The sequence below is a fragment of the Anolis sagrei genome, chromosome Y, assembly GCF_037176765.1.
Source record: "Anolis sagrei isolate rAnoSag1 chromosome Y, rAnoSag1.mat, whole genome shotgun sequence".
NCBI classification, from domain to species: domain Eukaryota; kingdom Metazoa; phylum Chordata; class Lepidosauria; order Squamata; family Dactyloidae; genus Anolis; species Anolis sagrei.
The window spans coordinates 58,947,082-59,073,906 of record NC_090035.1 but is presented as its reverse complement, the minus strand read 5'-3'; the positions used below and the strand labels follow the sequence as shown (position 1 = coordinate 59,073,906).

At 43.6% G+C, this 126,825-nt stretch overlaps 1 protein-coding gene across 3 annotated transcripts; it reads right to left on the bottom strand.

Moving 5' to 3' along the window:
- Window positions 1-19,327: 19,327 nt before the first annotated feature.
- On the bottom strand, window positions 19,328-97,658 carry LOC137095283 (large ribosomal subunit protein eL6-like). Of its 3 annotated transcripts, none has more exons than XM_067461737.1 (7): window positions 97,444-97,658; window positions 96,260-96,446; window positions 93,413-93,511; window positions 91,193-91,336; window positions 91,047-91,095; window positions 41,021-41,199; window positions 19,328-19,742 (listed from the first exon to the last, which is right to left on the bottom strand). In XM_067461737.1, exons 2-7 carry the CDS (start codon window positions 96,407-96,409, stop codon window positions 19,590-19,592), a joined length of 774 nt encoding a protein of 257 aa, XP_067317838.1. In that variant the 5' UTR covers window positions 96,410-96,446; window positions 97,444-97,658; the 3' UTR covers window positions 19,328-19,589. The 3 variants fall into 3 exon arrangements, with proteins under 3 accessions (XP_067317838.1, XP_067317839.1, XP_067317840.1); XM_067461738.1 differs by having other exon boundaries at window positions 96,260-96,417; XM_067461739.1 differs by lacking the exon at window positions 96,260-96,446 and having other exon boundaries at window positions 97,444-97,655.
- Between the last annotated feature and the right edge of the window lie 29,167 nt (window positions 97,659-126,825).

Genomic DNA, 126,825 nt, shown 5'->3' with positions numbered 1-126,825 from the left:
TTTTCCCATTTCAAGTAAGGTTTGGTGTGTTTTCAAAGAACCTACTGTAACAATTGGAGTAAAACAGCTTGGTACCCCCTGTACAGCCCATAAGAACATTTTTAAAATCATCTTTATTGTGAAAAACAAATTTTACACTGGGGGGGGGGGCAGATAATTAAATAGGTAAATGTAGATAGAAAAAGAGAGGGACCAAGTGGGTTATGGGTTGGGGAGGAAGTGAAGAAAAGGGGGAAAATATATAAAAAAGAAAAAACTGGGGGGGGGGGAGGGGGTTGTTAAAAAGCTTCCGGTCTATTCTGCAGAGAATCTTCATTTCACTCTTTTTTCTTCTTTCTCGTGCTATTTTTCTTGTTTCAATTCAATCCATCTGTATAATTTTCTTCTCCTTAAAGTATCAAGAAGTACTAAAGGAAACCACCGGAATATCAATTGCTAAGAAAATAAAATATCTAGGAATCCAATTAACGGCAAAAAAACACCCAACTACTAAAAAATAACTATGAAACCAAATCGGCGGAAATAAAGAAAGTTCTAAAAAATTGGAATAATCTAAACTTATCATTACTTGGGAAAGTTGCCACCATTAAGACGAATGTGCTGCCGAAGCTACTATACCTCTTTCAGAATATACCAGTACTAAGGAACAACAAATTATTTAATGATTGGAAAAAAGAAATACAAAAATTTATCTGGAAAGGCAAAAAAGCCAGAATAAAGTACAGATATTTGATGGACACCAAAAACAGAGGTGGGCTAGGTCTACCAGACCTCAAGCTATACTATGAAGTGTGTTGCTTAAGTTGGATAAGAGATTGAATATTACTGAAAAAGGAAAGAACATTAGAACTAGAAGGCTTCGACTTAAGAATCGGGTGGCACGCGTACCTTTGGTACGATCAAGTGAAAAAGGGAAAAAAATTAACAACCATTTCGTTAGAGCTGCGCTAATGAAGGTATGGAACAGTTACAAGACCAAATTGTATCCTAAGACTCCAATGTGGATCCCTCTGGAAGCGGGACAAAGAAGATTGGTAGGTTACTCACCTGTAACCATGTTTCTTCAAGTGAGCCTCTGTGAATCCACATTTATGGAGAATCTGCGCCTACGCAGGTCCCAACAGAAAACTTCCCAAGTTGAAACTTTCAAGTTTTGGCGGTAACCCCGCCCAGCCGCCCGCAGGGCATAAAAGGCACCTCGCGCGCACGCTCTGCCATTCCTTACGCTACTTAGCGAGGAATAGAGGGAGGTTTGCAAAGAGGGGACGGCCGGGCGGGTTAGTGTGGATTCACAGAGGCTCACTCGAAGAAACATGGTTACAGGTGAGTAACCTACCATTTTTCTTCGTGACCTCTGTGAATGCACACTTATGGAGAATTAGCAAGCTGAGGTCCCGGATGGTGGGAAGCAAACCGACACCAATTGAAGGACCAAAACATGTTTTATTAGCATCATGGCAAAAAACAGCGGAAGTCGCATAACCATGAGAAGTGCAACACAAGCATATACATCTTGGTATATATAAGCACCGTAAAAAGTAAAGAAGAAATAAAGTGACACACTCTGTGTAAAGTCTGGTATAAGTGCATAACAAACAGTAAACTGTTACACAAACACTTTTGTTGAGGTAATAAGGGCAGTGAAACAGAAGCATATACGCGTATCGAGTACATGCAAGTGTATAGTACATTGCAGGCAAGAAACTTGTTAAGAATAACCGTTACATAGACAGAAACAATACGGCATAACATTTTTCTCCTCATTGGCCAGAAAAAGGCACAAGGGAAAATAGTGAAACTTCTTCAGTATCATGACAGGTAGTGTAATGGAAGAGATCAGGAAAAAAAACCCTGGGAACCCGAGTGACCTTATTCAAAGGGGGCAAGTTGACAAAATTGCTCGACCGAAGGCGGTTTCCCTTTGGGACCGTGTGTCCAGTCGGTAATGTGAGATGAAAGTCATTGGATTAGACCAAATGGCTGCCATGCAGATAGACTCTAACGGGATCCCCCGTAGGAATGCTGTCGTGGCAGCCATGGCCCTAGTCGATCTCGACCGAGCCGATACAGGCGGGGGCTTATGAGCCAGTTCGTAGCACAGTTCGATTGTCGAGGCAATCCATTGTGACAGTCGTTGTGAGGAAAGTGGAAGCCCTAGTTTGTCCATTGCATAAGCAACAAAAAGTCTAGGAGTCTTACATAGGGAAGCGGTTCTTTGTCTGTAAAACAAAAGCGCTCTCCGAACGTCTAGAGAGTGCAGCCTGTTCTCTGCCGGAGATGATGGATGTTGAAAGAAGGCTGGGAGGACTATGTCCTCATTGATATGGAAGGAGGACACTACCTTCGGCAAAAAGGTGATGTCAGTTCTTAGGACCACACGGTCTGTGTGAAAAAGCAGGTAAGGTTCATCAACCCATAGGGCCACCAACTCAGAAGGCCTGCGGGCAGACGTGATTGCCACTAGGAAGGAAACCTTCCATGACAGCAGTCGAAGATAAGTTGTGGCCAGGGGTTCAAAGGGATGGCCAGTCAACTGAGAAAGGACGATGTCGAGACTCCATCCCGGCGTCGGCGGATGCACCGGTGGGTTGAGATGAGTGTAACCTCTTAAGAAGGTCTTGATGAAGTGGTCACCGAAGAGCAAAGGGGAACCCAGTTTCTGGCAGTACCAGGAGATTGCGGCGACATAAGACTTCAGGGACGCCAAGGTAAGTTTCTGGTTCGCCAGTGAAAGAAGGAAATCCAAGATCGTCGGTATCGACGGTGGGAATTCGGGTATCGCTCACTCTCGAAGGAATTCTCGAAGTCGCCTGATTCGATATGCATAAGCTTTTGATGTCGAGGGCTTGTGGGCTGCTTGCAGGATTGTCCGGAGTTCAGGATCGAAGGACTCTAGAAGACTATCCGCCATGCCACCAGATGCAGGGATGAGACGTCTGGGTGCAGCAGGAGGCTGGCTTCTCTCGATAAGAGATCCGGGCGAGGTGGTAGTCTGATCATCTGAGAGTTGGACAACCTCAGGAGGGTGGGGAACCACACTTGTCTCGGCCATTCTGGAGCGATGAGAATGCAATTGACCTGGGACATCTCGATCACTCGGAGGAGGAGAGGGATCGGAGGAAAGATGTAAAGGAACTGTCGACCAGTCCAGCATGAATGCGTCTCCCAGATATCCCGGGACGGCGTCTTGTGGTAGGCGGGCTCCGAAGAGAGGAAGCTGGCAGTTGTCCGGAGAGGCAAAGAGGTCGATCGTGGGTGTGCCCCACATGTCGAACAGGGCCCGAAGCTCGGTCGTATCGAGTCTCCACTCGTGCGATGTCGACGTTGAACGACTCAGAGCGTAGGCGTGATCGTTCAGATGACCTGGAAGGTGGAGCGCCGATGGAAAAATCACGTCGGTTGCACCATTCCCAGAGTTGAATGGTCAATTTCAGAAGTTTCCTCAAGCCTGTGCCCCCCTGCTTGTTGATATAATACATGGCCACCATGTTGTCCGTTTGGATCTGGACGAGAGGCAGGAAGGCTTTGAGGGCCTTGAAAATGGCCAGCAGTTCCAAGTAGTTTATGTGGTGAGTCTGTTCTTCCGGCGACCACACATCTTGTATGGAAAAGTGTCCCGTGTGGGCGCCCCATCCAAACGTCGACGAGTCGGTTGTGAGAACGGCTGATGGTTGTCTTGCATGGAAGGGGAGGCCCACGCAGACGTTTCGATGACTCTTCCACCAGGCCAGGGAACGTCGAACTGCGGTAGGCATCGACAGGAGCTTTGTCTCTGGGTCTCAACAAGGATCGAAGTTGTCGAGGAACCAGCATTGCAAGGGGCGCATCTTGAGCCTGGCAAACGGCGTGACCATAACCGTCGAGGCGATGTGACCTAGAAGAATTTGGACCCGATGTGCCCTTATCTTGGAGGGTAAGAGGCAATGAGCGATTTCTCATTGCAGGGCTTGGAATCTGATTGGTGGGAGGGATACTCTCTCTTTTGTCGAGTCGAAGTCAACGCCGATGAACTTTATAGACGTCGTTGGTGTAAGGTGGGACTTTTCGACATTCAGTTGCAGGCCAAGCTCTCGCAAGAGGTTGAGAGTAAATGCTATTTGATCGCAGAGGAGGTCTGACGATCTTGAGGCCAGCAACCAGTCGTCCAGGTAAAGAAAAATGCAGATTTTCCTCCTTCTGAGGAATGCAGCCACCACGGACATGCACTTGGTAAAAGTTCTGGGTGCCGTTCCAAGGCCGAATGGGAGGACGGTGAACGAGAAGGTCGTTTCCTTTATCTTGAAGGAAAAAAACCTTCTGTGACCCTCTCGAATGGACAAGTGGAAGTATGCGTCTCTTAAGTCTATTGAGGCGAAAAAGTCGCCTCGATGAAGCATTGGGGTGATTGACGATACCGTCACCATCCTGAACTTGGCTGGTTTTATGAATTTGTTCAGCGCCCTGAGATCGAGGATCGGTCGGAGAGAGCCGTCCGGCTTCGGTACTGTAAAGTACCTGGAGAAAAATGCCCGATCGTCAAAGCGAGATGGAGACCTCCGGATTGCTCCCTTTTGTAACAAGGAGACAACCTCTGCCAGGATTGGGGGAGACGGATCGGTTCGAACAATAACTCCGGTCGGAGGTAAGTCTTTGAACTGCAACGCGTAACCGTCTCGAACAACTTTTAGCACCCATGCATCTGACATGATGTGATGCCAAGCATGGATGAAATTCTTTAGACGATCCCCGAACCTGGTGGGAGTGTCGATCTCCATGCCGAGAAGGTGCAGCGACGAGGGCGAGGTGGGAACGGCAGAAATAGCGGATACGGATTCGGTATCGTCGGGGAAAATGTCAAACCCGACGTCTGGAATTGGCATTGTTCTGAGTCTGGCGAGACTGGGCTCTCTGAGGCTGTTGTGTCCAGCGTTGTTATTGTTGTTGTTGCGGCTGAGCCTGAGCAGAGGGAAGTGGGCGAAAACTTTGTCTTGTCGACTGGTGATGAAAAGACCCGAAGCGACATTGACGGTAGCCGTACCATCGAGTGCGCTAGGTTTGTGGATGAGTCTCGATGCCACACTTCAAAGCTTATAGTCCTGGTTTGACTTTAACTTATCGTCTGTGCCGGCAGGGCATCGAAGGGGAGATCTTCGATAACTTGTCGAGACGATGAGGACAATCCCGAAGAACGAAGCCAAGAGTGCCTTCGAATAGCCACGGCATGGGCAATCATTTTGCCAGCAGTATCGCCCGTATGTTTAGCCATCCGCATTTGATGGTGGGCCAAGGACGTCGCTTCCTGGGACAATGCAGAAAGGACCGCCCGATCTTCTTCGGATAGTTTAGCCAGGAAAGGCTGGGCCTTCTCCCATATAATCTGCTGATAGGCCCTCATACAAGCTCCATAGTTGGCCATTCTTGCCAGGAGGAGGGCCCCTGAATATAGTTTTCTGCCCACAGCATCAAAACGTTTGCCCTCTCGGTCCGAAGGGGTGTTGGATTGCCTCCCGGACTGAGCTGCTTTGACGACAATGGAGTTAGGGTCTGGGTGATGTTTGAGCCATTCTAGCCCTTCGTCGTCGGTACGGTACCAGGCTTCAATGCGCTTGGACGTAGGTGGTATTGACGAAGGCGTTTTCCACGATGCCTGTATAACCTCTAGCAAATAAGGAAGAAAAGGCAGGAGAGGTGCCGGCGGCGCCTCGGATTGGACCCTCTTGAACACCGGATCAGTCACAGCCTTTGACGTTTGTTTGACCTCAAGGCCAAGTGTCTCAGCCATTCTGGCCATCTGATCGGCGAAAACCTGAACATTGTCAGTGGGTGAGGGAGGATCCGCCTCATAGGTGTTGTGTGTCGGCGATCTCTCGATACCGAGGGAGAGGACCGATTCTGAGTGGATTGAACCCTCAATGTCATTGTCCTGATCGTCCTCCTCAGATGGGTGAGGGGACGAAGAGGGTTGTCTGGAAGCAGCTGGAAGTGGCCTGGCAACTCCCACTGGCGATGACGGGGGAGGAGGCTGCTTGGAAGCCGAGGCCTGAGCTGCTCTAGCCAATCGTGCAGTTTGGTGCCCTCTCTCTGGTGTTGATGGAGGCGGGAAAAGCTCCTGTCTCGCGGTCGAACGTTGTTGAGAGAGCTCGACAACGGTCTGGACCGACTGTTCCGGTGAAGCGACGGCCTCGACCTCCTGCTGAACCTGCGATGTAGGCTCAATCGAGAGAGGTTGTTGTTGAGCCGGCTGAATCGGTGACGATCTCGACGACGAAGTTGCCGAAGAGGTTTGAGCCACCCTTCTCGATGAGGACGAAGAAGAAGAGCGTGGTTGGGCCCTCTTCTTAACCTGGAGGCTGGGAGGATTGAAGGGATTTCCCCGGAGTTGGGGGAACCGCGGGCAAAAAAGATTTGGCCCGTCTAGCCTCCTCATGAGATCGTTTGAAAGCGATTCTCATGGCCGAAGTCGAAGGTGGCGGAGGTCGATCTCGTTGATCGGATCGAAGCCACGGAACTCGAAGTCGATGGACGTCTCGCCGGTACCGTCTGGGTCACGAGGGTACATGGCTGTTTAGACTGGCGAGGTCTCTTCAATGCGGTAGAAGCCACCGAGGCCGGTCTAGCGGACAACGTCGAAGGGGCAGCCGGTGGTTGGGACATCACGGCAGTTGATGTCGATAGTTGAGGAGCCAAGGACTGTTCGTAAAGCAGGACTCTCAGCCGAGCTGCCCTATTCTTTCTCGATTGTGCCGTGAGGGCCTGGCAATGTCGACAAGTCGAGGTATTATGGCCCTCACCAAGGCACCGAAGGCACTTTGTGTGCTTGTCGGAGTCAGGTATCTTCTTTGAGCATTGTACACAATGCTTGAACCTAGTTGTTGACATAATAGGAATTTCCGAGCGGGACGAGCGGCAGAAAAAACAGGAATGGCGGAGCGTGCGCGCGGGGTGCCTTTTATGCCCTGCGGGCGGCTGGGCAGGGTTACCGCTAAAACTTGAAAGTTTCAACTTGGGAAGTTTTCCGTTGGGACCTGCGCAGGCGCAGATTCTCCATAAGTGTGCATTCACAGAGGTTACGAAGAAAAATATTAGGATGGTCAAGCTGGCCCACCTATAAGGACATCCTCATCAAAAAAGATGGCTCCACACTATTGAAAACAAGAGAAGAAATAACCCAAAGATTCAGCACAGTCTCGTGGTTCCATTTTATACAACTACAAGAATATAATAAAAAAGACAAAGAAACAGGTTTCATGGAAAAAGACGACTTCCAGGATAGGATATTAACAAAAGAAAAGAAGACCATAACCAAGATATACAAGAAACTGCTGGACTGGGCCACGAAGACAGAATTGGTAAGAGAATGTATGATCAAATGGGCATCAAACATTGGAAGAGCAATAAGACTGAAGGAATGGGAGAAACTGTGGACGAAAAAGTTCAGATACCCCTATTCGACAGACATGAAAGAGAACTGGATAAAGATATTCTATAGGTGGTACATGACCCCCCAGAAGTTGAGTGTAATGTACAAAAACACACAGAACTAATGCTGGAAATGTGAGATACAGGTCGGTACATTCTATCATGCCTGGTGGTCATGCCCCAAAATAAAAGCTTTTTGGAAAATGGTACAAGAAGCATGTGAAAAAATATTAAGAATAAAGATCCAACTGAAGCCAGAATATTTTTTGCTGGGCCTAACAGATGAGGAGATGGAAAAAGACCGAAACACAGACATCCTATTCACATATCTCTCCACTGCTGCCAGAATGGTTGCGGCGAAAAAATGGAAACAAAAAGAAATAGCAACGAAAGAAGAATGGTTGATGAAAATTCAAGAAATAAAAGAAGCAGATAAACTAACTTTTGCCTTAAAAGATTCGCACAGAAGACTGATGTCAAAGACAAACTGGAGAACAGTAGATCAATATATCATGGAAGAAAATAGATGAAAACACTAAACACAAATACTAACCAAGAATGAAAAAAAAAATACACACATAAAACTACAAACGAATAGAAAAGAGAGACTAGGCTAATAGACTGCAATTGGGAACGAGAAATAACTTAAAAGAAAGATAACATTAGACTAAGATTCAAGCTGGGCTTTCCACAGAAGTTGAGGAAGCAGGAATCCATTTTGTTTCCTTCTGCTTCAGGATAAGCTTTGTTTAAATTTAACTGCTTTCAGTGCTTTGTTTGAGAGGCAGGGCTTCCTGAGTTTAACAATTAACTGCTTTGTTTGAGAGGCGGGGCTTCCTGAATTTAAAAATTAACTGCTTTGTTTGAGAGGCGGGGCTTCCTGGTTATCTTATATAAACCAGCGTCTGAACCCAAGGGGCAGCTGGGCTTTCCACAGAAGTTGAGGAAGCAGGAATCCATTTTGTTTCCTTCTGCTTCAGGATAAGCTTTGTTTAAATTTAACTGCTTTCAGTGCTGCTTTGTTTGAGAGGCAGGGCTTCCTGAGTTTAAAAATTAACTGCTTTGTTTGAGAGGCGGGACTTCCTGGTTATCCTATATAAACCAACGTACACTCAGTAACCTATACTTTCACCCCTGCATACAGACAACAACATCAAACACACACCAAGAGGAGGTAATTAGCAACCTCCAGATGGAACAAACACGAAAACTTCCCGTCTCATGCACAAGTCTCATGCACAAGCTGTGGCATGTTCAGCTTTTTCACACTACAATGACTCAATTACATCTGCCCCAAGTGTAAACAGATCACTCGCATGGAACACAGGATCCGACAACTCGAGGACCGTATTAAGACCCTTAAGGACATTCAGGAACTTGAGCTGTTCTTAGACACCACACACCACACTGTCCTAGACACGCAGCCCATATCACACCAACATTACGGGGAGGCCTAAGAGAACAGCACCTCAGATGTGGACAACCCTCAGGATTGGAGAAATGTCACCCTTAGAAGGACACATAGGACCCGGAAGCCTCCTCAGAATACCGCTCAGCTGCAGTTACACAATAGATTCCAAATTCTCACACAACTATCACCTGACCAAGAAACACAACATATTGGGGAAGACCAGAATGGCTTAGATACTGATCAGTGGCTCATCCTTGATCAGTGTGCAGGGGATAGCCCTGACTGGGACAACACTTCACAACATTCACACTTGCACAATCGTACAGGTGTACCATCCCCAACCATAACCAGGTGCAACAGGAACACATACAGGAGAACCATAGGCTCTTGGACGAATCTCAATGGAATGTCCTTGACGAATGCACCGGGGATGTCAAGGAGGAGGACAACACTTTTCACCTACACAATTCACACCAACAGGATCACTTTTCTGGAGACCTACACACTACATTGCACAAAAGGGGCCCTGTCATTCCCAAAAATCAACATGAGGGGAGGACGGTGATAGGGCTTGAGGAGCCTGGTGAGCCTCTGAGTGATATGGTGTATTTTTGCCCCCGGTAGGCAGCATATTTCTCAAGCCATCCCATCTGGTCTGGAAATGACAGCTTCCATTCCTCTAAGGAGGGAGTCGCCTACTACCAAGACCTGAACATGAACTTCCTGACTGTGAGAGCTGTGAGAGCCGTTCAGCAGTGGAACTCTCTGCCCCGGAGTGTGGTGGAGGCTCCTTCTTTGGAAGCTTTTAAGCAGAGGCTGGATGGCCATTTGTCAGGGGTGATTTGAATGCAATATTCCTGCTTCTTGGCAGGGGGTTGGACTGGATGGCCCATGAGGTCTCTTCCAACTCTTTGATTCTATGATTCTATGATTCTAAGTGAAAAGGGAAGACATCCAAAAAGCAAAAGAACATGATGACGAGGCATACCTGAAGAAGCTTGGAAGTCAAAGCTTTTTTATCCTCCTACTACCCTCTTTCTCCCTTCCCCAGCATTTAAGACCCCACTTCCCCCCTTTCCCCCCTCTTCCTTCCCACACTTATTTCTCCCTTTCTTCTGCCTCTTCTTCTTTTCTGTCTCTCTCTTTCTCTCTCTCCTTCTTTTCCACTCCCCCCTCCCGATGTATTATACATTGATATACTGTTTTTTATGTACAATTAAAGAGAAATGCATTTAATAAAAATTTATAAATATAAAATAACCATGTAATGTTTTAAGAAAGATTTGAGTGTAATCCAAGAGTATAAATGTTTTGTGTGAACAGGCCAAGGGGGGTTTGGGAATTTGTGTTGGAGTTAACCACCCGGGGACCCAGGCAGTCAAAATAAAGCTGCCCTTTTCTTTTCCCATTTCAAGTAAGGTTTGGTGTGTTTTCAAAGAACCTACTGTAACAATTGGAGTAAAATAGCTTGGTAGCCCCTGTACAGCCCATAAGAATTTTTTTTAAATCATCTTTATTGTGAAAAACAAATTTTACACTGGGGGGGGGGGGGAATTAAATAGGTAAATTTAGATAGAAAAAGAGAGGGATCAAATGGGTTATGGGTTGGGGAAGAAGTCTCTGATATAAAATCCTTATTCGTTTCTTTTTGCTTCTCATTTTTATATCCCAAGTTGTCTCTTGTAGTACAAAACCATTCTTTTTATCTTCTTCAAAGCTGTCCATTATTTGAAAGTAGTGGAACCATGTTAGATTTTTGTCTACCTCTCTTAATTCCTTTAATGGTCTCAACTTCCATGTATCTCCAACAATTGTTTATAGGTATGCCATTTATCTCTTGGGACCTCTCTTTTATTGTGTGCCTCTATTGGGGATAGTCATAAAGGTGTTTTTTCATGGAATCTTCTCTTGTGATTTTCCCCATATTTTGATTAAGGCGGTTCTCACAAAATGATTAGTGAAGTTCTTTTCTATTTTGGCTTTTTCATACCAAAGGTATGAGTGCCAACCTCATCTAATATCAAAGCCCTCTAAATTTAGCAATTTCCTTTTTGTTAATGTGGCCTAGTCTTTCACCCATATCAGGGCACATGCATCATAGTATGTTTGAAGATTTGGGAGTGCTAGTCTGCCTCTCTTTTTTTTTTGCATCTGTTAACATTTGATATTTAATCCTTGCTTTTCCCCCACTCCAAATGAACCTCGTAATATATTTTTCCCAAAGATTAAAACAATAATTGGTCCTTAACATTGGAATAATCTGAAATAAAAGAGCATTCCAATTGGAAGGACACACATTTTTATGACTGCTGTCCTACCTAGTAGGATCAAGTTCATGTACTTCCAATCCTCTAGTTTCTTTCAGATGATCCTCCATGTGGTTTCATGATTATTTTTTAGCAATTGTAAATTGCTGGCGGTTATTTGTATTCCTAAATATTTGATTTTGTCCATTACCTCGAATCCTGATAATTCCTGTAGTAAGTCTTTTCTGGGTTTGGTTATATTTTTTTATTAAGATTTTGGTTTTTGATTTATTAATTTTCAGTGCTGCGATCTTCCCGAAAGATTCTACCCTTTTGACCCATTTCTGTATTGTTTCCAGGGGATTTTCTATAATACAGACAAGATCATCTGCAAAGGCTTTAAGTTTGTACTCTTCACTTCTTAGTTTGATTCGTTTCAAATCTTCATCTTTTCTTATCCTCTCCAACAAGATTTCTAACATCATAATGAATAATAAGGGGGAATAAGTGACATCCCTGCTTTGTACTTTCTGAATTGGTATATTCCCTGTCTCTTGTCTGTTTATTAAAATATTCGCTTTTTGTTTAGAATAAATGGTCTTTATTGCATTTATAAAATAAAAACCCATGTCTTTCTCTTTTATGATCTGTAACAGAAAATCCAAGTTGATGTTGTCAAACACTTTCTCTGCATCCACAAATAATAAACCCAACTACCTTTGTGTGTTGTTTTCATAAAATTCTATTGTATTTCATACTATTCTAATATTATCTCTCATGTGTCTGTTTGGCAAGAAGCTGGTTTGGTCCTCTTTGATGGTATCTCTTAGAAATGTTTTTAATCTCTTTACCATTATGCCCATAAAGATGTTATAGTCATTATTCAACAGAGAGATAGGTCTATAGTTTCTAACATTGATTGGATCGGTTTGTTCCTTTTGTATTAGTGTGATATGAAAAGTTTGCAGGACTCTGTTATTCTTGGATGGAACAGAATATTATTCATTATTTCTTTTAGATATTGAATTGGTTCTTCCTGAAAATTTTTATAATACATTGCGGATGGCTTGTTAATAGATAGTTTCTTAATTGCTTTTCTGATTTCTTCTTCTGTCACTGGCTTATTAAGCAATTCCTTTTGGCTCTCTATTATCTTTTCTAATTTCTGTTCAGCAATATATATTACATTTTTCTTTTTTATCTGATCCTTTTGTAAAGTTCTTTTAAAAAATTCCCTATTTTTTTAGTTATCTCCTCATCTGTAAATTAATTTCTCCCATCTTTGGTTATCTGAGTTATGTGCTGTTGTCATCTTTTTTTCATTAGTTTCTTTGCCAATAATTTTCTATTAGCATTTGCAAAGTAATTAACTTTTAGATATTTTAAAATTTTTGCCATTTGCTTGAGTTGGGCTGAGTTTATTTCCTAATAAGTTCTAGCTCTAATTGACTTTTTTGTACTTGATTTTAGTACTGCTTCATTTTCTTCTATTTTTTTTGTAGTTTATGCTGATCTTCACATCTCTTCCTCTTTTTGAGTAATCCTTGCTGGCATCCCACACTACTTCCTTTTTTGTTTTTTGTTATTGTTCAGATAAAAAAAATCCTTTTGTAATTTCCTATAATTTTCTATCTCTTTCTCTGTTGTTAATAAGTTCTCATTTAGTCTCTACCTCCTGATTCTTTGTCTCTCTTCTATTACCACTTTTATCAGACTGGTCTGTGTTGACTCTGGGCATAATTTTAACTTTGTTAATTTTAGTTATTAATGAATTTGTGTCCCAAACCATGTCAATGTGGGACCAAGATTGGTGCAAATCGGAATAGAAGGTGTAGTCCTTCATCTCCAAATATCTTGTAGGAAAAGTTCTTTCTTTTAAGTGCAGGAAGCTTAATGGTAGTTTCCCCCCTTTAGGATCTCCCCCTTTTTTCCTTCTCTTCGACTTATCCAGATCACAGTTTAATACGCCATTGAAGTCCCCTAATATTATCAGGTTTTTGTATTCCTGTTCCTGTATTTTCTTCTTTAATTGTTTTATACATTGCAATTTGGCTCCTGTCGGGGCATATATATTGCAAATTAGGATCTCCTGGTTATTAATTTTTTACTTTAACCCCTACCATCCTCCCTTCCTGATCCTTGAATGCCATTACTGCTTTCATTTTTTCCTTTGCATATATCCAGCCCCTCTTTTTTTTGAAGTGCAGAAGAATGGAATTTGGTACCTAATTGTTTCTGCACCAAGTGTGAGACCTGTCTTTGTGAAATGTGTATCTTCTGTAAGGCAATTAGGCCATAATTTCCCTTTTATAGTTGATTGCATAATAATAGTCTTTGATTTTATATGTTTAACCCATTTACATTAACTGAAAATATTGACACTATCATTGTCTATTTCATCGTTGAGTTCGTCTTGGTTTGCTTCATCCTCATCCTTGTTTAGGAGTTCTTCATATTCCTCCAAAGAGGTAGGTCTGGGCCTTTTCTTTCTTTTACATCTCCTTTCCATTCCAGTCCTTTCCCTGTTCCTGGTTGGTTGCAGGGTTCTTTGTCTTTCCATGTTTTGGATTTTTTTCCAGGTCTTTGCTGAGCTTTTTTTAAAATTCCTTCGCTTTTTCTTCAGTCGTTAACCAGTATTTACATTCATTGTATGTCACCAATATTCCTTCTGTCCTCTCCCATATGAATCTTATCTGGTTCATCTGTGAGAAAGTAGTATTTATTTTATTTTATTCAGTGCTGCTGGGGTAAATTATTTCACTTCACTTCACTTCATTTCTTAATTAGTCGCTCTCCACCAAGGTGCTCCGAGCGACTTACAGTCTAAAATAGCATTTACACAAAATAAAATCATCTAACATAAAAACATTTCAGAATTACTTATTCTCTTCAGTTTTTTAGTAGCTCATCCCGAATTGTTTTTCTTTTGAAATGTACAATTATGTCTCTGGCAACCTTGTTCTTTCTTGCATAATTCATATTAATTCAGTATAGTCAGTCAATATTAAGATCCATTTCCTCTAAAGTAGATCCTAACATATCTGCAGTAATCTCCGATTATACTTCTCAAGTCCTCTTCTTTTTTCTTCTTCAATGTTTGTAAACCTCAGCAGGTATTCTTTTTCTTTCATTGCTGTTCTTGTTGTCTCTCAAGTTTTTCGTTTATCTCTTCTAATTTGTTAATTTTTGCATTTGCTTTACTTTGGAATGTTTACAATAATCTCTTTTTTATTTCTTTTATTTCTTGCTGCATCTCATTGACTTCCTTTTTAATTGTCAAAATTTCTTTTGGTTCCTTCTTCATCTTTCCTAATTCCTCTTGAAACATCTTTTGCATGCTTTGTTGCATTTTTTCCTGGTTCTCTTGAATTTTTTGCATCAACATCAAATCTTTAAGTGTTATCTCCCCTTGTATTGAGTGTCTTCTTGCTGTTGATGCTTTGTTCATTTTGGTTGTAGTTGTAGATTTGTCCATTATAGATTCTCTTTATATTTTTAATTTGTTATTTTAATTATTTTTAAATTAATTATTTTTTATTAATTTAATTAATTTTGAATCAATTATTTTGTTTTATTATTTTATTTCACCTGTTTTATAGTCTATCTTTGTTTCCCCCTTTACTAGTATTTTGAACTCTATCTTAATATCTTTTGTATAAATACTGTCTCGTTCACTAATATATCATTACCTTTGAGGCCTTTCAAATGAATTGACTAGAAAATATTAAAGAGTATGAAATTAATTCTGTTGTACGGTTTATAGTTTATCCAATTTATGAAATTAATTAGGTCTGTTAATCAGTTTATCCAGTTTAATTGAATATATAAGTTTATTCAGTTTGATTATAAATGGATACATGGATACGTGACCAGTTCAACTGTAAATAAGTAAGTTTGTTCTTACTACCTTTCTTTCCTTTCCTTATGGGGGCTTCTTCATCAGTATCAATAAACTTTCTCCCCCTTCGTGGCTTCTGAAACCTTTAACCTTTCTGAAGCCTTTAACTGACTTTGTCAAAGCTCTTTATTACCTCTCCTTTTTTCTGGACATTCACCTTTCTCCACCCTTGTTTGAAGTCCCTCTTTTGTGTCCTTTTGAATCCTTTGAGTCTCCTTTGAGTTATACTATTCTTCTCTTCTCACTTTGTCCTGTGCCCTTCTTCCACCCTCTTGCACATGCCTATTTCCCAGGTGATCTTGTCTTCCTCTTCCTGTCTCTCCTCTTTGTCACTTCCTTTTGTTGTCAGACTCTTCATTCCTTAAAGACGCCACAGTTCCCAGCTGCAAAAATGATCGATCTCCCTGTGCTCCCTTCTAATATATTAACCAGTTAGGTTAGAGTCTCAATTATCTTTGAGTTCTCAATGCTGTTCATCCCCACCTCTTTCTCACCTCTCTCTCTGATTTGCCTTGGTTTCCTTCTTTTCTTTGTATCCCACTTCTTCCAGCATCCTCCCTCCAGTCTCTTTGTTTCTAGGGAGTGCCTCATTTTCACCTGAACTTTCCTTCAGTCTATTAACACAGAAAGCAGCCTTTTTGCTCCCTGCTTCCTTTCTTCTGGCTTTTTTTCTTTTTAATACTGTTTTTGCCTTTTAATGAAGGCAGTCGGACTTTTGACAGCTCTTTCAAGCCATACCTCCTCCCCGGGGGGGGGGGGGGGGGAGCTTTCTCCACAGGATCTGCCAGGTGGGTACATTGACCCTCCTTGAGGGTGGACCACTTTTTACCACCTTCGGCAGTTGCCCCTCTTAGATTAGCTTCAAACTGACCTCCTTCCGTCAGTTTGTGGAATCCTTCTGGTCTTCGTCCCCATAGGGGCGGGGGGTGTCCTGGCTTTTGTTTAGCTCGGAGCTCAGAAGCCCGCATCAGCTGCCATCTTGCCTTCACCCGGAACAGCCCTTAAGAAATTTGAGGAAAAAATTATTTCAAACCCGGGTGGGACACAAAAATCGCCCTAGTAGAAGTTCCTATCATAGAAACTTCCAGTTAAAATGAGTTTCATTTTATAGAAAACACTCCTAGATATAAGATTTTTGGGTCCATCTATTCCTTGTATTGAGGAATACAAGCTTAGTTATTTTTCCCTGATTTCTATTCAAATGTAATTTGGATAGACATAGCTTTGGGACTAACCAAGAAATTCCAACTTTCTGAGAAAGTGAGACTACATAATGCTCGGAAAAGGGCTCATCATTGCAGTTGTGGTGGTACAGAATGTTTTCTTATCTTTGCTGCCCTCAGTTATCATCCCTTTATATGTAATCTTTAAAAAAGGGTTGTTTAGAATAGCAGGAATGTTTGACCTTGAAGATTTTTTTCCATTATGGAATAATGCAATGGAGGGAGGGGGCACTTAAAATCTAGATCAGTGTGCAATGACAGTAAATCCGTGTCATTTTGATTTGTCTGATTTTAAAGTTTTATGAAAATAAAAACCAGTAAACAAGGAATAAGGAATCAGCCATATGAGTTTGTAACGTTTTTATTCTTCTAAAGGTAAGGAACAAAAACATTTATAAGTATACTGCGTTGACAAAAATCTCCACAGTTCTCTGGAAGAATGCAACAAAGAAAAACAAGCTATCATGAAGAAAAGCCTAAATTAGCCTAAAACCTAGAGGATATTCTACTAAAGTAGTGAATTTTCCCAGTGTTCTTAGTAGAATACTTGATTCTGCTAATAACCACTTTAGTGGCTATGGGTGAATTGTAGCTGTAATTGTAAAATTAAAGAAAATGGAATACCTGAAATTATAGATACATTCTTGAGGAAAATTAAAGCCCTCAGATTTGAGGACGTTTTTTAATCATTTATGAATACAACAAATTAAATGAGCTTTTTTTTTGTCATGTCAGGAATGACTTGAGAAACTGCAAATTGCTTCTGGTGTGAGAGAATTGGCTATCTGCAAGGACGTTGCCCATCCTTGTGGGAAGCTTCTCACATGTCCCCGCATGAGAAGCTGGAGCTGATAGAGCTCATCCACGCTCTTCCCGGATGAGAACCTGTGACCTGTCAGTCTTCAGTCCTGTTGGCACAGAGGTTTAACCCACTGCGCCACCGGGGACTCCATTAAATGAGCGAATAGATAGCTGTTCTCATGACAAAGCTTTTCCGGCCTCTAAAAACTTGGAAAAACAAGACATTTTCCAGTAAAAGATAAATGCTTGTGATAGCATTAGGTAAAGGAAGTCCCCTGACATTAAGTCCAGTCATGTCTGACTCTGGGGTGTGGTGCTCATCTCCATTTCTAAGCCGAAAAGCCAGTGTTGTCCATAGACACCTCCAAGGTCATGTGGCCGGCATGACTGCATGAAGCGCAGTTACCTTCCCGCCGGAGCAGTACCTATTGATTTACTCACATTTGCATGTTTTCAAACTGCTAGGTTGGCAGAAGCTAGGGCTGACAGAGGAAGCTCACTCCACTCCCCAGAATCGAACCTGCGACCTTTCAATCAACAAGCTCAGCAGCTCAGTGCTTTCACCCACTGCGCCACCGGGGGCTCCATGTGATAGCATTAGTAATGATTAAATTTGAAATTGTGTTCTACTATCTGTTGATCTATTCCAGATTCATTTCTATGTATTATTTTCCTCAAATCGTTGTGTTGTGTTGTTTAGAAAGGCATGTTGACTATGATGTTTTATTACGCATTTTCCTGAAAAATTTATTCCTTGGTATAAAAATAGGTACCTAATTTTATATATATACATACATATACATATACATATACATACATACATATATATATATATATATATATACATATATATATATACACACACACACACACACACACACACACACACACACACTAGGTGTCCCTGCCACGTGTTGCTGTGGCCCACATGGCGGTTCTGTGTGGGAGGTTTGGCCCAATTCTATTGTTGGTGGGGTTCAGAATGCTCTTTGATTGTAGGTGAACTATAAATCCCAGCAACTACAACTCCCAAATGTTAAAATTCTATTTTCCCCAAACTCCACCAGTGTTCACATTTGGGCATGTTGAGTATTGAGTTTGGTCCAGATCCATCATTGTTTGAGCCCACAGTGATCTCTGGATGTAGGTGAACTACAACTCCAAAACCAAAGGACACTGCCCACCAAACCCTTCCAGTATTTTCTATTGGTCATGGAAGAACTGTCTGCCAAGTTTGGTTCAATTCCATTGTTGGTGGGCTTCAGAATGTGAACTATAATTCCCAGCAACTACAACTCCCAAATGACAAAATCAATTTTTTTGAGTGATGGACATACATTGGGTTGTTAGGTGTCTTGTATCCAAATTTGGTGTCAATTCATCCAGTGGTTTTTGAGTTCTGTTAATCCCACAAACGAACATTACATTTATATATATATTTCAGCAACATTTTTGTAACTGCTAGAGACAAGGAAGACCTCACACTCTTGCTATGGCATGAACTTAAAACTATGATTTTAATTTTAAAAATGTTTCTTGATGAATGAGAACAATCCAGATTAGAATAAACTTCTGGTGATGAAAAATAACAGCAAAAATACTTGGACAATGAACTCTCAGTAACCAGGTATTTAGTATAAAAGTGAAAATATAATAAAATGTTAAACATCGACGTTGTCCCTTTCAACATTTCAGTTTCAGTATTCTCTTCCTTTGGCCAATACTATTTGGAATTAGAGATCTTACTAATTTTAAGTAGTAGTGGTGTGGTTTTCCTCTTTCCTGTTCACCTGTGACAAATATTAGATTATTGCTTATATAAACAATAGTCAATACATTATTACATATTTTACGAGGTGAAATGCAAGTTGTGCAAATTATGTGTCAAAAGTAAACTTTGCTGATGATTTTTTAATATTTATTTAGTACATTAAAGGGGAATTTTGTAATTCTCTAGAATGATGTTGGGCTGCAACTTCTATCAGACCTAGCTAGGAGGCAGGGAAGCAGTCCAGCAGCTTTGTACTCATTCACACCATCTACACAAATTTTGCTGAAAAACTATCATGATCAGATACTCCTCTTGACAAAGCTAGAAGTGTTTATGGTACACAGTGTACACATTACCACCTCATATTTCAGGTTTGTATGATTGAAATGTGAAGGTAAGAATTAACCAACTTGGTTGAGGACTTAAATAAAAAACTTTGTATTTAAGTCCTCAACCAAGTTGGTTAATTCTTACCTTCACATTTCAATCATACAAACCTGAAATATGAGGTGGTAATGTGTACACTGTGTACCATATGAAGGTACACTGCTGAAAGTGAAACCTAGGTCCACCACCCCATTAGAATGTTGTGTGATTGCTAATTTATTGAAAAGTAATATATCTGAATGCTGATGCTTCCTTAGTAAGCAAATTTGAAGAATTTCAGAACAAGGGTGATACTATATGGTAAACCCTAATTTCCAGCAAGGTCAAATAAAAAATACTTAGCTATCAGGAAAGAAAACTACAAAGCATCTAAATAAAAACACATTTCATATCTCGATCGCTATAAAAGAAATGAGACTAGAGCATTTGATAGTTCACTTGACCTCAAGGCTGTTTAGAATATCAATTTGTGAGGATAAATTCCATTGGCAAGTGAAAATGTGGACCGCAGATAACCTTGAAGTTGAGGCACCTTCTTAATGGCTGAAAGGACTTGGGAGTCCACAACTTTCTGGTCCACTTTGCGTTGCTCTGTAATCTTGTATTTCTGAGAAAACAGAATGCTGTGTTATGCAAAGTTCATTCCTTGTCCATTAATATTGTTGCTGTGGAGATACAGAAAGATAGGTTGCTTGCCTGTAACTGTTTGAGTGGTGCTTTGTGAAGTCACACAAATGGATTTAACTGCATCTGGTTCCAAAGGAAAGCTTTTTCAAGCTCCAACTTTATAGTTTTGACAGTAACCCTGCCCACTCCTCCCCAGAGCATAAAAGGCATCCTGGCTGGTGCTTCCAGTTCCCAAGCTGCAAGCAGCTAAAAAGGGAGAGATTTGCATGAGAGAGGAGAGGATCAGGTGTGTGAATTTTGACCACTTGAAGAATGCAGCTACAGGTAAGCAACCTCTTCTTCATGGTCTCTGTGAATACACACAAATGGAGACTAGCAAGTTTAGGTGCAGGAAGGTGGGAAACATGTAAAACTGACACCAAGGTAGTGCAAAAAGAAGTACTCAAGTTCATTGAGCAGAACACAAAGTAACAAATATTTTTGATTGGTCAAGTGCATAACAATTTCTCATAAGGAAAGGCTAAAATGGTCCTTATGAGGGAGGAATAATAGTACGGTGAGATAGCTGTGTTGGTCAAAGGCGAACGGGCTCAAAAGTTGACAGGTAGCTTAGGCAGAGGTATGCATGGTGCTGAACATTTCAGGACTGTAGTATGTAAATGTTAAATAAAATAAATATAAGTAACGGTTTGAAGTAAAGTGGAAAGTGACTGACAACTTCAATGACAGAGACAAGGCATTGTAGTGCTGTTTCTATGTTAAAAATTTTCTGGGAAGGCCCTCTTTGTTAGGGGTATAAGAAAAAAAACAGGTGTTGTGTCTTGCACAGTGCTTGGATTCAATCTGTGTAAAAGAGAAGAGCCCTCTTAACACCAAGAAGATGCAGTTTCTACTCAAGGGTGTTGGAGGGGACCTGGAAGAAAGTAAGCAGGATAATGTCCTGGTTGTTGTGAAAAAGGGACACTACCTGGCAGAAAGATAATGTCTGGGTGGAGGACCATTCAGTCCTTGTGGAAGAAGAGGTATGGCTTGTTGGTACTTAGCATTGTAACTGAGGGTGGTGAGCTGATATGATGGCAACTAGGAAGGCCACCTTCCAGAACAGGAGTCTGAGGTTAGTCATAGCTCGGGGTTCAAATGGAGAACCCAAAACCTGGGATAGTACAAGCTCGGCTCTATCCTGGCGTGGGTGGTCTGTTGGGTGGATGGAAGTTGGTGCAGCTCTGTTGAAAAGTCTATATGAAATGGTTTGAGAAGAGGGATGGGAGTCCTTTGCATTGGAAGGACCAGGAGAGAGCAGCCAGGTAAGTCCTTAATGAGATCGCCAGGCTCCTGCTCAACAGTGTGAGGAGGAAGTCGAGAACATCTGGGATCAAGGCTATATTGATTAAAGTTCCCTGAGAGGTGAGGAAGGAGGAGAAGCGGGTAAATTTGTAGATGTAGGATTTTGACATAGTCAGTTGTGTGCTGCCCAAAGGGTGGTGTGGAGACCTTCAAGGAGGGCATCTAGGAGTGGCACCTCCAGGTGGTGAGGTGGAGGGAGGAATATTCAGGTGTAATATCCTGCCACTCTCTGTCAAGAGAATGTGAGGGACTAGAGGGAAGGAGTGGTGGTGCTGTTCTACAGGTGCATCATGGCAGAGTACCATGTCTGCCTGGGCCAGGTTGGAGCCACTAAGATGCGGTTTGTGTGGAGGAGATTTTCTCAATCATTCTCAGAATGAGGGGAAGAGGTGGAAATAGCAGTGGGACCCTATCCATTCAAGGAGGAAGGTCTCACCGAGGCAGCCTATTGAGGCATCAGGTTTTTTCCTGGCCATGAAGAGGGCACTGGATGAGAAGGTGAAGAGATGTATCAATGGCCAATCTCAACCGTTGAAAACTGGGTGGAGGTGTTGAGGTCAAGCCTCCACTTGTGGCAGGTTGAGCCAGAGTGGCTGAAGCAGTCTGTGAGGTTGTTTTGTTTTCCCAGATGTGGTGATAGAGGGTGTATGTTATGATCGATACATCAATCATATAACTGAAGGGACAGTGTTAGACTGTCTGGACCTGAGGCCTCCCTTTTGTAGTGCTGTAGTGTGTTATATAAATACATATATAAACATGGCTGTTGTGGAGTACCAGGGCTAACGCTTGAAAGACCTTGAAGCTAACTAGGAATTCAAGGAGGTTTACGTGCATTACGGAGACCTGGCTGGATGAAGCTGGGGGCGTAAACCTCGCCCAGCTTTGCCCGCCAGGTTTCTCCGTGCAACACCAACCAAGAGCCGGAGGACGGGGAGGCGGGGTCGCAGTGGTCTATAGAGATTCCATCCATCTGACCAGGAGCCCCATCCCGCAGACCACAAATTTTGAATGCGTCCACCTGAGGGTGGGTGACCGGGACAGAATAGGGATTCTGTTAGTGTACCGTCCACCTCGCTGCACTACAGTCTCCCTACCTGAGCTAGCGGGGGTGGTCTCGAGCCTGGCGGTGGAGTCCCAACGGCTTCTTGTGCTGGGGGACTTCAACATCCATGCCGAGACAACCCTCACAGGAGCGGCTCAGGACTTCATGTCCGCCATGGCGACCATGGGGCTGTCCCAACGAATAACTGGCCCCACCCACTGTGCTGGACATACATTGGACTTGGTTTTCTGCCAGGGATGGGAGCAGGGTGGCGGTGTGGAGGAGTTGTCCATCTCTCCGTTGCCATGGACCGACCACTTCCTGATCAGATTTAGGCTCACTGCGCCCCCTAACCTCCGCAAGGGTGGAGGACCCATTAAGATGGTCCGCCCCAGGAGGCTTATGGATCCGAACGGATTCCTGACGGCTCTTGGGGAGTTTCCCGCCACCTCGGTAGGTGACCATGTCGATGCCTTGGTCGCTCTCTGGAATGGGGAGATGACCAGGGCAATTGACAGGATCGCTCCGGAACGTCCCCTCTCAAGTAACCGAGCTAAACCAGCCCCTTGGTTCACCGAGGAGCTGGCAGCGATGAAGCGAAGGAAGAGGGTTCTAGAGAGCGTGTGGCGCTCGGACCCAAGCGAGCCAAATCGAACACGGTTTGTGTCCTTCCTAAGGGCATATGCCTCGGCAATAAAAGCCGCAAAGAAAACTTTCTTTGCGGCCACTATTGCGTCTGCAAAAAACCATCCGGCGGAGTTGTTTCGGATTGTCAGAGGTCTTTTAACTCCCCCTACCTCAGGTGGGAGCCCTGACAATTCGGCCACGCGCTGTGAAGCATTTGCTCAGTTCTTTGCAGACAAAGTCGCTTTGATCCGCTCTGAGCTGGACGCCACGTTAAATGCAGTCTCGGTGGATGTGACACAAGCACCTGCTTGTCCTATTTTGTTGGATTCTTTTCAGTTTGTGAAGCCCGAGGATGTGGACAAGATACTTGGAGGAATGAGACCCACCACGTCCATCCTAGACCCCTGCCCATCCTGGCTTCTGAAGGAGGCCAGAGGGGGATTGGCCGAGTGGGTAACGGTGGTGGTGAATGCCTCCCTTCGGGAGGGCAAGATTCCAGCGAGCCTAAAACAGGCTATTATAAAGCCGCTGTTGAAGAAGCCATCACTGGACCCCACTAAATTCGAAAACTTTCGGCCTGTTTCCAATCTCCCCTACTTGGGCAAAGTCATGGAAAGCGTGGTGGCCTCACAACTCCAGGTATTCTTGAGAGACACGGATTATCTGGATCCGGCACAGTCTGGTTTCAGACCGGGACATGGTACCGAGACGGTCTTGGTCGCCTTAGTGGATGATCTGCACCGGGAGCTAGACAGGGGGAGTGTGTCCCTGTTGGTGCTCCTGGACCTCTCAGCGGCCTTCGATACCGTCGACCACGGTATTCTTCTGGGGCGCCTTGCAGAGATGGGTCTCGGGGGCACTGCTTTGCAGTGGCTCCGGTCATTTCTGGAGGGCCGCACCCAGAAGGTGTTATTGGGGGACTCCTGTTCAACACCACAGCCTTTGACCTGTGGGGTTCCTCAGGGCTCCATCCTGTCCCCCATGCTGTTTAACATCTACATGAAGCCGCTGGGTGAGATCATCTGGAGTTTCGGGGTGCGGTGTCATCTGTACGCAGATGATGTCCAACTCTGTCACTCCTTCCCACCCGCTACTAAGGCCTACGAGCCCACGAGGACCTTGAGATCATCCGGGGAGGCCCTTCTCTCGGTCCCGTCTGCCTCACAGGCACGCCTGGCGGGGACGAGAGAGCGGGCCTTCTCGGTGGTGGCCCCCCGGCTGTGGAACGCCCTCCCTGCCGAAGTCAGGCAGGCGCCCTCCCTTATGGCCTTTCGTAGGAGCCTGAAAACCTGGCTCTTCGAGCTGGCCTTTAATTGAGTACTATATCCTTGGCAATGACGACCGGAATGGACCACGACTATGAGACTGACTATGACCCATGATACGACGAAGCGGATTTTTAGTATAAGTATATGTCAATTAGTAGTAGCGTGTTATGTATTGTCCTGATTATTGTAAATTGTCTTTTCTATGTTGTTGTTCACCGCCACGAGTCGCCCTTGGGCTGAGAGTGGCGGTAAATAAGTGCAAGTAATAATAAATATGTGGTTCTCTGATTCTGCTAGAGACAGAATGAGTGGGGCCTGAGTGGGGAGGTGGTCACAGTGAGCTCCCCATCTGAAAGAAGATAAGTCTGTTGTTAGAAATTGGCTTGGAGAGGGTTTGTGAAATGGTACCTTGGTGCAGACATGGCTTTTGACCTTCTACCAAGACAGGGATTCAAGGATCAGTCTCAGGATGGTGAGATGAATTGTGTTTTAGTAAGAGATTGAAGCTGTCCACAAATCATTTCTGAAGGGGATGAATGTGAAGTCATGTATAGGGTGTGACTAAGACCATAGAGGCCATGTGTCCAAGGATGGTTTGGATAGTCCTCAATCAGACCCGACATAACCTTTGGATTTGAGCAATCTCTTGGTGGATGGCTTTGAATCTGTCTGTGGGAAGGAATGCTCTCTTAAGAGTGGAGTCAAAGATCACGTCAATGAACTTGATTCGCCTTAATGGGATGAGGTTCAATTTTTCCTTGTTGAGGATGAGGCCCACTTGAGGTGGTCAAGGGTGATTTGCAGGTTGTTTCTTAGGGCTGGTTCTGACTGGGCCGTGAGCAGTCAGTTGTTAAGGTAAAGGAAAAGGGTGATGCAAGTTTTCCACAGGTGGGTGGCTACTGCCACCATGCACTCTGTGAACACACATGGAGCCATTGTAAGGCTTCATGGTAAGACAGTGAATCAGTATGAGAGGTAGTGCACTTGAAAAGCCAGGAACCTTTGGTGGGACTGATGTGGAAATATGGAAATATGCATCCTGTAAGTCTATAGTGGTGAACCAGTCATCTTCCTTCAGGAAAGACAGGATGGAAGATGTAGAACATCTTGGGTTCATGGCAGGTGTTGAGGGCTCTGGGATTGAGGATTAGGCAAAGACCTCCATCCTTTTTTGGTATCATGAAATACCTGGAGACAGATGGATTGTTTTCTGAGTACATGGGTTTGATTGTCCCTTTGGCTAGGAATGATTTAATTTCAAGATGTGTGGTGATGGTGTCTTGCAGCAAACAAGACCTGCTTGCAGGAGCTCCTCGAACTTTAAGGCATAACCTCTTTGAACAATATCCAGAACCCACACATCATAGGTGATGTGTGCTCAAGAATGGGTGAAGCAGGCGAGGCAGTTCTGAAATGGAGAACTTTATCTGGTAAAAGGGGGTTGATGTATAATGGATAAATCAGTAAAAGTACAGTGAGATCAGCATTTGTACCTGATGAGGAGACTGCATTGTCCCAGAACCTAGTGCTGGTGATTTTTTTTGCTATGGTTGAGGGGTCAAGAGTGGAGGCAACTTTTGTCATGGTGAAGAAGTTGTTCAGTCTCCTGTACTGATGAGGCTGCCAGCATGGTTTCTGATGGGGAGAGGAAGCTGAAGATATTCCCACTTGGCTAGAAGTTTTAAATCTTGGTTGGACTTAAATTTGTCATCTATGCCTCTACTGAAATGTCCTAGGGCAGGGGTTCACAAACTTTTTAAACAGAGGGCCAGGTCACAGTCCCTCAAACTGTTGGAGGGCCAATTATAATTTGAAAAAAAATATGAATGAATTCCTATGCACACTGCACATATTTTATTTGTAGTGTAAAAATACTTTAAAACAATACAATAATTAAAATGAGGAACAATGTTAACAAATATAAACTTATTAGTATTCCAATGGGAAGTGTGGGCCTGCTTTTAGCTGATGAGATAGGATTGTTGTTGTTGTTGATGTGTGCCTTCAAGTCATTTCAGACTTAGGTAGACCCTGAGCGAGGGCCGGGTAAATGACCTTGAAGGGCCACATCTGGCCCCCGGGCCTTAGTTTGAAGTCCCCTGTCCTAGGGCGTCGAATGGGAGTTCCTCTACGACCTGTTAAGGATATGCACGACATTTGATCACAACTGTGTGTGCAATAATCTTGCCTGTGGTATCTTCTGTACGCTTTGTCATCTGGGTCTCAAGGTGAGCTAGAAATGTCACTTCTTGCTGAAGGTGTTGAGGACTGTCCTGTACTCATGCAACGGTTTAGAATGGAACAGGCCCACTCTCTCCCACAGGAGTTGTTGGTAAGCCCTCATGCTGGCTCCATAATTCACTATTCTGATGAGGAGGAACACAATGGACTATAACTTTCTCCCTACGGTATTTAAATGCTTGTCTTCTACATTGGCCAATGAGATATTTTGATTATAGGATGATTTAACGAACTGTCCTACCTTGCAGGACCAATTGGGTTGTTTGGGAATAAGGAACTATTTAATTGGAGGCTAATAGTTTCCTGTATATTATAAAGGTTGACTGGAACCTGAAGTTTTAAGTGTTGAACTATTTATCAGTAACCATTATGCTCTGTACCAATCTGCAACCATTAAGGTTTCAATGCCTGTTCTCAGTAAACAAATGAACATCTTTCTTTGTTATTAAGAAAACAAATGCCTCTTTGTGCCTCTCTTACAACCTAGTCCCATAAAGAAGACTGGGGAAGAGTGTTATAATATTGGTAGCAGCCCTACCTTAAACTTTTGTGTGTTGTGCCCAGTACCCTAAAATCCTATATATTTGGTGGCAGCAGTGTGTAATCTGAAAAAAATCCATTATACATGGTGTGCCAATTACTCATGTTTTTTAATAATCAACCCTATACCACGATTCTATATTTTTAGATGTGGATGGAATCGATGAAATTACTTCTAGCTGATAAGGGAGAAACAGCAGCAAAATGGCTGGGGGAGTTTATTCTTGGACCTTCTTAAAGACAGGGTCGTTGATGGTTTTTGATACCTGTTTGACTTTGATGTTGAGAACTTCAACTATCTGTACTATCTGTTCTCCGAAGATCCTGATGTTCTGTGGGCAAAGGAGGATCAACAGCATAAGTGTTGTTTGCAGGGAGAGCTGTAAGCCAAATGATAATACTGAGACTGAGTCCTCAAAGCAGGCATTGTGGTCAGTCATCAGAGAAACATGCTCTTCTACAAATCATGGAGTGGAGGAGTCCTGGTTCTGGACCTTGAGGTTTTGATGTGTGTTTAGGTTGAGGTTGCTTTGAAGTGGACATTTGAGCCACTCTGACAAGCCTGGATGACTAGCAGCTGCAGAAGAGCGAAGCTTCAGATGTTGCAGGGTTGTGGGCTGGTGCAGGAAAACTGCTGGCAGGCCTGTGGTAGTGATAGTGAAGAGGTCAGGGACAGTCTTTGTATAATGGTACCTGTGGACCTCTGAGGGGAGTCTTGGAGCTCACCTTCTGAGAAGGGTTCAGCAACTGAGTCCGGGGGCGAACATGAGGCCTGTACTGGAGGGAGCAACAGCAATGAGAGGACTGTTCTGAGGTTTCCGGTTCTGTTCTGAATGAAGCAGAGAATTAGGCTGGTGAGTCTTCCTTCTTTTGGAGGACATTTTCTCTTGGAGCTTGGCTTCAAGTGACTTTTCTGGTGTGGAAAAGATAGAAACTCTTGCAGGCATAGGCCCAGTGACTTCTGTTCTCTTAGCCTCTTCATTAGTCTCTTAAACGGGATCCTCATCAAGGATGAGAATGGCAGAGCAACAGTTACAGAGTGTGTTGATTGATTAAACATGATTGAGTCCAATGTTGACGCCACTATCAAAGGTGTCAATATTTTTGCAGGTTATTTAGATGTAGTCTTTGCTGCCTATGTTGTCAATTTCTTTGATGACCTTGATACTTGGGAGGGTGTGATAGAAGGTGTGAGAGCCCTTTGGTATAACAAAGAAAAGACTCATTTCTCTGATCTTTCTGGCCTGTGCTGTAAAGGCCTGGCAGTGCTGACATGCTCCAACATCATGGCCTTCTCCCAGGGAGACAAGGTACATAAGTCCATAAGTTCTTGTGGGTTTTTTCGGGCTATATGGCCATGTTCTAGAGGCATTTCTCCTGACGTTTCGCCTGCATCTATGGCAAGCATCCTCTAGTCTGAGTAGGATATCTTTGTGGAGCGGCTCATGCAATGTTTGAAGCACATGGTGGACATCTTCAGCTTTTGGAATAGCTGCAGTGGCAGAAAAAAAGAACTGGGAACCATCAGCCAGGGTACCCTTTATGTCCTGGGGAAGAGTAGGAGGGCTTATCACCAAAATTTAAAAGAGCTTGGAAAGCTTTCTCTTGGAACCTGCTTAGGCATAGTTAAATGCATTTGTATATTCACAGAGACTACAAAAAAGAAATAACTAGTGTCTTTTTTGCTCTTTATACTGGCAAATGTTCTCCTTTGAGATTATAATTTCATAACTGCTTCCTACAATTTAATGAAAGGACAGGTTGCCTAACTTTAACTGTGTTCCTTCGAGTGGTTCTCTGTGAATTTACAGAATTACTGCACCTATAGAAGCTACAACGGAAGCTTTTCTAAGCTCTAATTTTTCAAGTTTTAGTGGTACTTCACCACTACTTCTGAGGACATAAAACACGCCCTGGCCGGTGGCTACCCAGTCCCTACACCACCGTAGCAGGTAGAGAGGAGGAAGTTTGCATATATTAAGGAAGGAACTGGTAGATTTGTATGAATTCACAGAGGATCACTCAACGAAACATTTACAGCTAAGCAACCTGTCCTTCTTCATGGTCTCTGTGAAATCACATAAGTGGAATCTGAGGTGATGAAAGGGGGCAAGTATTCAAATCAACACAGGATAGGTACAAGAAAAAGTTCATTGGAGTAATTCAATAGAATAGTGCCACAGAGCAAGTGCTGAAGGTGGAGGACTCTGAAGTGAGGCCCAAGGCAACTGTGCCTCGAGGTAGTTACAGGACCCTGCTGCCAAATCAGAGCAATAAAACAGAGAAAACAAAGTTAGTGCATTTTGGCTAGCTTTTCTTTTCCTTTTTCTCCTTGTAGGTATCAAAGGAGATACCTTTTCAAGGATTACAAGAACAAGAGTAAGTGCCACAGTACGAAGAAGGGATCTATCCCATTATATTTTTCATTATTTTTTCAATAAACATGTGACAAAATAAACATCTGTCCCCTGCATTATTGTATAGGGAAGAACAAATACAAAGTAAGGTGCAGAGGCATTGTCAATGCGACAGAGAACCAACCTTCCAAAGGCATCTCTGAGATATCCAATGGATTCGACTGGCCTGCACCTGGCCCCATAATGAAGAGGGTGGCCTCCTGCAGTGGTCGAAAAGCCTGTAAAGCTCCTCTGGATTGAGTCTCCACTTGTGAGGAGCATTGTGGGATCTGTAGAGCCAGTTGGCAAGTTTTCTTTTTAGGATTTGGAGAATGGCATGAAATTTGATAAGTCAGTATGTCCATATTCATTATATCCAGTAATTTTATAAGCATGATATTCTCTAGTTGGAATCATTTCGTTTCCAAAGTTTTGCGAAAGTTAATCTTGCTGCTGTCATCATATCAGACAAAATTTTATCTTGATTTTGGGCTAATGCAAAGTAAAACATATCTAATAAAATATTCTTGCTTAAACTTGAACCTTATTTTCAAAATTTGTTGTATTGTTTTATAAATGTCTTTCCAGAAGTTTCTAGCTTTTACACAGTTCCACCACATATGCAGAAAGGACCAAAGGACCCTGTGTGTGCTTTACATTTCCAGCACCTACTGTCGCTGTTTTTTTAAAAAAAAAAATTGGACATTTTTTGTGGAGTGAGATAAAATATTTTTATCCAGTTTTTAAAAAATCCATTGAATAAGTATATTTCAAATTTTTATTCCAAATTTCTTCCCACTTGTCTAATTGTATGGTATGACCTATATCTGCTGCCCATTTCACCATGCAAGCTTTGAGGCTTTTCTCTTCAGTTTCCCATTCTAATATTTTTGGTATAAAATTTTAATAATTTGCTTGTCTTTTTTCATTAATTTGTCCCAAAATGTTTCTTTGGTTTCAAAGCCACATATTTTATCTTCTTTGTAACTTTCCTTTACTTGCCAATATTGGAACCAATTGATATTTTCCGATTTATTTATTTCCTCATGTTTTTTAGTGTGATCTCTTCTCCTTTGTTTATAGTTAATAAATCTTTATATGCCAGCACTGCTCAGGTGGCAATTCTCTTTTGTGTCTTGCTTCTATTGGAGATATCCATAGCAGAATTTTTGAGTATAATCTGTTTTTATATTTATTTCAAATTTTAATTAGGGCAGATCTAATGAAATGATTTCCTTTTTTTTCAATGTTAAGCTTGTCAAACCATAAATATGAGTACCACCCATTTTGGAGATTAAACCCTCTAGTGCTAGAAGTCTTGTTTTCTTTACTGTTGACCAATCTTTTACCCATTGTAATGCCGCCGCTTCAAAATAAAGTTTTAAATCTGGAAGTGCTAGTCCTCCCCTTCTTTTGTGATCAATAAGATTATTGTATTTAATTCTTGCTTTTTCCCATTTCATATAAAATTTCTTATACCTTTAGACCATTTATTAAAGTAAAAAAATATTTCTGATTACTGGTACAGTTTGAAATAAAAAAGCATTTTTGGTAAGACATTCATCTTGATTATTGAGATTCTCCCCAACAAAGATAAATTCATATATTTCCATGTGTCCCAATCTTTTTTAATTTGTCTCCATTTTTCTTCATAATTATTTTTTACCAAGTGTGTGTTACTTGCTGATATAATTACCCCCAAATATTTTACTTTGTTGGCTATAGAGATCTCCGTGCATTCTTGTATTTCCCTCTGCTTTTATTTAAATTTTTTGATGGAATTTTTGTTTTTAGTTTGTTAATCCTAAATCCAGCTAATTCCCCGAGTTCTTCAATTTTTCTTGTCCATTTAGTTAATGAAATTGCTGGCTCTTCCACTATACATACGTCATCCGCAAAGGCTCTCACTTTAAAATTAAATTTACCGACAGATAGATCTTTAAGTTCCGAGTCTTTGCTTATTGCTTTAAGTAATATTTCTAGAATTAGTATAAATAGCAATGGAGAGATGACAGCCTTGTCTCGTTCCGTTCTTGATGTGAAATTTAGATGTCTCTCTTCCATTTATCATCAATGTGGCCTCTTGGGTTTTATATATTGCTTGAATCGCTGAGATAAATGGTACCAAAAGTCCATTTCTTTTAAATGGACTTTGGGTACCATTAAAAAACCCCAATTCATTTGGTCAAAGAAATAGTAATGTGACTTCTTTTTGTGTATTTGTTTCATAAAATTCAATGGTTTCTAATATAATTCTAATTCTATAATTGTCTTTTTGGTAGGAATCCAGATTGATCTTCCTATATCCACTCAATAAAAAAGGTTTTAAGTCTTTTAGCTGGAATGTTTGTAAAGATCTTAGAATCTATATTTAATAGTGATATAGGGCTATAGTTCTTTACATCTTTTGGATCACTATTTTCTTTGTGTATTACTATGATTTTGGCTTGGGTCCATGTTTGGGGTATTTTTTGTTGATCTAAAGCTTTATTCATAATTTCTTTTAGAAATGGGATTAATTCTTCTGAGAAGGTCTTATAATACGCAGCAGTAAAGCTATCTGGCCCTGGAGCTATACCAGTTTTCAATTTCCTAATTGCTAGTTTTATTTCATTTTCAGTAATAGGGCAATTTAATTCGTTTGTTTGTTAGTCATTTAGTCTTTGAAGTTTCCAATTTCCAAGATATTTGGAAATGTCTTCTTTTTTGTAACTTTCTTATACATTTTTTTTATAATAATTTCTGAATTGGTGCATTATTTCCCGATCTGTATTGTATATTTTCCCATTCACATATAATGTTATCATTTGTGGTTGTCTTTTTTGGTTTAGTTTCCTAGCTAACCACTTACTCAGTTTATTCGCATTTTCAAAATGATTTTGCTTAATGTATGTTAATTTTTTTCCTATTTGGTCGATTTGAATTGTATCTATTTGTTTCCTTAAGAACTTTAGAATTGATTTAATTTTTTCATCCTTAAGATTTCTTTTTAAAATATCTTCATTTGTTTTAATTTCTTCCATAATTTCTCTTAAGTTTTTATTTCTGTTCTTAATTCTGATTGAGTTTTGTTGAATGAATTGGCCTCTAATATAAGCCTTACTGGTATCCCATAACATCTCTACAGTTATTTCTTTGGTGTTATTTATTTCAAAGAATTCTTTTAGCAATATTTTATTTTTCTTAATATTATTTATTTAAGTAATCAATTTTTTGTTAAGTTTCCATCTATAAAGGGGGATTCAATTTTAAATTTAATCTCTAGTGGGCAGTGGTCTGAAATTGTTCTTGGTATTACCTTAATACAATCAATTTTTGTCATTACAGTTTTGGATACCCATGCCATGTCAATCCTTGACCAGGATTCATGCCTACCCAAATAGTAGGTATAATCTCTTTCATTTAGGTTTCTTACTCTCCAAGCATCTTGATTTGTCTCTTCTTCAATATTCTGAAATTTTAATTGATATTTCATCTCTCTAACTTCTAGCATATCTTGTTGTGCTTGGAGTTTTTTGCTCATCTCTTCCAGTTTATTCATTTTTGTTTCTATTTTTGTCTGTCAGTAATTTTGCTATTCTCTTTTTTTACATCTTATATATCATTTTGCAGTTTACTCATATTTTATTATTTGTATATCTTCTTTGATTTCCTTTTTTAGTTGTGACATTTCATTATACATTATTTGTTGTCATGTATCTAGCTTATCTTGTATTTTTTCTTGGTTTTCCTGCATTTTTTTAAATTTCAGCCATAATATCTTTCAGGCTTAAATCGTCTTGAATCAAGCCTCTTCTTGGAAAAATTTCCTTAGTTTTAGGGTTTGCTATCTCACTTATTTTATTGTCTCCCCCCTTTTTTCTTATTCTCAGGTAATTCTCTGTTTATTTTGACTTTTGTTTGATCTTTTTATATTTATCTACTGATGTTTTATTAGAGCTTAATGTCTTCTCTTCTATTCCTCTTTTACACTATGGTTTTCTACTACTCTTTGGGCCCAGTATTCTGTCTGTTGCGAAGCCCTCCTCTATCAGTCACCTCTGTATTTGATTCTCCTAGCTATCTTATCATTCCAGCAATTTGCTCAGTCCTTAAGATTTCTTCCTCCCTCTCTTCGGTGTTCTCTAGTCTCCTGGCAACGTTTCACACCTGTCTCCCTGCTATCTCTGTCTTCATTTCCACTCTTCTTCTCCACCTGTAATTACGCCACCCTGTTCTCCGCTCTTCTCTCTTCAACCCCGACTCTTCCCTTGGCTCTTCTGTGCCTTACCTCGTTTCTCCTTCTTCTTTGCCAACCTGCAGATCCACCGCCACTTTCTGCCACCTTCTCCGTCTTAGGATATTTCTTTACTACACTCACTTATCTCGTTTTCACCTTCCCTCTGCTTCTTCTCCACAGCTCTTCCTTCTTTCTGCTTTTATCCTCTGGACGTCTCTCTTTAGCCTATCAATTCTCTTTGGTTCCACAGTATGTTTTCTTCTTTTGTCACATCTCATCCCTTAATCTCTCCTTTCAAAATCTTTTCTTCCCCTTAGTACATGGGGAGTCTTTTTGCTTTAGTATGTTGTGTCACTCTCTCTCTATATTTTTTTGTAAATCTATGGGTCCTTGTGTTTCTTTGCACAGTTCTTGTTGATATAATGCAGTTAGTTGATCTGCAGTTAGATTTTCTAGTTAGTTGATCTGCAGTTAGATCTGCAGTTAGATTTTCCAGTTAGTTGATCTGCAGTGCCTTGTCTATTTCATCACTTCCTGGCTCCTTCACCCTCTTACTGGGGGAGCTGGTATGCTCTGTTGTTTCAATTATTACTAAGATATGACAGCTGCCGGCAAAAGAAATCTGCTCCAAGGTCAGCAAAGGCATTAATGATTCCCAACAGTCCACAATCTTGTCTCGTTAGTTTTGTTTCTCTTTCTTTCTCTTTGTTTCCTTAATCTCCTCCTCCCACTTCTCACAGCCTTTGTTACTTTTAAGGAACAAAATTAGCTTTGAGTTTTCGTTTGGAGCTTTTCTTACTTTCCTTTAATTTCTCTTTTCATCATTAATTATTGACATATAGGAACAGCTCACTTTTTTCTCGAAGTTCTGATTATTGTTGCTTACTTACAGTTATTGAAGCTTTGTTAAATTAAAATAGAGGAAGGTCGGACCTCTTTGCAGCTTTAAATTAGCCCGGACTGCCTCTGCCACGGTCTGCTGTCTCTGCGAGGGTTTCCTAGGGCACTTTGAACTGGCCTCCTTGGGGGAAGTCAGATGTTATTACAACACTAACACTAACACTAACCCCAAGTCCTAGAAGCACTTTAGTATAATTAATATTACTGCACACCGCACTATTTTTAATCCCATGCTCCTCCTGCCACTCCAGCACTTTTAACCCTGTACCCCATGGCGCTGGCCGGCCCAGTTTTAAAGTGTCTTGATGTATTGTTACTGTTGTTTGTTATTTGCTTAACTATTTGATTTGCTTTGTTTACTATTGTTGTGTTATGTTTTTTACTGTATTGTGTTGTGAGGCTTCAGCCTGTGTAAGCCGCATCGAGTCCTTCGGGAGATGCTAGCGGGGTACAAATAAAGTTAATAATAATAATAATAACAATAATAATTGACCAGGGATTATCTCTTTTGAGAGTTGCACATTATCCTGCTTCAATCTTCCTGGAGAGTGGGAGTGAAAAAACACTCCTGACGCTATGCAGGGCTGGATCTCTAAGAGAGCCCCCAGAGATCCGTGCGGTCCACCATCAAGCCTCTACTGGAAGTTGATTGACTTGTTCTTTATTCACTGTGAGAAGACTCTGAGGGCTTCTGTTGGTGGAGGACTGTGAGGATTTTACCACTACACAATTGGAACCGGAATGATGAGTGGGCCAGCCATACACGTCATCATCAATGTGGTACCAGGCCTCGATCTTTCTCAAGGTCAGAGGAATGTAGGATGGGTTCTTCCAAGAAGCCTGGAGTACTTCCAGGAGGTAGGGAGGAATGAGGTAAGTACTGCTTGAGGAGAGCTTCACCCTGAACTCTTTTGAAGACAGGATCATTGATAGTCTTTGAAACCTGTTTGACCACCATCCTGAGGGCTTTAGCCACCCTCATCATTAAGTCCAAGAAAGCTTGGACATTGTCTGTAGGTGATGGTAGGTAAATACAGTAGGTGCTGGCCTCTGGAGAGCGTTCTAGCCTTAGAGAGACCACAGAACTGGAAGCCACAGATTCAAGAGCCTTATGGTTATCCTTGGTGTGGTGAACAATCTTAATGTCCTGCAGGATGCCCAGGAGAAATTCTCTCTTTGTAGGAGCTGTGGGACCTTCTAGGGATTGAGATTTTTGGATGATTGATTGAGTCTGCATTTGTTATGGGAACAGTGGTTAGCACATTGATTTTACCAAGCGAACAGTCTGGCAGCCCATATCCACCTGAGGGGGAGTCATCTGTTCTGTTGGGAAGAGCTCCTGGCAAGCCAGTGGTCTTGGGTGGTGAGTCTTGGGACCACTGGGGCTCGACTGGTGCCCTGATTACAGTGTGAGTAGATCTAAGAGGGGACTCCTGTAGTTCACCATCAGAGAGAGACTCAAGAGGATTGTGGGAGTTGGGTGAGCAGGAGTGACAGTGATGAGTTGTGAGAGGAAGCAGTAGATGAAGCCATCTGCTCTGCTCTGAAAGTTTGCTGGATCTTACTTCTCTTGGCAGGTCTGACTCCAAGGACTTTTCTGGCATTGGAGGGACAGCCAGCAAGATCATGGTTTAAGGTGCCTCCGACTCTGGCTTTTTCGTCTCCTCATAGATGCACTATAGACTTTTCTCATAAATAAGGGTGATGGCAGAGTTGCCATGATCAAGCATGTCAAACATATGGAGACTATGGAGCCCGATGTCAATGGGACCAAGGAAGGTGCCAGTAGCAAGTGTCTGTCTTTTACCTTGATGGCCTCAAAGTCTTCAAAGGTTTTGAAGTCTTTAAGGTCATAGACAACTTGGATAGAATTGCCAAGGGGATAATGGATGTCGATGGAGCCAAAGCCTGTTGTTAGGGCAGTGCTTTAAGCCTGGCTTCCCTGTTTTCCTGGCTTGCACCATGAAGGCTTGATAATGGATGCAGGGGCCTGCAACATGGCTTTGTTCAAAGCAAAGACACTTTGGATGGCCATCAAAGTCTTTTATCTTCACGGCACACTGGACACAATGTTTGAACCATGTGGTGGACATCTTGGTGAGAGAAAAGGAAAAAAAATGTGAGGAGCACAAAGGCAAGAGCAGGAGCCAAGGCGCCTTTTATGCCTTGGGGAGAAGTGAGTGAGGTTACCACCAAAACCTGAAAAAATTAGAGCTTAGGAAAGCTTCTGTTGGAGCCTGCGCAGGCATAGTAAACTACTTGTGTGATTTCTAAGAGACCACAACAAAGCCCTTTTAAAGACAGGACAAATTCAAACAGTTCTTTGTTTTGTACTTTTCAAGTATGATGAGTATCCTAAAATGCTTGAGACACAAAGGATCTTGGAATATTTGAATATATGGTACATAATAAGAAATCCTGAGGATGGGAATACTAAATTCAAATTCAAATCCATGACAAGCTTTCTGAAGAAGCTAAAATAGAAGCACAAGGCTTCATTGGCTGAGGAAATAACAATAGTGCTGCAGCAGTAACAATGGGTGAGATTGAAGATAGGCTGAACAACGGTGTAGGTGCTTATTAGGAACCCCTGGTGGCACAATGGGTTAAATCCTTGTGCTGGCAGGACTGAAGACTGACAGATTGGAGGTTTTATTCCAGGCAGTGTAGATGAGCTCCCTGTCAGCTCCAGCTCCCCATGTGGGGACATGAGAGAAGCCTCCCACAAGGGTGGCAAAACATCAAAACATCTGGGTGTGCCCTGGGCAATGTCTTTGCAGATGGCCAATTCTCTCACCAGAAGTGACTTGCAGTTTCTCAAGTCGCTCCTGACATGGAAAAAACTGCATACTCCATACTAAGCAGCCTGGAAAGTAAGAAGCTTTGTGCAGAAGAACCTAAAAGAAGTGCCAATGCCCTATAAAGCAACCATTGTGGGGAAGTGTAGAAAAAAGGCCACTGCTACAATTTTTCAGCCCAAGTATTTTACCAGATCAAAGCAGCACTGTAACTGAGAAGACTGATGTTGACTAGTGAACAAGCTGACCTGGATATTCAAGGTTTTTTGGTCAAAATTCTTTTGTTGCTTATGCTTATATGTGATATATGGCTAAGCCCCATTCACTACTATCTCTGGAAACCTTTTTTTAACTAAAGGGGAGAGTATGAATACTATAAACGAACTAAATATATTTATGTATACAATAAATGGGGCCTGAATACCTTAAAGGCATCAGATCCTGTCTGATCTTAAAAGTTAAACAGAGATGGGACTTGTTTGTACAAATTGAGACTACCAACTAATACCAGGTTGATGTGGTGGAGCTTTGTTTTGTTAAAGATTTGGACTGCGGCATGGAGGAGGAGAGGTGTTCCACTAGCCGAGGGGCCCCCATAGAGGTCATGGTGGGGAGGGGGAGATGCGGAAAAAGGAGACCTCAAATTCGGCTTAATTCGGACCGCTTATCTACATTAATAATCCCAAACCGGTCTCCTAAGGTAAATTGGTGTAACCAGGTTGGCGGGCCCTTTGGATTGCAGGTGGTGCTTTTGAACGCCAGATCTGTCAACGGAAAAACGACCTTTATCCAGGATCTAATCCTGGATGAGCGGGCAGATCTGGCGTGCATCACGGAGACCTGGTTGGATGAAGCTGGAGGCGTGAATCTTACCCAGCTTTGTCCTCCAGGCTTCTCCGTACAGCACCAACCGAGATCCGGAGGACGGGGAGGCGGGGTCACAGTGGTCTATAGATTCCATCCATCTGACCAGGAGTCCCATCCCGCAGACCACAAATTTTGAATGTGTCCACCTGAGGGTGGGTGACCGGGACAGAATAGGGATTCTGCTAGTGTACCGTCCACCTCGCTGCACTACAGTCTCCCTACCTGAGCTAGCGGGGGTAGTCTCGAGCCTGGCGTTGGAGTCTCAACGGCTTCTCGTGCTGGGAGACTTCAATATCCATGCCGAGGCGACTCTCACAGGAGCGGCTCAGGACTTCATGTCTGCCATGGCAACCATGGGGCTGTCCCAACAAATATCTGGCCCCACCCACTGTGCTGGACATACATTGGACTTGGTTTTCTGCCAGGGATGGGAGCAGGGTGGCGGTGTGGAGGAGTTGTCCATCTCTCCGTTGCCATGGACTGACCACTTCCTGATCAGATTTAGGCTCACTGCGTCCCCTAACCTCTGCAAAGGTGGAGGACCCATTAAGATGGTCCGCCCCAGGAGGCTTATGGATCCGAATGGATTCCTGACGGCTCTTGGGGATTTGCCCGCCACCTCGGTAGGTGACCATGTCGAGGCCTTGGTCGCTCTCTGGAATGGGGAGATGGCCAGGGCAATTGACATGATCGCTCCGGAACGTCCCCTCTCAAGTAGCCGAGCTAAACCAGCTCCTTGGTTCACTGAGGAGCTGGCAGTGATGAAGCGAAGGAAGAGGGAACTAGAGAGCGTGTGGCGTTCGGATCCGAGCGAGTCAAATCGAACACGGTTTGTGTCCTTTTTAAGGGCATATGCCGCGGCAATAAAAGCCGCAAAGAAAACTTTCTTTGCGGCCACTATTGCATCTGCAAGGAACCGTCCGGCGGAGTTGTTCCGGATTGTCAGAGGTCTTTTAACTCCCGCCACTTTAGGCGGGAGCCCTGACAATTCGGCCTCGTGCTGCGAAGCATTTGCTCGGTTCTTTGCAGACAAAGTCGCTTTGATCCGTTCTGGGCTGAACACCATGTTAAATGCAGTCTCTGAGGATGTGACACGAGCACCTGCTTGTCCTATTTTGATGGATTCTTTTCAGTTTGTGAAGCCCGAGGATGTGGACAAGATACTTGGAGGAATGAGGCCCACTACGTCCATCCTAGACCCCTGCCCATCCTGGCTTCTGAAGGAGGCCAGAGGGGGATTGGCTGAGTGGGTAACGGTGGTGGTTAATGCCTCCCTTCGGGAAGGCAAGATTCCAGCGAGCTTAAAACAAGCTATTATAAAACCGCTGTTGAAGAAACCATCATTGGACCCCACTAAATTTGACAACTTTCGGCCTGTTTCCAATCTCCCCTTTTTGGGCAAAGTCATGGAAAGCGTGGTGGCCTCACGACTCCAGGTATTCTTGAGAGACACAGATTATCTGGACTCGGCACAGTCTGGTTTCAGACCGGGACATGGAACTGAGACGGTCTTGGTCGCCTTAGTGGATGATCTGCGCCGGGAGCTAGACAGGGGGAGTGTGTCCCTGTTGGTGCTCCTGGACCTCTCAGCGGCCTTCGATACCGTTGACCACGGTATCCTTCTGGGGCGCCTTGCGGAAATGGGCCTTGGGGGCACTGTTTGGCAGTGGCTCCGGTCATTTCTGGAGGGCCGCACCCAGAAGGTGTTATTGGGGGACACCTGTTCAACACCACAGCCTTTGACCTGTGGGGTTCCACAGGGCTCTATACTGTCCCCCATGCTGTTTAACATCTACATGAAGCCGCTGGGTGAGATCATCCGGAGTTTCGGGGTGCGGTGTCATCTGTACGCAGATGATGTCCAACTCTGTCACTCCTTCCCACCTGCTACTAAGGAGGCTGTCGAGGTCCTGAACCGGTGCCTGGCCGCTGTAATGATCTGGATGAGGGCGAAGAAACTGAAATTAAATCCAGACAAGACAGAGGTACTCCTGGCCAGTCGCAAGGCCGAACAGGGTATAGGGTTACAGCCTGTGCTGGATGGGGTCACACTCCCCTTGAAGGCGCAGGTTCGCAGCTTGGGTGGGACCCTGGATTCGTCGTTGAGCCTGGATCCCCAGGTTTCAGCGGTGACCAGGGGAGCATTTGCACAGCTTAGGCTCGTGCGCCAGCTGCGCCTGTACGTCGGGAAGTCTGACTTGGCCACGGTGGTACACGCTCTGGTCACATCCCGCCTTGACTACTGCAACGCTCTCTACGTGGGGCTGCCCTTGAAGACGGCCCGGAAGCTTCAGCTAGTCCAGCGCGCGGCAGCTATGTTACTAACAGGAGCGGGACGCAGGGAGCACACAACGCCCTTGTTGTTCCAGCTCCACTGGCTTCCGATCTGCTACCGGGCCCAATTTAAGGTGCTGGTGTTGGCCTACAAAGCCCTAAACGGTTCCGGCCCAAAATACCTTTCCGACCGCATCTCGGCCTATGAGCCCACGAGGGCCTTGAGATCGTCTGGGGAGGCCCTTCTCTCAATCCCGCCTGCCTCACAGGCACGTCTGGCGGGGACGAGAGAGAGGGCCTTCTCGGTGGTGGCCCCCCGGCTGTGGATCACCCTCCCTGTAGACATCAGACAGGCGCCCTCCCTTATGTCATTCCGCAAGAGCCTAAAGACATGGTTATTTGAGAAGGCATTTAACTAAGTGCTACAACAATTGGCAATGATGACTGGAACGGAATATGGATTACGAGATTGGTTTATGATTCTACGATGAGACGGCGCGGATGATTTAGTGTAATTATAGGATTGTTGTATTATTGATAGTTATGTTTGATACTTCGTTGTGCTATTGCTTTATTGTAAACTGTGTTTTTATATGTTGTACACCGCCGTGAGTCGCCCTAGGGCTGAGAACGGCGGTCAACAAATGCAGTAAATAAATAAATAAAATAAATAAATTAAAGTTGAAAAATGACTTGAAGGCACATAAATACCACATAATAAATACATATATACACATACCACTTTCTCCATATCAAAAATTTCTTCGTTTTTCTGTTTATGCAGCCGTTTCTTCTTGAAGTAAAGATCATTGAGGTGATTGGGAAGTTTTAACCCAGAGATGTTGATTCTGGTTGAAGTAGCAATGACAAACTTTTGATGAGCCCTGCGAAGTGGAACACGGTTGATTGCTAGAGGCCCTGAGTGGAGGAAAAATGTTGTTACTCAGCACCAGATAAAACAATTTTTCCTTCCCAACAATTATGAACTAACTTCTCTGTAAAGAAAACAGCTTAAATACTGAAATCTCTCCAGAAATATAATGTATTGAGTTTCAATATACTAATCCATTTATCTTTTTTCTAATAATTAATTTGTATAGATATATGTTATGTACACAGAGAAACAGTGAGATCAAATATGTAATAGATTGAGATTAAACTGAGATTACCAGACTATCCATATTAGACAGAATGACCAAAAAGATGGTGATATAAAAAAAACCTTCACTCTGGATTCCAGCGTTCCTCCCTGACCACATACACTTGCAATATGAGGACGGATGAATACCCCTGAGGACTGACTGCATGTCTGCCTAGTGGGTGCCAGCATTCCATCCCATCCAACTCCTCCAGCAACAGAAGGGCGGACGAATTAACCCGAGGACTGACTACTTTTCTGTCCAATGGATGCCAGGGTTCCGCCCCGACCACCCATCCAACCCCTCGAAGAGGAACGAATTCTCTCCAGAACTAATGGCTTGCCTGCCCTGTGGATGCCAGAGGTCCTCCCAGACCACATCCCGCAACTCGAGGAGGGATGGATCCCCCTGAGGACAGACGGCTTGTATACCCTGTGGATGCCAGCGTTCCTCCCAGACCACATATGCTTGCAACAGGACGGATGAATACCCCCAAGGACTGACTGCTTGTCTGCCCAGTGGATGCCAGCGTTTTATCACAAACAACCCCTCCAGCCACATGAGGATGGACAAATCCCCTGAGGACTGACCGCTTGTCTGGCCAATGGATGTCAGGGTTCTGCCCCGACCACCTCATCCAACCCCTCGAAGAGGGACGAATTCCCTCCAGAACTGATAGCTTGCCTGCCCTGTGGATGCCAGCATTCCACCCAACCAACCCCTACAGCAACAGGAGGACGGATGAATCCTGGGGACTTACTGCTTGTATTCCCAGTGGAGGCCACGGTTCCACCCTGACCACCTACTCCAACCACTCAAGAAGGAATGTGGGAACTGATGGCTTGCCAGCCCTGTGTATGCCGGCAGTTTTACCTGGCCACATCCTCCAACAACTTGAGGAGGGATGGATTCCCCTGATGACTGACTGCTTGTCTGCCCTGTGGATGCCAGAGTTCCTGCCCGATCATCGCATCTAGCAACAGGAGGACGGACGAGTACCTGAGAGGACTGACAACTTGTCTGCCAAGTGGATGCCAGCATTCCACCCCAACCACACCCTCCAGCAATAGGACAGACGAATCCCCCCGAGGACCTACTGCTTGTCTGCCCTGTGGATGCCGGAGATCCTCCCCAACCACCACTACCAACAACACGCTGAGGGACTAATCTCTCCGAGGACTGACCGGTTGTCTGCCCTGTGGATGCCACCGTTCCATCGCAACCACCCCCTCTAGCACCAGGATGGACAAATCCCCGAGGAATGACCACTTGTCCGCCCAGTGGATCCCAGCGTTCCACTACAACCACACTCTCTAGCAACAGGAGGATGGATGAATCCTGAAGACTGACCGCTTGTCTGCCCAGTGGGTGCCAGAGTTCCGTCCCGACCACTATCTCCAACCACTCGAAGAGGGGTGAATCCCATCAAGAAATGATGTCTTGCCGGCCCTGTGCATGTGTGGTGAACCCTTACCTTTAACAGTTAGGATATGGGCCTAGTAAAACCCCGGCAGCCATTTTAGATTAGGGAAACAGGGAGACATCATCTTAGGTTAGGTTTTCTTAGTGGGGGCATGTCCTTGTTAAGGAAGAAAAGGGTAGATGGTCAGGATTGGTTAGAATTGGGGGTGGGGGGGAGCCTAATATTTAGATAAAGAAAAAAAGGTACCTTTTTGAATTCTGAGGCTTGAGTTGGCAGTTGGGTTTTGACAGTTGGAGTTTAGGGATAGCAGTTAGGAATTGAAAAGGAAACAAGAAGGAAGTTTAGCTTGTGATGAATTCTTAATAGTTGCTTCAAGGAAGAACTATTGGTGTAAACAGACCCTGGAGAATTGGGCTGTTTGTATTGGAGAATCTGCTTAGTAGAATAATAAGAGTTTCTCAGTTTAAAGGTTTTGACTAGAACTTGTAATTCAAGCACTGAACTACTTCTGAAACCATCACATATTTGTACAGTGGCACTTAAACTTGTTAAATAAACATTTTGTTATAGTTACCTCTTTACCACAGCCTGTGTGTGAATGTCATTGACCCGTGACTGGCCATCCTGGACATTGGATTAGAGGGGACGTGGTTTTAAAAAGGGAATTTTCAGATATTTCCCCAATGCCCATATGTCATGATTTACTGCCATATTGGCCTATTTCTGCAGTAGGCCTATGTTCACAGAAAATGCTGATTGTTTGAGAAATCAGTGCTCCAAAGAAGAAGTTACTATTCAAGGATAACAGTATATCTGGACAAAACCAGCTAGCTGTTTGCTAGATAGAACCCCCAAGTTTCCCAGTCACTCTGAAGCCATGTTTGCAACAGACAGATAAGATACAGTCATGGTCAGAGAACAATGGACCATAGTTACGTTATAGTTGTGCCATTGTTAGGATCCCACGTGTGCTATAATGTCAATCAAAATCATAAACAACTAATGAACAACTGCATAGCTAGCTTAGACCAATGAAATGATTTGTCTTTGGGAACCAATGAAAATGTATATTCCATTTACTATAATTGCTCTGCCAATGAAAATGTATATTCCATTTACTATAATTGCCCTTGGGGGTTGCGACAAACCCTTTGATTGCATTCCTGCATGCCTGTTTGTCGTTATTGCTATGGCCACGCAATGATAAATAGTTTTTTGTAGTTTAAAGGATTCAACTTTCGTGGCGTCCATCCTTGCCCTCCCTATTGGAAAGGGGGATTCTGCCTTTTGGGAAATATTTTGGTTTTGTTGTCCCTACAGGATGAGATTGGATTTATAGTTTACCTTTCTTTAACGGATGGATCCTGATCCTTGGCACTTCCAATATACATCCCCATGGACTCCCCCCCCCCCCTTCCCCGGTTGCATCAACTCCTTAGACTATTTATGAACTTTTGCCCACTTTGGAAAACTTTTCTGAACTTTTTGCTAACTTTTTCTCCTCCCCATGGACTCTCGATATGATTAATGGACTTTCAATGGACTCTGGTGGGTGGGAAGGGCTTGTATGATTTCATTTCTCCCCCAATATGAATGTATCCCCCATGGTCCCTTGCATGCCCTTTCCCCTTCCCCATATCCTTATATGAAATATAAAATACAAAGTGCCACCTCTTTGTGAACCCAGCACTTAGGGCTACAGGAAAAACCTCACATTTCCTGAAGCTAACTAAATCCCCTGAAAAAAGGACTCAACAGAAACTCTTGCATGAACAATAGGACATTGGGCATTAAATTTGACAGCTCTGTTTTTCTATAAAATTTACTGTTTCACTTTGCATAATATGTCGGCTTTGGCAAATGAATGCAGTTTGACATCCGCTACAGATGGAATGAAATAAACAACTTTGTGGCATTTTCTTCAACCTTGGAGAGATTTATTTGGGAAAATTCAGGGGAAAATCTATTTTGGGTGCTTCTTTCTCACCAGGGTTAAAACGGATTCTCTTTGGTGGGTCTGATTGGTCTCTGTCTTCAAGGCAAAGACCCCCAAATTTGTGCTCGATATCTTCACTAACTTCCTGAGATCACTGCGAGCCACATAAATTACTGATAAAGACCAACCTTGGCACACAATGCCTTTCTCTAACAACCCGGGAACCACCAGATCACAAAGGTAGTATATAATAAAAGTGAGCGTTTGTATGTATCTGGGAGCTTTCTGATTGGTTGCTACTTTCAAAGGCTACTGTGACCAGCACGTGTGACAGACCTGCACCAAACTTGGTACACAAAAATCCCATTACCCCCTTTACGTCCTGGTGAGGTTTGGGGGAGGATGGAAAAAGGATTATGGTATTTGTACTTTCAAAACTTTTGGTTCCTACAGACCACTGTGGCCCCAAACATAGACCGACAAAGACCAAACTTGGCACAAAGAGCCTCCGAGACCCACTCTATATCTTATGGCAGCTTTCCAATAGGGGCCCATTTATCCCCCATGACCCCCTTTACGTCCTGGTGAGGTGTGGGCCCACAACCAAGACCAATAAAGACCAAATTTGGCACACAGTGCCCTCATGACCTGCTCTACATACTACTGCCATTTGGAGGAAGGCGGACCATGGATGATGGGACTTGAAGTACCTACACTCCGTGAGACCGCTGCGACCCTCAAAGACTGATCAAGAACCAGCTTGGCACTCAGAGCCCCCATCGCCAATTCAACATCTTGGTGCTGTTTCTAGGAGGATGGACTACAGATGATGGGACTTCAAATACCTTAACTTACTTCCTGAGACCGCTACAACCCTCATCCAATGACTGATAAAGTCCAAACTTGGCACACAAACCCCGATGACCCCACTCTCCTGGTGCAATTTGGCAGACGATGGACCAGTAACTTCACTCACTTCCCAAGACCACTGTGACTCTCATCCAATGACTGATCAAGACCACACTTGGCTAACAGAGCCCCCATTGCCCACTCTACATCCTGCTGCGGTTTGGAAGAATTTGGAGATGGATGATGGGACTTGCAGTTACTTCACTTACTTCCTGAGACCACTGAGAACCTCGCCAATGACTGATCAAGACCAAACTTGCCACAGAGCCCCCATGACCCACTCTACATCCTGGTGCACTTTTGAGGACAGACCTTGGATGATGGGACTTGCAGTACCTCCACTCCCTTACCAAGACTGCTGCAAACCTCATCTAATGACCAGACTTGACACACAGAGCCCACATGACCCACTCTACATCCCTGTGCTGCTTGGAGGAGGATGGACAATGGATGATGGGACTTGCAGTACCTCCACTCACTTTCTGAGACCACTGTGACCCTCATCCAATGACAGATCAAGACCAAACTTGACACACAGAGCCCCCATGAACCACTCTCCATCCTGGTGCAGTGTGGAAGAGGATGGACCACAGTTGATGAGACCCGCAGTACCTTCACTAATTTCCTGAGACCACTGTGACCCATATAAATAACAGATAAAGACCAACCTTGATACACAATTCCTTTCTCAAATAACCCGGGCAGCGCCAGGTCCGCAAGCTAGTTATCAATAAAGACCAAGCTAGGTACAGAGAGCCTCCATAGCAAATGCAACATTCTGGTGTGGTTTGGGGGATGATGGACTATGGATGATAGTACATGCAGGACCTTCACTCACTTTCTGAGGCTTTCTTCCAATGACTAAGCAAGACCAAACTTGACACACAGAGCCCCCATAATCTATGTTACATCCTGGTGCAGTTTCAAGGAGGATAGACCATGGATGATGGGACTTGAAGTTCCTTCACTCATTTCCTGAGACCGTTGCAATCCTCAACCAATGGCCGATCAAGACCAAACTTGGCACACAGAGCCCCATGGCCCACTCTACATCCTAGTGCAGTTTAAAGGATCATGGACCAATCTTGGCACAGAGTGCCCCCATGGCCACTCAACATTCTTGTGAGGTTTGGCGGAGAACAGACCACGGATGATAGGATGTTGAAGTACTTTCACTCACTTCCTGAGACCGCTGTGACCATCATCCAATAACTGAATAAGACCAAACTGGGCACACGGAGCCCCCATGACCCTACTCTCTATCCTGGTGCAGTTTGGCAGAGGATGGACCATGAATGATTAGACTTCAAGTAACTTCACTCACTTCCCGAGACCACTGCAACACTCACCCAATGACTGATCAAGACCACACTTGGCTCACAGAGCCCTCATGACCCACTCTATAATAATAATAATAATAATAATAATAATAATAATAATAATACTTTATTTATACCCCGCTACCATCTCCCAAGGGCCTCGGTGAGGCTTACATGAGGCCGAGACCACAATACATCAATACATGCAATAACAACCGCAATACAAAGCAAAATACAAATACTAAGCAATTAAAAATAAAACTCATACATAAATAGCATAAACATTGAACAATAGAACAAAACACATTTAAAATCTATGGCCGGGCAAAATGCAATTAAAGTTAAAAAAAAATAGTGCTGGGCATGAACAAAATAGAGGAGGTAGGTCATCCTGGTGCCATTTGGAGGAGAATGGACCATTGAAGATGGGACTTGCAGTACCTTTGCTAACTTTGCTAATTTCCTGAGACCACTGTGAGCCACATAAATAACTGATAAAGACCAAACTTGGCACACAATGTCTTTCTGAAATAACCTAGGCACCGCCGGGTCCCCAAGCTACTCTATATCTATTTATATATATAATAAAAGAGAGTGTTTGTATGTATGTGGCGGGAGTGTACATCTGATTACAGTTTAGAGGAGGATGGACCATTGATGATGGGACTTCCAGTCCCATCACTCACTTTCTGAGACCGCAGTTAACCTCATCCAATGACTGATCAAGACCAAAATTGGCACATAGTCTTCTCATGACCCACTTTACGTCCTGGTGTGGTTTGGCCAGGGATTATGGGACTTGCAGTAGCTTTGCTAAATTCCTGAGACCACTGCAACCCTCATCCAATTACCGAAAAAGACCAAACTTGGCACACTGAGTCTCCATGATGCTCTCTACATCCTGGTGCGGTTTGGGGGAGGATGCACCATGGATGATGGGACTTGCAATACCTGTACTTCCTTCCTGAGACCATTACAACTCCCAACAGTGATGGATCAGGATCACAATTTGCACAGAGAGCCTGCATGACCCACTCTACATCCTGGTGCGGTTTGGAACTTCGGTACATGGGATGTACGGACACTAACGGACAACAGTGACAGTGAACGCCCCGAACGCAGAACTGCCATCATTGCAAGGGAGCTGGGACGCTATGCGGAGGACAAAAGTGTGGCGGTGTGGCGGGAGGAGTATGTGCCAGCGTTCTGATTGGCTGCCACTGTGGAGCTATTTCCATATGGTCTCTGATTGGCCAGCTTCAATAAGAGCCCCTGGTGGAGAAAAGAGTGCATGACAGAAAAGGGGACATGAGAAGGAAATTTGCATATGGTCTCTGATTGGCCACCCTCAATTCCAAGATTCCGAGATGACAGAGAGGAAAGGAAAAGGCCATGGGGCTCTGTCAGAAAATTACCAATACAGACAAAACTTGGCACACAAAGCCCCCATGACCCACTCAACATCCTACTGCAGTTTGGAGGAGGATGGATCATGGATGATGGGACTTGCAGTACCATCACTCACTTTCTGAGGCCGCTGTTTACCTCATCCAAAGACTGATCAGGACCAAACTTGGCACATAGACCTCTCATGACCCACTTTACGCCCTGGTGGAACAGGGATGGAACATGGATTATGGCCAGGGATGGAACATGGATTATGGGACTTGCAGTACCTTTGCTCAATTCTTGAGACCACTGCAACCCTCATCCAATTACCAATAAAGACCAAACTTAGCTCACTGAGTCTTCATGACGCACTCTACATCCTGCTGCGGTTTGGAGGGGGATGCACTATGGACGATGGTACTTGTAATACCTGCACTCCCCTCCTAAGACCATTACAACTGCCAACAATGATGGATCAGGACCACCATTCACAGAGAGAGCCCGCATGACCCACTCTACATCCTGGTGCGGTTTGGAAGAATTTGACAATGGATGATGGGACTTGCAGTCACTTCACTCACTTCCTGAGACCACTGAGACCCTCATCTAATGTCCGATCAAAACCAAACATGGCACACAGAGCCCCCATGACCCATTCTACATCCTGGTGCACTTTCGGGGAGGATAGACCATGGATGATGGGACTTGAAGTATCTCTACCTGCTTTCTGAGATTGCTGCGACCCTCAACAATGACTGAACAGCACCAAACATGGCACATAGACCTCTCATGACCCACTTTACTCCCTGGTGTGGTTGGACTGTGGATCGAGCATGGGTTATGGGACTTGCAGCTTCGCTCAATTCCTAAGACTACTGCAACCATCATCCAATTTCTGATAAGGACCAAACTTGGCACACCGGGTCTCCATGATGCACTCTACATCCTGGTGCCGTTTGGAGGATGATGCACCATGGACGATGGGACTTGCAGTACCTTCACTCCCTTAGTGAAACCACTGAGACCCTCATCCAATGACTGATGAAGACCAAACTTAGACATAGCGCCCCCATAACCCACTCTACATCCTGCTGCAGTTTGAAGGAGGATGGGTTTTGGATGATGGGACTTGCAGTACCTTCACTCACTTACTGAAACCACTGCCACCCTCATCCAATGACTGATAAAGAAGAGACTTGGCACACAGAGCCCCCATGACCCACTCTATATCCTGTTGCCATTTGGAGGGTGGACCATGGGTGATGGGACTTCAAGTACCTTCACTCACTTCCTAAAAACAATGCAATCATCATCCAATAAACAATAATGACCAAACTTGGCATACAGAACCGCCATTATCCACTTTCTCTAATAACCCGGGCAGTGCCGGGTCCCCAAGCTAGTCTATATCTATATCTATATCTATATCTATATCTATATCTATATCTATATCTATATCTATATATATAATAAAGAAGAGTGTTTGTATCGGAATTGTGGAGGGCGGTGTATGTGCCGGCTTTCTGATTGGCCAGCCTGAAAGTTCCAAGACTGGCTGCTGCTGTGGTGCTATTTGCATATGATCCCTGATTGGCCTGCTTCAACGGAGCCCCTGGTGGAGAAAAGGGTTCATGACAGTAACAGGGACATAACAGAAGGAAATTTGCATATGGTCTCTGATTGGCCAGCCTCAATTCCAAGATTCCGAGATGAGAAAGAGAGGAAAGGAAAGGCCAGGGGCTCTGTCAGAAAATTACCAATACAGACCACACTTTGCAAACAGAGCACACAAGACCCACTCGACATCTTACTGCAGTTTGGAGGAGGATGAACCATGGATGATGGGACTTGCAGTACCATCACTCACATTCTGAGACCGCTGTTAACCTCATCCAATGACTGATCAGGACCACACTTGGCACATAGACCTCTCATGACCCACTTTACGTCCTGGTGTGGTTTGGCTGGGGATGGACCATGGATTATGGGACTTGCAGTACCTTTGCTCAATCCTTGAGAGCACTGCAACCCTCATCCAATTAGCGATAAAGATCAAACTTGGCACACTGAGTCTCCATGATGCACTCTACATCCTGGTGCAGTTTGGAGGAGGATGCACCATGGATGATGGGGCTTGCAATACCTGCACTCCCTTCCTACGACCATTACAACTGCCAACAATGATGGGTCAGGACCACAATTTACACAGAGAGCCTGCATGACCCATTCTACATCCTGGTGCGGTTTGGAAGAATTTGTCAATGCATGATGGGACTTGCAGTCACTGCACTCACTCCTTGGGACCGAGACCCTCGCCAATGACTGATCAAGAGCAAACTTGGCACACAGAGTCTCCATGACCCACTCTACATCCTGGTGCACTTTCTAGGAGGACAGACCATGGATGATGGGACTTCAAGTACCTCCACTCCTTTCCCAAGATTGTTGCAACCCTCATTAATGACCAATCTAGACCAAACTTGGCACACAGAGCCCCCATGACCCACTCTACATCCTGCTGCAGTTTTGGAGGAGGGTTGACCATGGATTATGGGACTTGCAGTATGTTTACTCACTTACTGAAACCACTGTGACCCTACTCCAATGACTGATCAAGACCAAACTTAGCACACAGAGCCCCCATGACCCACTCTACATCTTGGTGCAGTTTGGAGGAGGACAGACCGTGGATGATGGGACTTCAAGTACCTCCACTTCCTTCCCAAGATTGCTGCAACCCTCATCCATAGACCAATCTAGACCAAACTTAGCACACAGAGTCCCCATGGCCCACTCTACATCCTGCTGCAGTTTGAAGGAGGATGGACTTTGGATGATGGGACTTGCATTACCTTCCCTCACTTACTGAAACCACTACCACCCTCATCCAATGGCTGATAAAGACCAAACTTGGCACACAGATCCCCCATGACACACTCTATATCCTGCTGCTGTTTGGAGAAGGGTGGACCATGGATGATGGCACTTCAAGTACCTTCACTCACTTCCTGAAAACAATGCAACCATCAGCCAATGACCAAGAAAAACCAAACTTGGCATAGAGAACCACCATTAGCCACTTTCTCTAATAACCCGGGCAGCGCCGGGTCCCCAAGCTAGTATATAATAAAGAAGAGTGTTTGTATGCGACGTAGGGCAGAGGTAGGTAGGATGTAGGGCAGACGTGTTTGACAGCTTTCTGATTGGCCAGCCTGAAAGTTCCAACATTCTGATTGGCTGCCGCTGTGGTGCTATTTGCATATGGTCTCTGATTGGCCAGCTTCAATAGGAGCCCCTGGTGGAGAAGAGGGTTCATGGCAGAAACGGGGCATAACAGAAGGAAATTTGCATATGGGCTCTGATCGGCCAGCCTCAAATCCAACATTTCGAGATAACAAAGAGAGGAAAGGAAAGGCCGGGGGCTGGGTCAGAACACTCCCAATACAGAACAGACTTGGCACACAGAGCCCCCATCACCCACTCTACATCCTACTGCAGTTTGGAGGAGTATGAACCATGGATGATGGGACTTGCAGTACCATCACTCACATTCTGAGACCGCTGTTAACCTCATCCCATGACTGATCAGGACCAAACTTGGCCTCTCATGACCCACTTTACGTCCTGGTGTGGTTTGGTCGGGGATGGACCATGGATTATGGTACTTGCAGTACCATTGCTCAATTCTTGAGACCACTGCAACCCTCATCCAATTACCGATAAAGACCAAACTTGGCACACAGAGCCCCCATGACCCACTCTGCATCCTGCTGCAGTTTGAAGGAGGATCGACTTTGGATGATGGGACTTACAGTACCATCACTCACATTCTGAGACCACTGTTAACCTCATCCAATGTCTGAACAGGACCAAACTTGCCACATAGACCTCTCATGACCCACTTTACGTCCTGGTGTGTGTTTGGCTGGGGATAGACCAAGGATTATGGGACTTACAGTACTTTTGCGCAATTCCTGAGACCACTGCAACGCTCATCCAATTACCAATAAAGACCAAACTTGGCACACTGAGTCTCCATGACGCACTCTACATCCAGGTGCAGTTTGAAGGAGGGTGCACCATGGACGATGGGACTTGCAATACCTGCACTCCCTTCCTAAGACCATTACAACTGCCAACAATGATGGATTAGGACCACAATTTACACAGAGACCCAGCATGACCCACTCTACATCCTGGTGCGGTTTGGAAGAATTTGACAATGGATGATGGGACTTGCAGTCACTTCACTCACTTCCCGAGACCACTGAGACCCTCGCCAATGACTAATCAAGACTAAACTTGGCACATGGAGCTCCAATGACCCACTCTACATCCTGGTGCAGTTTGGAGGAGGATAGACCATGGATGATGGGACTTCAAGTACCTCCACTCCCCAAGACTGCTGCAAAACTCATCTAATGACCAATCAAGACCAAAGTTGGCACACAGAGCCCCCATGACCCACTGTACATCCTGCTGCAGTTTTGGAGAAGGGTGGCCCATGGATGATGGAACTTCCAGTACCTTCACTCACATTCTGAGACCTCTGCAAACCTCATCCAATGACGGATCAACACCAAACTTGGCACATAGACCTCTCATGACCCACGTTACGTCCTGGTGTTGTTTGGAAAAATTTGGAGATGGATGATGGGACTTGCAGTACCTTTGCTCACTCACTGAGACCACTGAGACCCTCGCCAATGACTCATCAAGACTAAACTTGGCACATGGAGCTCCAATGACCCACTCTACATCCTGGTGCAGTTTGGAGGAGGACAGACCATGGATGATGGGACTTCAAGTACCTCCACTCCCTTCCAAAGATTGCTACAACCCTCTTCTAATGACCAATGAAGACCAAACTTGGCACATAGAGCCCCCATGATCCACTCTACATCCTGCTGCTGTTTGAAAGAGGATGGACTTTGGATGATGGGACTTGCAGTACCTTCACTCAGTGACACCACTGCCACCCTCATCTAATGACTGATAAAGACCAAACTTGGCACACAGAGCCCCCATGACCCACTCTATATCCTGCTGCTGTTTGTAGGAGGATGGCCCATGGATGATGGGACTTGAAGTACCTTCACTCACTTCCTGAAAATAATGCAGCTGTTATCCAAAGACCAATAAAGACCAAACCTGACATACAGAACCACCATTACCCACTTTCTCTAATAACCCGGGCAGCGCCGGGTCCCCAAGCTAGTATATAATAAAGAAGAGTGTTTGTATGCGACGTAGGGCAGAGGTAGGTAGGATGTAGGGCGGACGTGTTTGACAGCTTTCTGATTGGCCAGCCTGAAAGTTCCAACATTCTGATTGGCTGCCGCTGTGGTGCTATTTGCATATGGTCTCTGATTGGCCAGCTTCAATAGGAGCCCCTGGTGGAGAAGAGGGTTCATGGCAGAAACGGGGCATAACAGAAGGAAATTTGCATATGGGCTCTGATTGGCCAGCCTCAAATCCAACATTCCGAGATAACAAAGAGAGGAAAGGAAAGGCCGGGGCCTGGGTCAGAACACTCCCAATACAGAACAGACTTGGCACACAGAGCCCCCATCACCCACTCTACATCCTACTGCAGTTTGGAGGAGTATGAACCATGGATGATGGGACTTGCAGTACCATCACTCACATTCTGAGACCGCTGTTAACCTCATCCCATGACTGATCAGGACCAAACTTGGCCTCTCATGACCCACTTTACGTCCTGGTGTGGTTTGGTCGGGGATGGACCATGGATTATGGTACTTGCAGTACCATTGCTCAATTCTTGAGACCACTGCAACCCTCATCCAATTACCGATAAAGACCAAACTTGGCACACAGAGCCCCCATGACCCACTCTGCATCCTGCTGCAGTTTGAAGGAGGATCGACTTTGGATGATGGGACTTACAGTACCATCACTCACATTCTGAGACCACTGTTAACCTCATCCAATGTCTGAACAGGACCAAACTTGCCACATAGACCTCTCATGACCCACGTTACGTCCTGGTGTTGTTTGGAAAACTTTGGAGATGGATGATGGGACTTGCAGTCACTTCACTCACTTCCTGAGACCACTGAGACCCTCGCCAATGACTCATCAAGACTAAACTTGGCACATGGAACTCCAATGACCCACTCTACATCCTGGTGCAGTTTGGAGGAGGACAGACCATGGATGATGGGACTTCAAGTACCTCCACTCCCTTCCAAAGATTGCTGCAACCCTCTTCTAATGACCAATCAAGACCACACTTGGCACACAGAGCCCCCATGATCCACTCTACATCCTGCTGCTGTTTGAAAGGGGATGGACTTTGGATGATGGGACTTGCAGTACCTTCACTCACTTACTGACACCACTGCCCCCCTCATTTAATGACTGATAAAGACCAAACTTGGCACACAGAGCCCCCATGACCCACTCTATATCCTGCTGCTGTTTGTAGGAGGATGGCCCATGGATGATGGGACTTCAAGTACCTTCACTCACTTCCTGAAAACAATGCTGCCATTATCCAAAGACCAATAAAGACCAAACTTGGCATACAGAACCGCCATTACCCACTTTCTCTAATAACCCGGGCAGCGCCGGGTCCCCAAGCTAGTCTATAATAAAAGAGAGTGTTTGTATCGGACAGAGGAAGGGCGGTGTATATGGCAGCGTTCTGATTGGCTGCCGCTGTGGTGCTATTTGCATATGGTCTCTGATTCGCCAGCTTCAGTAGGAGCCCCTGGTGGAGAAACGGGTTCATGGCAGAAACGGGGCATGACAGAAGGAAATTTGCATATGGTCTCTGATTGGCCAGCCTCAAATCCAAGATTCCGAGATGAGAAGGAGAGAAAAGGAAAGGCCGGAGGCTGGGTCAGAACACTCCCAATACAGATGAAACTTGGCACACAGAGCCCCCATCACCCACTCTACATCCTACTGCAGTTTGGAGGAACATGAACAATGGATGATGGGACTTGCAGTACCACCACTCACATTCTGAGACCGCTGTTAACCTTATCCAATGACTGATCAGGACCAAACTTCGCACATAGACCTCTCATGACCCACTTTACGTCCTGGTGTGGTTTGGCCGGGGATGGACCGTGGATTATGGGAATTGCAGTACCATTGCTCAATTATTCAGACCACTGCAACCCTCATCCAATTACCAATAAAGACCAAACTTAGCACACTGAGTTTCCATGATGCACTCTACATCCAGGTGCAGTTTGAAGGAGGATGTACCATGGACGATGGGACTTGCAATACCTGCACTCTCTTCCGAAGTCCATTACAACTGCCAACGATGATGGATCAGGACCACAATTTACACAGAGACCCAGCATGACCCACTCTACATCCCGGTGCGGTTTGGAAGAATTTAACAATGGATGATAGGACTTGCAGTCACTTCACTCACTAGTATATAATAAAAGTCAAAGTTTGTATGCGACGGAGGGAGGATAGAGGGAGGACGTAGGGCAGAGGAGTTTGTGGCAGCTTTCTGATTGGCTGCCACTGTGGTGCTATTTGCATATGGCCTCTGATTGGCCAGCTTCAACAGGAGCCCCTAGTGGAGAAACGGGTTCATGACAGATACGGGGACATCACAGAAGGAAATTTGCATAGGGTCTCTGACTGGCCAACCGCAATTCCAAGATTCCGAGATGACAAAGAAAGGAAAGGAAAAGGCTAGGGGCTGTCAGAAAATTACCAATAGAGATGAAACTTGGGACACAGAGCCCCAATGACCCACTCTACATCCTACTGCAGTTTGGAGGAGGATGGACCATGGATGATGGGACTTGCAGTACCATCACTCACATTCTGAGACCGCTGTTAACCTCATCCAATGACTGATCAGGACCAAACTTGGCACATAGACCTCTCATGACCCACTTTATGTCCTGGTGTGTTTTGGCTGGTGATGGACCATGGATTATGGGACTTGCAGTACCTTTGCTCAATTCCTGAGACCACTGCAACCCTCATCCAATTACCAATAAAGACCAAACTTGGCACACTGAGTCTCCTTTATGCACTCTACATCCTGGTGCGGTTTGGGGGAGGATGCACCATGGACGATGGGACTTGCAATACCTGCACTCCCTTCCTGAGACCATTACAACTGCCAACAGTGATGGATCAGGATCACAATTTGCACAGAGAACCTGCATGACCCACTCTACATCCTGGTGCAGTTTGGAAAATTTTTGAAATGGATGATGGGACTTGTAGTCACTTCACTCACTTCCTGAGACCACTGAGACCCTCGCCAATGACTGATCAAGGCACACAGAGTCCCCATGGCCCACTCTACATCCTGGTGCACTTTCGAGGAGGACAGCCCATGGATGATGGGACTTCAAGTACCTCCACTCCCTTCCCAAGACTGCTACAACCCTCATCTAATGTCTGATCAAGACCAAACTTGGCACAAAGAGCCCCCGTGACTCACTCTACATCCCTATGCAGTTTGGAGGAGAGTTGACCATGGATGATGGGACTTGCAGTACCTTTACACACTTACTGAAACCACTGCGACCCTAATCCAATGACTGATAAATACTAAACTTAGCACACAGAGCCCCCATGAAGCACTCTGCATCATGCTGCAGTTTGAAGGAGGATGGACTTTGGATGATGGGACTTGCAGTATTTTTACTCACTTACTGAAACCACTGCCACCCTCATCCAATGACTGATAAAGACCACACTTGGCACACAGAGTCCCCATGACCCACTCTATATCCTGCTGCTGTTTTGGAGCAGGGCAAAAGTGTGGCGGTGTATGTGCCAGCATTTTGATTGGCCAGCCTGAAAGTTCCAAGTTTCTGATTGGCTGCTGCTGTGGTGCTGTTTGCATATGGTCTCTGATTGGCCTCCTTCAAGAATAGTCCCTGGTGGAGAAAAGAGTTCATGACAGAAACGGGGACATGAGAAGGAAATTTGCATATGGTCTCTGATTGGCCAGCCTCAATTCCAAGATTCTGAGATGACAAAGAGAGGAAAGGAAAAGGCTAGGGGCTGAGTCAGAAAATTACCAATACAGAACAAACTTGGCACACAGAGCCTGCAAGACCGACTCGACATCCTACTGCAACCATGGATGCAGTCCATGGTCCCATCACTCACATTCTGAGACCGCTGTTAACCTCATCCAATGACTGATCAGGACCAAACTTGGCACATAGACCTCTCAAGACCCACATTATGTCCTGGTGTGGTTTGGCCGGGGATGGACCATGGATTATGGGACTTGCAGTACCTTTGCTAAATTCCTGAGACCACTGCAACCCTCATCCAATTACCGAAAAAGACCAAACTTGGCACACTGAGTCTCCATGATGCTCTCTACATCCTGGTGCGGTTTGGGGGAGGATGCACCATGGATGATGGGACTTGCAATACCTGTACTTCCTTCCTGAGACCATTACAACTCCCAACAGTGATGGATCAGGATCACAATTTGCACAGAGAGCCTGCATGACCCACTCTACATCCTGGTGCGGTTTGGAACTTCGGTACATGGGATGTATGGACACTAACGGACAACAGTGACAGTGAACGCCCCGAACGCAGAACTGCCATCATTGCAAGGGAGCTGGGACGCTATGCGGAGGACAAAAGTGTGGCGGTGTGGCGGGAGGAGTATGTGCCAGCGTTCTGATTGGCTGCCACTGTGGAGCTATTTCCATATGGTCTCTGATTGGCCAGCTTCAATAAGAGCCCCTGGTGGAGAAACGGGTTCATGGCAGAAACGGGGCATGACAGAAGGAAATTTGCATATGGTCTCTGATTGGCCAGCCTCAAATCCAAGATTCCGAGATGAGAAGGAGAGAAAAGGAAAGGCCGGAGGCTGGGTCAGAACACTCCCAATACAGATGAAACTTGGCACACAGAGCCCCCATCACCCACTCTACATCCTACTGCAGTTTGGAGGAACATGAACAATGGATGATGGGACTTGCAGTACCACCACTCACATTCTGAGACCGCTGTTAACCTTATCCAATGACTGATCAGGACCAAACTTCGCACATAGACCTCTCATGACCCACTTTACGTCCTGGTGTGGTTTGGCCGGGGATGGACCGTGGATTATGGGAATTGCAGTACCATTGCTCAATTATTCAGACCACTGCAACCCTCATCCAATTACCAATAAAGACCAAACTTAGCACACTGAGTTTCCATGATGCACTCTACATCCAGGTGCAGTTTGAAGGAGGATGTACCATGGACGATGGGACTTGCAATACCTGCACTCTCTTCCGAAGTCCATTACAACTGCCAACGATGATGGATCAGGACCACAATTTACACAGAGACCCAGCATGACCCACTCTACATCCCGGTGCGGTTTGGAAGAATTTAACAATGGATGATAGGACTTGCAGTCACTTCACTCACTAGTATATAATAAAAGTCAAAGTTTGTATGCGACGGAGGGAGGATAGAGGGAGGACGTAGGGCAGAGGAGTTTGTGGCAGCTTTCTGATTGGCTGCCACTGTGGTGCTATTTGCATATGGCCTCTGATTGGCCAGCTTCAACAGGAGCCCCTAGTGGAGAAACGGGTTCATGACAGATACGGGGACATCACAGAAGGAAATTTGCATAGGGTCTCTGACTGGCCAACCGCAATTCCAAGATTCCGAGATGACAAAGAAAGGAAAGGAAAAGGCTAGGGGCTGTCAGAAAATTACCAATAGAGATGAAACTTGGGACACAGAGCCCCAATGACCCACTCTACATCCTACTGCAGTTTGGAGGAGGATGGACCATGGATGATGGGACTTGCAGTACCATCACTCACATTCTGAGACCGCTGTTAACCTCATCCAATGACTGATCAGGACCAAACTTGGCACATAGACCTCTCATGACCCACTTTATGTCCTGGTGTGTTTTGGCTGGTGATGGACCATGGATTATGGGACTTGCAGTACCTTTGCTCAATTCCTGAGACCACTGCAACCCTCATCCAATTACCAATAAAGACCAAACTTGGCACACTGAGTCTCCTTTATGCACTCTACATCCTGGTGCGGTTTGGGGGAGGATGCACCATGGACGATGGGACTTGCAATACCTGCACTCCCTTCCTGAGACCATTACAACTGCCAACAGTGATGGATCAGGATCACAATTTGCACAGAGAACCTGCATGACCCACTCTACATCCTGGTGCAGTTTGGAAAATTTTTGAAATGGATGATGGGACTTGTAGTCACTTCACTCACTTCCTGAGACCACTGAGACCCTCGCCAATGACTGATCAAGGCACACAGAGTCCCCATGGCCCACTCTACATCCTGGTGCACTTTCGAGGAGGACAGCCCATGGATGATGGGACTTCAAGTACCTCCACTCCCTTCCCAAGACTGCTACAACCCTCATCTAATGTCTGATCAAGACCAAACTTGGCACAAAGAGCCCCCGTGACTCACTCTACATCCCTATGCAGTTTGGAGGAGAGTTGACCATGGATGATGGGACTTGCAGTACCTTTACACACTTACTGAAACCACTGCGACCCTAATCCAATGACTGATAAATACTAAACTTAGCACACAGAGCCCCCATGAAGCACTCTGCATCATGCTGCAGTTTGAAGGAGGATGGACTTTGGATGATGGGACTTGCAGTATTTTTACTCACTTACTGAAACCACTGCCACCCTCATCCAATGACTGATAAAGACCACACTTGGCACACAGAGTCCCCATGACCCACTCTATATCCTGCTGCTGTTTGGAGCAGGGCAAAAGTGTGGCGGTGTATGTGCCAGCATTTTGATTGGCCAGCCTGAAAGTTCCAAGTTTCTGATTGGCTGCTGCTGTGGTGCTGTTTGCATATGGTCTCTGATTGGCCTCCTTCAAGAATAGTCCCTGGTGGAGAAAAGAGTTCATGACAGAAACGGGGACATGAGAAGGAAATTTGCATATGGTCTCTGATTGGCCAGCCTCAATTCCAAGATTCTGAGATGACAAAGAGAGGAAAGGAAAAGGCTAGGGGCTGAGTCAGAAAATTACCAATACAGAACAAACTTGGCACACAGAGCCTGCAAGACCGACTCGACATCCTACTGCAACCATGGATGCAGTCCATGGTCCCATCACTCACATTCTGAGACCGCTGTTAACCTCATCCAATGACTGATCAGGACCAAACTTGGCACATAGACCTCTCAAGACCCACATTATGTCCTGGTGTGGTTTGGCCGGGGATGGACCATGGATTATGGGACTTGCAGTACCTTTGCTAAATTCCTGAGACCACTGCAACCCTCATCCAATTACCGAAAAAGACCAAACTTGGCACACTGAGTCTCCATGATGCTCTCTACATCCTGGTGCGGTTTGGGGGAGGATGCACCATGGATGATGGGACTTGCAATACCTGTACTTCCTTCCTGAGACCATTACAACTCCCAACAGTGATGGATCAGGATCACAATTTGCACAGAGAGCCTGCATGACCCACTCTACATCCTGGTGCGGTTTGGAACTTCGGTACATGGGATGTATGGACACTAACGGACAACAGTGACAGTGAACGCCCCGAACGCAGAACTGCCATCATTGCAAGGGAGCTGGGACGCTATGCGGAGGACAAAAGTGTGGCGGTGTGGCGGGAGGAGTATGTGCCAGCGTTCTGATTGGCTGCCACTGTGGAGCTATTTCCATATGGTCTCTGATTGGCCAGCTTCAATAAGAGCCCCTGGTGGAGAAACGGGTTCATGGCAGAAACGGGGCATGACAGAAGGAAATTTGCATATGGTCTCTGATTGGCCAGCCTCAAATCCAAGATTCCGAGATGAGAAGGAGAGAAAAGGAAAGGCCGGAGGCTGGGTCAGAACACTCCCAATACAGATGAAACTTGGCACACAGAGCCCCCATCACCCACTCTACATCCGACTGCAGTTTGGAGGAACATGAACAATGGATGATGGGACTTGCAGTACCACCACTCACATTCTGAGACCGCTGTTAACCTTATCCAATGACATCAGGACCAAACTTCGCACATAGACCTCTCATGACCCACTTTACGTCCTGGTGTGGTTTGGCCGGGGATGGACCGTGGATTATGGGAATTGCAGTACCATTGCTCAATTATTCAGACCACTGCAACCCTCATCCAATTACCAATAAAGACCAAACTTAGCACACTGAGTTTCCATGATGCACTCTACATCCAGGTGCAGTTTGAAGGAGGATGTACCATGGACGATGGGACTTGCAATACCTGCACTCTCTTCCGAAGTCCATTACAACTGCCAACGATGATGGATCAGGACCACAATTTACACAGAGACCCAGCATGACCCACTCTACATCCCGGTGCGGTTTGGAAGAATTTAACAATGGATGATAGGACTTGCAGTCACTTCACTCACTAGTATATAATAAAAGTCAAAGTTTGTATGCGACGGAGGGAGGATAGAGGGAGGACGTAGGGCAGAGGAGTTTGTGGCAGCTTTCTGATTGGCTGCCACTGTGGTGCTATTTGCATATGGCCTCTGATTGGCCAGCTTCAACAGGAGCCCCTAGTGGAGAAACGGGTTCATGACAGATACGGGGACATCACAGAAGGAAATTTGCATAGGGTCTCTGACTGGCCAACCGCAATTCCAAGATTCCGAGATGACAAAGAAAGGAAAGGAAAAGGCTAGGGGCTGTCAGAAAATTACCAATAGAGATGAAACTTGGGACACAGAGCCCCAATGACCCACTCTACATCCTACTGCAGTTTGGAGGAGGATGGACCATGGATGATGGGACTTGCAGTACCATCACTCACATTCTGAGACCGCTGTTAACCTCATCCAATGACTGATCAGGACCAAACTTGGCACATAGACCTCTCATGACCCACTTTATGTCCTGGTGTGTTTTGGCTGGTGATGGACCATGGATTATGGGACTTGCAGTACCTTTGCTCAATTCCTGAGACCACTGCAACCCTCATCCAATTACCAATAAAGACCAAACTTGGCACACTGAGTCTCCTTTATGCACTCTACATCCTGGTGCGGTTTGGGGGAGGATGCACCATGGACGATGGGACTTGCAATACCTGCACTCCCTTCCTGAGACCATTACAACTGCCAACAGTGATGGATCAGGATCACAATTTGCACAGAGAACCTGCATGACCCACTCTACATCCTGGTGCAGTTTGGAAAATTTTTGAAATGGATGATGGGACTTGTAGTCACTTCACTCACTTCCTGAGACCACTGAGACCCTCGCCAATGACTGATCAAGGCACACAGAGTCCCCATGGCCCACTCTACATCCTGGTGCACTTTCGAGGAGGACAGCCCATGGATGATGGGACTTCAAGTACCTCCACTCCCTTCCCAAGACTGCTACAACCCTCATCTAATGTCTGATCAAGACCAAACTTGGCACAAAGAGCCCCCGTGACTCACTCTACATCCCTATGCAGTTTGGAGGAGAGTTGACCATGGATGATGGGACTTGCAGTACCTTTACACACTTACTGAAACCACTGCGACCCTAATCCAATGACTGATAAATACTAAACTTAGCACACAGAGCCCCCATGAAGCACTCTGCATCATGCTGCAGTTTGAAGGAGGATGGACTTTGGATGATGGGACTTGCAGTATTTTTACTCACTTACTGAAACCACTGCCACCCTCATCCAATGACTGATAAAGACCACACTTGGCACACAGAGTCCCCATGACCCACTCTATATCCTGCTGCTGTTTGGAGCAGGGCAAAAGTGTGGCGGTGTATGTGCCAGCATTTTGATTGGCCAGCCTGAAAGTTCCAAGTTTCTGATTGGCTGCTGCTGTGGTGCTGTTTGCATATGGTCTCTGATTGGCCTCCTTCAAGAATAGTCCCTGGTGGAGAAAAGAGTTCATGACAGAAACGGGGACATGAGAAGGAAATTTGCATATGGTCTCTGATTGGCCAGCCTCAATTCCAAGATTCTGAGATGACAAAGAGAGGAAAGGAAAAGGCTAGGGGCTGAGTCAGAAAATTACCAATACAGAACAAACTTGGCACACAGAGCCTGCAAGACCGACTCGACATCCTACTGCAACCATGGATGCAGTCCATGGTCCCATCACTCACATTCTGAGACCGCTGTTAACCTCATCCAATGACTGATCAGGACCAAACTTGGCACATAGACCTCTCAAGACCCACATTATGTCCTGGTGTGGTTTGGCCGGGGATGGACCATGGATTATGGGACTTGCAGTACCTTTGCTCAATTCCTGAGATCACTGCAACCCTCATCCAATTACCAATAAAGACCAAACTTGGCACACTGAGTTTCCATGATGCACTCTACATCCAGGTGCGGTTTGAAGGAGGATGTACCATGGACGATGGGACTTGCAATACCTGCACTCTCTTCCGAAGTCCATTACAACTGCCAACGATGATGGATCAGGACCACAATTTACACAGAGACCCAGCATGACCCACTCTACATCCTGGTGCGGTTTGGAAGAATTTAACAATGGATGATAGGACTTGCAGTCACTTCACTCACTTCCTGAGACCACTGAGACCCTCGCCAATGACTAATCAAGACTAAACTTGGCACATGGAGCTCCAATGACCCACTCTACATCCTGGTGCAGTTTGGAGGAGGACAGGCCATGGATGATGGGACTTCAAGTAAGGGGATGGACTTTGGATGATGGGACTTGCTCTACCTTCACTCACTTACTGACACCACTGCCGCCCTCATCTAATGACTGATAAAGACCAAACGTGGCACACAGAGCCCCCATGACCCACTCTATATCCTGCTGCTGTTTGTAGGAGGATGGCCCATTGATGATACCTTCAAGTACCTTCACTCACTTCCTGAAAATAATGCAGCCGTTATCCAAAGACCAATAATGACCAAACTTGGCATACAAAACCGCCATTACCCACTTTCTCTAATAACCCGGGCAACGCCGGGTCCCCAAGCTAGTATATAATAAAAGTCAAAGTTTGTATGCGACGGAGGGAGGATAGAGGGAGGACGTAGGGCAGAGGAGTTTGTGGCAGCTTTCTGATTGGCTGCCACTGTGGTGCTATTTGCATATGGCCTCTGATTGGCCAGCTTCAACAGGAGCCCCTAGTGGAGAAAAGGGTTCATGACAGATACGGGGACATCACAGAAGGAAATTTGCATAGGGTCTCTGACTGGCCAACCGCAATTCCAAGATTCTGAGATGACAAAGAAAGGAAAGGAAAAGGCTAGGGGCTGTCAGAAAATTACCAATAGAGATGAAACTTGGGACACAGAGCCCCAATGACCCACTCTACATCCTACTGCAGTTTGGAGGAGGATGGACCATGGATGATGGGACTTGCAGTACCATCACTCACATTCTGAGACCGCTGTTAACCTCATCCAATGACTGATCAGGACCAAACTTGGCACATAGACCTCTCATGACCCACTTTATGTCCTGGTGTGTTTTGGCTGGTGATGGACCATGGATTATGGGACTTGCAGTACCTTTGCTCAATTCCTGAGACCACTGCAACCCTCATCCAATTACCAATAAAGACCAAACTTGGCACACTGAGTCTCCTTTATGCACTCTACATCCTGGTGCGGTTTGGGGGAGGATGCACCATGGACGATGGGACTTGCAATACCTGCACTCCCTTCCTGAGACCATTACAACTGCCAACAGTGATGGATCAGGATCACAATTTGCACAGAGAACCTGCATGACCCACTCTACATCCTGGTGCAGTTTGGAAAATTTTTGAAATGGATGATGGGACTTGTAGTCACTTCACTCACTTCCTGAGACCACTGAGACCCTCGCCAATGACTGATCAAGGCACACAGAGTCCCCATGGCCCACTCTACATCCTGGTGCACTTTCGAGGAGGACAGCCCATGGATGATGGGACTTCAAGTACCTCCACTCCCTTCCCAAGACTGCTACAACCCTCATCTAATGTCTGATCAAGACCAAACTTGGCACAAAGAGCCCCCGTGACTCACTCTACATCTCTATGCAGTTTGGAGGAGAGTTGACCATGGATGATGGGACTTGCAGTACCTTTACACACTTACTGAAACCACTGCGACCCTAATCCAATGACTGATAAATACTAAACTTAGCACACAGAGCCCCCATGAAGCACTCTGCATCATGCTGCAGTTTGAAGGAGGATGGACTTTGGATGATGGGACTTGCAGTATTTTTACTCACTTACTGAAACCACTGCCACCCTCATCCAATGACTGATAAAGACCACACTTGGCACACAGAGTCCCCATGACCCACTCTATATCCTGCTGCTGTTTGGAGCAGGGCAAAAGTGTGGCGGTGTATGTGCCAGCATTTTGATTGGCCAGCCTGAAAGTTCCAAGTTTCTGATTGGCTGCTGCTGTGGTGCTGTTTGCATATGGTCTCTGATTGGCCTCCTTCAAGAATAGTCCCTGGTGGAGAAAAGAGTTCATGACAGAAACGGGGACATGAGAAGGAAATTTGCATATGGTCTCTGATTGGCCAGCCTCAATTCCAAGATTCTGAGATGACAAAGAGAGGAAAGGAAAAGGCTAGGGGCTGAGTCAGAAAATTACCAATACAGAACAAACTTGGCACACAGAGCCTGCAAGACCGACTCGACATCCTACTGCAACCATGGATGCAGTCCATGGTCCCATCACTCACATTCTGAGACCGCTGTTAACCTCATCCAATGACTGATCAGGACCAAACTTGGCACATAGACCTCTCAAGACCCACATTATGTCCTGGTGTGGTTTGGCCGGGGATGGACCATGGATTATGGGACTTGCAGTACCTTTGCTCAATTCCTGAGATCACTGCAACCCTCATCCAATTACCAATAAAGACCAAACTTGGCACACTGAGTCTCCATGACGCACTCTACATCCTGGTGCGGTTTGGAAGAGGATGCACCATGGACGATGGGACTTGCAATACCTGCACTCCCTTCCTAAGGCCATTACAACTGCCAGCAATGATGGATCAGGACCACAATTTACACAGAGAGTCCGCATGAACCACTCTACATCCTGGTGTGGTTTTGAAGAATTTGTCAATGGATGATGGGACTTGCAGTCACTTCACTTCCTGAGACCACTGACTGATCAAGACCAAATTTGGCACAGAGTCCCCATGACCCACTCTACATCCTGGTGCACTTTCGAGGATAGACTATGGATGATGGGACTTCAAGTACCTCCACTACCTAAGAATGCTGCAACCCTCAGCTAATGTCCGATCAAGACCAAATTTGGCACACAGAGCCCCCATGACCTCTACATCCTGCTGCAGTTTTGGAGGAGGATGGACGATGGATGATGTGACTTCCAGTACCTTCACTCACATTCTGAGACCTCTGCAAATCTCATGCAATGACTGATCAAGACCAAACTTGGCACATAGACCTCTCATGACCAACTTTACATCCTGGTGTCATTTGGAAAAAATGGAGATGCATGATGGGACTTGCAGTAACCTCACTCACTTTCTGAGACCACTGAAACCCTCGCCAATGACTAATCAAGTCCAAACTGGCACACGGAGCCCCAATGACCCACTCTACACCCTGATGCAGTTTGGAGGACAGACCATAGATGATGGGACTTCAAGTACCTCAACTCCTTTTCCAAGATTGCTGCAACCCTCAACTAATGACTGATCAAGACCAAACTTGGCACACACAGCCCTCATGACCCACCCTACATCGCGGTGCTGTTTGAAAGATGGACGATGGATGATGGGACTTACAGTATGTTCACTCACTTCCTGAAACCATAGTGACACTCATTAAAAAACCAATAAAGACCAAACTTGGAACATAGAGCCCCAATGGCCAACTCAACATTCTGGTGAGGTTTGAGGGAGTACAGACTATGGATGATGGGACTTCAAGTACCTCCACTCACTTCCCAAGACTTCTGCAACACTCATCTAATGACCGATCAAGTCCAAACTTGGCACACAAAACCCCCATGACCATCCAGGAGCAGTTTGGAGGAGGATGGACCACAGATAATGGGTCTCACAGTAACTTCACTAACTTCCTGAGACAACTACCAGTCATATAAATAACTGATAAAGACCAACCTTGATACACAATTCCTTTCTCAAATAACCCGGGCAGCGCAGGGTCCCCAAGCTAGTCTATATCTATATCTATCTATATCTATATCTATATATATAATAAAAGTCAAAACTTGTATGCGGCGGATGTGTGGCGGTGTATGTGCCGGCTTTCTGATTGGCCAGCCTGAAAGTTCCAAGATTCTGACTGGCTGCTGCTGTGGTGCTATTTGCATATGATCCCTGATTGGCCTGCTTCAACGGAGCCCCTGGTGGAGAAAAGGGTTCATGGCAGAAACAGGGCATGACAGAAGGAAATTTGCATATGGTCTCTGATTGGCCAGCCTCAATTCCAAGATTCCGAGCTAACAAAGAGAGGAAAGGAAAGGCCAGGGGCTCTGTCAGAAAATTACCAATACAGACCACACTTTGCAAACAGAGCACACAAGACCCACTCGACATCTTACTGCAGTTTGGAGGAGGATGAACCATGGATGATGGGACTTGCAGTACCATCACTCACATTCGGAGACCGCTGTTAACCTCATCCAATGACTGATCAGGACCACACTTGGCACATAGACCTCTCATGACCCACTTTACGTCCTGGTGTGGTTTGGCTGGGGATGGACCATGGATTATGGGACTTGCAGTACCTTTGCTCAATCCTTGAGAGCACTGCAACCCTCATCCAATTAGCGATAAAGATCAAACTTGGCACACTGAGTCTCCATGATGCACTCTACATCCTGGTGCAGTTTGGAGGAGGATGCACCATGGATGATGGGGCTTGCAATACCTGCACTCCCTTCCTACGACCATTACAACTGCCAACAAGGATGGGTCAGGACCACAATTTACACAGAGAGCCTGCATGACCCATTCTACATCCTGGTGCGGTTTGGAAGAATTTGTCAATGCATGATGGGACTTGCAGTCACTGCACTCACTCCTTGGGACCGAGACCCTCGCCAATGACTGATCAAGAGCAAACTTGGCACACAGAGTCTCCATGACCCACTCTACATCCTGGTGCACTTTCTAGGAGGACAGACCATGGATGATGGGACTTCAAGTACCTCCACTCCTTTCCCAAGATTGTTGCAACCCTCATTAATGACCAATCTAGACCAAACTTGGCACACAGAGCCCCCATGACCCACTCTACATCCTGCTGCAGTTTTGGAGGAGGGTTGACCATGGATTATGGGACTTGCAGTATGTTTACTCACTTACTGAAACCACTGTGACCCTACTCCAATGACTGATCAAGACCAAACTTAGCACACAGAGCCCCCATGACCCACTCTACATCTTGGTGCAGTTTGGAGGAGGACAGACCGTGGATGATGGGACTTCAAGTACCTCCACTTCCTTCCCAAGATTGCTGCAACCCTCATCCATAGACCAATCTAGACCAAACTTAGCACACAGAGTCCCCATGGCCCACTCTACATCCTGCTGCAGTTTGAAGGAGGATGGACTTTGGATGATGGGACTTGCATTACCTTCCCTCACTTACTGAAACCACTACCACCCTCATCCAATGGCTGATAAAGACCAAACTTGGCACACAGATCCCCCATGACACACTCTATATCCTGCTGCTGTTTGGAGAAGGGTGGACCATGGATGATGGCACTTCAAGTACCTTCACTCACTTCCTGAAAACAATGCAACCATCAGCCAATGACCAAGAAAAACCAAACTTGGCATAGAGAACCACCATTAGCCACTTTCTCTAATAACCCGGGCAGCGCCGGGTCCCCAAGCTAGTATATAATAAAGAAGAGTGTTTGTATGCGACGTAGGGCAGAGGTAGGTAGGATGTAGGGCGGACGTGTTTGACAGCTTTCTGATTGGCCAGCCTGAAAGTTCCAACATTCTGATTGGCTGCCGCTGTGGTGCTATTTGCATATGGTCTCTGATTGGCCAGCTTCAATAGGAGCCCCTGGTGGAGAAGAGGGTTCATGGCAGAAACGGGGCATAACAGAAGGAAATTTGCATATGGGCTCTGATTGGCCAGCCTCAAATCCAACATTCCGAGATAACAAAGAGAGGAAAGGAAAGGCTGGGGGCTGGGTCAGAACACTCCCAATACAGAACAGACTTGGCACACAGAGCCCCCATCACCCACTCTACATCCTACTGCAGTTTGGAGGAGTATGAACCATGGATGATGGGACTTGCAGTACCATCACTCACATTCTGAGACCGCTGTTAACCCCATGACTGATCAGGACCAAACTTGGCCTCTCATGACCCACTTTACGTCCTGGTGTGGTTTGGTCGGGGATGGACCATGGATTATGGTACTTGCAGTACCATTGCTCAATTCTTGAGACCACTGCAACCCTCATCCAATTACCGATAAAGACCAAACTTGGCACACAGAGCCCCCATGACCCACTCTGCATCCTGCTGCAGTTTGAAGGAGGATCGACTTTGGATGATGGGACTTACAGTACCATCACTCACATTCTGAGACCACTGTTAACCTCATCCAATGTCTGAACAGGACCAAACTTGCCACATAGACCTCTCATGACCCACTTTACGTCCTGGTGTGTGTTTGGCTGGGGATAGACCAAGGATTATGGGACTTACAGTACTTTTGCGCAATTCCTGAGACCACTGCAACGCTCATCCAATTACCAATAAAGACCAAACTTGGCACACTGAGTCTCCATGACGCACTCTACATCCAGGTGCAGTTTGAAGGAAGGTGCACCATGGACGATGGGACTTGCAATACCTGCACTCCCTTCCTAAGACCATTACAACTGCCAACAATGATGGATTAGGACCACAATTTACACAGAGACCCAGCATGACCCACTCTACATCCTGGTGTGGTTTGGAAGAATTTGACAATGGATGATGGGACTTGCAGTCACTTCACTCACTTCCTGAGACCACTGAGACCCTCGCCAATGACTCATCAAGACTAAACTTGGCACATGGAGCTTCAATGACCCACTCTACATCCTGGTGCAGTTTGGAGGAGGATAGACCATGGATGATGGGACTTCAAGTACCTCCACTCCCCAAGACTGCTGCAAAACTCATCTAATGACCAATCAAGACCAAAGTTGGCACACAGAGCCCCCATGACCCACTCTACATCCTGCTGCAGTTTTGGAGAAGGGTGGCCCATGGATGATGGAACTTCCAGTACCTTCACTCACATTCTGAGACCTCTGCAAACCTCATCCAATGACGGATCAACACCAAACTTGGCACATAGACCTCTCATGACCCACGTTACGTCCTGGTGTTGTTTGGAAAAAATTGGAGATGGATGATGGGACTTGCAGTACCTTTGCTCACTCACTGAGACCACTGAGACCCTCGCCAATGACTAATCAAGACTAAACTTGGCACATGGAGCTCCAATGACCCACTCTACATCCTGGTGCAGTTTGGAGGAGGACAGACCATGGATGATGGGACTTCAAGTACCTCCACTCCCTTCCAAAGATTGCTACAACCCTCTTCTAATGACCAATGAAGACCAAACTTGGCACATAGAGCCCCCATGATCCACTCTACATCCTGCTGCTGTTTGAAAGAGGATGGACTTTGGATGATGGGACTTGCAGTACCTTCACTCAGTGACACCACTGCCACCCTCATCTAATGACTGATAAAGACCAAACTTGGCACACAGAGCCCCCATGACCCACTCTATATCCTGCTGCTGTTTGTAGGAGGATGGCCCATGGATGATGGGACTTGAAGTACCTTCACTCACTTCCTGAAAATAATGCAGCTGTTATCCAAAGACCAATAAAGACCAAACCTGACATACAGAACCACCATTACCCACTTTCTCTAATAACCCGGGCAGCGCCGGGTCCCCAAGCTAGTCTATAATAAAAGGCAAAACTTGTATGCGGCGGATGTGTGGCAGTGTATGTGCCGGCTTTCTGATTGGCCAGCCTGAAAGTTCCAAGATTCTGATTGGCTGCCGCAGTGCTGCTATTTGCATATGGTCCCTGATTGGCCTGCTTCAACAGGAGCCCCTGGTGGAGAAAACGGTTCATGACAGAAACGGGGACATGACAGAAGGAAATTTGCATATGGTCTCTGATTGGCCAGCCTCAATTTCAAGATTCCGAGATGACAAAAAGAGGAAAGGAAAAGTCCAGAGGGGGCTGCGTCAGAAAATTACCAATACAGACCACACTTGGGACACAGAGCCCCCATGACTCACTCTACATCCTACTGCAACCATGGATGATGGGACTTGCAGTGCCATCAGTCACATTCTGAGACCGCTGTTAACCTCATCCAATGACTGATCGGGACCAAACTTGGCACATAGACCTCTCATGACCCACTTTATGTCCTGGTGTGTTTTGGCCGGGGATGGACCATGGATTATGGGACTTGCAGTATCTTTGCTCAATTCCTGAGACCACTGCAACCCTCATCCAATTATCGATAAAGACCAAACTTGACACACTTGAGTCTCTATGATGCACTCTACATCCTGGTGCGGTTTCGGGGAGGATGCACCATGGACAATGGGACTTGCAATACCTGCACTCCCTTCCTGAGACCATTACAACTGCCAACAGTGATGGGTTAGGATCACAATTCGCACAGAGAGCCCGCATGACCCACTCTACATCCTGGTGCAGTTTGGAAAAAAATTGGAAATGGATGATGGGACTTGCAGTCACTTCACTCACTTCCTAAGACCACTGAGACCCTCGCCAATGACTGATCAAGGCCAAACTTGGCATACAGAGTCCCCATGACCCATTCTACATCCTGGTGCACTTTCGAGGAGAACAGACTATGGATGATGGGACTTCAAGTACCTCCACTCACACCCCAAGACTTCTGCAACAGTCATCCAATGACCAATCAAGACCAAACCTAGCACACAGAGCCCCCATGACCCACTCTGCATCCTGCTGCAGTTTGAAGGAGGATGGACTTTGGATGATGGGACTTGCAGTACCTTCACTCACTTACTGAAACCACTGCCACCCTCATCCAATGACTGATAAAGACCAAACTTGACACACAGAGCCCCCATGACCCACTCTATATACTGCTGCTGTTTGGAGGAGGGTTGAACATGGATGATGGGACTTCAAGTACCTTGACTCACTTCCTGAAAACAATGCAACCATCATCCAATGACTAATAAAGACCAAACTTGGCATAGAGAACCACCATTACCCACTTTCTCTAATAACCCGGGCAGCGCCAGGTCCCCAAGCTAGTATATAATAAAAGTCAAAGTTTGTATGCGGCGGATGTGTGGCGGTGTATGTGCCGGCTTTCTGATTGGCCAGCCTGAAAGTTCCAAGATTCTGACTGGCTGCTGATGTGGTGCTATTTGCATATGGTCTCTGATTGGCCTGCTTCAACAGGAGCCCCTGGTGGAGAAAAGGGTTCATGACAGAAACGGGGACATGACCGAAGGAAATTTGCATATGGTCTCTGACTGGCCAGCCTCAATTCCAACATTCCAAGATAACAAAGAGAGGAAAGGAAAAGGCCAGGTGCTCTGTCAGAAAATTACCAATACAGACCAAACTTGGCACACAGAGCCCCCATGACCCACTCTACATCCTGCTGCAGTTTGGAGGATGAACCATGGATGATGGGACTTGCAGTACCATCACTCATTATGAGACTGCTGTTAACCTCATCCAGTGACCGATCAGGACCAAACTTGGCACATAGACTTCTCATGACCCACTTTATGTCCTGGTGTGGTTTGGTCGGGGATTATGGGACTTTACACAGAGATCCAGCATGACCCACTCTATATCCTGGTGCGGTTTGGAAGAATTTAGCAATGGATGATGGGACTTGCAGTCACTTCACTCACTTCCTGAAATCCTCGCCAATGACTGATCAAGACCACACAGAGTCCCCATGATCCACTCTGCAACCTGGTGCATTTTCGAGGAGGACAGACCACGGATGGTGGCGCTTCCAGTACCTCTACTCCCTTCCCAAGACTGCTGCAACCCTCATCTAATGTCCAATCAATACCAAACTTGGCACACAGAGCCCCCATGACCCACTCTACATACTACTGCAGTTTGGAGAAGGATGGACCATGGATGATGGGACTTGCAGTACCTAAACTTACTTTGTGAAACCACTGTGACCCTGTGGTTTGGCCGGGGATGGACCATGGATTATGGGACTTGCAGTACCTTTGCTCAAATCTTGAGACTACTGCAACCCTCATCCAATTACCGATAAAGACCAAACTTGGCACACTGAGTCTCCTTTATGCACTCTACATCCTGGTGCAGGTTGGAGGATGCACCATGGACAATGGGACTTGCAATACCTGCACTCCCTTCCTAAGACCATTACAACTGCCAACAATGATGGATCAGGACCACAATTCACACAGTGCCCACATGACCCACTCTACATCCTGGTGCGGTTTGGAAGAATTTGGCAATGGATGATGGCACTTGCAGTCATTCGCTCACTTCCTGAGACCACTGAGCCCCTTGCCAATGTCTGATCAAGACCAAACTTGGCACACAGAGCTCCCATGACCCACCTCACATCCTGGTGCGGTTTTGAAAATTTGGAGATGGATGATGGGACTTCAAGTACCTCCACTCTCCTCCCAAGACTGTTGCAACCCTCATCTAATGACCAATAAAAACCAAACTTGGCACACAGACCACCCATGGGCCACTCTGTTTGGAGGAGGATGGACGATGATGATGGGACTTGCAGTACCTTCACTCACTTCCTGACACCACAGCAACACTTATCCAAATACCAAGAAAGACCAAACTTGACACAGAGAGCCCCCTTGACCAACCCAACATTCTGGTGAGGTTTGGGGAGAACAGCCTATGGATGATGGGACTGGCAGTACCTAAACTCACTTTCTGAGACCACTGTGACCCTCATCCAATGATTCAGCAAGAACAAAACTTGGCACACAGAACGCCCACGACCTACTCTCCATTCTGGTGCAATTTGGAGGAGGATGGACCACAGATGATGGGATTCGCAGTATCTTCACTAACTTCCTGAGACCACTGCGAGCCATATAAATAACTGATACAGACCAACCTTGATTCACAATTCCTTTCTCAAATAACACGCGCAGCGCCGGGTCCCCAAGCTAGTATATAATAATAGTCAATGTCTGTATTAATGTGGGTATGTTTGTATGTGGCAACTCTCTGATTGGCTCCCATTTCCACGGGCCACTGTGACCTGCACGAATGATGAACCTGTTCTGAACTTGGCACACATAATCCCCAATAACCACTTTACATCCAGGTGTGGTTTGGGGAAGGATGGTCCATGGGTTATTTGATCTGTAATATTTCAATCACTTTGGTTCTCACAAATCATTGTAACACCCACCAATGACAGATGAGCACCAAACTTGACAAACAGACCTTCCATGACCCACTTTGTATTCTGCTGCGGTTTGGGGAAGAATGGACCATGGATGATGGGAATCGCAGTGGCTTCACTCAATTCCTGAGACCACTGGAACTGAAATGATGGACTAGGACCAAACTTGGCACACATATATGCCATGACCCTCCTCACGCCCTGGTGAAGTTTGGGGGAGGATGGGCCATGGACAATGGGATTTCGGTACCTTCACCAAATTCAGCTCTTACAGAAACTGCATCCCTCACAAATCATGGACCTGGACCAAATTTGGCACAGGCACTACATGACTGACCTTACATTTTGGTGTTGTTTGGGTGATGGATGTAAAGAACCCTTACCTTTTAGCAGCCAGGATGGAGGGCCTAGAAAAGCCTGGAAGCTTAAAACAGATGGGATGTGGGCATGGTGAAGCCTCGGCGGCCATTTTAATGTAGTTCAGAGCAGGGAATGGCCGGGATTGGTGGAGGAAAAGGGGGCAGAGTTCAGGAGACTCTGAGGGGAAAATGGAGTGTTGTAAGTTATAGAGAGTTGTTGGAGTTTGGGGTTTGAAGAGAAAGGTATTACGGTATATTGCTTTAAGTCCAGTGTGTGCGTGTTAAAGGAAACCTTGCAGAAAGGCCTTGTTAATGATTAACTACAGCTGCAGAATGCTAGCTCAGCTCAGCTAGGCCACACCTCTTAAATGTAACAATTTGAGGCTTGTGCAGACGGCTGGCAGTTGGAAGTTTGAATCGCTGGAGAGAAGAAGCAAAAAGCTTAGGTTATGGTGAAGTAACCATGTTTTATTTTGTTATGCTCTATGATTTAAAACACAGAAGATTTATTCTGTATTACTTACAGTGACTATGTAAGTGTGCCAAGCTGTTTTATTTTTCAACCCTGCACCCAAGAGTAAAGTTCTACTGTTTTATTTCTTCTGACTGGTCTGTGTCTTTGGCATTGGGTTTTTGGGCATATTGGACATTGCTACTGCGCAACAAATTGACTCAGCGCAACAAAAGGGAGTTTTGTAACTCTAACACCACAAAAAAAGAGTGGTGTTAGAGTTAGGAAAAAAGGCCTAAGTCTGGCCAGGAGTTTGCTAGCAGGGTAGCTAAAGCAAACTGACAGCTATTAGGAGCTGGGTAGTAGCAGGATAGAATCAGGCTAGATTTATCTGGGCTACTGAAGAATCTCTGGCAGAGACACAGTCCTGTTGGGATTCTTGTTTTGTTTTGGAGGGAGAGAAGAAACTCTTTTGTAACAAAGATAGAACCATTCTTGTAACCATCACGCTTTTAAGACACAACTTTCTGTAACAGCCAAGATATTGAAGCATATGTACCCATTCTAAATAATAAACTTTGTTGATTATTGTTCATCAAAACCTGACTCAAGTGTGCCTCTATGCTTGAAGATTTCCAAAGTGATCTTAAGTAGGTTTTAAGAAAACTAATGGTGGCAGCATTGATTAGTGATCTGAATAGATCTTTATAATTTGGTCTCCAGCGATTGAGATCGATTTGCTAGATTCTTTATAATTGGTGGCAGTGAGTGAGATCTGATTTTATCCAGATCGTTATAATGGACAATAGATTATGGGACTTACAATACCTTCACTCTCTTCCTGATACCCCTGTGCCTCCCACCAATGAAGGATCAGGACCAGATTTGGCACAGAGAGTCCCCATGACCTACTCTGCATCCTGGTGTGGATTGGAGGAGTTTGGACCATAGATGATGAGAGTTACAATACCTTAACTGAGACCATTGCGACTCCCACCAATGACAGACCAAGATCAAACTTGGCACTCAAAGTCCTATGACCCACTCTATATCCTGTTGTGGTTTGGGGAAGTATGGACAATGGATGATGGGATTTTCACTACACTCACTTTTAGAGACTAGTGACCTCCACAATGACTGGGCAATATTAAATTTAGCACAAAGAGCCACAATGACCCACTCTACATCCTGATGTGGTTTGGAGGATGGATGATGTGACTTGCACTACCTTCACTTATTTCTTGAGACCACTGCGACCCAAACCAATAACAGATCAGCACCAAATTTGGCACACAGAACTCCCATGACACACTTTATGGTTTGAAGGATGATGCAACATGAATGATGTGACTTGCAGTACCTTCAGTCACTTCCAGAGACCATTGCAACCTTCAACAATCACCAATCAAGACAAAACTTGGCACACAGAGCCACTCTTCATCCTGATGTGGTTTGGAGGAGGATGGACCATGGACAATGGGACTTGCATAAGGGAGTTGAAGTTCACCCACACCAACTGAACTCAGCCGACATTGGATCTAGACTGTATTTGGAGCACAGATTAACAATGCCTTTCTCAAATAACCCTGGCACTACCGGGTCCCCAAGCTAGTCTATATCTATATCTATATCTTCTATATCTATATCTGTATGTATAATAAGTCAAAGTTTGTGTGCGAGGGAGGAAGGACATAGGTAGGAGTTTATGGCAGCTTTCTGATTGGCTGCCACTGTGGTGCTATTTGCATATGATCTCTGATTGGCCAGCCTGAAAGTTCCAAGATTCTCAAGTGGCTGAGAGGGGAAAGGAAATTTGCATATGGTTTCTGATTGGCCAACCTCAACAGGGCACCCTGGTGGCAAAGAGGGTTAATGACAGAAGCAGGGACATGAGAGAAGGAAATTTGCATATGGTTTCTGATTGGCCTTCTGCTAAGTCCTTGCAGGCCTTCTAGGTTGCCTTCTCCCAACTAGGCCCCAAAAGAAGCAGCCATCTTCCCTCTTCTACATTGTGTCAAAGAAGGCAACTTCTGACTGGTTGATCTGGAAAAGCATTGTCTTTCTACAAGGTAAGGCACTACATTATTCCAATGAAAACAGAGAAAAACTATTATTATATTTTTAATGATGCCTTTTTATGCTTATGAACATGTAGCGGCAGAGTCAATATTTACAGGATTCCATGAGATCCGTGGAGAAGAAGACAGAGACAGCTTGGCAGGGTTCCAGTATTTATTCTTACCCGGGGTAAGGGTGCTCAGCTTCCCAAATTGGCTGATGAAGCACAAAGCACTGTCAATTTCAGCCCCGTATTTATAGATGGAATTACTAGTTTTGCACATGCGTATAACAACTCTGCCATGTATGCAATACAGAAATCTTATATAAGAACAATTCTGGCAGGAACATATTTGTTGTAGACCCCCAAATATTGGTTTTTTCTTTATATAACAATCAACCTTTACCCTATCTCCAGATGACATGTTTACGTGTTTCCAGTTTCCTTAGATCCCTTAAATGAATCATAACGTTATATATATGTTTTTAACATAAAGGTTTCTTTATTAATTCTTCTGTAATTACTTTTATAATAACTTGTTTTCCTGGAGTTGGTTATTTAATAGAACGTTTCTGAAATTACCTGCTATTTACATCAAATAGACAGGAGATGGCGCTCTCTCACTATATGACCTTAGATGTTTCAGTCTCGGATCAATAATATTGATGTACCTTATACGCCAGGTCTCTGGTGTTCAATGTCCAGCCTAAAAGTCAACATTGGCTTCTCCAAATATTTGTTGTAGAACAAGCCATTCTGACCTTCTTTATTGATTTATACCATCTGCTGATTTTCTCCTTTACTCTGTAAAAATCTCCTTTTTAATCGTCCCAGGTAAAACCCTTTTCCTATTTCTTAAATTCATTTTTAAATTATAATTATTTTTTCCCTAACGACTGCCACAAACATTTCTGGCCCCCAAAGCCCCCTCACCCCGGCCTCCTTTGACTCTTCTGTCAAATCCTTGCAGGCCTTCTAGGTTGCCTTCTCCCAGCTATGCCCCAAAAGAGGTAGCCACCTTCCCTCTTCTTCCAATGTAGACCTCTCATGACCCACTTTACGTCCTGGTGTGGTTTGACCTGGGATGGACCATGGATTATGGGACTTGCAGTACTTTCACTGAATTCCTGAGACCTCTGCAACCCTCATCCAATTACCAATAAAGACCACACTTGGCACATTGAGTCTCCATGATGCACTCAACATCCTGCTGCGGTTTGGAGGAGGATGCACCATGGACAATGGGACTTGCAATACCTGCACTCCCTTCCTGAGACCATTACAACTGCCAACAATGATGTATCAAGACCACAATTCACACAAAGAGCCCGCATGACCCACTCTACATCCTGGTGCGGTTTGGAAAAATGTGTTAATGGATGATGGGATTTGCTGTCACTTCACTCACTTCCCAAGACTACTGAGACCCTCGCCAATGACTGATCAAGACCAAACTTGGCACAGAGCACCCATGACAAACTCTACATCCTGGTGCACTTTCAAGGACAGACCATGGATGATGGGACTTCAAGTACCTCCACTCCCTTCCCAAGACTGCTGCAGAACTCATCCAATGTCAAGACCAAACTTGGCATACAGAGCCCCCATGACCCACTCTACATCCCAATGCTGTTTGGAGGAGGACAGACAATGGATGATGGGACTTCCAGTACCTTCACTCACTTCCTGAGACCACAGTGACATATATCCAAATACCAAGAAAGACCAAACTTGGCACAGAGAGCCCCCTTGGCCAACTCAACATTCTGGTGAGGTTTGGGGGAGAACAGACTATGGATGATAGGACTTGCAGTACCTAAACTCACTTTCTGGGACCACTATGACCCTCATCCAGTGATTCATCAAGAACAAAACTTGGAATACAGAGCCCCCACGACCCACTCTCCATTCTGGTGCAATTTGGAGGATGGACCACAGATGATGGGACGTGCAATACCTTCACTATCTTTCTGAGACCATTGCGAGCCATATAAATAACGGATAAAGACCAACCTCGAGACACAATTCCTTTCTCAAATAACCTGGGCAGCACCAGGTCCCCAAGCAAGTATATAATAAAAGAGAGTGTTTGTATGCGTATATGTGGAGGAATATGTATGTGGAGGAAGTATATGTTCCACCTTTCTGATTGGTTGCCACTGTGGTACTATTTAGATATTGTCTCTGATTGGCCAGCCAAAACATTCCAAGATCCTCAATTGGCTGAGAGGGGAAAGAAAATTTGAATATGGTTTCTGATTGGCCAGCATCAACAGGAGCCCCTGGTGGCACAGAGGGTAAAACCCCTGTGCCGGCAGGACTGAAGACTCAGAGGCAGCCATCTTCCCTGTTCTACACTGTGTCAAAGAAGGCAGCTTTTGACTGGGTGATCTGAAAAGCATTGTCCTTCTACGAAGGTAAGACACTACATTATTCCAAAGACAACAGAGAAAAACAATTATATTTTAATGATGCCTTTTTTATAGGTTCTTGTGGTTTTTTTCGGGCTATAGGGCCATGTTCTAGAGGCATTTCTCTTGACGTTTCGCCTGCATTTATGGCAAGCATCCTCAGAGATAGTGAGGTCTGCTGGAATTAGGACAAGGGTTTATATATCTGTGGAATGGCTGGGGTGGGGCAAAGAGCTCTTCTCTGCTGGAGCTAGGTGTGAATGTTTCAACTGACCACCTTCATTAGCATTTGAAGGCCTGGCTGAGCCTGGGAAAATCTTTTGTTGAGAGGTGTTAAGATGTGCCTGGTTGTTTCCTCTCTGCTGTTGTAATTTTAGAGTTTTTTAATACTGGTAGCCAGATTTTGTTCATTTTCATGGTCTCTTCCTTTCTGTTGAAATTGTCCACATGCTTGTGGATTTCAATGGCTTCTCTGTGTAGTCTGACATGGTGGTTGTTGGTGTGGTTCAGCATTTCTGTGTTCTCAAATAATATGCTGTGTCCAGGCTGGTTCATCAGGTGCTCTGCTATGGCTGACTTCTCTGGTTGAAGTAGTCTGCAGTGCCTTTCATGTTCCTTGATTCATGTTTGGGCGCTGCGTTTGGTGGTCCCTATGTAGACAGCTGCATGGTATACGGTAGACTCCTGCAGAGGTGAGAGGATCCCTCTTGTCCTTTGCTGAACGTAGCATTTGTTGGATTTTCTTGGTGGGTTTGTAGATTGTTTGTATGTTGTGTTTTCTCATCAGACTCCCTATGCGGTCAGTGGTTCCCTTAATGTATGGCAGGAACACATTTCCTCTGGGTGGATCTTCATCTTTACTCTCGTGGCTTGTTCTTGGTCTTGCAGCTCTTCTGATGTCTGAGGGGGAGTATCCATTGGCCTGGAGAGCCCAGTTGAGGTGGTTCAGTTCATCTTGGAGGAGGTGGAGTTCGTAGATTCTTTTTGCACGGTCTGCCAAGGCTTTAATGGTGCTTCTTTTTTTACTTGGGTGATGGTTGGAGTTTTTATGTAGATATCTGTGTGGGTGGGTTTACTGTAGACGGTGTGACCCAATTGTTGATCTGGTTTGCAGATAACTAGGACATCTAGAAAAGGAAGTCTTCCTTCATTTTATTTTTCCATTGTGAATTGGATTTTTGGATGGATGGTGTTAAGATGGTCCAGGAACTGTTAAGTTCTTCTTCTTCCAAAATAACCAGGAAAACCAACACTCTGATTAAGAACTCCTCAATCAACTTTGACATACAACAGCTATGTAAATCGGAAGCCCTTCCACCCAGGCTTTATGGACTCCCAAAAATCCATAAGGACTCCACCCCACTCAGACCCATCATGAGTGCCATTGGACCCCCCCCCCCCCCCATATGACCTAACAAAATTTCTTGCTGCACAGTTACAAAGCCATATTGGGCTCACTACACACTACATCAAGGACTCAGCCCACTTCATAGAAAAAATCAGCAATCTCAAGCTAAATATCAACGACAAACTGATCAGCTTTGATGTGGTATCTCTATTTACCATGGTCCCAGTAGAAGACACCATGGCACTCATCAACCAGAGGTTCCCAGAAGACATCACAGCTCTGTTTAACCATTGCCTCACCACCAGGAAATTTGCATATGGTTTCTGATTGACCAGCTTCAACAGGTTATTTCTTATTGGTTGCCACTGTGGTGCTTTTTGCATATGGTTTCTGACTAGCCAGCCTCAATTCCAAGATTCTGAGATGACAAAGAGAGGAAAGGAAAAGGCGAGGCTTTGTCAGAAAATTACCAATACAGACCAAACTTGGCACACAGAGCCTGCAAGACCCACTCTACATCCTACTGCAGTTTGGAGGAGGATGAACCATGGATGAAGCAACTTGCAGTACCATCATTCACTTTCTGAGACAGCTTTGACCTTCATCTAATGACTGATCTAGACCAAACTTAGCACATAGACCTCTCATGACCCACTTTACACCCTGGTGTGGTTTGGCTGGGGATGGACGATGGATTGCGGGACTTGCAGTACCTTCGCTCAATTCCTGAGACCACTGCAACCCTCATCCAATTACTGATAAAGAACAAACTTGGCACACTGAGTCTCCATGATGCACTCTACATCCTGGTGCGGTTTGGAGGAGGATGCACCATGGACGATGGGATTTGCAATACCTGCACTCCCTTCCTGAGACCATTACAACTGCCAACTGTGATGGATCAGGATCACAATTCACACAGAGAGCCCACATGACCCACTCTACATCCTGGTGCGGTTTGGAAGAATTTGGAGATGGTTGATGGGACTTGCAGTAACATCACTCACTTCCTGAGACCACTGAGACCCTCGCAAATGACTGATCAAGACCAAACTTGGCACACAGAGTACCCATGACCCACTCTACATCCTGCTGCACTTTCGAGGAGGACAGAACATGGATGATGGGACTTCAAGTACCTCCACTCCCTTCCCAAGACTGCTGCAACCCTCATCTAATGACCAATCAAGACCAAACTTGGCACACAGAACCCCCATGAACCACTCTCCATCCTGGTGCAGTTTGGAGGATGGACCACAGATGATGGGACTCGCAGTACCTTCACTAACTTCCTGAGACCACTGCGAGCCATATAAATAACTGATAAAGACCAACCTTGAGACACAATTCCTTTCTCAAATAACCCAGCAGCGCCGGGTCCCCAAGCTAGTATATAATACAAGCCATATAAATAACTGATAAAGGCAAACCTTGAGACACAATTCCTTTCTCAAATAACCCAGGCAGCGCCAGGTCCCCAAGCTAGTTTATAATAAAAGTCACTGTTTGTATGTGTGTAGCAGCTGTCTGACAGGCTGCCATTTTGACAAGTCATTGCAATGCCCACGAATAACCAACCTGGACCAAACTTGGCAGACATAACCTCCATGGCCCACTTTACTTCCTGGTGTGGTTTGGGGAAGGATGAATCAGGGATAATGGGATTTGCAGTACTTTTAACCACTTTGGCTCCCAAAAGCCATGGTGACCATTACTGATGACGATGCTCACAAATGACAGGCCGGGACCAATCTTGTCAGGCACCACCCCTCCCATAATCCCCTTCACATTCTGGTGAAGCTTGGGGGAGGATTGACCATAGACCAGTGTTTCTCAACCTAGGGGTCAGGACCCCCGGAGGGGTCGCGAGGGGGATTTCAGGCTTACAACTCGAGGCAGAGACCACTTCAAACAAAAGGACCCTACTGAAAACACAGTACATGAAAGGTCTTTTTTCCTGTGCAATCATCTTTCAAAAACCTGATGAAACAAAAGGATCGTCACTTGTCTACAAAAAGATAGCAAGGAAGACACCCAGCAATACTAAAATATTAATTATAATACTACATATAATATATAATGACAATACTGTTTTATTATTGTATATTTTAAGTTGTAATGTTTTTAATTGTGAGCCACTTTGAGTCTCTGTATGGAGAGGAAAAAAATAGGATATAAAATAAATAAATAAATAAATAACTCCTGCATTTGAAGTCCAAAACACCAGAAGGGCCAAAGTTTGTTCATGCCTGATCTACACTGTAGAATTAATGCATTTGACTGCTACAAAATCCTGGGATTTGCAGTTTCCTATATCCTCGACAAAGGAGGCTCAAGACAACAAATCCCATGATTTATTGAGCCGCGGAAGTAGTACTGAACTGCATTCATTGTAGAAGCAGCCCAAGGCCTTGTCAAACTACAACTCACTGGGATCCACAGCCTTGAACTAAGTTAAAATGCTACTGAACCACATTAATTTCCCAGTACAGATGCACCCCCTAGTTCCATCTCCCATCCTTTCTCAAAGGCATCTCCCATCATCCCCAGAGTGTTTTGGGGATGAAAGGAGTTGCAATCCATCACCTTTGGAAAGCTCAAGGAATCAAGAGTGCACATGCTCAGAGGCACCCAGCAATTCCAAGAATCTTTGCCCACAAAACTTCTGCTCTTGCAGGCCTCAGCCTCCAGTCTCAGGCTCCTGTCTCTCACCTTTTTTCCTCCAAACAGGAGCCTCCTCTGCAGTAAATAAAGCTTTTGGTCACTCTTGCTGGCCCTGGAGAGTAATGGTGAGGTAATCCTTAGCTTCTCCCACCCGCCCAGGAGCCATGTGACATAAACTTAAAGTTAGCATGGGGCTGGAAGCCTGCAGAGCCATAGCCAGGAATCCAGTGGATGTTGCAGGGAGAGAGAGAGAGAGAGAGAGAGAGAGAGAAGAGAGTCCGTCTCCCTTCCTGCTGCTCTTCCACCCCCACCCCCCTCTCTCTCTGCCTCTTTTGCTGCTGCTGCTTCCTCTGATATGTTGGAGCATGGAGAATCCAAAAAAGAAGGGCATTGCTGCAGAGTGAAGGCACAAAGTAAATCTCAAGTGTTGTTTACCTCTTTATGTTTGTTCTTTCCCCTCATCTCCTAATGTGCACCCCCCCCCCCATCCCTCCTTTCCTTCAGTTGCAAGTTTACTCCTTGGAAGAGGAGGAGGAGGGGGCCCGGCCTCCTCTGCACCTGCCGGAGTGCTGCTGCCTGGGGAAGCACGTCTTGGGAGGGGGGAGGGGGACTCACCCTTCTCCACACCCCATAGTTTGAGGACCCCTGATGTAAAGGATAGTGACAAGGTAGCAGGCCTGCAGGGATGAGGGCTTTTCCTCCAGCTCCTGAAGGGAGGGCCTCCATGGGAGCCTGCTGGGCATGTGCACTTGCTGCTGGCCATGCACATGCATTCCTTCCCTCCCCTCCCTCCCTGAGGCTTACAGTTGAACGTCTTTCTAAGGGGGGTGGGGGGAGGGAGGGGGAAGTGTTTTTGGGTTTTGAGTGAAGAACATACATTGGGTTGTTAGGTATCTCGTGTCCAAATTTGGTGTCAATTCCCCCAGTGGATTTTGAGTTCTGATAGTATCACAAACAAACATTACATTGAACATTACATTTTTATTTATATAGATGTACATCTTTTTAATATAATATTTTAAATAATTTGGGGTCTGAAACAAAATGTGTGTACAGTGATTTATCTTGATCCAAAAGGCAGAAGGAGCAACAGATCTAACCCTAACCAACAGGGATGACCTGGCAGAGGGTGGATGCAGTGGGTTCCTTGAGTGGGAGAGGCTATGTTCCACTAGAGTTTGTCATACAGTGGAAAGAGGAAGCCAAGCATACACACTAAACTTTCAGAAATGTGTCTTCAGTAAATTTAGGGTACAACGGAGCATGGTCCCCTGGCCAAGTATACTAAGTGAGAAAGGAGTTTGTGATGGGTGGGAGTTTCTGAAAGTAAAAATATTGGAGGCACAGTTTCAAACCATTCCAATGAGGAGGAAAAACAGGAGATGCCTAAAGAAACCAGAATGGGACTATAAGGAACTTTTCTTTGAGCTTAAACAAGAAATGGAAAAAAGGGAAATCATCAAAGAGGAGTTATAGCCAGCACAGGTTAGAGGAAAGACAGGAAAGCTAAACTACAGAACGAGCTCAGACTTGCCAGAGAAAATAGAAAAAATAAAAGGGGCTTTTTTGGTTATGTCTGCTGCAAAAGAGAGGAAGAATGAAATGCTAGGGCCTCTTCAAGGAGAAGGTGGCAAAATGCTAATGGGAGACAGAAATGGCAGAAGTTCTCAATACCTTATTTGCCTGTCTTTTGTCTCCCAAAAGGAAACCAGGGATCTAACTTGAGAAAAACAAGCACAATATTTTATCAGAGAATCATATTTGACCAGATCCATCATTGACTGGGTTCAGTTCTCTGAATGAAGGTGAACTACAATGGAGGTTCTCTGGATGCAGGTAAACTACAACTCCCTATTTGATCAGCCCTTTATCTGGAATATTGTATCCCATTCTGGGCACTACAGTTCAAAAGAGATAGGGACTCTATGTTGGAAGAAGGCTAGAGGAAGTTGTTGTTGTTTATTTGTTCCATCACTTCCTACTCTTTGTGACCTCATGGATCAACCCAAGTCAGCTGCCGTCAACCCCAGCTCCTACAAGATCACACCAGTCACTTCAAGGATAACATTCATCCATCTTGACCTTTGTCGGCCCCTCTTCTTTTTTCCTTTCATTTCCCCCAGCATCATTATCTTCTCCAAGCTTTCCTGACTCATTATGTGGCCAAACAACTTCATCTCTGCCTCTAATACCTTTCCCTCCAGTGAGCAGCCGGGCATTATTTCCTGGAATGTGAACTGTTTTGATCTTCTTGCGGTCCAACCCAAGGCATTCTCAGAATTTTCCTCCAACACCACAGTTCAAAAGCATCTATCTTTCTTTGCTCAGCCTTTCTTATGGTCCAGTTCTCATAACCATAGGTTACTACGGGGAATACCACTGCTTTAGCTATGCAGATCTTCATTGCCAATGTGATGTCTCTACTCTGTACTATTTTATCGAGGGTGATTACTGCTCCTCTCCCAAGAAGTAAATATCTTCTGATTTCTTGGCTGCAGTCTGCAGTAACCTTTGCACCTAGAAAGTCCATCACTGCCTCCACATTTTCTTCCTCTATTTGCCAGTTGTCAATCAGCCTGGTTGTCATAATTTTGGTTTTTTTAGTGATTAACTGCATTTTGCATTTTTTTTCTCTCACCTTGGTTAGAAGCCTCCTCAGCTCCTCATTTTTGGCCATCAAATAGTATCATCTGCATATCTAAGGTTGTTAATGTTTCTTCCAGCAATTTTAACTCTAGCCTTGGATTTGTGAAGCCCTGCATGTTGCATGATGTGTTCTGCATACAAGTTGAATAGGTAGGGTAAGAGTGTACAGCCCTGCCAAACTCCTTTCCCCATCTTGAACCAGTCTGTTGTTCCGTGACCTGTTCTTACTGTTGCTACTTGATTGTTATACTGATTTCTCAGGAAACATCCAAGGACTTGTGTCCAAGGTGACTTGGACACAGTTCACAAGAGATATTGACTCTAAGCTGAAAGAAATCCAGAGGAAGAGAGAGACAAAAAGGATCAAAGAACATGAATCCTTATGAGCAGCGTCTTAAAGAGCTAGGTCTGTTTAACCTCAGAAGAGAAGGTGAAAAGGATGCATGAAAGTCAAATATAAATATGTGAAATGGTGTCAGGAAGCCAATTCAGGCATTGGAATTCGTTGAATAGTCACCCTGACATGGATGTGCAAGGACTCTGGGAAGGGAGGCTGAGGGGAATAGAAGAAGAGATAAGGGCCATCTGGCCTAGGTTGTTATGGGAACAAATAAACTGGAGATTCTAAAATGTAATTTGATCTAGGAAAGGTGAGCTTCAAAGAGTATATAGTGAGACATTTGAAGTAGAACAAGCTTTTCTGTGTCTTGCCAAGGAGAAAAATAAAGACCTGTTTCCAGTAATTAATTAATTTACTTAATTTATATACCACTTTTCTCCCCACGGGGACTCAAAGCGGTTTCCAATCAATTCATGGCAAAACATTTCAATGCCTTACAACATATATATAAATACCTGGTATAATAACAACTATAACATAAAACTATAAAATATTATTAAATATTGAAACATATTAATATAAAACAATAAAATCACAAATCCAGAAGCCAAAATCCGAGGCCTTTCTAAGAGTCAATTGCACATAATCCTCTATGGTTTTTGCATTGCTTATTGTGCAAAAGCTTTTGATTGCTATCGTGAGTGGCATTTCCATTCCAAGTCTGCCCTAAGGAGGAGAGAAGGGACTTACTTTCTGCTGCCCTGGAGACTGGGACTCAATGACAGGAAAAGAGATTCCACCTGAACATTAGGAAGAACTTCCTGATCATAAGAAGAGTTGTTCAGCAGTAGAATTCTCTGCCTCAAATCTGGCAGAAGCTCCTCCCTAAACAGTGGCTGGATGGCCAACTGTTTGGGGTGCTTTGATTGTGCTTTTCCTGCACGGCAGAAGGGTGTTGGACTGGATTGCCCATGTGGTTTCTTCCAATTCTAGGGTTCTATGATTCTTTATTTACCTGAATCTAATGCTCACCTTTTTTGGGTGAAATTGCATTGCCGAAGATGCACATTAGATTCAATGCCATGTTAGAATTGCACACATAAACCCACTTGCATAAGAAGGCCTGGAGGAACCTGAAATCTCAGTGACCATGTAGGGGGCATGAAGAGGCTAGTCCCAGGGATGGCAGACACCTCAGGGCTTCATGAATTCGGAAGACCACCTGGCTAGTAACCTAATAATTCTTGCCACTTAGCCGTGCATTCTGCCTTCCGGACTGCCCTTGGATCTCTCACCCGTACACCGCCAGGCTGAGTCCCATATTCCCAATTTGCCTCATTCACAAACCTCCCCCATAATCTTGAAGACTACGTGAATGAAGCCAACTGGGAGCCATGGGAGGCTAGAAAGTTCACCAGCCTGGGACTGATGGAGAGGCATGGCTTCCCAAATAACCTCATTTATGTTGCCTGCCTCGCCGATGTATGACTAAACAGTTGAATGAAAGCAAATCCCTTTTTTGTAAAGTGCACCTGCAAAATTAAGGTGCACATTACAGTACATTCAATGGTGCATTATATTCAAGTAAATATGGGAAATCATACAGTAAGAATGCTGCAGCTACTAAATGATAAATTGTTCTGGATCAGATATAATGCATCCACTAGTACGAAGAGAACAAGGCAGTGTAATACAGCATCAATGCCAAAACATTTTGAAATTATTATTGGATAAATCAAAAGATTTCCACTTTTGAAAGTACAACCCCCCCCCCAAAAAAAAAATACCCAGGACACCAGTAACTATCAACAGTCAGCCTGATATAAATAAAGGAAATGTTTCCAAAACCAGCCATAAACAAGTCAGTCTGCACCTACTTAGAAAAAAAATGCTGTGATTACCAAAAGTAAACATGGGTTTCTTAATCTTAATTAAAATAGGTTTATATTTTTGGATTAGGGCACTACTGTGGATGTAATACACACTGATTTTAGTAAGGTTTTTTAATATTGTTGATGTGAAGCTGATGAGATATAGGTTAGACCAGTGGTTCTCAAACTGTGCCCCGCAGAGCTCATATGGTTGTTCCCTCTGCATATTAAGCTCACGACCTAGAGAGTAATGCGTGATCTGGGGTGAGAGGCCCCAAACATTGATGGGCAGCCTGGGGAAGAGCTTAAACACTGCCATGGGCCTACAGACCCTCCCCAAAACACATGGCATGTGGAGCCCCAAAGCCCCCACCATGACCTCCAAGGCCTCTGTTGCATGGCAGAATGCGGTAAGACTGGATGGCTCCTGGGATTGGTCTTATTATTGTGGTTGCTTTAGTTGTGTTTTTCCTGCAGAGCAGAATGGACTGGATGGCCTGGATGGGTTGCTCCTATTTGTTGTTATTGGGTGGCCATCGGGTGGGAGTGCTTTGATTGTGCTTTTCCTGCAAGGAAGAATGGGGCAGAACTGTGTGTATGTATGTGGGCAGTGGTGTATCTTTGTGACCAATTTCCTATGGGCTCCCACTTCCAGAGACAACTGTGAACCCCACTGATAATGGATCTGGACCAAACTTGACACATAGAACCTTCATGACTAAAAGAATATACTAGAGGGGTTAGGGGTAAATTGCTCTTGATTTGTAGTTCACTTACATCTAGAGCAGTGATGGGCAATCTATTGAGCTTCGTGTGTCAAAATTTGCCAAAAACCTGAGCATAACTTTGGTAGAGTGTCACTTTAAGAAAAAAAAACCCATAATTTTGCAATACTTATAGTTTAAATAAGAAAAATGTATATTCCATGCTGAGTTATGGAGTGAACAATGCTCAAATGTGCAGCTGTTAAATTTGTAGAGCCTTTTACATATTTAAGGATGGAATTAGATTGGCTCTTACAAGGTGTATTTCTCTGTATGTGCCCACATGTATCTGTGTGTCATCAAAAATAGCCATGTGTGTCAGTGCTGACACGCGTGTCATAGGTTCACCATCACGGATCTAGAGAGTACTGTGAACCCAAAGGACGGTGGAGCTAGAACAAAATTGGCACACATACCTGATGCGCAGAAATTTGGGGGAAACTGAGCTGACATTTGGGAGTTGTCGCTGCTGGGATTTCTTATTTACCCACAATCAGAGCACTCTGAACCCCAGCAACGATGAACCTGGGCCAATACAGGTAGAGTTTGGGGAATTGACCTTGAAATCTGGGAGTTGTAATTCATCCGTAATCAGCTAGCCCTCTTAACCTCACCAATGACAGATCTGGACCAAACTTGGCACACAGGTCCAATATGGTCAACAGTGCGAACAGAAGGGGTTTGAGGGTAATTGACTTTGGAATCTGGGAGTTGTGGTTCACATGCATCGAGTGAGCACTGATGCCAATGACAATTCTAGACCAATCTTGGCACACAGACACTTTATGGCCACTGTGAATACTGGTTGGGTTTGTGGAGGAGTGACCCACAATTTTGGGAATCATAGTTCAGCCACATTCCTTATGTATTTTCTAATAAGAACATTCATTAAAAAAACAAAAAACAAAAGCAAAGACTGAGTTTTTTGTAACAGTGTAACAAATTACCTAACTGATATTACAAAAATAAACAATGCCTTTTTCAAATAATCCAGGCATTGCTGGATACCCAAGCTAGAATAGTAATAAAAGTCAGTGTTTGTAGTAATGTTTGCATGTATGCAGTTAGCAATGTATTTTTTTGACTGGGGCTCCTACTTTCACAGACCACTGTCACACCCACAAATGAGGGATATGGAGCAAACTTGGGGTACTCCCCCTCAATGTACTTTATGTCCTGGTAAGGTTTGAAGGAGTCTAGACCATGAACAGTGTGATTTGCAGTACCTTCAGCCTAATCCAGAAACTATCATAGAAAATAAAATTCTGCAGGACAGCTTACCAGTTATAAGCAACAAACCGCTTCCAAGCTGCTTCAGGAAGACAGCACGCTAGAAAAACAATGCAAAACAGATTTTAAAATTGTAAATAGAAAGATAGTGCAAATGCAGAAAGACTAAACAACAACATAGAGAAAGTTCCCCTTACCTTGCCTCGATGGCGACCAGTAAGAAGGATTAGGACAGTTCCTGGAGTAATAGAAACCCGGAGCTTCTTCTTGTTTTGGGCAGATTTTTTTTTGCCATAACTCAGGAGTTTACGGGGAACATCTTCTGCTTGATAGTATCTTGGCTATAAAGACAAAGACAAATGTAACATGATCTTGAATTTGTTTTTCTCATTTTCAATGCTAGGAATTTTAAGGATTCAGCTGAATGATTGCTCAGATAACAGTAATTTTAAAAGTGATCCTGCTTGTCTCACCTTAGTATATGAAGCAAACATTTGATTCTGTAACTGGTGCAACTGAACAACTATTTGGAAAAGTCTAAACACTTATTCTTCAGTACAACAAGAACTGTCAACCTATTTAAATTATCTCAAACATGCAAGAACAAACAATCATGCACTCACATATAGATATAAATCATAAACATTTGCAGAATTGGGGAATATTCATACGTAGTAAAACAAATTAAAACTACTTGATAAAGCTACTTTGCACAAGGCATATATAAAAGTTTTCAAACACAACGTTTTGAGCTAATTTTCATAGTCACCACCACTCTAATATGACATAAATGTCATATTTTTAAACAATATTTTTATTGCTTCAACTTTACAATAACTTACTTACATTTAGTTTCCATTGGTGCTCATATTTAGACACACTTCATATTTATACACACTTCATTTTATGTAACATCGTTTTTATCTGCACCCTCTCTTTTAATACATCTTCTCTTTAAAAAAGGGAAAAAGAAAAATGGTGGTGGGGTGTGGGGGGGGGGGTTAGGTGATCTGCTTATTTCAAGACCAATTGACTGGTTGGTCTGGCATTACTTGATTATGGGAAATCCATGCTGACTTTTTGTGAGTGTGACATGCCTTTCTAAGTGCTTAAAGATTGTGTTTACTCCAGAACCTTTTCTGCAATTGATGTCAGGCTGACTGGCCAGTCATAGATTGGGCCCTCTTTCCCTCCTTTTTAAAGATGTGGAAAACTTTTGTCTTCCTCCAGCCTTTTGCCTGAACCCTTCCTCTCCTCCAGGAATTCTCAAAGATGATTGCCATTGGTTCTAAAATGAATCCTGTCAGTTTTTTTATTTTCTTGGATGGAGTTCATCTTACTCTGGAGACAAATTCATTGAGTATGAGTCAATGATGTGATGCAGTAGCTTCTAAGTTGCAGGATAAAGTGTTTAAATTATGCGACATTCTAGGCTGCTCTGGTCAGATCTCATTGGAAACATAGTAAGCCATTCTAGTAACCAAAATTCAAAATATGTAAATTGAAAAACTGAAATGCAATCCAAAGGATGAACAAAATAGTAAAGCATCTAAAACCAATGGCAATCATGTTAGAGAATTCCTGGAGGACAGGACGATTTCCAGCAGAAAAGGTTAAGAAGCTGACTCTATTTAGCTTGGAGAAGTGAAAATGACATTATGTTTAAACCTCTCATAGGGGTGTCATATTCCACATGGAGCAAGTTTATTTTCTGCTGCCCCAGATACTGAAACATAGAATAATGGTCTCAATAAGAGGTTCCAATTAAATGTTATGAAGAACTTACTTATGGTCAGAGCTGTCCAACAATGAAATATGCTGCTCCCTGGGATTGTGTTGAAGTCTACTTTGGAATTTGTAAGGAGTGCTTTGATTGCATGTTATTGCATAATAGAATGTTAGACTGGATGGCATTGTGATCCCTTTCAATTCTTAAGTTCCTTCAAATGTTCAATTGAATTGTACTCTCCAGTAATGTCAAACTACAAGACCTAGTCCTGCCATCTGGGACAGCAAGAAACAAATTTGCACTCTTGCTGACTGCCCAACTTTTCTTTGTCAAATTCCTTATAAGTTTTGGCACTCCGTCTTAGCTTCCTAATTCCTTGCTCTGGACCTGCTTGAAGTAGTCTACTTCCTTAAAATGAGAAGTCCACAGCTGAATGCAAGATTTAAGGTGAGGTGTAACTAATGCAAAAGTGTTATTAGTGAGAAATAAACATGAATATTTAATGTGATCTATATTCTCACTGAAAACTGCTACAAGTTGATATGGGGCATTGAATACTTTCCCTTTTTCATGAAAATAACAAGGCAAATCTTCTGGGATGACAATGGATATCGATCATAGCTCAATGTGCAATGAACTTGGCTATCACCTTCTGCCTATTAACTTATTTTGGGGAACATCCTCTTACCATTTTGCAAAGTTTGACTGCTCTGTTGTTCCTATGCTTATTATCCCCAATAGGCTTTGTGGTAATGGGTGGATTTACTTCTCTTTTTTTCTTCTCCATCTGCAGAAAATGAAACAAAACACCAATTCTGTCATTTGCCAACCATTTTCATACCATGTATTAAAACAAAAAGTTCAACAACACTGGATTAGGAATTGATGCATTCTTTTCTATGGACTGGTGTCAGCTATCCAGAAGCAGGGTGATAATTTTGTTATTTTCAGCCTTCCCTTGAGGGCTGGCCTCACTGATTGTAATTTTAAAAACATTCTGATTTTTCAACTCAAAGTTCTAAATGTGTGGTGGCTTCCAAACCCCAGGGGTTACTGGATGAAGGAGATTATATAGATCCATTTCAGGTCTAATATGAAACTGAGACAGCTTTGATGAATGACCTACACAGAGAACTGGACAGGGGAAGTGCATCCCTGTTGGTCCCCCTGGACCTCTTGACAGCTTTTCTTGCCATCAACCATGGTATCCTCCTGGGCTATCTTGCTGGGATGGAACTTGGAGGCAATGTTCTTCAGTTCCTCTGACACTGGGCATTTATGAACTGATAGGAAATGGGCAATATGGTTGTCTGCTGAGACACTGGAAGTAGCCCAAGAAAGGAAGAAAGCAAAAGGAAACAGGGATAAGGGGAGATATGCCCAGTTAAATGCACAATTCCAGAGGTTAGCCAAAAGAGATAGGGAACTATTTTTAAACAAGCAATGCATGGAAGTGGAAGAAGACAACAGAATAGGAAGAACACGAGACCTCTTCCAGAAAATTCGAAACATTGGAGGTAAATTTCAGGCAAAAATTGGTATGATAAGAAACAAAGATGGCAGGGACCTAACAGAAGCTGAAGAGATCAAGAGAAGGTGGCGAGACTATACAGAAGATCTGTATAGGAAGGATAACAATATCGAGGATAGCTTTGACGGTGTGGTGAATGAATTAGAACCAGACATCCTGAGGAGTGAGGTTGAATGGGCCTTAAGAAGCATTGCTAACAACAAGGCAGCAGGAGACGACGGGATCCCAGCTGAACTGTTTAAAATCTTAAAAGATGATGCTGTCAAGGTGATGCATGCCATATGCCAGCAAATATAGAAAACACAAGAATGGCCATCAGACTGGAAAAAATCAACTTACATCCCCATACCAAAAAAGGGAAATGCGAAAGACTGCTCAAACTTCCGTACAGTGGCCCTTATTTCTCATGCCAGTAAGGTAATGCTCAAGATCCTGCAAGGAAGACTCCAGCAATACATGGAGCAAGAGTTGCCAGATGTTTAAGCTGGGTTTAGAAAAGGCAGAGGAACAAGAGACCAAATTGCCAATAATGGAGAAAGGCTGGATAATGGAGAAAGGCAGGGAGTTTCAGAAAAACATCTACTTCTGCTTCATTGACTACTCTAAAGCCTTTGACTGTGTGGATCATAATAAATTGTGGCAAGTTCTTGGTGGGATGGGCAGACCAAGCCCCCTTGTCTCTCTCCTGAGGAATCTGTACAAGGACCAAGTAGCAACAGTCAGAACTGACCACGGAACAACAGACTGGTTCAAGATTGGGAAAGGCGTACGGCAAGGCTGCATACTCTCACCCAACCTTTTTAACTGGTATGCAGAACACATCATGCGATGTGTGGGGCTGGATGAATGCAAGGCTGGGGTGAAAATTGCTGGAAGAAACATTAACAACCTCAGATATGCAGATGACACCACTCTGATGGCCGAAAGCGAGGAGGAGCTGAGGAGCCTTCTAATCAAGGTAAAAGAAGAAAGCGTAAAAGCTGGGTTGCAGCTAAACATAAAAAAAACCAAGATTATGGCAACAAGAATGATTGACAACTGGGAAATAGAGGGAGAAAACGTGGAGGCCGTGACAGACTTTGTATTTCTAGGCGCAAAGATTACTGCAGATGCAGACTGGCCAGGAAATCAGAAGACGCTTACTTCTTGGGAGGAGAGCAATGTCCAGTCTCGATAAAATAGTAAAGAGTAGAGACATCAGACTGGCAACAAAGATCCGCCTAGTCAAAGCCATGGTATTCCCTGTAGTCACCTACGGATGTGAGAGCTGGACCTTAGGGAAGGCTGAGCGAAGGAAGATCGATGCTTTTGAACTGTGGTGTTGGAGGATAGTTCTGAGAGTGCCTTGGACTGTGAGAAGATCCAACCAGTCCATCCTCCAGGAAATAAAGCCCGACTGCTCATTGGAGGGAAGGATACTAGAGACAAAGTTGAAGTACTTTGGCCACATCATGAGGAGACAGCAAAGCCTAGAGAAGACAATTATGCTAGGGAAAGTGGAAGGTAAAAGGAAGAGGGGCCGACCAAGGGCAAGATGGATCGATGGCATCCTTGAAGTGACTGGACTGACCTTGAAGGAGCTGGGGGTGGTGACGGCCGACAGGGAGCTCTGGCGTGCGCTGGTCCATGAGGTCACGAGGAGTCGGAGACGACTAAACGAATGAACAACAACAAGGAAATGGGCTTCTGGGAACAATGGGGTGGGAGCAGAATATTAATGCATTTTAATGTTTAATGGCTTATATGTTTAATTGTGTGTGCGTGTGTTTGTATATATACACACACACACTTTAATGCATATATAGTTTTATTTGTATTGTTTTATATTTACTGTTAACTCATTTGATGAGGAGGATTAAAAGTAACAAACCAATTCATTTTAGTATTCAAGAAAACATTTTCAGTTGCTAGCCACTACTACAAAATTTGGCAGTAACGTTCAAATTACAATTACATTGCATTATCTATACAATTGTTTCATCTATTGAGAATTTAGTCTAATACCTTTGTTTTTTGAGAACTGCGCTTGTGCTTATACATTGCCTTACAGGCATACATAAAGGACAGAGAATATGTCCCAATTCCTCGGGCCAACATCTGGTTGCGGCTGGTGTAGATATTCTGAATCTTCTTTGCTTTCATCTTGTTTTCCATCTAATATACTGAGCAATTTAGTTTAAAGATTTGAAGACTATAAGGCACAAAGAAAACAATAATAAAGCGGACAACATAGGAATATTAAGAAAATAATTTCTAAAGCAAGTTTTAGCCTACATTACACTTGGATATAGGTATATCTCTATATCCAACTCAGATCCTGTGCATGCTGATTCAGAAGCAAGGCTTGGACATTTCAAAATATTTTATCCTCAAAGGAGCATGGCATCAGAATTTGGTCTCTCAATTGATATAATCAGTCTCAATGTGATAAGGAACTTATTATGTTAAGCCAAAAATATATTAATTTCAATCAAACATTTAGAATGCAAGCTGTTACAAAAAAATTCTTCACAACAATTTTGTAAATTGTAAAAAATGAGTTATTAGACACATAACAAAGTTCATTTTTTTGTAAAATCTATCACAGGAACTTACACACACACACACACACACACACACACACACACACAAAGGATTCCATTCTTTGGCTTAGGTATGTGTGCTTTACCAAATTTAAAAACAATTCTATTAAACATTTCAAAGATAGAATCTCCAGTATCCAGTGTGGTTTTGTGTTCCAGCAGTGGACACTAGAAGACCTAGATCTGAATCCTCCCTAGCTCAACCTGGGCAAATCAGAGTCCCTACCTCAGAGAAAGGCAAAGGCAACCCTATGAAAAAAATATTGCCAAGAAAAGCAGAACAGAATCTCAGTAATTAGGAAACAGCTTGGAGTTAAACAGCAATATTGATACACAACAGCCCCGAGTTAATAGATACACGTGTATACGGAGTAGGGTCACGTTTTATCACGGGAACGATATGAACGTGCAACTAGAAGCCTCATGCCTCATGCTCATCAACATCATTCCTGAATCATGAAAAACCCCAAATAATGAAAGTGCAGTGCAGGTTCCATAACAGGCCTATTTGATTAAAAACAACCCCAGATATAATCATCCACGATGTTTTGGCTTCCAAAACAAGATCTAAGGCAACTGATGCCTCTGTTATCCGACTACTCTTACCGTGTATCGGCTCCTCCGTTTGTCCTTCAAAATATGCTTAAAAGTTTCAACAGGTAAATTTTTATTAATATGGCACTATTAATCCACGAGCGTCGGTTAAAAGGGAAGGATGGCTCCGGATTCGAACAACAGACTGTAGGCGAGGACCACGCCGCCACTCTCGCCGACTGAAGAGAGTGAATTTAGCGGAAAAGGAAACTAGAAGAGTGACGTCAAAGTACACAACCCGCGGCAGTCTGGTGGATGTAGTAGCTTGACAGGAAGGAATGAAAAGAAACAGTGGGCTATAAATTAAGAGCGAGCTGTTACGAAATTACATAGTTAAAACATTCGATGGAGCCCTGCTGTTCTCTTCCCTATGTCATGTAGTCAATATCTGACTGAGAATTTGAAAACAAAACAACAAGCAACAGATTATCACTTAAAGAGTCAGTGACTGCCTATAAAAAGATGCAGGGCATTTTTTCCCTTTGGATCCCCCATGCAAAGAGAATTGAAAGGATTTGTTAAATCTGATCCGTACTTATAGGAATGACAAAAGGATATACAAGGTGTTCCTGCCAAAATGTACATGTCCCTAAGGATTGTCGTTTGTGAATTTGTCAATATTTTAGTTAAAACAAGATTAAAGATTTTAACAGTAGATAAAAACAGTAAAATTGCAACAGAAATTTATAAGTTTGGTAGTTGAGTTGGCAATGTGACATAAAATTGGAATTGTAATTTTAATTAATTATCATAACATTCTATTAATTAATTTTAATTAATTATCATAACATATCAATGTATTTCGTTAGCATTCAAATAATCACCACAACTGCTATTCTGGAGCAGATCATTACAGACTATGTTTTTTGTTTGTATATTTTAAAAAATGTTTAAACTGCAGGGAGTGGGGGACAAACCAGTCTGTCTGCAGCAGAGATAGTCTTAACGTATTTAGAAAGATATGCCACATTCACAAAAACTCAGCATGGGTTTTCCATAATCGAGTCATGCCAGACAAACACAATCTCTTTTTTTTAATTTATTAATAACTACCTTTAGGCTCAGCAGTGCCCAAGTTATTTGGGAAAGGCACTGGTTGTATTTGTTTTTTAGTCTTGATCCAATGTCAGGTGGGCTAAGTGGGGGTGGGTGAACTACAACTGCCATATGCAAGTCCTATTGTCCATGGACCATCCTCTTTCAATCTGCACCAGGATGTAGAGTGGGCCATAGGGCTCTATGTGACCACTTTGGTCTTAATCAGTCATTCTTGTGGGTTGTAGTGGTCTCGGGAAGTGACTGACGGTACTGCAAGTCCCATCACCCATGACTCATCTTGCCACAAACCACATCAGGATATAGAGTCGGTCATGAGGGATCTGTACCCCAAGGTCTATCTTGATGAGTCATTGGTGTAGGTCAGAACGATCTCAAGATGTGAGTGAAGAGACTGCAATTCCCATCGTGCATGGTCCAAAGTTTTCCAAACCGCACCAGGATTTCAACAGGGTTGTCCGTCGTCCTCCAAAGTGCTCCAGGACATAGACTGGGTCATGGGAGTTCTGTGTGCCAAGTTTGGTCTTTAGGAGTCATTGGATGAGGGTTGCAGTGGTGTCAGGAAGTGAGTACTGCAAGTCCCATCATCTGCACCAGGATGTGGAGTGGGTCATGGGGACTCTGTGTGCCAAGTTCAATCTTGCTCTGTCAATGGTGAGAGTCACAGTGGTTTTAGAAAGTGAAGGTACTAAAAGTCCCCTCATGCATAGCCAATCCTCTTCGTACCTGTACCAGGATGTAGAGTGGGTCATGCGGGCTCTGTATGCCAAGTTTGGTCTTTATCAGTAATTGGATGAGGGTCACAGTGAGCTCAGGAAGTGAGTTAAGATACTGCAAGTCATATACTCCATGCTCCATCATCGACCAAACTACACCAGTCCTGGGAATTGAGTCAGGTGATGGTACTGAAATTCCCATCGTCCGTGGTCCATGCTCCCCCAAACTTTATCAGGGTGTGAGATGGTTCATGGGGGTTATGTGTGTCAAGTTTGGTCCAGGTTCATCATTTATGCTGGTCACAATGGTCTCACGAAGTAAGTGAAGGTACTGCAAGTCCAATCATCCATGGACCATCCTCCCCCAGGATGTCAAGTTGGTTGTGGGGATTCAGTGTGCCAAGTTTGACCCAGTTCCATCATTGGTGGGAATCACAGTGGTCTGTCGGAGCTGAAGTGATTGAAAGTTCTGCAAAGCCATGGCCCATTCTTTGCCAAAGTGCATCAGGACGTAAAGTGGGCCATTGGGGTTATGTGTGCCAAGTTTGGTCCAGGTCAGTTATTTGTGGAGGTTGCAGTGGCCTGTGGAAGTGGCAGCCAATCAGAAAGCTGCCACATACACCTCCTGCACCTTGCCCACCGCCTGCATACATACAAACATTCACTTTTATTATATACTAGCTTGGGGACCCAGCGGTGCCCAGGTTATTTCAGAAAGGCATTATGTGCCAAAGTTGGTCTTTATCAGTTATTTATGTGGCCCGCTGTGATCTTAGGAAATTAGTAAGTGAGTCCCATCGTCCATGGTCCAACCTCCTTCAAACAGCACCAGGAATGTAGAGTGGGTCATGTGTCATGAATGACTTTTCAATAACTTTGAAGCATAGATTCTTTTTATTGCAATTTCCAGTGTGAGAGGGTATATCAGATTAGAGAAAAACATTTAGACAAAGAATGACATTGGACATACAGACATACAGATTCTATGCAAGTACATTGGATTTACAATTACATTGGTTAACAAACAAAACAAAGGGGAATTACATTTTCACTCATCATTCACACACATGTACAAGCATTCATCCACATACATCCAAATATTACCATATCATTTTTCTCCCTCCTTGGAGAAGCGCCTGTTAGGCCATATCCTGCCTGCCAATACATACTTCCATAACTTCCATAACGCCATAACTTCAAAATGCTGAAATGCCAAAACTTCTTTCCTAAGAACAATGCCAAGGACCAGATCTTGGTTTTCCATACAGCAGAACCTGACTCCCTACACAAAATCTAAGACTCCAAAAGCACACTTTTTCCTCTTCCCTTGAGAAAAACCCTCCAAAGTGACCAGAATCATGCTTTCCCATAGCATGTCTGACACTCTCCTTAGGTTCACTATCTCTCTCCTCATGGAGCAGAGCAGAGCGGGTGAACAGCGTCTCTGTCTGTTACACTTTGATCATTATTAGACTGTCTTTTATAAGAATACTAGCTTCCATCCTGGATCCATCTCAGTTTCCTGGCCAGATGTTGAATCTGCTTGATTGGTGTTGACAAACACAAGGCTTGTGTTGACTTCCTTCTTAACATAAGGAATGTTGCAAACATTTCTGTTATCACTGTCCCAGTTCTTATCAGGGTTTCTCATTAGAAAGTCCAGCAAGTAGGTAGTTAGTCATTGCAAGCCTTAACATTATATTGGTGTTTCCAAAATTATTAGTTCTATTCATACATCCTTCCATTCTGCCATTCATTCCCACACTTCATATTAAATTCATATTTGTCAAATCTGCATATTGAATTTCTTGTGACACATGTGGGCTATGTTTGCCAAGTTTGATCTTGATCAGTCATTGGATGAAAGTTGCAGCTGTCTCAGAAAGTGAGTGAAGGTACTGCAAGCTCCATAATCCATGGTCCACCCTCCTTGAAACTACACCAGGATGTAGAATGGGTCATGAGGACCCTGTATGCCAAGTTTGGTTTTTCTCAGTCACTGCATGAGGGTCGCAGCAGTCTCAGGAAGTGAGTGGAGGTATTTCAAATCCCATCATCCATGGTCCACTCTCTTCCAAACTGCAGTATGATGTAGAGTGGGTTGTGTGGGCTCTGTGTTGGCGGCCGCAGTGGTCAGTGGGCACCGAAGGCTGTGAAAGTACTACAAATCCCATCATCCATTGTCAGTCCTCCCCCAAACCTCACCAGGATGTAGTCATGTGGATTATGTGTGCCAAGCTTGATCTTGATTTTTATTTTGAAATTTACCAGTAGCGGCTGCATTTCTCAACCTCGGCTTATACTTAAGTCAATACATTTTCCCAGGTTTTTGTGGTAAAATTAGATGCCTTGGCTTATATTAAGGTTGGCTTATAATTGACTATATATGGTGCTTCTCCTTTTGAGAAAAAAATCAGGATAAACTTGTTACAGGCAGAGGTGCATCACAATATGTATTGTGACTGCTACATGATTCTTCCAATCAGTGTGTGGAAGGACATAGTCCATTCTTATGTAAAACGCCCAAATATTGAAAACTTCAGGAGAAAAATATTATGTCCCTTGTGGCTTGCTTACATGATGTTTATGATTTATACCCTCCAAGGTATTTTGGACTTCAACTCCCACCATTCCTGACAGCCTCAGGCCCTTTCCTTTCCCCTCTCAGCCCCCTAAGAATGTTAGAATATTGAGGCTGGCCAATCAGAAACCATATGCAAATCATACCACAGTGGTCTGTGGTCGCCCAAGCGTTTTAAAGTACTACAAATTAGATAATCCCTGTGCCATCACCCCATAAGGTATGTCGAGGGCTCTGTGTGCCAAGTATGGTCTTGATCACTCATTGGATGAGGGTCGCAGTGGTCTCAGAAAGTGAGTGAAGGTACTACAAGTCCCATGGTCCACTCTCCTCAAAATTACACCAGGATGTAGAGTGGGTCATGGGGGTCCTGTGTGCCAAGTCTAATCTTTTTTAGTCATTGGATGAAGGTCACAGTAGTTTCAGGAAGTGAGTGGAGGTATTTCAAGTCTCATTATCCATGGTCCACCCTGCTCCAAAGTGCAGTATGATTTAGAGTGGGTTATGCGGGCTCTGTGTGCCAAGTTTGGTCTTTATCAGTCTTTTTTGGTGGCCGCAGTGGTCTGTGGGAACCGAAGGCTGTGAAAATACTACAAATCACATCTTCCATTCCCCAAACCTCACCAGGACATAAAGAGGGTAATAGGGGTTATGTGTGCCAAGTTTGGTCTTGATTTTTATTTTGAAATTTACCAGTAGCAGCTTCATTTCCCAACCTCGGCTTATACTTGAGTCAATACGTTTTCCCAGTTTTTTGTGGTAAAATTAGATGCCTCAGCTTATATTCAGGTTGGCTTATACTTGAGTATATAGTATTCCTTCTTTTGAGAAAAATCAGGATAAACGTGTTACAGGCAGAGGTGCATCACAATATATATTGTGGCTACCACATGATTCTTCCAATCAGTGTGAGGAGGGATATAGTAAATTCTTATGTAAAACGCCGGAATACTGAAAACTTCAGGAGAAAAATAGTATGCCGCTGTGGCTTGCTTACATGATATTTATTATTTAAACCTTCCAAGGTATTTTGGATTTCAACTCCCACCATTCCTGACAGACTTAGGCTTTTCCTTTCCCTTCTCAGCCACTTAAAAATGTTAGAATATTGAGGCTGGCCAATCAGAAACTATACGCAAATTATACCACAGTGGTCTGTGGGTGTTTTAAAGTACTACAAATCCCATAATCTGTGGTCCACCATGACCAAACCTCACCAGGACATAAAGTGTGTAATGGGGGTTATGTGTGCCAAGTTTGGTCGAGGTACGGCACCCGTGCTAGTCACAGTGATCTGTGAAAGTGGCAGCCAATCAGCAGGCTTTCACATACACATATTCATACAAACATTCACTTGGTCCTTATCCATCATAAGTGTGGATCACAGTGGTTTCAATTAGTGGGTGAAAGTACTGCAAGTCCCATTGTCCATTTTCAGTCATCCCAAAAACCAGACAGGGACATAGAATGAGTCATGGGGGTTCTGTGTGCAAATTTTGGTCTGATCTCTCATTTGTTTGGATCACAGTGGTTTCAGGAAATGAGTGAAGGTACTGCAAGTCCCATGATCCATGGTCCACCCACATAGAGTGGGTCATGGGGGCTGTGAGTGCCAAGTTTGATCTTGATCAGTCATTGGGTGAAGTTCGCAGGGGTCTCAGTGGGGGTACTGCAAGTCTCATCATCTGTGGTCCATTTTCCTCAACACTGCACCAGGATATAGAGTGGGTCATGGGGGCTCTGTGTGTCAAGTTTGGTCTTTATCAATAATTGGAAGATATTCACTGTGGTCTCAGGAAGTGAGTGAATGTACTGTATGCCCCATCTTCGATGGGCAGCCCTCCCCCAAACCACACCAGGAATGTAGAGTGAGTCATGGGGGCTCTGTGTGCCAAGTTTCGTCTTTACCAGTCATTGGTGTTAGTCAAAATGGTTGCTGGAAGTGAGTGAAGGTACTGCAAATCCCATCAGCCATGTTCCATCCTCCCCAAACCTCACCAGGACAGGAAAATGGGGTCATGGGAGTTATGTTTGCCAAGTTTGGTCCAGGTCCATCACCTCTGCTGGTCGCAGTGGTCTGTGAAATTGGGAACCAGTCAGAAAGCTTCAACATATACACATACATGCAAACATTAACTTTTATTATATACTAACTTGGTGACCTGACACTGCCCGGGTTATTTGAGAAAGGCACTGTGCTCCAAGGTTGTGCTTTATGAATTAAGTATCTGTTTCTCAGTGGTCTCAGGAAGGTAGTGGAGATACTTCAAGTTCCATTATCTGTGGTCCATCTTCCTTCAAAGTGTACCAGGATGTAGAGTGGGATACTTCAAGTCCCATCTTCCGTAGTCCGTTGTCCTCCAAATTGCTGAAGGATGTAAAGTGGAACATGGGGGCACTGTGTGCCAAGTTCAGCCTTGATCAGAAATTGAATGAGGGTCGCAGCGGTCTTGGGAAGTGAACAGAGGTACTTCAAATCCTATCATCCATGGTCCATCCTCCGTCAAATGCAGTAGAATGTAAAGTGCATCATGGGGGCTCTATGTGCCAAGTTTGGTCTTGATCAGTCATTGGATGAGGTTGGCAATGGTCTCGGGAAATGATTGGTGGTACTTCGTCCCATCCTCCTTGAATCGGCACCAGGTTGGAGCGTGGGTCATAGGGGCTTTGTATGCCAAGTTTGGTCTTAATTGGTCATTGGATGAGTGTCACGTCGATCTCAGGAAGTGAATGGAGGTGTTTCAAGTTCCATCATCCATGGTCCATCCTCCTCAAAACTGCAGTAGGATGTAGAGTGGGTCATCGGGGGTCTGGGTGCTAAGTTTACTCTTTATTGTTCTTTGTTGGCAGCTGCATCCATCATCCATTGTCCATCCTCCTCCATACCTCACCGGGACCTAAAGGGTATCGTGGGGGTCTGTGTGCCAAGTTTGGTACTTATCAGTCATTGGATGAGGGACTCAGCGGTCTTGGGAAGTGAGTGCAAGTACTTCTTGCACTCACTTCCATGGTCCATCCTCCATGGTCCTCATTGAAACTGCACCAGGATGTTGAGTGGGTCATGGGGGATCTGTGTGCCAAGTTTGGTCTTGATCAGTCATTGGATGAGGTTTGCAGAGGTCTCGGAAAGTGAGTGCAGATACTTCAATTCCAATCATCTGTGGTCTATCGTCCTCCAAACTGCTGAAGGATGTAAAGTGGGATGTAGGGTTTCTGTGTGCCAAGTTTGGCCTTGATTAGAAATTGGATGGGGGTCACATCTGTCTAGGGAAGTGAGCAGAGGTAATTCAAGTCCCATCATCCATGGTCCATCCTCCTTCAAACTGCACCAGGATGTAGAGTGGGTCATGGGGGTTCTGTGTGCCAAGTTTGGTCTTGAACAGTCATCGGATGAGGTTGGCAGTGGTCTCGGGAAGTGAGTTAATGTACTTCAAGTCCCATCATCTATAGTCCATCCTCCTCAAAACTTCACCAAGATGGAGATTGGGTCATGAGGGCTCTGTATGCCAGGTTCAGTCTTTATTGGTCACTGGATGAGAGTTGCATTGTTTTAAAGAAGTGAGTGGAGGTACTGCAAGTCCCATCATCTGTGGTCAAGCCTTCTACCAAACTTCACCAGTATGTAGAGTGGGTCATGGGGGCTCTGTATTGGTTTTGATCAGTCATTGGTTTTGATCAGTTTTGATCAGTCATTGGATGAGAGTCACAGTGGTTTCACAAAGTGAGTGAAGGTATTGCAAGTCCCATCATCCATAGTCTGTCCTCCCCCTAACCATACCAGAATGTTGAGTTGGCCATGGGGGCTCTCTGTGCCAAGTTTGCTCTTTATTGGTATTTGGATGAATGTTGCTGTGGTCTCAGGAAGTGAGTGAAGGTACTGCAAGTCTATCCTCCTCCAAACAGCACCAGGATGTAGAATGGTTCATGTGGGCTCTGTGTGCAAAGCTTGGTCTGTATTGGTAATTGGATGAATGTTGCTGTGGTCTCAAGAAGTGAGTGAAGGTACTGCAAGTCTCATCATCCATGGCCCATCCTCCAAACTGCAGTAGGATGTAGAGTGGGTCTTGTGGGCTTTGTGTGCCAAGTTTGGTCTGTATTGGTAATTTTCTGACACAACCTCAGGTCTTTTCTTCTCCTCTGTCACCTCAGAATGTTGAAGTTTTGAGGCTGGCAAATCAGAAACCATATGCAAATGGTACCATAGTGGCAGCCAATCAGAACGCTGCCACATATACCTCCCTCCCATCATCCCTCCAAATACAAACACTGACTTTTATTATATACATAGATAGACTAGCTTGGGTATCCGGCACTGCCTGGGTAATTCAAAACATGCATTGTGTGCCAAGGTTCGTCTTCATCAGTTATTTAAGTGTTTACTGTGGTCTCAGGGAGTTAGCAGAGGTACTTCAAATCCCATCATCCATCAAATGGTACCAGGATGTAGATTGGGTCATGGGGGTTCTGTGTGCCAAGTTTGGTCCTGATCAGTCATTGAATGAGGTTCGCAGAGGTCTCAGAAAGACAGTGAAGATACTTCAAGTCCCATCATCTGTAGTTCATTGTCCTCCAAACTGATCAAGGATGTAAAGGGAACATGGGGGCATTGTGTACCAAGTTCGGCCTTGATCAGAAATTGGATGAGGATCGTAGCGGTCTCGGGAAGTGAGCAGAGGTACTTTAAGTCCCGTCATCCATGGTCCATTCTCCTTCAAACAGCACCAGGATGTAGAGTGCATTATGGGGGCTCTATGTGCCAAGTTTGGCCTTGATCAGTCATTGGTTGAGGTTGGCATTGGTCTAGGGAAGAGATTGGAGGTACTTCAAGTCCCATCATCCATGGCCCATCCTCCTCAAATCTGCACCAGGCTGGAGAGTGGTCATGGGGGCTTTGTGTGCACATTGATAAGATCTCATTGAAAGGACTGGATTTAAATACACTCCTTCCTTCTGATGCCTCAAGAGATGTAGTGCAAATTGATAAGCTCCTATTGAAAGGGTGGATTGAAATATACTCCTTCCTCCTGATGCCTCAATAGGTTTAGTGCACATTGTTAAGATCCTATTGAAAGGACTGGATTTAAATACACTCCTTCCTTCTGATGCCTCAAGAGGTTTAAATCCACTCCTTTCAATGGGATCTTAACAATGTGCACTAAACCTCTTGAGACATCAGGAGGAAGGAGTGTATTTAAATCCAGTCCTTTCAATGAGATCTTATCAATGTGCACTAAACCTCTTGAGGCATCAGGAGGAAGGACTGTATTTAAATCCACTCCTTTCAATGGGATCTTAACAATGTGCACTAAACCTCTTGTGGCATAAGAAGGAAGGAGTGTATTTAAATCCACTCCTTTCCATGGGATCTTAACAATGAGCACTAAACCTCTTGAGGCATCAGAAGAAAGGAGTGTATTTAAATCCACTCCTTTCAATGGGATTTTAACAATGTGCACTAAACCTCTTGAGGCATCAGAAGAAAGGAGTGGATTTAAATCCACTCCTTTCAATGGGATTTTAACAATGTGCACTAAACCTCTTGAGGTATCAGGAGGAAGGAGGGTATTTAAATATACTCCTTCCTCCTGATGCCTCAATAGGTTTAGTGCACATTGTTAAGATCACATTGAAAGGACTGGATTTAAATACACTCCTTCCTTCTGATGCCTCAAGAGGTTTATGCTGATTGTTAAAATCCCATTGAGAGGAGTGCATTTAAATACACTCCTTCCACCTGATGCCGCAAGAGGTTTAGGCCACATTGTTAGGATCCCATTGAGAGGAGTGGATTTAAATCCACTCCTTCCTTCTGATGCCTCTAGAGGTTTAGTGCACATTGATAAGATCTCACTGAAAGGACTGGATTTAAATACACTCCTACCTTCTGATGCATCAAGAGGTTTAGTGCACATTGTTAAGATCCCATTGAAAGGAGTGGATTTAAATACACTCCTTCCTTCTGATGCCTCAAGAGGTTTAGTGCACATTGTTAAAATCCCATTGAAAGGACTGAATTTAAATACACTCCTTCCTTCTGATGCCTCAAGAGGTTTAATGCACATTGTTCAAATACCATTGAAAGGAGTGGATTTAAATACACTCCTTTCTTCTGATGCCTCAAGAGGTTTAGTGCTCATTGTTAAGATCCCATTGAAAGGAGTGGATTTAAATACACTCCTTCCTTCTTATGCCACAAGAGGTTTGGTGCACATTGTTAAGATCCCATTGAAAGACGTGGATTTAAATACACTCCTTCCTCGTGATACCTCAAGAGGTTTAGTGCACATTGTTAAAATCCCATTGAAAGGAGTGGATTTAAATACACTCCTTTCTTCTGATGCCTCTAGAGGTTTAGTGCACATTGATAAGATCCCATTGAAAGGAGTGGATTTAAATACACTCCTTCCTCCTGATGCCTGAAGCGGTTTAGTGACCATTGTTAAGATTCCATTGAAAGGAGTGGATTTAAATACACTCCTTCCTCCTGATACCTCAAGAGATTTAGTGCACATTGTTAAAATCCCATTGAAAGGAGAGGATTTAAATACACTCCTTTCTTCTGATGCCTCAAGAGGTTTAGTGCACATTGTTAAGATCCCATTGAAAGGAGTGGATTTAAATACACTCCTTTCTTCTGATGCCTCAAGAGGTTTAGTGCACATTGTTAAGATCCCATTGAAAGGAGTGGATTTAAATACACTCCTTCCTCCTGATGCCTCAAGAGGTTTAGTGCACATTGATAAGATCTCACTGAAAGGACTGGATTTAAATACACTCCTTCCTCCTGATGTCTCAAGAGGTTTAGTGCACATTGTTAAGATCCCATTGAAAGGAGTGGATTTAAATATACTCCATCCTTCTGATGCCTCAAGAGGTTTATGCTGATTGTTAAAATCCCATTGAGAGGAGTGCATTTAAATACACTCCTTCATTCTGATGCGTCAAGAGGATTAGTGCACATTGTTAAGATCCCATTGAGAGGAGTGGATTTAAATACACTCCTTCCTCCTGATGCCTCAAGAGGTTTAGTGCACATTGTTAAGATCCCATTGAGTGGAGAGGATTTAAATACAATCCTTCTTCCTGATGCCGCAAGAGGTTTTGTGCACAATTTTGAGATCCCATGGAAAGGAGTGGATTTGAATCTACTATTTCCTTCTGATGCCTCAAGAGGTTGAGTGCACATTGATAAGATCTCATTGAAAGGACTGGATATAAATACACTCCTTCCACCTGATGCCTCAAGAAGTTAAGTGCACATTGTTAAGATCCCATTGAAAGGACTAGATTTAAATACACTCCTTCCTCCTGATGCCTCAAGTGATTTAGTGACCATTGTTAAGATTCCATTGAAAGGAGTTTATATAAATACAATCCTTCCACCTGATACCTCAAGAGGTTTAGTGCACATTGTTAAGATCTATTGAAAGGAGTGGATTTAAATACACTCCATCCTTCTGATGCCGCAAGAGGTTTAGCCACATTGTTAAGATCCCATTGAGAGGAGTGGATTTAAATACACTCCTTCCTTCTGATGCCTCAAGAGGTTTAGTGCACATTGTTACGATCCCATTGAAAGGACTGGATTTAAATACTCTCCTTCCTTCTTATGCCTCAAGAGGTTTAGTGCACATTGTTAATATCCCATTGAAAGGACTGAATTTAAATACACTCCTTCCTTCTGATGCCTCAAGAGGTTTAGTGCACATTGTTAAAATCCCATTGAAAGGAGTAGATTTAAATACACTCATTTCTTCTGATGCCTCAAGAGGTTTAGTGCTCATTGTTAAGATCCCATTGAAAGGAGTGGATTTAAATACACTCCTTCCTTCTTATGCCACAAGAGGTTTAGTGCACATTGTGAAGATCCCATTGAAAGGACTGGATTCAAATACACTCCTTCGTTCTGATGCTTCAAGAGGTTCAGTGCACATTGTTAAGATCCCATTGAAAGGACTGGATTTGAATACACTCCTTCCTTCTGATGCCTCAAGAGGTGTAGTGCACATTGATAAGATCTCATTGAAAGGACTGGATTTAAATACACTCCTTCCTCCTGATGCCTCAAGACGTTTAGTTCACATTGTGAAGATCCCATTGAAAGGACTGCACATTGTTAAAATCCCATTGAAAGGTGTGGATTTAAATACACTCTTTTCTTCTGATGCCTCAAGAGGTTTATGCCGATTGTTAAAATCCCATTGAGAGGAGTGGATTTAAATACACTCCTTTATTCTGATGCCTCAAGAGGTTTACTGCACATTGTTAAGATCCCATTGAGAGGAGTGGATTTAAATATACTCCTTCTTCCTGATGCCTCAATAGATTTAGTGCACATTGTTAAGATCCCATTGAAAGGAGTGGATTTAAATACACTGCTTCCTCCTTGTGTCTCAAGAGGTTTAGTGCACATTGTTAAGATCCCATTGAAAGGAGTGGATTCAAATACACTCCTTCGTTCTGATGCCTCAAGAGGTTCAGTGCACATTGTTAAGATCCCATTGAAAGGACTGGATTTAAATAAACTCCTTCGTTGTGATGCCTCAAGAGGTTCAGTGCACATTGTTAAGATCCCATTGAAAGGACTGAATTTAAATACCCTCCTTCCTTCTGATGCCTCAAGAGGTGTAGTGCACATTGATAAGATCTCATTGAAAGGATTGGATTTAAATACACTCCTTCCTCCTGATGCCTCAAGACGTTTAGTGCACATTGTGAAGATCCCATTGAAAGGTCTGGATCTCAATACACTCCTTCCTTCTGATGCCTCAAGTCGTTTAGTGCACATTGTTAAGATCCCATTGAAAGGAGAGGATTGAAATACACTCCTTTCTCCTGATGCCTCAATAGGTTTAGTGCACATTGTTAAGATCCCATTGAAAGGACAGGATTTAAATACACTCCTTCCTCCTGATGCCTCAAGAGGTTTAGTGCACATTGTTAAGATCCCACAGAGTGGAGAGGATTTAAATACAATCCTTCTTCCTGATGCCGCAAGAGGTTTTGTGCACGATTTTAAGATCCCATGGAAAGGAGTGGATATAAATACACACCTTTCTCCTAATGCCTCAAGAGGTTTTGTGCACATTGTTACGATCCCATTGAAAGGACTGGATTTAAATACTCTCCTTCCTTCTTATGCCTCAAGAGGTTTAGTGCACATTGTTAATATCCCATTGAAAGGACTGAATTTAAATACACTCCTTCCTTCTGATGCCTCAAGAGGTTTAGTGCACATTGTTAAAATCCCATTGAAAGGAGTAGATTTAAATACACACATTTCTTCTGATGCCTCAGGAGGTTTAGTGCTCATTGTTAAGATCCCATTGAAAGGAGTGGATTTAAATACACTCCTTCCTTCTTATGCCACAAGAGGTTTAGTGCACATTGTGAAGATCCCATTGAAAGGACTGGATTCAAATACACTCCTTCGTTCTGATGCTTCAAGAGGTTCAGTGCACATTGTTAAGATCCCATTGAAAGGACTGGATTTGAATACACTCCTTCCTCCTGATGCCTCAAGACGTTTAGTTCACATTGTGAAGATCCCATTGAAAGGACTGGATTCAAATACACTCCTTCCTTCTGATGCCTCAAGAGGTGTAGTGCACATTGATAAGATCTCATTGAAAGGACTGGATTTAAATACACTCCTTCCTCCTGATGCCTCAAGACGTTTAGTTCACATTGTGAAGATCCCATTGAAAGGACTGCACATTGTTAAAATCCCATTGAAAGGTGTGGATTTAAATACACTCTTTTCTTCTGATGCCTCAAGACATTTCGTGCACATTGTTAAGATCCCATTGAAAGTACTGGATTTAAATACACTCCTTCCTTCTGATGCCTCAAGAGGTTTATGCCGATTGTTAAAATCCCATTGAGAGGAGTGGATTTAAATACACTACTTTATTCTGATGCCTCAAGAGGTTTAGTGCACATTGTTAAGATCCCACTGAGAGGAGTGGATTTAAATCCACTCCTTCCTCCTGATGCCTCAAGAGGTTTAATGCACATTGTTAAGGTCCCATTGAGTGGAGAGGATTTAAATACAATCCTCCTTCCTGATGCCGCAAGAGGTTTTGTGCACAATGTTAAGACCCCATTGAAAGGAGTGGATTTAAATACACTCCTTCCTTCTCATGCCTCAAGAGGTTTAGTGCACATTGTTAAGATCCCATTGAAATAACTGGATTTAAATACACTCCTTCCTTCTTATGCCACAAGAGGTTTAGTCCACATTGTTAAGATCCCATTGAAATAACTGGATTTAAATACACTCCTTCCTTCTTATGCCACAAGAGGTTTAGTGCACATTGTTAAGATCCCATTGAAAGGAGTGGATTTAAATACACTCCTTCCTCCTGATGCCTCAAGAGGTTTAGTGCACATTGTTAAGATCCCATTGAAATGACTGGATTTAAATACACTCCTTCCTTCTTATGCCACAAGAGGTTTAGTGCACATTGATAAGATCTCATTGAAAGGAGTGGATTTAAATACACTCCTTCCACCTGATGTCTCAAGAAGTTAAGTGCACATTGTTAAAATCCCATTGAAAGGTGTCGATTTAAATACACTCTTTTCTTCTGATGCCTCAAGACATTTCGTGCACATTGTTAAGATTCCATTGAAAGGAGTGGATTTAAATATACTCCTTCTTCCTGATGCCTCAAGATGTTTAGGGCACATTGTTAAGATCCCATTGAAAGGACTGAATTTAAATACACTCCTTCCTTCTCATGCCTCAAGAGATTTGGTGCACATTGTTAAGATCCCATTGAAATAACTGGATTTAAATACACTCCTTCCTTCTTATGCCACAAGAGATTTAGTGCACATTGTTAAGATCCCATTGAAAGGAGTGGATTTAAATACACTCCTTCCTCCTGATGCCTCAATAGATTTAGTGCACATTGTTAAGATCACATTGAAAGGAGTGGATTTAAATACACTGCTTCCTCCTTGTGTCTCAAGAGGTTTAGTGCACATTGTTAAGATCCCATTGAAAGGAGTGGATTCAAATACACTCCTTCGTTCTGATGCCTCAAGAGGTTCAGTGCACATTGTTAAGATCCCATTGAAAGGACTGGATTTAAATAAACTCCTTCGTTGTGATGCCTCAAGAGGTTTAGTGCACATTGTTAAGATCCCATTGAAAGGACTGAATTTAAATACCCTCCTTCCTTCTGATTCCTCAAGAGGTGTAGTGCACATTGATAAGATCTCATTGAAAGGATTGGATTTAAATACACTCCTTCCTCCTGATGCCTCAAGACGTTTAGTTCACATTGTGAAGATCCCATTGAAAGGTCTGGATCTAAATACACTCCTTCCTTCTGATGCCTCAAGTGGTTTAGTGCACATTGTTAAGATCCCATTGAAAGGAGAGGATTGAAATACACTCCTTTCTCCTGATGCCTCAATAGGTTTAGTGCACATTGTTAAGATCCCATTGAAAGGACAGGATTTAAATACACTCCTTCCTTCTGATGCCTCAAGAGGTTTTGTGCACGATTTTAAGATCCCATGGAAAGGAGTGGATATAAATACACTCCTTCCTCCTGATGCCTCAAGAGGTTTAGTGCACATTGTTAAGATCCCATTGAAATGACTGGATTTAAATACACTCCTTCCTTCTTATGCCACAAGAGGTTTAGTGCACATTGATAAGATCTCATTGAAAGGAGTGGATTTAAATACACTCCTTCCACCTGATGTCTCAAGAAGTTAAGTGCACATTGTTAAAATCCCATTGAAAGGTGTCGATTTAAATACACTCTTTTCTTCTGATGCCTCAAGACATTTCGTGCACATTGTTAAGATTCCATTGAAAGGAGTGGATTTAAATATACTCCTTCTTCCTGATGCCTCAAGATGTTTAGGGCACATTGTTAAGATCCCATTGAAAGGACTGAATTTAAATACACTCCTTCCTTCTCATGCCTCAAGAGATTTGGTGCACATTGTTAAGATCCCATTGAAATAACTGGATTTAAATACACTCCTTCCTTCTTATGCCACAAGAGATTTAGTGCACATTGTTAAGATCCCATTGAAAGGAGTGGATTTAAATACACTCCTTCCTCCTGATGCCTCAATAGATTTAGTGCACATTGTTAAGATCACATTGAAAGGAGTGGATTTAAATACACTGCTTCCTCCTTGTGTCTCAAGAGGTTTAGTGCACATTGTTAAGATCCCATTGAAAGGAGTGGATTCAAATACACTCCTTCGTTCTGATGCCTCAAGAGGTTCAGTGCACATTGTTAAGATCCCATTGAAAGGACTGGATTTAAATAAACTCCTTCGTTGTGATGCCTCAAGAGGTTTAGTGCACATTGTTAAGATCCCATTGAAAGGACTGAATTTAAATACCCTCCTTCCTTCTGATTCCTCAAGAGGTGTAGTGCACATTGATAAGATCTCATTGAAAGGATTGGATTTAAATACACTCCTTCCTCCTGATGCCTCAAGACGTTTAGTTCACATTGTGAAGATCCCATTGAAAGGTCTGGATCTAAATACACTCCTTCCTTCTGATGCCTCAAGTGGTTTAGTGCACATTGTTAAGATCCCATTGAAAGGAGAGGATTGAAATACACTCCTTTCTCCTGATGCCTCAATAGGTTTAGTGCACATTGTTAAGATCCCATTGAAAGGACAGGATTTAAATACACTCCTTCCTTCTGATGCCTCAAGAGGTTTTGTGCACGATTTTAAGATCCCATGGAAAGGAGTGGATATAAATACACACCTTTCTCCTAATGCCTCAAGAGGTTTAGTGCACATTGTTAAGATCCCATTGAAATGACTGGATTTAAATACACTCCTTCCTTCTTATGCCACAAGAGGTTTAGTGCACATTGATAAGATCTCATTGAAATGAGTGGATTTAAATACACTCCTTCCACCTGATGTCTCAAGAAGTTAAGTGCACATTGTTAAAATCCCATTGAAAGGTGTGGATTTAAATACACTCTTTTCTTCTGATGCCTCAAGACATTTCGTGCACATTGTTAAGATTCCATTGAAAGGAGTGGATTTAAATATACTCCTTCTTCCTGATGCCTCAAGATGTTTAGGGCACATTGTTAAGATCCCATTGAAAGGACTGAATTTAAATACACTCCTTCCTTTGGTGCACATTGTTAAGATCCCATTGAAATAACTGGATTTAAATACACTCCTTCCTTCTTATGCCACAAGAGATTTAGTGCACATTGTTAAGATCCCATTGAAAGGAGTGGATTTAAATACACTCCTTCCTCCTGATGCCTCAATAGATTTAGTGCACATTGTTAAGATCCCATTGAAAGGAGTGGATTTAAATACACTGCTTCCTCCTTGTGTCTCAAGAGGTTTAGTGCACATTGTTAAGATCCCATTGAAAGGAGTGGATTCAAATACACTCCTTCGTTCTGATGCCTCAAGAGGTTCAGTGCACATTGTTAAGATCCCATTGAAAGGACTGAATTTAAATACCCTCCTTCCTTCTGATGCCTCAAGAGGTGTAGTGCACATTGATAAGATCTCATTGAAAGGATTGGATTTAAATACACTCCTTCCTCCTGATGCCTCAAGACGTTTAGTGCACATTGTCAAGATCCCATTGAAAGGTCTGGATCTCAATACACTCCTTCCTTCTGATGCCTCAAGTGGTTTAGTGCACATTGTTAAGATCCCATTGAAAGGAGAGGATTGAAATACATTCCTTTCTCCTGATGCCTCAATAGGTTTAGTGCACATTGTTAAGATCCCATTGAAAGGACAGGATTTAAATACACTCCTTCCTCCTGATGCCTCAAGAGGTTTAGTGCACATTGTTAAGATCCCACAGAGTGGAGAGGATTTAAATACAATCCTTCTTCCTGATGCCGCAAGAGGTTTTGTGCACGATTTTAAGATCCCATGGAAAGGAGTGGATATAAATACACACCTTTCTCCTAATGCCTCAAGAGGTTTTGTGCACATTGTTAAGATCCCATTGAAATAACTGGATTTAAATACACTCCTTCCTTCTTATGCCACAAGAGATTTAGTGCACATTGTTAAGATCCCATTGAAAGGAGTGGATTTAAATACACTCCTTCCTCCTGATGCCTCAATAGATTTAGTGCACATTGTTAAGATCCCATTGAAAGGACTGGATTTAAATACACTCCTTCCTTCTGATGCCTCAAGAGGTTTATGCCGATTGTTAAAATCCCATTGAGAGGAGTGGATTTAAATACACTAATTCATTCTGATGCCTCAAGAAGTTTAGTGCACATTGTTAAGATCCCATTGAGAGGAGTGGATTTAAATTCACTCCTTCCTCCTGATGCCTCAAGAGGTTTAATGCACATTGTTAAGGTCCCATTGAGTGGAGAGGATTTAAATACAATCCTTCTTCCTGATGCCACAAGAGGTTTTGTGCACAATGTTAAGTTCCCATTGAAAGGAGTGGATTTAAATACACTCCTTCCTTCTCATGCCTCAAGAGGTTTAGTGCACATTGTTAAGATCCCATTGAAATAACTGGATTTAAATACACTCCTTCCATCTTATGCCACAAGAGGTTTAGTCTACATTGTTAAGATCCCACTGAAAGGACTGGATATAAATACACTCCTTCCACCTGATGTCTCAAGAAGTTAAGTGCACATTGTTAAAATCCCATTGAAAGGAGTAGATTTAAATACACTCATTTCTTCTGATGCCTCAAGAGGTTTAGTGCTCATTGTTAAGATCCCATTGAAAGGAGTGGATTTAAATACACTCCTTCCTTCTTATGCTACAAGAGGTTTAGTGCACATTGTTAAGATCCCATTGAAAGGACTGGATTCAAATACACTCCTTCGTTCTGATGCCTCAAGAGGTTCAGTGCACATTGTTAACATCCCATTGAAAGGACTGGATTTAAATACACTCCTTCGTTCTGATGCCTCAAGAGGTTCAGTGCACATTGTTAAGATCCCATTGAAAGGACTGGATTTAAATACACTCCTTCGTTCTGATGCCTCAAGAGGTTCAGTGCACATTGTTATCATCCCATTGAAAGGTCTGGATCTAAATACACTCCTTCCTTCTGATGCCTCAAGTGGTTTAGTGCACATTGTTAAGATCCCATTGAAAGGAGAGGATTGAAATACACTCCTTTCTCCTGATGCCTCAATAGGTTTACTGCACATTGTTAAGATCCCATTGAAAGGACAGGATTTAAATACACTCCTTCCTTCTGATGCCTCGAGAGGTTTATGCTGACTGTTAAAATCCCATTGAGAGGAGTGCATTTAAATACACTCCTTCCTCCTGATGCCTGAAGAGGTTTAGTGCACATTGTTAAGATCTCATTGAAATAACTGGATTTAAATACACTCCTTCCTTCTTATGCCACAAGAGTTTTAGTGCACATTGTTAAGATCCCATTGAAAGGAGTGGATTTAAATACACTTCTTCCTCCTGATGCCTCAAGAGGTTTAGTGCACATTGTTAAGATCCCAGTGAAAGGACTGGATATAAATACACTCCTTCCACCTGATGTCTCAAGAAGTTAAGTGCACATTGTTAAAATCCCATTGAAAGGAGTGGATTTAAATACACTCTTTTCTTCTGATGCCTCAAGACCTTTCGTGCACATTGTTAAGATTCCATTGAAAGGACTGAATTTAAATACACTCCTTCCTTCTGATGCCTCAAGAGGTTTAGTGCACATTGTTAAGATCCCATTGAAAGGAGTGGATTTAAATATACTGCTTCTTCCTGATGCCTCAAGATGTTTAGGGCATATTGTTAAGATCCCATTGAAAGGACTTAATTTAAATACATTCCTTCGTCCTGATGCCTCAAGAGGTTTAGTGCACATTGTTAAGATCCCATTGAGAGGAGTGGATTTAAATACACTCCTTCCTTCTGATGCCTCTAGAGGTTTAGTGCACATTGATAAGATCTCATTGAAAGGATTGGATTTAAATACACTCCTTCCTCCTGATGCCTCAAGACGTTTAGTTCACATTGTGAAGATCCCATTGAAAGGTCTGGATCTAAATACACTCCTTCCTTCTGATGCCTCAAGTGGTTTAGTGCACATTGTTAAGATCCCATTGAAAGGAGAGGATTGAAATACACTCCTTTCTCCTGATGCCTCAATAGGTTTAGTGCACATTGTTAAGATCCCATTGAAAGGACAGGATTTAAATACACTCCTTCCTTCTGATGCCTCAAGAGGTTTATGCTGATTGTTAAAATCCCATTGAGAGAAGTGCATTTAAATACACTCCTTCCTCCTGATGCCTCAAGAGGTTTAGTGCACATTGTTAAGATCCCACTGAGTGGAGAGGATTTAAATACAATCCTTCTTCCTGATGCCGCAAGAGGTTTTGTGCACGATTTTAAGATCCCATGGAAAGGAGTGGATATAAATACACACATTTCTCCTAATGCCTCAAGAGGTTTAGTGCACATTGTTAAGATCCCATTGAAATGACTGGATTTAAATACACTCCTTCCTTCTTATGCCACAAGAGGTTTAGTGCACATTGATAAGATCTCATTGAAATGAGTGGATTTAAATACACTCCTTCCACCTGATGTCTCAAGAAGTTAAGTGCACATTGTTAAAATCCCATTGAAAGGTGTGGATTTAAATACACTCTTTTCTTCTGACGCCTCAAGACATTTCGTGCACATTGTTAAGATTCCATTGAAAGGAGTGGATTTAAATATACTCCTTCTTCCTGATGCCTCAAGATGTTTAGGGCACATTGTTAAGATCCCATTGAAAGGACTGAATTTAAATACACTCCTTCCTTTGGTGCACATTGTTAAGATCCCATTGAAATAACTGGATTTAAATACACTCCTTCCTTCTTATGCCACAAGAGATTTAGTGCACATTGTTAAGATCCCATTGAAAGGAGTGGATTTAAATACACTCCTTCCTCCTGATGCCTCAATAGATTTAGTGCACATTGTTAAGATCCCATTGAAAGGAGTGGATTTAAATACACTGCTTCCTCCTTGTGTCTCAAGAGGTTTAGTGCACATTGTTAAGATCCCATTGAAAGGAGTGGATTCAAATACACTCCTTCGTTCTGATGCCTCAAGAGGTTCAGTGCACATTGTTAAGATCCCATTGAAAGGACTGGATTTAAATAAACTCCTTCGTTGTGATGCCTCAAGAGGTTCAGTGCACATTGTTAAGATCCCATTGATAGGACTGAATTTAAATACCCTCCTTCCTTCTGATGCCTCAAGAGGTGTAGTGCACATTGATAAGATCTCATTGAAAGGATTGGATTTAAATACACTCCTTCCTCCTGATGCCTCAAGACGTTTAGTGCACATTGTGAAGATCCCATTGAAAGGTCTGGATCTCAATACACTCCTTCCTTCTGATGCCTCAAGTGGTTTAGTGCACATTGTTAAGATCCCATTGAAAGGAGAGGATTGAAATACATTCCTTTCTCCTGATGCCTCAATAGGTTTAGTGCACATTGTTAAGATCCCATTGAAAGGACAGGATTTAAATACACTCCTTCCTCCTGATGCCTCAAGAGGTTTAGTGCACATTGTTAAGATCCCACAGAGTGGAGAGGATTTAAATACAATCCTTCTTCCTGATGCCGCAAGAGGTTTTGTGCACGATTTTAAGATCCCATGGAAAGGAGTGGATATAAATACACTCCTTCCTCCTAATGCCTCAAGAGGTTTTGTGCACATTGTTAAGATCCCATTGAAATAACTGGATTTAAATACACTCCTTCCTTCTTATGCCACAAGAGATTTAGTGCACATTGTTAAGATCCCATTGAAAGGAGTGGATTTAAATACACTCCTTCCTCCTGATGCCTCAATAGATTTAGTGCACATTGTTAAGATCCCATTGAAAGGACTGGATTTAAATTCACTCCTTCCTCCTGATGCCTCAAGAGGTTTAATGCACATTGTTAAGGTCCCATTGAGTGGAGAGGATTTAAATACAATCCTTCTTCCTGATGCCACAAGAGGTTTTGTGCACAATGTTAAGTTCCCATTGAAAGGAGTGGATTTAAATACACTCCTTCCTTCTCATGCCTCAAGAGGTTTAGTGCACATTGTTAAGATCCCATTGAAATAACTGGATTTAAATACACTCCTTCCATCTTATGCCACAAGAGGTTTAGTCTACATTGTTAAGATCCCACTGAAAGGACTGGATATAAATACACTCCTTCCACCTGATGTCTCAAGAAGTTAAGTGCACATTGTTAAAATCCCATTGAAAGGAGTAGATTTAAATACACTCATTTCTTCTGATGCCTCAAGAGGTTTAGTGCTCATTGTTAAGATCCCATTGAAAGGAGTGGATTTAAATACACTCCTTTCTTCTTATGCTACAAGAGGTTTAGTGCACATTGTTAAGATCCCATTGAAAGGACTGGATTCAAATACACTCCTTCGTTCTGATGCCTGAAGAGGTTCAGTGCACATTGTTAACATCCCATTGAAAGGACTGGATTTAAATACACTCCTTCGTTCTGATGCCTCAAGAGGTTCAGTGCACATTGTTAAGATCCCATTGAAAGGACTGCATTTAAATACACTCCTTCGTTCTGATGCCTCAAGAGGTTCAGTGCACATTGTTATCATCCCATTGAAAGGTCTGGATCTAAATACACTCCTTCCTTCTGATGCCTCAAGTGGTTTAGTGCACATTGTTAAGATCCCATTGAAAGGACAGGATTTAAATACACTCCTTCCTTCTGATGCCTCGAGAGGTTTATGCTGACTGTTAAAATCCCATTGAGAGGAGTGCATTTAAATACACTCCTTCCTCCTGATGCCTGAAGAGGTTTAGTGCACATTGTTAAGATCTCATTGAAATAACTGGATTTAAATACACTCCTTCCTTCTTATGCCACAAGAGTTTTAGTGCACATTGTTAAGATCCCATTGAAAGGAGTGGATTTAAATACACTTCTTCCTCCTGATGTCTCAAGAAGTTAAGTGCACATTGTTTAAATCCCATTGAAAGGAGTGGATTTAAATACACTCTTTTCTTCTGATGCCTCAAGACCTTTCGTGCACATTGTTAAGATTCCATTGAAAGGACTGAATTTAAATACACTCCTTCCTTCTGATGCCTCAAGAGGTTTAGTGCACATTGTTAAGATCCCATTGAAAGGAGTGGATTTAAATATACTGCTTCTTCCTGATGCCTCAAGATGTTTAGGGCATATTGTTAAGATCCCATTGAAAGGACTTAATTTAAATACATTCCTTCCTCCTGATGCCTCAAGAGGTTTAGTGCACATTGTTAAGATCCCATTGAGAGGAGTGGATTTAAATACACTCCTTCCTTCTGATGCCTCTAGAGGTTTAGTGCACATTGTTAAGATCCCATTGAAAGGACTGGATTTAAATACTCTCCTTCCTTCTTATGCCTCAAGAGGTTTAGTGCACATTGTTAAAATCCCATTGAAAGGAGTAGATTTAAATACACTCATTTCTTCTGATGCCTCAAGAGGTTTAGTGCTCATTGTTAAGATCCCATTGAAAGGAGTGGATTTAAATACACTCCTTCCTTCTTATGCCACAAGAGGTTTAGTGCACATTGTGAAGATCCCATTGAAAGGACTGGATTCAAATACACTCCTTCGTTCTGATGCCTCAAGATGTTTCAGTGCACATTGTTAACATCTCATTGAAAGGACTGGATTTAAATACACTTCTTCGTTCTGATGCCTCAAGAGGTTCAGTGCACATTGTTAACATCCCATTGAAAGGTCTGGATCTAAATACACTCCTTCCTTCTGATGCCTCAAGTGGTTTAGTGCACATTGTTAAGATCCCATTGAAAGGACAGGATTTAAATACATTCCTTCCTTCTGATGCCTCGAGAGGTTTATGCTGACTGTTAAAATCCCATTGAGAGGAGTGCATATAAATACACTCCTTCCTCCTGATGCCTGAAGAGGTTTAGTGCACATTGTTAAGATCTCATTGAAATAACTGGATTTAAATACACTCCTTCCTTCTTATGCCACAAGAGTTTTAGTGCACATTGTTAAGATCCCATTGAAAGGAGTGGATTTAAATACACTTCTTCCTCCTGATGCCTCAAGAGGTTTAGTGCACATTGTTAAGATCCCACTGAAAGGACTGGATATAAATACACTCCTTCCACCTGATGTCTCAAGAAGTTAAGTGCACATTGTTAAAATCCCATTGAAAGGAGTGGATTTAAATACACTCTTTTCTTCTGATGCCTCAAGACCTTTCGTGCACATTGTTAAGATTCCATTGAAAGGACTGAATTTAAATACACTCCTTCCTTCTGATGCCTCAAGAGGTTTAGTGCACGTTGTTAAGATCCCATTGAAAGGAGTGGATTTAAATATACTGCTTCTTCCTGATGCCTCAAGATGTTTAGGGCATATTGTTAAGATCCCATTGAAAGGACTTAATTTAAATACATTCCTTCGTCCTGATGCCTCAAGAGGTTTAGTGCATATTGTTAAGATGCTATTGAAAGGAGTGGATTTCAATACACTCCTTCCACCTGATGCCTCAAGAGGTTTAGTGCACATTGTTAAGATCCCATTGAGAGAAGTGGATTTAAATACACTCCTTCCTTCTGATGCCTCTAGAGGTTTAGTGCACATTGATAAGATCTCATTGAATGGACTGGATTTAAATATACTCCTTCCTCCTGAAGCCTCAAGCGGTTTACTGCACATTGTTAAGATCCCATTGAAAGGACTGGATTTAAATACTCTCCTTCCTTCTGATGCCTCAAGAGGTTTACTGCACATTGTTAAGATCTCATTGAAAGGACTGGATTTAAATACACTCCTTCCTCCTGAAGCCTCAAGAGGTTTAGTGCACATTGTTAATATCCCATTGAAAGGACTGAATTTAAATACACTCCTTCCTTCTGATGCCTCAAGAGGTTTAGTGCACATTGTTAAAATCCCATTGAAAGGAGTAGATTTAAATACACTCATTTCTTCTGATGCCTCAAGAGGTTTAGTGCTCATTGTTAAGATCCCATTGAAAGGAGTGGATTTAAATACACTCCTTCCTTCTTATGCCACAAGAGGTTTAGTGCACATTGTGAAGATCCCATTGAAAGGACTGGATTCAAATACACTCCTTCGTTCTGATGCCTCAAGATGTTTCAGTGCACATTGTTAAGATCCCATTGAAAGGACTGGATTTAAATACACTCCTTCGTGGTGATGCCTCAAGAAGTTTAGTGCACATTGTGAAGATCCCATTGAAAGGTCTGGATCTAAATACACTCCTTCCTTCTGATGCCTCAAGTGGTTTAGTGCACATTGTTAAGATCCCATTGAAAGGAGAGGATTGAAATACACTCCTTTCTCCTGATGCCTCAATAGGTTTAGTGCACTTGTTAAGATCCCATTGAAAGGACAGGATTTAAATACACTCCTTCCTTCTGATGCCTCAAGAGGTTTATGCTGATTGTTAAAATCCCATTGAGAGGAGTGCATTTAAATACACTCCTTCCTCCTAATGCCTCAAGAGGTTTAGTGCACATTGTTAAGATCCCACAGAGTGGAGAGGATTTAAATACAATCCTTCTTCCTGATGCCTCAAGAGGTTTTGTGCACGATTTTAAGATCCCATGGAAAGGAGTGGATATAAATACACTCCTTCCTTCTTATGCCACAAGAGATTTAGTGTACATTGTTAAGATCCCATTGAAAGGAGTGGATTTAAATCCACTCCTTCCTCCTGATGCCTCAATAGATTTAGTGCACATTGTTAAGATCCCATTGAAAGGACTGGATTTAAATACACTCCTTCCTTCTCATGCCTCAAGAGGTTTAGTGCACATTGTTAAGATCCCATTGAAATAACTGGATTTAAATACACTACTTCCTTCTTATGCCACAAGAGGTTTAGTGCACATTGTGAAGATCCCATTGAAAGGACTGGATTTAAATACACTCCATTCTGATGCCTCAAGAGGTTTAGTGCACATTGTGAAGATCCCATTGAAAGGACTGGATTTAAATACACTCCATTCTGATGCCTCAAGAGGTTTAGTGCACATTGTTAAGATCCCACTGAAAGGACTGGATATAAATACACTCCTTCCACCTGATGTCTCAAGAAGTTAAGTGCACATTGTTAAAATCCCATTGAAAGGAGTGGATTTAAATACACTCCTTTCTTCTGATGCCTCAAGACATTTCGTGAACATTGTTAAGATTCCATTGAAAGGAGTGGATTTAAATATACTCCTTCTTCCTGATGCCTCAAGATGTTTAGGGCATATTGTTAAGATCCCATTGAAAGGACTGAATTTAAATACACTCCTTCGTCCTGATGCCTCAAGAGGTTTAGTGCACATTCTTAAGATGCTATTGAAAGGAGTGGATTTCAATACACTCCTTCCACCTGATGCCGCAAGAGGTTTAGGCCACATTGTTACGATCCCATTGAAAGGTCTGGATCTCAATACACTCCTTCCTTCTGATGCCTCAAGTGGTTTAGTGCACATTGTTAAGATCCCATTGAAAGGAGAGGATTGAAATACACTCCTTTCTCCTGATGCCTCAATAGGTTTAGTGCACATTGTTAAGATCCCATTGAAAGGACAGGATTTAAATACACTCCTTCCTTCTGATGCCTCAAGAGGTTTATGCTGATTGTTAAAATCCCATTGAGAGAAGTGCATTTAAATACACTCCTTCCTCCTGATGCCTCAAGAGGTTTAGTGCACATTGTTAAGATCCCACAGAGTGGAGAGGATTTAAATACAATCCTTCTTCCTGATGCCGCAAGATGTTTTGTGCACGATTTTAAGATCCCATGGAAAGGAGTGGATATAAATACACACCTTTCTCCTAATGCCTCAAGAGGTTTAGTGCACATTGTTAAGATCCCATTGAAATGACTGGATTTAAATACACTCCTTCCTTCTTATGCCACAAGAGGTTTAGTGCACATTGATAAGATCTCATTGAAAGGAGTGGATTTAAATACACTCCTTCCACCTGATGTCTCAAGAGGTTTAGTGCACATTGTTAAAATCCCATTGAAAGGTGTGGATTTAAATACACTCTTTTCTTCTGATGCCTCAAGACATTTCGTGCACATTGTTAAGATTCCATTGAAAGGAGTGGATTTAAATATACTCCTTCTTCCTTATGCCTCAAGATGTTTAGGGCACATTGTTAAGATCCCATTGAAAGGACTGAATTTAAATACACTCCTTCCTTTGGTGCACATTGTTAAGATCCCATTGAAATAACTGGATTTAAATACACTCCTTCCTTCTTATGCCACAAGAGATTTAGTGCACATTGTTAAGATCCCATTGAAAGGAGTGGATTTAAATACTCTCCTTCCTTCTTATGCCTGAAGAGGTTTAGTGCACATTGTTAAGATCTCATTGAAATAACTGGATTTAAATACACTCCTTCCTTCTTATGCCACAAGAGTTTTAGTGCACATTGTTAAGATCCCATTGAAAGGAGTGGATTTAAATACACTTCTTCCTCCTGATGTCTCAAGAAGTTAAGTGCACATTGTTAAAATCCCATTGAAAGGAGTGGATTTAAATACACTCTTTTCTTCTGATGCCTCAAGAGGTTTAGTGCACATTGTTAATATCCCATTGAAAGGAGTGGATTTAAATACACTCCTTCCTTCTTATGCCACAAGAGGTTTAGTGCACATTGTGAAGATCCCATTGAAAGGAGTGGATTTAAATATACTGCTTCTTCCTGATGCCTCAAGATGTTTAGGGCATATTGTTAAGATCCCATTGAAAGGACTTAATTTAAATACATTCCTTCGTCCTGATGCCTCAAGAGGTTTAGTGCACATTGTTAAGATCCCATTGAGAGGAGTGGATTTAAATACACTCCTTCCTTCTGATGCCTCTAGAGGTTTAGTGCACATTGTTAAGATCCCATTGAAAGGACTGGATTTAAATACTCTCCTTCCTTCTTATGCCTCAAGAGGTTTAGTGCACATTGTTAATATCCCATTGAAAGGACTGAATTTAAATACACTCCTTCCTTCTGATGCCTCAAGAGGTTTAGTGCACATTGTTAAAATCCCATTGAAAGGAGTAGATTTAAATACACTCATTTCTTCTGATGCCTCAAGAGGTTTAGTGCACATTGTGAAGATCCCATTGAAAGGACTGGATTCAAATACACTCCTTCGTTCTGATGCCTCAAGAGGTTTAGTGCACATTGTTAATATCCCATTGAAAGGACTGAATTTAAATACACTCCTTCCTTCTGATGCCTCAAGAGGTTTAGTGCACATTGTTAATATCCCATTGAAAGGACTGAATTTAAATACACTCCTTCCTTCTGATGCCTCAAGAGGTTTAGTGCACATTGTTAATATCCCATTGAAAGGAGTGGATTTAAATACACTCCTTCCTTCTTATGCCACAAGAGGTTTAGTGCACATTGTGAAGATCCCATTGAAAGGACTGGATTCAAATACACTCCTTCGTTCTGATGCCTCAAGATGTTTCAGTGCACATTGTTAACATCTCATTGAAAGGACTGGATTTAAATACACTTCTTCGTTCTGATGCCTCAAGAGGTTCAGTGCACATTGTTAACATCCCATTGAAAGGACTGGATTTAAATACACTCCTTCGTTCTGATGCCTCAAGAGGTTCAGTGCACATTGTTAACATCCCATTGTAAGGTCTGGATCTAAATACACTCCTTCCTTCTGATGCCTCAAGTGGTTTAGTGCACATTGTTAAGATCCCATTGAAAGGACAGGATTTAAATACACTCCTTCCTTCTGATGCCTCGAGAGGTTTATGCTGACTGTTAAAATCCCATTGAGAGGAGTGCATATAAATACACTCCTTCCTCCTGATGCCTGAAGAGGTTTAGTGCACATTGTTAAGATCTCATTGAAATAACTGGATTTAAATACACTCCTTCCTTCTTATGCCACAAGAGTTTTAGTGCACATTGTTAAGATCCCATTGAAAGGAGTGGATTTAAATACACTTCTTCCTCCTGATGCCTCAAGAGGTTTAGTGCACATTGTTAAGATCCCACT

Coding starts and splice junctions, on each gene's coding strand:
- LOC137095283 (XM_067461737.1), bottom strand. CDS start 96,409: ATGGAAAACAAGATGAAAGCAAAGAAGATTCAGAATATCTACACCAGC. Junction 91,337..93,412: donor CAGTCAAACTTTGCAAAATG/GTAAGAGGATGT, acceptor TTGTCTTTATAG/CCAAGATACTATCAAGCAGA. Junction 41,200..91,046: donor CGGTTTGTTGCTTATAACTG/GTAAGCTGTCCT, acceptor TCCTCCACTCAG/GGCCTCTAGCAATCAACCGT.